Below are 103,896 nucleotides of genomic sequence, written 5' to 3'. Positions count from 1 at the left end.
AGGGGCGGAGAAGCATTTGGCCTTGTTCCCGTAGTGAGACGCAGACTGAGGGCCTCATCCGTGGAGACCTTCAGAGGGCCAGAGGAAATCTTGGCAGATGGCTGTGGTCTGTGTCTGCTTCTCCGATCTGCTCCCGCATCTTCACAGCAACAAAATAGCTGCGGGGACTTTTGCAGCACGACAGGGACAGGGATCCTGTGCAGTTTCCCATACAGAATCCTTGTGCTATTCTTAAGCATGTAGGTTCTGGTCCATTCTGTGTTTCCTTTTGGGAGGAGCATCATAGAATCGTTGAATTGGAAGAGACCACAAAGGCCATTCAGCCCAACCGCTTGCCATGCAGGAACCCACAACCAAATCCCTCCCCGTGAGAGATGGCCTTCCAGCCTCTGTTTAAAACCTCCAGAGAAGGAGGCTCCACCTGACTCCAAGGCAGCAGGGCCTTTCTCCTAATGTTGAGATGGGATCTCTTTCCCTGGGCCTCCGCTCTCAGTGTGACATCCCTTCAAATATTTAATCATAAAACAAGAGTTATCATGTAGCTTCTGAACCTTCTCTTCTCAAGGCTAGACATACCTAGCTCCTCAAACTGTTCTTGATAGAACTGATGCAATTTGACACCTCTTTTAGCAGCCAGGACTCAATGCTATGGAATCCTGGGGTTTGCAGATTTGTGAGCTATTCAGGCTTCTCTGTCAAGAGACACCTTAGTGCCACCAATCCCAGGATTCCATAGGATGGAACCATGGCAGTTAAAGTGGTGTCAAACCTGCAGTGCAGAGGCAGCCTCCGTCTCCCTCTTCAAGGAGGCAGAATGCGTCAGGAGGAGAAAGGCACTTATGAAACGCTGGGAACACACGCCTCCCTCCAGAGGTGGCGCTGTGGAGGACCCACACACACCGGAAGCCGCTCTATCTTATTAGACTCGCCTTCTCTCGCCGTTTCTTTCCACCGGACTTGTTGCGCATGCGCAGTACGGACATTTAACACGGCGTCTCCTGCGCATGCGCATGCGAAAAGAGACGGCTCCGGTGGGTACAGTACCTCTCTCTCTCTCCTCTCTCCCTCATTATTTCCTCTCAAGCGCCGCCATACCTTCCCTTCGTCGAGGCTTCGGGCCTTCTTCCCTCAGAGGCCTCTCACCCCCCCACCTAAAACGGAGGGAGGAACAGGAGGAACCTGATTGGTCCGCTCTGTGGCCACGCCCCTTTTTCTTATCCAGGGCGGGGGAGGGGGAAACAAAAGGCAGAGGCGGCGCGCATGCGCAGAGAGCAACAGCATAGCTCCAGCCGCCGCCAGTGCTGAGGGAGCCCCCGAGGTGAGGAGCGTTGGTTTGGTCCCCCCTGAAATAAACAGGGACGAGAACGGACGAGGCCTTCTGCTTCGAGGGGAGAGGATTCGGTCGAGACCACCGAGGAGGAAAACGGGGGAAGGCACCCCTCAGGAATGCCCTTTGATTTCATTTACTTTAAACACATCCTTCCCTTCCTTTCCTTTCCTTCTCCCCCGATAGAGTTCCCGAGTGGGCTGAGGCAGGCACCCCGAGGTCAGTGGAGCCCCTGGGGGCAGTTCTTGATCTCCTGCCCTCCCCCCCGGGTCCAGCGAGTGGTTGGGTCCATGTCTTCTGAGGCGAGGAAGGAAGGAAGGAGAGGGCCGTCTGCGCATGCGCGGAACCCCCCTCTCTCTGTTCCTGGGGAGGAGAGAGAGAGAGAGAGAGAATGGCTGCTTGTTTCTGCAGAGAAGGGGAGGGGAAGCTATTAAGTGTGTATGTGAGAGAGAGAGGGAGTGTGTGTGTGTGTAAGAGAGAGAAAGGGAGGGATTCAGAGAAGGAGAGAGAGAGAGATGAACGGAGGGAGGGTGTGACAGAGAGAGAGAGAGAGAGAAAGCCAGGGAGAGATGGGGGAGGGACTCAGGAGGAGGGAGGGAGGGAGAGAGAGATGGACAGAGAAAGGGGGAGTGTGTATGTGAGAGAGAGGGAGAGAGAGAAGGGGAGGGGAAGGTCTTAATGATGTGTCAGGAGAGAGAGGGAGGGACATTCAGAGAAGGAGGGAGAGAGGCAGATGAACACACACCAAAGGAGGGAGGGGTGTGACTGCTTGTTTCTGCACAGGCAGAAGGGCAGGCTCTCGGTTGTACCTTTGAGAGAGAGATGGAGAGAGAGAGGCTGAAAGATGGGGGAGGGAGGGAGGGAGGGAGGGGAGAGATGAACACACAGGAGGAGATGTGACTGCTCCTTTCTGCAAAGAGAGTCAGATGCACACTCGCACAGGGAGGGAGGGAGGGAGGTTGGTTGGTTGGGTGTGAGCCTGTGGCTCCTTGTTTCTGCACATCCAGGAGAGAGGCGGGGAGGCTCTTGATTGTGTGTATATGAGAGAGAGAGAGAGAGAGAGGAACACACAGGAGGAGTGGAGGAGTGTGACTGTTTGTTTGTGCACAGCCCAAAGAGGTAGGGAAGCTTATGATTGTGTGTGTGTCAGAGACAGAGAGAGAGAGACAGATAGAGAAAAGGGGAAGGGAGAAAGACACTCGGAGAAGGAGAGAGAGGGGCTGCTGGTTTCTGCACAGCCAGAAGGGGCAGGGAAGGCCTTGATGGGGGTCTCTGTGTGTCAGTGAAAGAAGGAGATGGGGGAAAGGCTCAGAAGGAGGGAGACACACACACTCACCAAGGGAGGGTGTGACTGCTTGTTTGTGCACAGGCCAAAGGGGGGGAAGGACTGATGTTGGAGGGGGGGACAAAGACTAGAGAGAGAGAGAGACCCACACATACACAGAGGGAGGGAGGGAGGGTGTGATCTTTCTGTACAGCCAGGAGGGGTGGGAAGCTTTGAGTGTGTGTGTGTGTGGGAGAAGAGAGACAGAAGAAGTGAGAGAGAAGGAGATGCTCACGCAGAGGGAGGGAGAGAAAGAAAGAAAGTGTGTGACTGCTTTTTCTGCACAACCAGGAGGTGCAAGAGGCTCTTGATTGTGTGTGAGAGAGAAACACACACTCAGAGAAGGAGGGAGAGAGACAGATGCATGTGCACACATGTGTACATACACACCCAGGGAGGGAGGGGAAAGTGTGTGTGACTGCTTGGTTTTGCACAGCCTGAAGTGCAAGGAGGCTCTTTGGGGAGGTGAGAGAGGGAGGGAAGGAGAAAGAGAGAAAGCCAGAGAGGAGGAGGAGGAGGAGGGAGAGAGTCTCAAGAGGAGGGGGAGAAGGAGACTGAGATATGCGCGCACACACACACACACACGCAGGGGGAAGAAAAGGAGAGGTTGCTGTATTGAGCTGTGTGTGGTCAGGGAGAGGGGGAGTCTCCTTTCCTGGTTCCAAAAAATTCCTATTTGTTTTTTTGTTTTTTGGGGGGGGGGATGCCAAAAAGGAAAATGAATAAAATGCAGGGGGTTGCTATAAATCCACAGGTAACTTGAAGACACTTACAGAGAGAGAGAGAGAGACAGACAGACAGACACATGTTGAAGGGGGAGAGTAAAAAGGAAACAGCAATAAGCCTTGTGGAACCCTTAAAGGCTAGCCAGCTTGTTTTACCCAAAGCTTTTGTGGGCAACAGGGCACTTCTTCAAATGCATGGATGGGGATCTTGATGTTATCCTTGTTTTATAGATCACCATCAGTGTATATGGGGCTATACTACTATAAAACAATAGATGAGACAACCCTCCTAAAAACATGAAATTAAGCAGGTGTTTATGCACACACACTGTGGGAAATAGCAATAAGCCTACATTAAAAGTAATGCAAAGCTTCACACTTGTTGCTCAGTCATCTTGTTAAGATATTTTCCATTTCTGTTATATTTCAGAATATATATTATATATTATATATAGTTCAGTAGTGAGATACAGTTGTGTCCAGTAGATCCTGGTTTCCTGCATATAAAATGAGGGAGGCTGCCCTGTTCTAGGCTGGCGTGGCCTTTGACCATAATTATCCTTTTTCCAGGCTTTTCCATCATCTTTTACCCCCCCCCCCCCCCACATTCTGAGGTGGAAATCCATTTCAATATACCATTTTCCCCTTCCTTGTAGAGGGGGATCAGTTGGGGGGGATTTATGTACTGTAGTTATTTTATTTATTTGTGTGCTCACAGACACCACTTTCTTGGCGGTAAGTGCCAAGCTATTTCCCCCCACAGTTTCAATGTAATAAAAACAATACTGTGGGGAAAGGGGGGAACAAAACAACCAAAACCAGCTGCCAATTTTTACACGTTATGATATAATTAATTGTGATCAGGTGGAGTAGCCGCTGAAGCCACCCCAGGAGAAGTCAAATGTCCTCTGCCAAGACATTGGAATAGAGCTCACTGTCTCACTTTTCTCTTAGATGCATCCAAATTATATAGAAGAGAGGATTGTCGCAGTTGCCATTGCCATGGAACAGTGAGGAAAGCTACACCTGCTGAAATTATCCATTCTATAAACCACTCACGGTAAGGGAGCTTAGTTATCTTTTCACCTCATACCTTGTTCTCTTTTTCTTCTTTGCATAACATACACATGCCCTAAATATCGAGAGTAATAAAAAGTACTCCTTTTGAATCTGGTCAAGATATGACTCTGTAGTTGAATACCAATGGAATAGCAAATCATTATTGAAGAACTTCATTATAAGGTCTGTATTAGGAGATTTTTTTAAATTATTGTGATATTTTATTAATGTTTTGTCTTGTGAGCCGCCTTGGGTCCCTTTGTTGGGAAAAGGGCAGCATGGAAGTGAAATAAATGAAATAAAATTAATAATAAGATGCTGAGATGCATGTTGAGAAAAGTGGCTTGGACATGTATTTCGAAACACAAGTTAGATTTTAAGGATAAAGTTTAAGTTTTAAAGTTGCAGTATTAATAGAAGAATTACAGGCTTATGCCTTAGAGACAACACAGGTTACAGACAGAATAAATGAGCTTTGTCGAGCACTTTCCTATGTTTTATCAACAGCTTCAGTGTTGCAACATGGAGCCTCGGCAGCCGGTGCCTTTGCAGCCAGAACAAAGTTTTGTCCGTGATGCCAAACAGAACATGGCTGAGCTATCCCTGTGGACAGTGGTGGCTGCCATCCAAGCTGTGGAGAGAAAAGTAGATTCTCATGGTACACGGCTGCTTAACCTCGAACGGAGGATAATGACCAATGAGAAGAAATATGTGGACTGTGAAAATGCAGTGGTGGACTTTGGCAATCAAATGGAGTGCAAATTGACTGCTCTGGGGACCCTGATCCAAGAGTATGGGCTGCTACAGAGGCGGCTGGAGAATATGGAGAACCTGCTGAAGAATCAGAACTTCTGGATTCTGAGGCTTCCACCAGGCTCCAAGGGGGAAACACCCAAGGTAAGAGGGTGTACGATGGGAGGCTTCATTCTATTTTGTGGTGGTATTACACTAGGTAGTAGCAACTTCCTCAGCCTAGAAGTTGTATAGTAAATTAAGTGTTGCCTCAGGATCATCAGGGAGGGCAGATTTTGTAAATGAGGAAGTGTTTTCAGAGATATAGCAGTGTTAGTCTGTAAAAGAGATCTTGCAGCACCTTTGAGGCTAACTGAAAGAAGTTGGTAGCATGAGCTTTCGTAGACTTGAGCCTACTTTCTCAGATGAATTTGGTCGAGGGGAAAGCCCAAAGGCAGACCTGTTAAGTTGCAACAGGGGAATCCTAGAGAGAGAGCCAGTGGACTGGGACCTTACTATTTGAGGTTTCTACCTGCAACAAAGGTAAAACATTTTCCCCAAAATTTTTTGGAGTGGATTGTCATGTTTTACCTCAACATCACCTAAAGTTTTCTTGATGCAAAAGCAGGAAGGCTTCTTGAGAAATCAGTGTCCTCTGAATATAAAGCGGCATGGGCCTCATAAACGATGGAGATATATTGGGTTGCAAAGGAAGTATCTTTTTTGTGTTGTAAATGGATGTTATATTTCCTGGACTTTGAGAATCTCCCAGTAGTCAGTGGCCAGAAGGAGGAGATTCCAGTCAGCAAGAAATACCCTTCCATGCCATCTGAACTGAGAACAAAGATAGCAAAATGCAGGCCTAGGAACATCTTCATTTCCCCCCTTCTTGTATGGTTTTTAACACCTTGCATGATGAAGAAGCCAGTGTAGCTTCGAAAGCTTGCAACATGTGGGCCCAATAAAGGTATCACTCTTTGGTGGATTTTTGTTATACGGGATTTGTGAGATTCAAAATCCTGTGGGTATGGAAATGAGGTGGAAAGCAAGTCCAGTTTTAACTATGGTTATTGGTGGACAAAGACAGCAAGGAAGCTGTTGATGGAAACAGTCATCTGCTCTCCTTACCTGCTGGCAACATCTGCCTTGCTGCCTTTGACCACCAATGACCATCATTAAAAGTGAACTTGCCACCTCATTTCCCTACACAAAGGATTTTGAATTTGAATTGACATGTTCACACGCAAATCACTTACACACACACACAGAGCCACCCCAGGCTTTCCCTTACACAAAATGCAACTGAGCAATTATGCTCAAATCAACAAAAGTTTATTCTACCAACTTGTTTCAATTAGTCTCAAAGGTGCTACAAGATCTCTTTCTGTAGGAAGGAGTGCTTGTTTGTTTGTTTGACTTAGTTTTCCATGCATATCTGACTGTGACCCAGAGTCTTGCAGTCCTGGTTTAAACAGGGATCCATGACTAAGTACGGATGGAAATGTGGGAATGAGCTTTGTTAACGGCAATAGCAAGTTGCAGGGAGTGACTCTGGAGAATATTTGGGCAGTATCATTCTGCACAGGCAGAATGTGTTTGTGTAGCTCTTTGTGAATAGACAGGGTTAGTAATATTTCCGACTGGTTTTTTTGTGGGTTTTTCGGCCTCTGTGGCCATGTTCAAAAGAGTTTATTCCTGACATTTCGCCAGCATCTGTGGCTGGCATCTTCATTTCTCTGAAGATGCCAGCCACAGATGCTAGCAAAACATTAGGAATAAACTCTTCTAGAACATGGCCACAGAGCCTGAAAAACCAACAAAAAACTATGGATGCCAGCCATGAAAGCCTTTGACTTCACATTTCTGACTGGGTTTATATGACCACTATTTTATAATGACAGACGTGTGTTTGTTTACATATAATCTTTGATATACTTGATAACTTCCAGAAATTATGGATGTTTCATCTGGTTCTCCTATAAATAGTGGGATGCATAGCCCAATTGTCACTGGAAAAGCATTAACAAACAGTGCAGTTTCCTATTAAGGGAAAGGAAAGGTCAGATTTGACCGCTGACAGGAAGCAAACAGAACAGCCATGTTCTATTTGTCATCACAGACAAAAGTTGAGGAAGTCAGAAGAGTTGGGCTGGAACCCCCAAGAGGGGCTTTCACACTAATTCAGACTAACAAACCAAATCTCTGGGTGGAGGTAATAAACTATTATTGGTCAGGAAGGTCAAGGGAGATGTCTTCAAGTTGCTGCTTGAATTGGAGTTGGTCCAGTTGCACATTTTTGCTCCTGTTGCACTCATCTTCTGGAAGTTTTTTTCTAGCGTTCATAGCACTAGACATGCTGGTTTAGGGTCTAAGTATCGTCTGTTGAGATAGCCCTTCAATGTGGAAGTGGTTGTGTTCTCACCAGCATTCAAGTGACAGCTATTGTTTCTTAGCCCGCTATATAAAGGTTTCTGGGTTGATGAGTCTGCCTATTTGTGAGAGTGTTGGAAATCAGAAAACTATAGATATCTTGACCCTTTTTAAGTATGTTTGCTGTTTTCTCTCCAGCTATAGCTGAAGAACAGTGGGCCACAGGGCCTATGTTCTAACATGGAGGGATGGGCCAAGGTGGAAAGGGACCCAGCACCAGGCATTCATCTGGGAAGGTCCAAGCCTGTGACTGTTGTGATTCCAGGTGCCAGTGACCTTTGAGGACAACTCGGTCTACTTCTCTGAGCAAGAGTGGGGGAACCTGGAGGAGTGGCAGAAGGAGCTCTACAAGAATGTGATGAAGAGCAACTACGAGTCGTTGGTCTCACTGGGTAAAGATAAGAGCTTTGCTCTTGTTTTAGCTAGAAGTTCACTCATGGTGTTGTTGCTCCTGGGGCTTGATCTAATGTTGCTTTAATATCTAGTTCAGTTTTTTTAAAAATCTAGGTCAGGGATGGGAGAAGTATGGACTTTATAACATCGTCCATGAAATGTAGAAAGCACCATGCATCCATCCCCTTAAAAAAAGCCTGGGTAGAATATTATCCAAGCCACTGCTTAAAACCACATCATTTTGGATAGATTTTGCCTCTTTCCTCTTTCAAAACATGTGGATGCAGTATGTTGTGGAGGAACATAAAGGTGGAAAATGGCCCCCAACCCTTGTGTTCTCCTGATCATAGAATCCTACAGTTGGAAGGGACCCTAAGGGCCATTCTGTCCAATCCCATTCTGCCGTGCAGGAAGACACAATCTAAGCTTTCCTGACAGATGGCCATACAACCTCCGTTAAAAAAAACCCTCAAAGATGGAGACTCCACATTTACTATCGGGACGTTTTTCCTAATGTTGAGACAGAATCTCTTTTCCTTTAGTTTGCTCTTTGTCCTATTCTCTGAATCAGCAGAAAAAAGCTTGCCTCATCCTCAATATGACATCCTTTCAAATACTGAAACAGGGGTATCATATCTTCTCTTAACCTTCTCTTCTGTAGGCTAAACATACCTAGCCCCCTAAGTCTTTCCTCATAGGACTTTATGGTTTCTAGAGCTAGAACTGCATCCTCCCTTGGTGTTTCTGAGATGCTAGAGTGTGCCCTCTTGCAAGCCACATCAAGAGGGAGAGGCTTAAATGTGGCTCTTCATCCAGTGATCTTAACACATCTTCCCCATTCACTGCCTTGTCTAAGCTCTCCTCTTGAATGGTGTGCTGTTTGGCCCTTATATTCTCTTTGATTGCTCCCAGGTATGCCACACATAGTCATTGGGGAGAGTCTGTGAACACTTTGCAGATGCTCTGGGCTTGGAACGACCATTACTAGTCAGGACAGCAGGTGGAAGGGAGATAGCTCAAGGGAAGCCTTCCAGCTTTCATCTTGATTTTATATCCATTATTTATATTAATTTACATTTTATAGTATTGTTTTAACCTTGTTACAGTAATATTTTATTAATTTTATCATCTTGTTTGTGGTTTTAGATTGTGCCCCGTAGGTGGGCTTTGTTTTTATTTTTGGATTGTTGTTTTCCTCCTTTGTAAAGCGCTATGTAAAGCTTATGGCGCTATATAAATAAACGATATAATAATAATACCACCACCTCTGTTGAATTTTAAAGCTGGGACATGGTGTATTCTAATTATATAATAAGCAACTATTTAGTCTGAAACAGTTAACAGGTTCAAAAATAATAGACAATTAAACAATAAAACAAAGTCATGGAGCTGCCAATGTCAGAATTAGTGCAGTACTGACAAGAAGTACTTCTTTTTTTGTTATTGGTGTTAGAAACCTTAATCCAGACAGCTTTATAAGAACTGTAATTTAATTTTGATGCAGCTGGTCATTTTCTTGTGATTGTTTTACCATTTGCTGTGGCAGAATCTCGGCGAAGCCACTTAATTTTGTCAGTTGGTGCAAACTGCAGTTTATTGAGGAAGTCAACAGCGTAATTCAGCAAATTAGAATGTCCTTGGTGTTTTAGAGATGCAAACCCAATTGAGATCTACACACATACATACCCCTTTAACATTTGTTACTAACAGCCACATGGCCATATCCTTCCACTGGAAGTGTTCATCCTCACTACCTACTCCCACACATACCATCAGAGATGGTGGTAGTGGTATCATTGATAGATATATAACCATGAATTTCAGATCTGTGTTTCTGATGGTCCTTGCTATTCTGCTTCTTATTTTCCTTTTATTAATTATTATTATTCTAGTACATATTCTTCTAGGAGAGTATTTACTGACTTGATTTGAACACATGAGTAAAAGCCTAATATAAGGATGATCTATTACAGTGGTACCTCTGGATCCTTGAAGTCCACCAACCATGAATCTGTTGTCCTATACAGTCAGTCATCCTTATCCATAGATTTTTTATCCATGGATTCAAGCATCCACAGCTTGAAAATATTTTAAAAATATAGAAATTCCAAGAAGCAAACTTTGGTTTTTTCATTTTGTATAAGAGATACCATTATTCTGTGCCATTGTACTGAATGGGACTTGAGCATCCATGGATTTTGGTATGCATGCTGGGTCCTAGAACCAAACCCCAGTGGATAACAAGGGCCCACTGTATTATTAAATGGCAGTGACATGAAAGTGAACATGCTGAAGCATCTGTCTTCATGCCACCACCATTTAATAATATTGGACTTCAACACCTGCACTTTTTTTGCACCCGTGCAGGGCCTGGAAACAAACCCCCGTGGATATGGGCCCCTCCACTGCATGACCCTGTGAAGTCTTTGTACTGACTTTTCTAGGCCCTGGATGTGGTCATGCTGGATAACTTATTCCCAGATTACTTGCCACTTCTCTTTGTATATGATTTTCTTCTTTGTTTTGAAAAGTCTAAAATACTCAACAATCATACAGCTTTAAATTAATTCAAATAATTTGGCTGAGATCTTGTCTCAAGAGATGTAGCCATGATAGTAGAGCTCTGTTGGTTGTAGCTATGTCTCACAGTGTGAAATCCTTGCCCCCAAAACATATCTTAACACCACCAGCATAGGGATTTCTGAGGTTCTGAGAGTGGGGCCGTGGGTGAAAAAGCATCCACCTTCTGCTGGAAACTGAGGCACTTTACAACAGGCCGGCTCAGGTATCCCTGTAGGGTTCTGTTGCAGCTACTTATTGGAAAGTGCCTCATGCTAGAAGTGGGGAGGGCACTTGATTCACTGCCATGCTACTCAGTACCTCTGAGTGGGTTTTTGGGGAGGGTGGGGCAGTCTTGATTCCTGCATGGGTGCAGTGACTATAAACATGGATTTAAAAGTTAAATTGTCATAACATTTGACTTGCAGCATCATAAATCTTAGGTAGGATGTCTACCATTTTTCAGAAAATGTATATAACTCCCACTTACAGAGTAGAAGCTGAAGACATGAGGTGGTCTAATATGCTTCATGTAGTAAAGACTAAAGGAGTGGTAGAAACAGATTGATAGAGGGAATGTAGGGGAAGACGAGGAAAGAATGTAGTCCAAACATAAGAGCAAAGATGGCAACAGAAAGCACTTTTGTCAGCAGAGTGACTTCCTCTTAAAACAGTTTGCTATAGGAAGCACCCATTCTTACTGCCTAAGTACTTGTTGAAACATTACTTTCATAGGCATAATCATAATTACCGTTATCAGTTATTTTAATGCAATCTTTCCAAATATACTTTAGCAAAAATCACTTCTTGGTGTATTTTATTATATCAAAAAGCAGCAGTAGGTTGATTTCATACCTCTGCTCAATGTCTTTACCATGGTCTCCCTACATTTATGTTCTGGATTCTGTGCTTTCTGTTGCCATCTTTGTTCTTATGTTTGGAATACATTCTTTCCTTGTCTTCTCCTACATTCCCTCTATCAATCTGTTTCTACCACCCCTTTAGTTTCCTCATCAGAATCTTGAGCAGTTCCCAGCCTTACTTGTAACTGCCTCTATTATTTCTCTCCTGCCCTTTGATCATCCCAAATTTTTCTCTTTTCCAATGGTTTTACATTATAGATTATGGTGGGCAAATTCAGGTACGTTAATGTAGCTTTTTCCTGTTCAGTGCAACAATCAGACAAAACGAGTTTTTTCTTTTCTCCAACAGACTATGCAATTGCTAAACCTGACCTTCTGTCACGAATTGAACAAGGGGAACGTCCCTATGAGGAGGAGGACGAGGAAGAGGAGGTCTCCAAGGAGAGAGAGATTTCTGCAGAACCCAGCCCAGGTAAGAGGCTGATAGGTATTGACAAAGCTGGATTGGAAAAGATTGCTGAATGATATAGATAGCTTTGGTCTCCATTACTTCCAAACTCTTCACACTGATTCTCGTGTCTTTCCTCCTTAACTTCAAAATGCTGAGAAGATTTATTTCTCTTGAAGGGGAGATTTCTGTTCTTTGGGGAAGTGAACTTCATCTTGGGATATGGCTGTTGTGTGATGTCCATCAATCCCTAACCACCAACAAACAACTTCTCATTTATGTCTCCCAAAACAGAAGCATTAGTTTTTAGACCAGGCCTGGCATCCCAGATGGAAGGGGCAGAAAATGTACAAGTTAGTGGAGACCAGGAGAAAGCTGAAGGAAAGCCAGCCTCTAGTGATCCCAGTGTTGGTGAGTGAAATATTATTGCAGTCTCATATTTTTCAGTGGTTCTTCAAAGTTTATGAAAATGTAGATTCTTTCTACGGGGTATACCACAGTATCTACCTGAAAAAGAATCTTATCAGGATTTCTTTCACATGTTGGGATTTTAAAAATATACTGATAAGTAACTCTGGTTCTCGGTAGAGAGAAAAAAAGCATGCAGCAGGCTGACATGAGATGACAGATTTTCATTTAAAAGTATAGTTAAATTAGGGGCCCTTTCATACTACACACTTACAGTACTGTGTTTCCACTTCAGCTACTTTGGTTCCATCCTGTGGAAAGATGGAATTTGTTATTGGGTGAGGGGGTTAAAATTCACAGGCAGAGAGCAATAGTACAGTTGGCCCTCTTTATCCACAGATGTTTTATACATGGATTCAAGCATCCACGGCTTGAAAATATTCGAAAAAGATATAAATTTCAAGTATCAAACTTTGATTTATCCATTTTATATAAGGGACACAATTTTGTCATGCCATTGTATTTAATGGGACTTGAGCATACACGGATTTTGTTATTCACGGGGGTTCGTGGAACCAAACCCCAGCGAATAACAAGGGTCTACTGTATCGCACTAAATGACATACCCGATTATTCCATAGGCACCAGCCATGATAGTTAAAATGGAAACCTAGTGCTATAATCATGTAGTGTGAAGGAGCCTCAGGAGTGAGAGACCTGTGGCCCTCTAGTTGTTGCTAGAATGCCACTCACATCATCTCTGACTGTTGACCATGCTGACCAGTACTAACGGGAGCTGGACTCCTATCAGACTGGAGGACTCCTGGGTTAAGTAGGTGGTCTGAAATGCTGGGAAATGAACTCCACTGGGGGTTGTTTGTTTCTTTTTGGACTTTTCTTGTGGTGCTGCAGACTCAGAAGGGATCTGCCAAGCCTCCTGCATCCATGCATATCAGAATTTGGGAGTAGGTCAGTTCCCTAAAGGAGTATGCCACCTCTTGATAGGCTATACACAGGCCAAGTCCTGCTGAGGTGTTTTCCAAAACACTACGGAAACCCAGCTGAGCACCAAATGCATGTTTCCTGTCTACAGAAAGGAGGAAAATAGTTTCTTCCTAATTACTTTTCTATTGAACAGAGTACGGGATGGCTGCTTCCTCCTTCGACTCCCAAGTGAAACGGGATCAAGAGGCAAACCCAGAGGGCCCAGCAGTCTCTGAGGGAGGTGAACTGCACGTCAAGCCAAGTACGGGTGAGTTAAAGCACCTGGACCTTGGACACAGGATGAGCAGTGCTGCTCTGGAGGCTCCTGGGTTGGTGACTGACTGGGCCCCCCAGTGCTTTGGGTGACCACATTTAGGCCAAACAGGGCTCCCCTTCCTGCCCCACCCATGCTGCTTGAAGCTGATCTCTTCTTCCTGCTGCACGTCTTCCTGTGCATGAGCTGTGAGCTACATACACACACCCTACTAAATGTGAGTGCACTGCCTATTGCAGCAGTGCACAGCTTCAAACCCTGAATCTGGAACCAATCCTGTCCTTCTGTGCTTCTTTCTTTTGTCTGGGGATAAGGTGTGTTGTTGCATTTTGTGGGGGGAACTGAGTTGCAGCAGCTGTGACCCAAGGTCTCTGCCTCCTGTCCATCAAGGGAAAGGGACATCACCTCTGTAGACTGTATCTTGTTGTAAATGCTTTTTGGGTAAAGTAGGATAACATTCAGTTCAGCTAAACCACATGCACATTCCTTTGCATTTCCTCCCCCTGAAATTTGCAGCCTCCCCGTGATTAGTTGCAACTTCGTATCTTGATCTGTAGCAGCTTTCTGAACCCTATCATCCAAACTTCTCATGCTGGAGATGGTGAGGACTCAGGCAAAGTAGTTTTTCTGCTGAATTGTCAACCTCTATCTAGGAGTGAGGTTGCTTCTTAGTTCTGACCCAAATCACCATGGAGTGTACAGCACTGCTGACAAAGGACTTGAGGAGAAAACGGCTATACAGTCGGATAGCAAACTGTGTGATAACTGTTCCAACTAGGTCATTGTGCCCTTCAATCCCATCCCATAAGTTTGAACCTTCTTGTTCTGGACTCCTCCCCCCACCTCATTTTCTGTGTTCAGGTTCAACTGGTACTTTCTGCATTGCTGACTAAAGTACTGTGGGTCCTTCTCTGTTTGCTCCTTTTCTTGCAATACAGTCTACTGCAAGTTCTGTATTGATAATTTGTCCAAACTGAGAGGTATTATTCCTTTCATAACCCTTCAGTTAAGGGGCTGTTCTCCTTATCTGCATGATCTTCCACAACTTTGGTGGCTGCTTTCCAGCTAGCCTATTAATGTGTGGTGTGGAAGCACACAAGCACATGGTGATGTCCTGGCTGTGGAGTTACAGCCAGAGCCAGAGAGGGAGTGTCTTGAAAAGACAGGGCTCCTTTTTGGCAAAGTCAAGCATTTGGGGTAGAGACCAGGAAGGTTGTTGTGAAGGGAATAGAAATACATGGGTCTTTCTGCATTCTCCTTTAAGTTGCTTGCTAGAGTCTGAAAGGACAAATCCTGGACCATCCTGAAGTCTTAGTACCGTGCCAACTCGAGTGAATGATTTAACCCAGGCTGCCAAACTTGCTTGTGGCAAAGTAGAAGCTTGAAGAATCCAGATACCTGGAACCCAGGACCAGCACTTTGGATCACAGCTCTAATTCTGGAGGATCCTGCATACTTGATATCCATGGAGTGGGCAGGCCCAGTTGTAGGTCCTTTTCTCACTTCAGCAGACTCCAAGCAAAAAGGATTGAGATGTTGCCTGCTTGCCCACCATTCCCTCTGTTCTCAGATACTGGAACGCTCAAAAAGTCAATCCTGACCTGTGATCTCCTGAGCCCTTAAGAGTAGCTCCTAACCATGGCTGAATGTATTGTCTTAAAAGAACAAAAAAAAAGTATAAATTTCAAGGGAAGTGAATATAAAGTGGCAACAGCTCAGTAAGATTTGAATGGCCTCATCCTGACTGAGCTGGCACTGGGTGGGGCCACCTGTACTACTTCCAGCCTCAAGGAGGGGACCTTTGTTTGTGTCTTCTTTGGCTACCAAAGCCCAAAGGAGAGTTCAATGTCTGAGAAAGAGCGAAGGTGCTTCCAGGAGTTGGAGGCTCATCGGTTTTGTGTAGCGGATGAAACCCCAAGTGCATTGCCAGTTCAGAGCTGAGTGATGCTGAGAGTGCCTCCCCCAGCCCTCCCCTCAAGGAATGCAGGGGCTCAGAGGGGCTCTGAGATTCTGCACATGGAGAGTGGGAGAGGCTGGTTTAGAGCCCACCTGGACAAAGAAATGGGCTGGAAAGATGAGCAGAGCTGGCTGGCGAGGCTGAGAGGAGACGCTGAGAGAGCAGCGCGCACGAAAGCCCTTCATGTAAGAGCACAGCTACTGCCTGTTCCCCTTTCTAACTTGTTTCTTGCTCTCATCTAGCTGCCACAACTGCTGAGTGAGGGTGACTGCTAATCACATTTCCATGCTTTCTCCCCCTTTGGCTCTTTCAAACTATCAGCCACTTATTTTAAATGCAACCAGAATTATGTACTTTATTGAGGATGGGTGGCTACATTTTCTTCTGATGTAGAAGGATGGTAGCTATGGGTGGAGGCCTGGAAAGGGTTGAGGAACAAGGCTGAAAAATCAATGGAAAAAGTTTCTTTGAGTACCTGTTGTGAAGGAAACAAATGCCTTATAAACTGCACATTAAGGGGCACCAAGACTAGTGGAGAGGTAGGCAGGTGCTTAATGCAGCGGTTTCATCAGGGTGAATTCCCTGCAGAAGAATGCTGCTTGCTGTGCCATTTCAGCATGAGCAGTGCTTATAGCTAATGGCATTTATAGAGTAGACGTAAGTGGGATTCATTGCTACCCCATCCCCAAGCCAACTACTTTATTTAAAATAAATGAAGCTGTGAGATGCAGCAGGCTAGCTTTATTTGTGAAGTGGAGCAGCCAAATCAAGGTGTGTTGTTGCATTTTGTGGGGGGAGCACCTCTTTGAACATGTGGAACAGTGCTTGAGGTCTGATGGAGGAAATGCTTTTCCAGGGTGCTAGATTCTCAAGACAGTCAGAAGTGCTCTGTTTGCTACACAAGGTGGGCCTCTTCACAGCTCCTCTGGTCATGCCTCTGGTCTCGGTAGGTCAGTGCTGTGCAGCCTGGTCCTTCCTGTTGTCCCTCCTGGACTGGGTGGCTGGGAAAGGGTTCAGTTGGGCATAGTTTAGGTTTGTTTTTCTTTTTTCCTGGCTTGGTTAGGCTGTTTAGAATGCTTACTGTGGAGGAGCACACACACCGACAACGTTTTCTTTGCATCCACCAGATGACGGGCTTGCCTTCAAAGCAGAAGTCCTCCAGGCTCAGAGAGCTCTGTGTGAAAGCTTGGGACTCCAGTGCACGGACGAAGTCCTCCACCACGGACCTCACCAGGGAGCCCCCATGGGGAGCCGGTATAGTACTCTGGTGCACCATCCACGAAGGCATTCGGAGAGCCAGGTGGAGGAGCCCATTCTGGGAGAAGGAGGCTTTGGCAGTGGCAGTGGCAGCCCTTTGCTGGCATACCAGCGTGATCGCCCAAGTGACAAACTCTTTATGTGCCCTGAATGTGGAAAGAGCTTTCGGCTTCAGAAGAGCCTCTTGATCCACCAGCAGAGCCACGCCACAGGAGGAGGAGGCTACAGGCCACAGTGTGAGAAGAGCTTCACATACAAGCAGCAGTTCACCCTCCACCAGCGCATCCACACTGGAGGGAGTGCCTACACGTCAGTGGCATGCGAAGAAACTTTCAAGCAGAGCCACAACCTGAAGTCCCTTCCCCGGGGGCCGGTGGGGGAAAAGCCATATGGCAGCAGCAAATGCGTGAAAACGTTCAACCTCAAGTCTTCCTACCGGCAGCACCCAAAGAGCCATGGGCGGGAGCGGCCTTACAAGTGCAGCCGGTGCCCAGAGAGCTTCTCTCAGAAGAAAAGCCTGGTCACCCACCAGAGGCTGCACTCGGGGAGAGGTGGCAGCTCTCTAGCCTGTCTCTACTGTGGCAAGAACTTCAGCCACCCCTCGGATCTGGTCAGGCACCAACGAATCCACACCGGGGAGAGGCCCTACCGATGTGGCGAGTGTGACAAAAGCTTCACGCAGAAGCAGCACCTCCTCCAGCACCAAAAGATCCACCTGCGGGAGCAAAACCGGCTGATGGGCACAGCCGTCCGGGAGGCCCTGTTGGACGCTATCTTTATCTAGGACCTTTTCCCTCTGTTTAGGGGTCAGCCATGTTTCCTTAGCTGTGGGGATGGGACAAAGGGTGGGTAAAATAATAGACTTTTACCTCAGAATTGGACCCTCGGGGCAGAGAGGGAGCAGTCCTTCCAAGCCTCAAATTTAGAGGGTCCTGTAGACTCTGGTACTTGATAGCAATTTGATCTTTCTTTTCTTTTTTTAAGGGTGTCTAGAGATTGTTCAGAGTTGCTAAAAACAATGAGGTGGGTAGTTACAAACTGCTTCTGGGATTGTCTTTTTCTGTCTTGTTTGGAGTGTAACAATACTGTAGGTGTCCTTTCCTGATGTTGCCCAATTAACCAGGTTTTTCACTTCAAAATAACTCAAGACAGATGACTGTTGGTCCAGAAATGGTGCACCCTTTCACCTTTCTGTAAACACAGATTTGTCAAAACAGAACACTTTTATATATTTTTTCTGGTTTATTATTATTTTCTTTTGTTCTGTGGAAATTGAAAAATAAACTAGAGATGTGGAAAAATAGTTGTGTGTTGGCTATTTTTTCTGCACATGTAAACCCTTCTAACCACTTGTGTGTGGAACCTTTCATAACAGTATGGGGTGGCAAGATGGCTTCAACTTTTTACTGTTGCTAGGAATATGTTCTGTACTCACAATTAAAATACTTGAGCATTTAACTTTACACATGTTAAAGAGAATTAAATCCCTCTTCACCCCAAAAGAGAGAAGGGACCTTTCTAAAGCATTGCTACTCACTGGCACTGTGAGAATTGTGTTTCTTCAAGTAGTTTCTTATAGAGATGCTAAGGGGGACCTGTCATGAGGTTTTCTTGGCAAGCTCTGTTCAGAGAGGGTTTGTCTTTGCTTTCCTCTGAGATTGAGAGAAGGTCACCCAGTGGGTTCAATGTGTGATTAGGAATTCGAACCCTGGTCTCCAAAGTCATCATCTAACACTCAAATCTACACCAGACAGGCTCTCCTATACATTTTGAGGGCATCCAGCTGTGTGCAGGGCCTCTTTATAGTGGCCTTTCCCATGAAATGTTGAAAGCTTCCAGCTCTGGAGCTTTCCTTTTTCTAAGAAGACTGACTGTTTTCTAGATGGGAAAGAGCCAGTGATGAAAAATATACTGTATATACTCATGTATACGTCCAGAAATTTTAGTCCAAAAATTGATCCAAAAAACTTGGTTTGACTTATTCTATAGGTCAGTGTAAGTGCTGTAATTTAACTCTTACCAAAAAAAGGAGCCATTGCCTTTTGTGAGTAGAGTGGTGAAGGGTGAGAGCTTAATTGACCCCAAAAAACCTGAGTAGACTTATGTATGGGTCAATGTATGTGCTGTACTTTAACTCGTGTGTGTGTGTGTGTGTGTGTACATATATGTACATGTAAGTATCCCCTGGTGAATAATCTGCCCTGGAAGCACTGACCCCCTTCTACACTTTCATCTATGAACACAAATAGTTATGCCTGTCAGGATTGTTGTTGTTTTTTTGTTTTTTTTGCCTTATTTTCCTTTGCTTTGTCCTTTACATCCTTCATTCCGTGCCTCTAAATTTTACCCTCGACTTATCCATGGGTCATATCAAAATCCATAATTTTGGCCCTAAAATCTGCCCTTGACTTATACATGAAGTCGACTTATAGTCGAATATATACGGTAGTTCTTCCCAGGCGACCCTAAAAGAAACACTGACCCCCTCAACTCTCTCTGCTATGGCATTGCTTCTGGCCTTTTTTAATGGGTAGGGAAATGACAGCAGTGGCATCTCTTTGGCACTTCCCCTCAAAGGAGTGCTGAGAGGAATTGGGCTTTGAAGGATTTGAGTAAGACATTTGTGTATGTTTGTCAGCTTTTCTGGGTTAAAATCAGGCAAAGTTATCACATTAAAATTAAAGGCTATATAGTTGCAATGTTCTTTGCTTTGCCTTTTCATCCTTTTCAACATGTGCCTTTTCTTAGTGCTTCCCGCCCCTGTTTGCCTTGCCCACACATTGCACAACCACCACATAGTTCCTTCCTCATCCGTAACACAAAGTGTTATGCCTGCTTGAATTTTGTAAGTTATTTGGCATTGTTTTCCTTTGCTTCGTCCTTTACACCCTTTGTTACGTTGCCCCTCAGTTTTACCCTCAACTTACCCATGGGTCATATAAAATTCTGTAATTTTGTCACCAAAACCTGCCCTTGATTTATGTATGAGTATATATAGTTGAGCATGCATGTGTACATGTGTGTGGGGGGGGACTCTGTATCTTCTGACAGTTGATATGATCAAAGTAGTGTTTTAAACTGGCAAAGGAGCAGTTGGAGAAAGTACAGTGCACCCTTTTTTTACGCAAGGGATCCGTTCCGGACCCCTCCACATAAAAAAATGTGTATGCTCGAGCCCCCATTGAAAATAAAAGGGCTCGTGCATGGTGTGTGGAGTGGTGGTGCATGCACACCATGGGTGAGCCCTCCATTATTTTTAATGGGACGCACCGCCCTGCGCACTCTTACGGGCTGAAAGCCGCGTATGGTGTGTCCGTGTATGACGCAGGCGCACTGTACCAACTACCAGTCACTTTCGACAGTGTGATGCCCGATGAGGCTTTATAGCCTGTTACTAGAAAATATATCCCATCAGAGCCAGTTCAGTAACTTTTTATCTTGAGGTAGAAAATCCCAATCTCAACATCTTTTCTGGCTTTTCTCCCACATGAATTATCATGGGGCCCTTGTATACCTGTTGCTGATACTTGTGGGGTATAGGAGATATTCCTTTGTGAGTAGACAGTGTTCTGAATTGGGTGTTTCCCTCCAATTCCACTGCCCTAAACCCACTGCCTCATTGTTAAGGTCCCAGTTGGTCTCCTTTACTAAACACATCCTAAACTGCTTAGAGAGTATTGAATTCATTATGAAGTGGTATAGAAATGTAAATGCTAAAGCATCATCATGGTAGAAAGTAAATGAAAGTGACTTGACGAGATGTTCAGAAAGGAACAGTTAAGGATGTGTATGTATGTACAGGATGTGGATGCAAGTACCTTGTGTCCTGACACCAAACTTTGGACTTGGAGAATCCTAACTTCCATTTTCATGTTAAAAGGATTCACTTCCTCAGGGCTGTGGCACAGAATTTAGAAGCAGTGGGGGGCCAGAATTTAGGGAGGCCTAAAATTGGGAATGGAAACTCAAGAGGGTGATAGAATTCAGAAACATAGCCCTGTTAGTCTGGAAAATCAATATGCAAATGGATCTTGCAGCACCTTTCAGACTGAAAGACGAAAGTTGGTAGCATGAACTTTTGTAGTCTTGACCCTACTTCCTCAGATGCATTTGGAGGAGGAGGATGCTTTGATACCCTTTCCAAGTTTGGGTCTGCTCCTTTTTTATTTCTTCCACTTGATACTTTATCCTGTCTCTAGCTGTGTACTTTGGCATCTTAGTTTTTGCCAGAGAATCTACAATCTCATGACATCTAAGCTTCAGCAGCCAAACCTGTACATTAGCCGCGTCTTGCTTGTCTGCATCTCTCTCTGTAAGGTTTTGCATATACAGCTTTACCTACACAGAGTTGATAATTGACTGTTTTGGAAATGAATTCAAAGACAGCTGTGTTAGTCTGGAATATCAGTATGCAAAGTGATCTTGCAGCACCTTTGAGACTAGCTGAAAGAAGCTGTAGCATATGCTTTCATAGATCTGGTCTACTTCCTCAGATCCCTTCGCATACTCTTTTGGAAATGGTTTGTGACATGCAGTTTGGCCAACAGTTCCCTCCTCTGCCTCTCCCTTCTTGCATTGGTAAAGTTATCCACAAATAATTTTGGAACATACACTACTGAGTTGAGCATGCTTCATTTTTAGTTTGTGTGGAGACGCTCATCTCCCACTCTTTAGCTCAGACATCCTCTGGTAGATCTTATTACTCTGGGTTAAGTTAGATGTCTTTTCTGAACTTGAAATCTTAACGTTAAGCTTTGCTTCTAGGTTGCTCTGCTGAAGGCCAGCTTAATGTTCTGGTAGAAAACAATGCTCCCTAGTCAGTTTTTGTCAAAGATGTTTCCCTCTCCAGCTCTCCTTTCCTATATTTGGTAAAAAGATAAGCAATTCTGGAGTCAGGATGATTTGGAAGTGACATTGGTTCCTGTAGTCCCCAGCTTACAGTCTGAGACAGTCTAATGGGGCAAGCTTGGTTTCCTTCAGTCAAGATTTGACTAATGTAAAATCTGACATGTGTATGGAGAACATTTGAAAGAACCATAGTGGATAACACTCAAGGCTTCTCAGGTCTAGCTTTCTGTTTCCACAATAACTGCCTCTTGCATTGGGCATTAAGCAGCACCATTTAGGAAGAAATCCCAGGTATCATCTTCTCTGGAAATTGGTTCCTGAACCAGCTGTTTTAGGGCAGACCTAGAAATCTAACTTCTTTGCTATGACTGGAACTCATATTTATCCAGTAACTGTGACAGTCTTTGGAAGATGATGGTTGCTGCGACATTTTCTCTGTTGGATGTCCCCATGGTTTCATTCTGCCTTATGATCACCTTAGGTATGTTGGTCAAAGGATGACAGGTTCCAGTACAAAATCAATTTTGCCGACTGGCGTTGTCCTCCAGAATTTGGGGAGTGAAGGAAGCAGCCACTCATTTCTTCTGCTATCCTGAGGGTGCCAGACGTGTGTCCTATATAACTAAGGGATGGCCATTGAAGCAGAATCTGGCACCCTGGAAAAGAAGCACAAGCTTCCAACTCTCATAGCTGTTGTTAAAAACTGAAGTGTGGGCAATTGTTTTGCTAGTGACAGATCTTCCAGAAGGTGCTTTCCTGGACTAAAACCCCAAGAATCTTTACCCTGAATGCCCAATTGCTATGTTGTTGGGGGGATTCTGGGAGTAATAGTCCAAGAGAAGCCACTTATCCAAGCCCTGGCTACTGCACAGGTTAGGCACAATTGCAAGTGCAGGTTGACAGCAGTCTCCTGGGACAGTTTAAGCAAGGAAAAAAGACAATGCAATTTTCAAGCAAGAACTTAAAATGCATTGTGAGGGCTTTATTAAGTTCTCAGAAGTTACACAAGGGGCAAAGTTTAGGACTTCACCATGGAAACCTTAAATGTCATGCTAAGAATGAAGCATGTAAATTGGTATTTCGAAGCAATTTACTGGGTCTGCTGATGTGTTTCATGGCAAATGTTAAAATCTTCCTTTTATACCACTTGGCTCTCTGTGTCCCAGGGCAGATGAAAACTTTTTTTATTCTACTATAGAGTTGTATTCATGTTTACGGGGTGGTTGCTGACAAAATGGGGCAGGTCCAAAGTCCTATTTAATGGCTAAGAACTCACATACTGTTTTAGTCGGTTTGTTGTGCTCACTTCTTTGAACCCACAAAAAGCCTTAAGAGATGTGTTGCTGTAAATGCCCAGATCACTAGAGCTAAAAAGCATGTAACCCCAAACAGACACAAATATGGAATGTCAGAAACACTTCCAAATGGGTTGCGTATGCTATGTAATATTAGATGTAAATGTAATTTACATACATATTTTAATTATGCTTGTTAATACAGTTGGCCCTCCTTATCCACGGATTTTTTAATCCACGGATTCAAGCATCCAGGACTTGAAAATATTCCAAAAAAAGAATACATTCCAAATAGCAAACCTTGATTTTCCATTTTATATAATGGACATCGTTTTGCTCTGCCATTATACTTAATGGGACTTGAGCATCCACGGATTTTGTTATCCACGGAGGATCCTGGAACCAAACCCCAGCGGATAACAAAGTCCCACTGTACTGGCCTTGTCCTCTTTTTAAAACTCAAACTCTCTAGATTAATGGTTTTTCTTGACTCTATTGTGTTGTTCGTTAGTTTAATGAAAATAACGATACGAAATGTAAAGCAGATACACCACCATATGAAAAAATGTATATATTGCAAAACATATGTTTTGTATTGCAAAAAACACATGACAAAAAAGATTGTATTGGAAAAACAGCCACAACATATAGTTAGTTTTCCAGCATTCTCTAAATATATTTTCTTTGTCTTCTTTTCCAGTGAATAATCAGAGGTTCTGTAACAGGTCTTCTTAGTATTTGTACTGAAACACTCGTGGTTTTGAGATGTCAGATGCATTACTTGCAACTGCAATGAATGGCTGTTGGTCCTGATGTTGTGTGATTTGTTTTGTATGTGTCAAAGAACACTATTGAGGAATCCGTAGAAGTCTGTAAACAGAACCATTTTTACTGGAGTCTTGTTATTCCTAAATAATCTGTTACCTCATTACAAAATTTTATGTTTTGTTTCTATATCATGTTATATTACATATTCTGTGTAACCCATGTGGGATCCTTATGCACCTTTAAGTTGCCTCCGATGGAGAGTGATTCCATTGTAGGGTTTTCTTGGCAAGATTTATTCCAGGGAAGTTTATCATGGCTTTGGTCTTAGGCTGGGGGAGTGTGACTTGCCCAGGGTCAACTGGTGAGTTTCCAGGGCTGAACAGGGACTTGAATCTTGATCTCCCAGAGTCCTACTCCAAGCACTTGGAGCTGGTTTCTGTTTTTTAACTGTGAGCACATATATGGAGTTACATGCTTTGTAGTTCTTGTGGTTTGTTTGTATGTGTACAATCTTGTCTTTGTTGATTTCTGGGACTCTATAAACACCTTCTGGGTGTGATGTGCACTGCTATATTTTCCTTATGGGAAAAAATTGTATATAATACTATATTCTTAGTGTCTGTGTTTTCTCTACACAGCTCCTTCGACAGACAAGGAGTTGAACAAACCCAAGGGATCACCCAAAATCTTTGAGCCCTGGCTGCCAGTAGAAGCATCCCGGGAGAGTCCTCTTCAAGCTAAAGGCTCCCTTTGCCCTGAAATGTGGCTGAGGCCACCTCTAGGAGGAGAAGGTCGGGAGTCTGGACCCCTTGAAGCCAACCTGGCCCAGTGGCCAAAGCAAGGGGAGACCAGGTCTCACACCTGCCCAGATTGTGGAAAGAGTTTTGGCTTCCCAGTCGGCCTCCAGGATCACCATCGGAGCCATAGCATTGGCCTGGCCTCTCAAGGGAATGGCCAAGCGTCTCCAAGGAATGAGACCCTCCTAGTGCATGCACTCAGCTGCCAACCGGAAGAAGGGATGGAGAGGCATTCACCCACCCCAGCAGGGGAGAAAGCCTGGTCGTGCCCCTGGTGCCAACAGCGTTTCCGGCTGCGGGTCAACCTGTTGATCCACGAGAGCAGCCACTTGGAGGCGGCAGCTGATCTGAACGGCAAGGACCGGTTGACTTGCCGCTTCTGCCCCCGGCGCTTTGGGCGGTCGGACCACCTCCTGCGCCACCAGATGAGCCACACCGGGACCCGGCCCTACCAGTGCTCAGCTTGTGAGAAGAGCTTCACAGACAAAAGCAAGCTGACCAACCACTACCGCACCCACACAGGTGAACGTCCCTTCCACTGCTCTGCCTGCGGAAAGCATTTCATCCGGCGGCATCATCTAGTCAAACACCAGCGGACCCACACCCGGGAGCGGCCCCACCAGTGCCCCGTCTGCCTAAAGAGGTTCATGCAGAAGCACCACCTCCAGAAGCACGTCCGAACTCACACGGGCGAGAAGCCCTACAAGTGCAGCCAATGCCCCAAGGCCTTCTCCAGCAAGCAACGTCTCCTCCAGCACTGCTGTGCATCAGGACCAGGGATGGTAGTGGATGCCATGGCGGCCCAAGGCTCTGCCCTTTGAGGGGAAGACCTTTGCCCTTCTATCTACCTCTTGATCTTTTGCAGGCTGGATGGTCTGCCAAGGTGCTGCCACTTTCGTCGGTGATGTTTTGCTTTGAAAGGGTTGCGAAAATTCAAAACAAATGGTTGGGTGTTGCATTGGCTATTTAAAAAAATCCAAATTCCATATTATGGTAGTATCCTAAATCAAGCCAAAAGGGCAACACTGTTGTGAGAAGCCCCAAGCAATTGACTCAGTTGAGAGACTATGGAAAACCTCAACATCTCTGCAAATTCAGCAGTGTGGGACAGGTTGTGAATTTTGTGTGGTGTTGAGAGGCTCCTTGCAAGACGTTGGCTCCTGTACATTGTAATTCTAAACATGTGGGGTACAATTTATTGTGTTGAGTAAATAGACGAAGAGTGGACCTTGGCACCTACACCAAAGTAGGGAAGACTTAAACATGACAACAAAGACAGTCTTAATAGTGCTTTGCACCTGTGTTTAGAAATGTGTTGTGAATGAATGTAAGTATTATTAGAGCTTAATGGATGCCACCTAGGCTGTCCTCGTTTTAAAAATCAGCCCAAAGGAATATGGCATTGGGACTCAATGGGGTTGTGGCATCTTTTGCCTAGCGTGGGTGGGCTTTCACATTGGGTCAGGGATAGTAGTCAATAGAGGTTTGGGGTGGGATTTTCAATTGCGAGAGACTTTAAAAAACAAACATTCTTAAAATGGTGGCTATGTAAGAAAGGAATGCCTTGCTACTTTCTCCTAGGAGGTGGCGGTACTGATATCTGCAGAACTGGATACTCTTTGCCTCATGCAGCTAGATTCTGTGCATGTACTCAGAAGGGAAGGCTCACTGGGTTTATTTGGACAGTGCTCGCTTGGGGGAATTCTGGAAGATGTAGTCTGAAACAAACATAACGTTTCCATGTTTGGCAGCTGCCATGATTTAGATTGCAGCATTACATGCTTGGATTCCCTGGCAACATCTGGAGTCCCTCTCTCTGGCTCACTGGTCTAAAAGTCGTGCTGTGCATATTGGTGGTGCACAGGAAATTCCCACAATGCATTTGTCCAAGTGTTTTTGCTGATGATAACTATTCAGCAGACCTGGAACCAAGATGAACAAGCTTTGCATCAAGTCCTTTCAAGAACAATGTTTATGAGGCTGGACATCTTCTAGGTGTCCCTGTAGTGAATCTCTTTAGAATCATGTGAGCCTGTGCTTTTTTTTTTAATGCCATCATATCTTTGTTTAAAATGTGCTTCTTTGCTTGATCAAGTAGATTGCAATTTTGTGTTTGTGTGTCTCGAGGGGAGAAGGAATAAACATTCTATTTTGGGGGTTTGGGTGGCCGTTTATTTTTTAACTGTTCGTTCAGGCACTCTCTTGGTCAACAAACCCACACTAGGAAATGCCAGAAGGAGGGTGGGAAGTGGTTTGTGTATTTTGGGTCATCTAGGTTTTCTTTGTTGTTGTGGGCCTTCAAGTCGTTTCCGACTTATGTCAACCCTAAGGCAAACCTATTGTGTTTTTTTCTTGGCAAGATTTGTTCAGAAAAGGCTTGCCATTGCCTTCCCCTGAGGCTGAGAGTGTGTGACTTGCCCAAGGTCACCCAGTGGGTTTAATGGCCAAGCAGGGAATCGAACCCTGGTCTCCAGAGTCATAGTCCAACACTCAACACTGGTGCGTGAGCCAGTTTGAGAGTTGAACTAGGACTCTGAAGACCAGGGTTCAAATCCTGGTTTGGCCATGTTAACCCACTGGGTGACCTTGGGCAAGTCACATTTTCTCAGCCTCAGGGTGGCCATGGGAAACCCTCTCTGAAGAAAGTTGCCAAGAAAACCCCATAATAGGTTTGCCTTAGGGTCACCATACGTTGGAAATGAAGGGACTATCTTCTGTTCCATCTCCTTTCTCTTGGGTTCCCTCTATCCCCATTTTTAGTGATGACCCTGTGAAAAAGAGAGCTACTCTCCCCAGGGGCTGCTCCATTGCCCTTACACAGGATTGCTACTCTCCCTGAATTCTTTTGCTGTTAGAAGGCAGGTTATTAACTGAATTAAACTAATTCAGCACAAGGACTGCCTCCAAGTGTGCGTCTCCTGGACATTTCTCTGTTGCTTCATGAATATGGCAACTGCTGTGTGTTGTGTGTTGTACGGAGGTGTGTGTATGTGTGCATGTGTGTAACAAAATAGAAATCAGGAACTCTGTTGAAGGGCTGGTTGAACTGCATACATAAATATGGGGTGGGGATGTCGTTTTTCCTGGGGGCCTAAATACCCATCTGATGTTAGCAGCTAAGCAGGTGGTTGGTCCTGGTTAGTACTTGGATGGGAGACCACTAAGGGATACCCGGTGCTGTTGGCTCTATTTTAGAGGATGGAACTGGCAAAACCACCTCTGAGTATCCCTTGCCTAAGAAAACCCTATGAAATTCATAGGGTCGCCAGAAATCAGCAGCCACCTGGAAGGCACAGACAAACTGCCTGAATATTCCAGAGGTACCAGATCAGGTCTGATTTTGAAAGCTATGCAGGGTCAGCTCTGGATAGTCCTTGGAAGGAAGACCACCAGGAAGATTTCTGTAGAAGAGGTTTGTTACTGCCTTCGGCTGAGGGTAAGACTTTCCAAGGCTGAGTGGGGACTTGGATTTTGGTCTCCTGCAGCCCTAGACCCACATTCAGCCCCCCACAAAGCCATAGCTCCCCCTTCAAGCACTCTCACATACAGCAACCCTTTTGTAAGGGTTCTTTGGGGGAAAGGAGCCAAGATTATATAATGTACTATATATGTACATAATATTTATATACATATGTAATACATAGAATATGTATTACAGTCAGTCCTCTGTATCCACGGACTTTTTGATCCATGGTTTTTCAGGCATCCACTGCTTGAAAATAATCCAAAAAAGTATCAATTCCAAATAGCAAACCTTGATTTTCCATTTTATATAAGAGACACCATTTTGCCGTGACATTGGATTTAGTGTGACTCAAGCATCCAGAGATTTTGCTATCCATGGGGGATCCTGGAACCAAGCCCCAGCGGATAGCAAGGTCCCACTGTATATATAATATGTTCAGTGGGCCCTTGCTGTCTGTCGGGGTTTGGTTCCAGGAACCCTTCCTGGGTAACAACCTCCATGGATGTTTAAGTCCCATTGAATACAATGACAGTGTAAAAATGGTGTCCCTGACTTAAAATGGCAAAATCAAGGTTTGCTTTTTAGAATTTATATATTTTTTGAAATATTTTCAAGCTGTGGATGGATTTAAAGATCCATGGATTTTGTTGCCCACGAAGGGGTCCCAGAACCAAACCCCAACAGACACCAAGGGCCCACGATATAGATAATATATATATATATATATAATGTACAATATACAGTGGGACCTTGCTATCCGCTGGGGTTTGGTTCCAGGATCCCCCATGGATAGCAAAATCTCTGGATGCGTGAGTCACATTAAATCCAGTGTCACGGCAAAATGGTGTCCCTTATATACAATGGAAAATCAAGGTTTGTTATCTAGAATGGATACGTTTTGGAATATTTTCAAGCAGTGGATGCCTGAAAAACCATGGATCAAAAAGTCCGTGGACATATTCTATGTATTACATATGTATATAAGTATGTACAAATGTAGTACACACACACATATATATAATAAAATACATGGTATATATGTAATACTATACATACTTATGTAATATATATTCATTGCATAATACACGTTACATAGTACATATGTAATATATATTGCATAATACATGATACACGTATTGCATAGTACATATCTATTACTGTATATACATATGAAATACATAGTATATTTGTAATGTATACATATATAATACACAGTATGTATTACATGATACATATGTATTACATAGTAGTATATGTGTAACAGCTATAAGTAAGCGACTTGAAATGCATTGATATTTCTGCTAGTGCTTTTCATGCTGCTGCTGCTGCTGCTGCTGCAGCCTTTCCAGCGTAAGCGTCTCCTAGGCGCCGCCCTGCGCTTCTCCGCCTGGCCTGCAGGTGGCGCTGCAGAGCCGCTCCGCAGAAGGAGGCGCTCTTCCCGGAAGCAGCGCGGCGGCCATTTTCTCGCAGGCTAGCCGTTTCCCTGCCGCGCATGCGCAGAGAGCCAAGTCGCGAGGGCCTGCGGACGGCGGACAAAGGGAGCTTTGGGGCCTTTGAGGCGCATCGGAGGGGCTTCGGGTGAGTGGGGGGCGGGAGGGGCCCTTGGGGGGCTCCGGGGGCGGTTTGGGCTGCGGTTACTCCCAGTTTGGCCCCAATGGGGGACCAGGGGAGGGTGGGTCCCTGTCTGCCCTTTGGCAGAGTTGCTTTTGGGTCACAGCCAGGGTCTTAAACCCCCCCCCCCCCCCAAATAAATGAATCCTGGCGGGGGTTTTGGAGGCCTGGCCCTGGCCTGGGGGCATCTTACATTTGGTTTGTGTTGGACTTATTTTTCTCCACAGCCCCCCCCCCCCTTTATTTTTGACCTCATGCCTTTCCTTGGTCAAGTCACACTCTCTCAACCTCAGGAATGCCAAGGAAGAGCACCCCGTAATAATAGGCTCACGATACGTTGGAAACGGCTTCTGTTGTTGTTGTTGTTGTTTATAAATAACTCACAGTATTTCATTATAATATATTGCAAATATAATACTTACAATAAATAAATGTTTTATTCATTATTTTGTTATCATTTTATTTAGTTGCAGCCTGCCTTTCTCTCAGCCCAGGGACTCAAAGCGGCTTGAAGGCACACAACGACAACAGCAGCAACAACAAGGTAAATCTATCCTGTGGTTTCCTTGGCAAGGTTTCTTCAGAGGTCCTGAGGCTGAGAGAGTGTGACTGGCCCAAGGGCCCCATGGCAGGTTCCCATTGAGGTCGCCATTAAGTCGGAAAAATGACTTCAAAACAGACAACAACAACAAAGTTCTTCTTCACAGGGTTGCAAAAACAAAGGAGGGTTTAGGGTTGCCCCACTTGAGAGGCCTTCCTTTTCAATTTGGGGCTGGAAAGGAAAAGAAAACAAGAACAGAGAGCGAAACTAGAGAGAGAAGAAACCTGCAGTGTCTGGCGGCCTAAGATTTGTGAGGCCCCTGTCACCCGCGGTTAGACCTGGCATCACTGCGTCTGCACTGCAGAACTGAGGCAGTTTGACACCGCTTTGACAGCCATGGCTCCACACTGTGGGGTCCTGGGAGTTGTAGTTTGTTGTAGCAACAGAGCTCTCTGCAGAGAAGGCTGAAAACTCAGACTTAACCTTAACTGCTTTGTAGGGCTTTGGAGGGAGAGGAGGAGAGGAAGGCACAGCGCCACCAGGCCTAGCCCCAGAGGAAGACGGAAGGCCCTTCCTTCATCTTAACTGCTGCCATCCTGGCCTTGGAGGAGAGAAGAAGAGGCTGGCATGGCTGCACCAGGCCCAGGAGAAGATTAAAGTCCCTCCCTTCATCTTAATCGCTGCCATCCTGGCCTTGGAAGAGAGAAGAGAATGGAATAGAATCACAGAACTGTTACTTTTTCACAGATGTTCATGAGTCGCGGTTGGAACTGTGACTGGCTTGAATCCAAACTGTGATTTCAGTGACTGTGATTCATTCTGCTCTTGAGCTCCAAACTGTGATTTTCACAGAAGTGCTGCTGGAACTCTGACTGACTCTTATGGCGATATAAATAATCAGGGTCTTGAAATGAATAAAACACAGAAATTTAGGAGTCCTATTTGGAGGTTTTTTTCTCCAAAAAGTGACAGTATTGCAGAATGCAATTTATGTAAAAGCAAGCTCTCTTTCAAGACGTCTATTTCCAACCTAAAGAAACATATGAAGAGCAAACATCCAACTGGTTGTATTGCTGATATCTCTTCAAAAACTCTTTTGAATTCTTCTGATATTGTGGTAAGAAAAATTGATTTATGCGTGGCTTACTACTAAGGGCACAGCCAGGGAGGTCCAACGGATCCAAACCCCTCACCATTTGCCAATTATTTTTATATTAGATAAATAACATAAATACATATTTTAATATTACACAAATTGATTAACAAATAAAAATACAGTAGTGGCCAGGTCACAGGAACCACTGAGATAACAGGAAATCACCGATTCAATCCTTGTTGGTCAAAGGTGCTTCCACCTTCCAGTCACAAGAGAAACTACTGCAAACAGTTCTGTGATTCTGGGTCAGTAGCAGCAGTATCACTCAAGTAGTGTACAGATCACAGAAATCACAGTTTTGAATCACAGATACTTTAAAGTGACAGTAACAGTTTTCACTGCTATCTGTAAATCACAGTTATTCCATTCTATCCCACCATGCCTAGCCCCAGAGGAAGATGAAAGGCTCTCCCTCCATCTTAACTGCTACTACCTGGCCTTGGAGGCGGAGAAGAACCGGCAGGACTTGGTCCTTTCCCCACCGCCATTCCCTGCTCCTTTTGTGCCATGTCTTTCTAGACTGTAAACCTGAGGGCAGGGAACTGCCAGATGAACAATCTACAAGGAGCTGTGACAGCCTTTGTGCTTGAAGAGCGTGGGCTTTTAAAACCTGTAGTTTTGCAAGATATCCAGCCTTCTCTGCCAAAGAGCTCTTGTGCCACAACAAACTACGAATTACAGGTTTCTACCCCGTCTAGCCATGGCAATTAAATTGGTTTCATTTTTAATGAGACCCATTAAAGCGATGTCAAGCTACATTAATTCTGCAGTGTGGCAGCAGCTTCTGTTTAATATGCTTAACTAAGTAATGGAACTAGAATCTCAGCCATTGCGTATAAATATTTCCCCCTCTCCTGTTTAACTTAGCATACTTGGTATTTGTTAACTGCCCTCGAGTCGATCTCAACCCTTGGTATGTATACTTAGTATACTTTCTTGTATACTTCGTATACCAAGTATGCATGGGAAGTATACTTAGTATACTTAAAGTCTAATATGCTCTGCAGAAATAATGTTGTTAGACACATAATAAATAATAGATAGATAAATAATAAAATATTTATATCCCGCCTCTCCCTTTTCTGCGCAGAGGAATAATGCAGTGTGACACTGCTTTAACTGCCATGCTCAATGCTAAGGAATTCTGGGCTTTGTAGTTTTGCAAATTTCATAATTTCATCATTTATTTGTTTATTTATAAATCCCAGAATTCCATAGCATTGAGCATGGCAGTTAAAGTGATGTCACACTGCATTATTCCTCAGTGCAGATCACCCAAGGAGCTTCATAACCAAGTCGGAATTTGAAGCCTGGTTCCCTTAGAAACCTCTGCATGCCAACAGAATTTTAGAAAACCACTTATACTGTATTACTCCTCCATTCTGCAGTGAAGAGAAACTTAGATGATGAGACAGTGTTCTTGTCTCCAAAGTTTGGGATCTGTTTAGCTGAGGAAATAGAGGCTGCCCTTGAATATGTGATTACAATTCCCAGAATCCCCTGGCTGGGAGGGAATTCTATGAGCTGTATTCACAAGAAAGAAGTTTGTCAAGATCTGATGTTGAAATCAGGCCGGGAATTTCAATAACCGTGTTTTGCAGAATTGCTCGTGTGCCTTCAAGTTATTCAACTATCTCTGTTATTTTATCAACCCACAAAATAGGTTATGAAGCGGAAGAGAATGGAGGCGCAACATTCACAGCCTTTGCCATCCTCAGCTGCCAGCCAGTTCAAGTTTAATGGGGAAAAGAAGGTTCAAACCCCGACGGAGGCCTCTGCGTCGACTGCGCCTGTAGCCAGGGGCAAGATGGTTGACTCTCATGGTGCCCGGCTGCTGCGTCTGGAACGGAAGATGGCGGCCGCAGAGGCGAGATGGGCAGGCTGTGAGAAGAACGTGATGGAGATGGGGAGCCAACTGGAGGGGAAACTGGCTGCTCTTGGGACTCTGATTGAGGAGAATTGCCTCCTCCAGAGGAGGCTGGACAATCTGGAGAATCTGTTGAAGAACCGTAACTTCTGGATCCTGAGATTTCCTCCAGGCACTAAAGGAGAAATCCCTAAGGTAATTGCACCCTCATGGACATGGTCCAAATACAGCAGCAGGTGGGAGGAGGGCGCGTGTACGCATGCATGTGTGCATATGTGCTTTAATAATTTTTAAAATGTAGATCCCGCTTTTTTCCAGATTTGAACCCAAGGATGCTTCCAGCCTAGATTAAAAGAAAGCACACATTTAAATACATTGAGAATGTATCTACACTGCAGAATTAAAGCAGTCTGACATCACTTTAACTGCCATGGCTGTATCCTACAGGATCCTAGGAGTTGGAGTTTGGTGAGGCACCAAGCTCTCTGACAAACCAGGCTGAATACCTCACCATGCTACAAATTCCAGGATTCTGTAGGATAGAGCCATGGCAGTTAAAAGTGATATCAGACTGCTTTAATTCTGCAGTGTGGATACACCCTGAGTGTGTTGCATTTGTTTAAATATGTGCTGAATGTATTTTAAATTATTTTAAATCTTCCAATTGTATTGCTGGGTTTTTTGTTTCCTTTTTTTCGTTTGTACTGCATATTGTTTTACCTATCCAGTATGAACTGACATTGTAGTTGGGTCCTGTATTGGGAGAAAAGAGAGATAGAAAGTCAATAAAATAAATAAATGCATAAATAAAATGAAAAGTTAGTTAACAATTAGGTAATCTATTAAGCGGTTCAAATCCACATGTACCCCCCCCCCAAAAAAAAAAGGCCAGGATTTGAAAGCAGGGTTTAGAATCATAGAATCATAGAATCGTAGAGTTGGAAGAGACCACTAGGGCCATCCAGTCCAACCCCCTGCCATGCAGGAAATCCAAATCAAAGCATCCCTGACAGATGGCCATCCAGCCTCTGTTTAAAGACCTCCAAGGAAGGAGACTCTATCACCTTCCGAGGAAGTGCATTCCACTGCCGAACAGCCCTTACTGTCAGGAAGTTCCTCCTAATGTTCAGGTGGAATCTCTTTTCCTGTAGCTTGCATCCATTGTTCTGGGTCCTGTTCTCTGGAGCAGCAGAAAACAAGCTTGCTCCCTCCTCAATATGACATCCTTTCAAATATTTAAACAGGGCTATCATATCACCTGATCTTGACTTATTGAAATAATAAACCGTGGTTTAAACAGATCAGTTTCCCCTGCTTTAAATGAAACAGCAAACTATGGTTAAGCAAACTTGGGGGGACCCCCCCCCCCCAGCATCCATTTTCAGATTCTTCTGTGTGGGACATACCAGAGGTAGAGAAGGAAGCTTGTAATCCTAGGGTACATCTACACTGTGGAAATAATGCAGTTTGACACAACTTTTAAGTGCTGTAGCACCGTCTTATGGAACCCTGGAATTTGTAGTTTCACAAGGTCTTTCGCATTCACTGACAAAGAGTTCTGGTGCCTCACAAAACTACAGATCCCAGGATTCTGTGGGATGGAGCCATGGCAGTTAAAGTGGTGTCAAACTCCATTATTTGTACAGTGTAGATGCACCTCCCAGAACCCCTGCCATTAAAATCAGCTTCCCAATCAGGCTAAATGTGGATGATGGAAGCTTCAAACCAACACTCCTGAAAGTGTTCCAAACTTTTGGTTCCTGTTGTGTCTGCTTGCGGTTTTTGTCCATTCTCTTTTGATTATAATAATAAAGAAAAGGAGATAAGTATTGCCCACTGAGTATATTTTTTCAACCTGCAATGATATTAGCATGGTAGATTGCTTTGACATCATTTGTTGGTTATCTAAGTATGAGAGAAAGAGCTACTGATGTATTCAGTGGCAACTAGCGACTTCCATGCCAGTGCAAGAGGTGAGTCAGTTCCGGGTTTTAGTCCAGCCTTTGTAAAAGAGGTCCCCAGTATGCAGAATTCTGTCCTCCAGAGTAGGTTCAGGACTTGGATGGCTCCTTTAAAGTTCATTCTAAAACCAAGAGTGGATTTACCACTCCCACTGACATGGACATCACCCACTGGGCATGTTGGACCAGTCCAGCCAACTTTGGAATGTGTCGTGTTTTTGTTGTTTCAGGTCCCATTGACTTTCAGTGACACCTCTGTCAACTTCAGTAAGCAGGAATGGAAGAAATTGGATGAGTGGCAGAAGGAGATGTACAAGGCAGTCATGAGAAGCAATTATGAGATGCTGGTCTCCCTGGGTAAGAAGAACTGACTGCAGTTTTGGACCATCAGTGATTCTAAGAATCTAGAAATCAGTGACATATTGTTAGATAATGTGAAATGTTCCAAGCAATGTCATTTGTGGGAATTCTGTTATTGCAATCCTATCTGTAGCAATTTCGTTTAAAAGTTTTACCTGTTCTTTTGGAATTGCTCCCAGAGCATCTGTAACTATAACATCATCATCATCATCATCAGTTTCTACTGGTCAACTGGTCCATGGGGGTTTGCTTCCCAAACTTACTGCAGATAATAGTAAACTGTATTAAACTAAAAGATCTCCCATGCAAACATGCCATATAGTTACATTGGAGGACCTAGAGAATCCTAGATAGGATACCTCTCTAGGCACTCTCCAGCATGACTGTATGTGTCCTTATTTTTTCAGCCATGGACAACTAAAACCAAGGATAGTGGTTACCACCCTCGGAGTTTAGTGGAGTCTCCTTCTTGGGAGGTTTTTAAACAGAGGCTGGATGACCATCTGTTGTATTCCTGCATGGCAGATTGGGGTTGGAATGGATGGCCCTTGGGGTCTCTTCCAACTCTATGATTCTACTACTATTTCCCTGCCTTTCCCCCAAAACTTGAGATTCAAGGCAGCTTTAAAATTGAAATAAATACAATACAGTTATAGCATACAAAAGATCAATGTTAAAATGGAATTAAAGTGTCAACAACATTAGAAACCATTTAAAACATAAAATTTAACTTAGGTCCAAAACACACTGCAGACCTAATGCAGTTTGAGATCATTTTCCCTGCCCTGGCTCACTGCTAGGGGATCCTGGGAACTGTAGTTCATTGTGGCACCAGAGCTCTCTGACAGAAGGCTATGGTAAGTGTCTCACAAAACTACAGTTCCCAGAATTCACTAGCATTGAGCCAGGGCAGTTAAAACGGTCTCAAACCTGATTATATCTGCAGTGTTTTTAGACCATAAAAAAGCCTGTTTTCAAAGGTCAGTACAATTAAAGCCATGCTTGGAAGCCTTTTGTTCAAAAAACATTCAGTTCTCATTATACAGTGCACCGCGTCACAGGCGGGACCCCATATGCGGCTTCCTGTTTACGTGGAACCTGCGCAACGGGAGAATGAATGGTGCGCGCACCCATGGCGCACACATTCTCCCGTGCCACGAGCACAAGCCCCATTCAGTTGAATGGGACTTCAGCTTACGCGTTTTTCAGCTTACGCGGGGGGTGGGGGGTGGAACGGATCCTCCGCATAAGCCAAGGGACCACTGTAATAAAAAAACGCTTTCCATTCTCAGGATAAAAACATTCAGTCCTTGGAATAAAAAGAAGGGTGTTCTGGATCCAAGGGGCAGCTACTGAGAAGTCCATGTCTCATACCCCCACTAGCTGTGCCCCTGAAAGCAATAGGGCTGAGAGAAGGCCTTCTCCTGAGGATCTCAGGACCTGGACAGGCTCATATGGGAAGATGTCTGTGAGACAGACTGGACCTAAGCCACTTTTCTGTTATTTGGTTCTTTAGTTCTCTAGGCCTGCGAAAAAATCCTTCTTGCTCTTCTCCTCAGCTACTCTCTCTGCTCTTTATGCCAGTCTTCTGTCTCAAATAGAATTGCTTCTCAGTGATCTCTCTCATTTCCTTTGATCAGATGATGCCATTTCCAGGCCCATGTTCCTCTCCCAGATTGAGCGAGGTGAGGATCCGAGTGCGAAGAGTTCAGAAGATTTGGAGCGGAGGGACATGCCTATAAGTCCCAGTTGTTCAGGTATGTGTTTGTTCTGACTCAGACCCCAGTTTTTATCACTGTGTTTTGAAATTTCAATTCATACGCTCTTTAAATTCACTTCTAATCCAATTCTCTATTAAATTTACAGTTTGTTTTATTGTGTGTTACTTTTACAATAATATGGGCCTCTCATTACTAGACCGAATCCCCCCACTTTGCAAGACAGGGTTTGTGACCCTATAGGTAATGTCTGGGTGGGTATGCTTTTAGCACAAGAGAAGGGCTGAGCAAGTGACTGACAGTCTGTGCTCCTTCTTTTCCTTGGGGGCCGGTCAGGGTGACCAGAGGTCCACCTTTTGCAGAACATGTCTGACATTTCAACCTTCTGTCCAGGTGGAATTTCAAAATGTCCTCCATTTTGAGCATGACTAAGAAGCAGAAAATTATATGAGTGTTTTTATCTTTTATTTGGAAATGTGCCATCTCTTTCTTGGATGTCCTACATTTTGTGGTGCTTTGTCCTCCTTTGCGGTTATGACATCTGGTCACCCTGCAACAGGTTCTTCTGCTATTGTGGTGAATGCTACTTCCTGGGGCAGAGAAGATGACAAGGAAGAGGAGAATCTTTTTGCCACACAAGATGAATGCCATGAAACATCCCTTTTAGATGTCTCTAGTCCTGGTGAGTTCTGTTTCTTCCTCTTCTTATTATTATTATTACCTGCCTCTTCTCTTCAATTGAACAACAATAATGAACAGATAAACACTATCAGGACATTCTCCCTAATGTTAGGTGGAATCTCTTTTCCTGTAGTTTGCATCCATTGCTCCATGTCCTGGTCTCTGGAGCAGCTGGAAAAAAGATTGCTCCCTCCTCAACATGACATCCCTTCAAATATTTAAACAGGGCTATCATAACCACCTTTTAACCTCTTATCCAGGCTAAACATACCCAGCTCCCTAAGTCTTTTCTCATAGGGCATAGTTTCCAGACCTTTCACCATTTTGGTCACCTTTCTCTGGACGCACAGCTCTGTCAGCCCTGGTTAATACTTGGATGGGAGGCCACCAATGAATCCCAGGTGCTGTAGACTATATTTCAAAGGAAAGAACTGGTAGAACCACCTTTGAAGATTTCTTGCCTAAAAAGCCCTATGGAGTTGCCATAGGTCTACAGGCAACTCGAAGGCATACACACACACACACACACACACACACACACACACACGGAGATTAGGGGTGCTTGAGAAGATGGGATAAGGAGATTTTTGCATATTTTCACATACAGTGGGTCCTTGGTATCCGCTGAGGTTTGCTTCCAAGACCCTCCTGTGGATATCAAAATATGTGGCTGCTCAAGTCCCATTACACTATACCCCGAAGCCCCAGCCAACTTCACAAGGATAAGGGATTCTGGAAGTCCAAAACATCTGGAAGATCAAAGTTTGGGAACCCCTGGAGTAGTGGTCTTCAACATAGATTTCTGCATCCCTTCCCAAACTACAAATCCCTGGATTCTGTGGGACAGAACCGAGAGAGAGCTGAAGTTACTATTACTGGATAGTGAGAAAGATTATTCCACACCCAAAGATGGACATGTCTCAGTCTGTGTTTGGGGCTTGGTTCCCACAACCCTCCTTTTCCAAGATTGTGACACTGTAGGTAACTAACATCTGTGAAGATATACTGTCAGCACAAGAGAAGGGCAGAGCAAATGATTGAAAGCCTGTGCTCCTTTTTTCCCTTAGGGACAGGCTCTTCTGGTATTGTGGTGAATGCTGCTTCTTGGGGCAGAGAAGACGACAAAGAAGAGGGGACTCTTTTTGCCGCACAAGAAGATTGCCATGAAACAAGCCTTACAGAGGTCTCTAACCCTGGTGAGTTCTGTTCCTTGATATATTTTAGTCCATGGACCACATGATGCCTCACAGTTGAACTGTGAGGGTGCCAGGCGCTAAACCTGCCCCCGCCCCCATCTCCTCCCATGGGACCCAAGCCCTTTACTCCCTCTGAAAATGGTGACAGAAAGTGCTGTTGTGTCAGTTCCGGTTTCTGTTTTGAGAGGGCCTGCAAAGAAAACCTAAGTATTTGGGGATAATATGGAGTTCAGGAGGGCCTAAATACCCTAAAGGCACCAAATCCTGCCTGATCTTAGAAGCTAAGCAGGGTCAACCCTGGTTAGTACTTGGTTGGGAGACACCCAATGAATCCCAGGTACTGTAGGCTATATTTCAGAGGAAAGAACTGGTAGAACTACCTCTAAAAACTACCGAAGAAAGCCCTATGAAAAATTCATGGGATTGCCATAGGGCTGCAGGCAACTTGGAAGGCATACATGTACAACACACACACACACACCCATGGTTCAGAGGTGCTTGAGCAGATGGGGTGAGGGTATTTTTGCATGTTTTCACATGCAGTGTGTCCTTGGTATCCACCAGGGCTTAGTTTCAGGGCCTGCCATGGATACCAAAATCTGTCGATGCTCAAGTCTCATTATACACAATGGCACAGTAAAATGGTAATCTTTATATAAAATAGCAAAATCAAGATTTACTTTTTGGAGTTCATAACTTAAAAATATTTTCAGGCCATGCATAGTTGACTCTAGATATGGAGGGCTGACTGTATTTCGGCATAATTTTGTGGCACAGATTGCCTGAAAATTGCTTCCAACATTTAAACAAAAACAAGGGGGCCTTCGGGGGACTGGAGGGCAGGTTTCAGGGGCCACTAAAATTCAAGGTCTACATGCAGCCCCATGCCACACTTGGTCCATCCTGTTCTAGACTTTCTGCCCCATTCTTGCTGTTGCTCAACAACTTTTGTCTGCTGCTCTTGGAATAGAGGTTGCTGCTGTCCTCTCCCGATATGCCATAGTCCCCTCACATGTTCTCTGCCAGTGGTTGTTCTGTGTACAGTTGGCCCTGTACATTTGCAGCTTTGACTTTTTTGGCTTTGATTATTCACATTTTTTATTAGTATGTTCTCTCTAGGAATCTGGCACAACTCTGCCGGAAGCTGACACTAGAGAAAACACTTCTCTATGCATTTGTAGGTCCTCCAGTGCGAGTCTGTGATCCACCTCTGGCAGATATTGACCATAGAATTATACTGGAAGTCCTAGAGATTCCTAGAGAGGTGTCTTCTCAAATAAAAAAAGTGTTTTTGTTATTTGTGTTTTTTCCAGTTTCACGGGGGTCTTGTGCCCTTAACCCCAATGAATATAATTTTCTTTCCTCCCTGAAGACTAATTTTCTTTCCTCTCCAAAGAACTTCAGATTCTGCGACGTGACGTGGGGTCACAGGTTAAGCAAGAACCAGAGATACACATCAAGGAAGAGCCATTGTCTCCTGGAAGCTCCAGCAGCGGTGAGCTGCCTGTTTTGAGACACTCTTTTGGTGCCTAGGGATCGAGGGTGCTGCCATGGAGGCAATCTACTGAGAACAGGAGTCGCTGGCTGAATTTGTGGCAGCTCTGTTCTCATTCTCAGTCCTTGCGTTCCATATTGAGAGAAAGGCAGGATACGAATTAAAGAAATTCCCTTCATGGACTTTTCATGGGAATTTTAGACACAGTGGTGTTCCCTCATCTAAAATGGGAACAGTAGCAATAGGGAAAACATAATAAAATTACTCATGTGGCAGATAGTTAAAGGAAGAAGAGGAAGTCCTCCCGGTCAGGCTGGGAGTCCTGTCACTTTCCAGATGATATTTGACTGCAAATCCCAACATTCCTCATTTTTGCCTATGCTTCTGCTGGCTAATCCCACCCTTGGTATACAGGGCTCAATTCATTTTTAATGAGACCCATTGAATCAGAGTAATTTCTGTAACTGCTGAGTTACAAATTCCCTTGATTCATTGGGTCTCCTGTAATTGAGACCGACTGTTGGATTGAGGCCTTAGACTGCAGTGGGGATGAAAAAGTAAAGTTTTCCCTGTTGAAAAAGTAAAATTTGATGTGCTAGTTCTCTATTTCTTTCTGTTAGAATTTGGTTTTGTGTGTAGAAGCCTTTGAATTGATTAAAAATGACATAAACATTGTCAGATTGATTCTCCCAATTCCCTTTAAAAGTAATATTTGAGATTAGGTAGAAACAATTACTAGCTACACCAGTAATTTTGCTATTGCTTATTGTTTTGTTTTTTCCTTTATTGATAAATTCCATACATTCACTCAGATTCAAACTTACAAAACACCAATGAGAAATCAATATTGTTATATCACAATGTATCATAATGTATTAGTCTCAGTTTAACTTATTACAGTCTGATTAGTGTTTAGCAATTCATATTTCTATCCAGGGAAGTCTTTTTTTATTCCACTTCTCCCATATTTGTCCATCTTTCATCTTCAGTATATGATCTACATCTTTCTAATTAGTTACTTAAATCTGCTCTCATCTTCCACATTCAACCATCTTCCTGTCCTTCTAGCCTCTCATTCCTAACAATTTCTACCTAAATCTTTTCTATTGTTTCTTCTTACTATCTTCTTATTTCTTATTTACTACCTGTCCAGCTTCTTCATTATACTCTCCTCTTATCTTCAAACACTTATTCTCACCTTCAACACATACCATTCCAACTCTGTTATCTGACCTATACTAAACCTGTTCCCTTCTCTAGTCTTGTCTATCTTTGGTCATTCTTACATGCTAAATATTTCTACACTCACTGCTTATTGTTAACCTGAACTCTGCTAGCCTGCTGCTTCTCCACAGAATAGAGTAACTTACTCTATGGAGTAAGTAGTGACTAAATTACTAAGCTATATTATTCAGAATATAATTGCTAAATTACAATAAAATGTACCCACATCCTCAGAAAGAAAATGTACTTTGGTGTTGTTGTTTTTTTGAAAATGAAGCTACAAGGTTCTGAACTGTAAGAAATATGTGAACTATAAGGAGCCTATTTGGTTTTACCAAATAAAACCATTTTTTTTTATTTATGCAGATTTATTTATGTATTTACTTCATTTATATGCCACCTTTCTCCTGGAGTGGGTCCTAAGGTGGCTTCTAGAAATAATAAATTAAAAGCAATTAAAATTCCCCACATTAAACAACTGTCTGATGTTCTCTTTTCAACTCCTTTGTTTCATACTCAGAGTCATTTATCCCTATCTGCATTAAGCAAGAAGAGGAAGAGCAGAACATTCAGGACCAGCAGTATTTGGCTTCATTTGGTGAGTGTTGGGCCTTGACTGGGAGACGTTACTAAAGGCCATTTGGGGATTGGTGAATTGTCACTTGCCAGTGTTGAGCCTTGGCAAATGCCCCAAAGGCTTAGGATCTAGAGCGCATGAAAACATCCATCCTGGTATAAACATCCTGGTTGTAAAAAGAAAAGAAGGGAAAGAAACAAGATGGATGATGAAGTTGCTATTTGATATCTATTTTTAAGTTCATTTTATTTTTAAAATATATTTATTATCATTAATGAAAACACCATTAAAATGCACTGGTCGTGTTGTGTTAATATATTTATTATATCAATTTCCAGGAATCCTAGAATCAGAAAGGAGCTGTAATGTTAGGTCACTTGTAGTTGTGTTGGAATCAGTGCTGCCACCTGTAGAATCATAGAGTTGGAAGAGACCTCAAGGGCCATCCAGTCCAACCCCAATCTGCCAAGAAGGAAGATACTATCAAAGCACCCTTGACAGATGGCCATCCAGCATCTGTTTAAAAAGCTCCAAAGGATTCTGCCACCCCCGAGGCAGTGTATTTCACTGTTGAATGGCTCTTAGTCAGGAAGTCCCTTCTAATATTGAAGTGGAATCTCTTTTCCTGTAGTTTGCATGCATTGCTCCATGTCTCAGTTTCTGGAGCAACAGAAAACAAGCTTGCTCTGTCCTCAGTGTGACATCCCTTCAGATATTTAAACACTGGGGTGTTATAAATTTATTTTTCTAGAGAATTTATACTCCTGCCTTCATCCACAAAGATTTCCAGAGTGGCTTACAAGTAGTTAAATCTGGCAGTTCCCTGCCTTCAGGCCTGCAATCTAAATAAATCTACCCACAAGGAAAAGGGGATGGGGTGGATGGGAATTAAGTCCCAACAGTTCCTGGCTACTCGTCTTCCCCTCAGAGGCCACAGCAATGGCATTTGGAATACAGAGGAAGGGTATCTGACTTGTCACAGGGGCACAGGCATGATGGAGCTGTTTCTGGATTCTCTTCTTCTCCCTCAGAGGCTACAGCAATGGCAGTTGGAATGGCTGCTGTTCCCTTTGCAGTTGCCCATGAAAGCTGTATTGGTGTTGACTGGATAAAGGTTCATATTGGGTAATCTGCCTTGGGAGGTAGCTTTCTCCTTCCCCTAAAGCCTGGTTCCTTTCCTTGCCCCAGCAGAGCACAGTATGCTGTTCCAAGCTGCAGATGAGGAAGACAGTCATGCGCTCGGGTCATCAGTAGCATCCTGCAGGAAGGCTGGCCATCAGAGCGCCGTGGGGGATCCTGAGCAGAGAGAGGCAGAGGCGAGAGGCTGCCTGGCCCAGTGCGGCATGTGCGAGAACGTCAAGGACCAGGAGAACCTGGGGGACCACCAGTACAGCCGCAAGCGGAAATTCCAGTGCACAGAGTGCAACCGAAGCTTTGCTTTCCAGGGGCAGCTCACCCAGCACCTGCTTGTCCATGCCCCTGGGATGCAGTTCAACTGCGATGAATGCAACCTGTCCTTCTCCAGCCAAAAGGCCCTGACAGTGCACAAGCGCGTCCACTCCCTTGACTGGCCCTTGCACTGTTCGGCCTGCAACCGGAGCTTCACAGACGCAGCCAGCTTTGAGCGCCACCAGCAGACCCACGCCCCCGGCAAGGTCCATCGGTGCCTGGAGTGCAATGTCTATTTCACAAACCCCATCGCTCTGATTGAGCACAAGCGGATGCACTCGGAGGACTGGCCCTTCCGCTGCACCCAGTGCGACCGGACCTTCGTGCACGAGGGGCTGCTGAACGAACACCTCCAGAATCACAGCCGGACGCGGAGTCGCCGTTGCCACGTCTGCGGCTCATGGTTGTCTTACCGGGGAATGGTGGAGTATACTGAGGGCCAGCTGTACCACTGTAAGAAGTGTAATACCATTTGCCGGAGTTCAGGGGTGGAGCAGGGAAATAAACCAAGCGAGGGAAATGCGTAGACCCTTCTAGGTTCCCGAGGGCATACCCCTGGTATGAATAGATCGGCACAAAGGCCACTCTCCTAAAGACACCCCTTGTCCCTGTTTTGTTTGATTTATTGGGCAGTGAAGCATTTCAGAAAAAAAAACCCTCCCATTTTCTTAGGAAAGGGATTTTTCTCCCAAGAGAAAGAACATTTGGGGGTGGGGAGGAGTATCCTGCTTGGATCCCATGCCCTGGCATGTGTTTCAGGGCACGTCCCAACGCATTTTGGTGGTTGCCGCCCTTCCTGGATGCATTTCTTCAAATCCCAAAAAATAAATCCAGAAAGGGTGATGATCAGACTGAAATGCCTGCCAGCGGGAGAAGTGGGAATCTCGTCCTGTTTGGACAATCCCTGGTGGACCCCAGCTAGGGCCAGGGGCAGTCTGTGGGCTGCATGTAGTCCATGGGACAGTTTTATGCGACCCCCTCGAGTCCCTCGTGTGTGTGTGTGTCTGTCTGTCTGTCCATTCTGAAGACTAGATATCTCTCTCTCTCTCTCTCTCTCTCTCTCTCTCTCTCTCTCTGTTGGATGTACAAATGTTGCAGGTCCAGGGTCCACTTTTATGCCTCAAGCCTCTCTGAAGGCTGTGTATGCTACAAAAAAGCAAAAAAATAATTAAAATTAAAAAAAAATTAAATATAAAGCAAACCCCCCCCCCAAAAGTGGCCAGATGTCCACTTCTGGGTCTTAAAAACTGGTGTTTTTAATGTTAAGCAGCATGAGGGGGTGGCCTTGCAACCTCCTTGAAAGGGAAATTGTTGTACTTGGAACCTTCCAGGAGCAGCAGTTTATCCTTTTTTCTTTTCTTTTCTTTTCTTTTTTGGAGCAGCAATTCATATATTTTTATTTTTATTTTCTTCTTTTGGCTTGAAAAAGGTTGGTCTGGAAATTCTGGAGGTGTTGAGGGCTATAAAAGCATTGTTGGGGTCTGCGCTTTGCTCACTCCTTCTCTCTCTCTCTCTCTCAAGTGTGTCCTGGGACACAATTCTTGGCTAAAACAAGGCACTCCCTCCCTGCCCCTTGTTTGTATGTCCCCCAGAAAATGCCCTGTTGTAAAAAGAAAAGTTTATATATATTTTTAAAAGAATCCTTCCTCTGGAAGCCTCCAAGGCAGTGGTTCCCAACTTTGATCCTCCAGATGTTTTGGACTTCAGCTTCTTTAATTCTTGACTGCTGGCCCAGACTGTTGGCGTCTTGGAGCTGAAGTCAAAAACAAACTGGAGGACCGAAATTTGGGAACCCACGGGGATAAGAAATAGCACTTGCCCCCCCCCCCCCCAGCTGCTTCTTTTGATCCTCTGGATGGTTTTTTCACCTGGCGTATGTCCCCCCCAGAGGTTCAAGGTGGTTGGAGAACGGGACCTTCCCGAGACAGAGGTTTTGTTGAGTGATGGAGCTGTGACAGAGCCACTGGGGGAGAGAGGGAAGACCCCATTAACCTCTGGCCTGTGATCCTCTCAACCATGAATGGCTTATTAGCACTCCCCACACGTTCTTCCCCCTCTTGCTTTCCCCAAGTTAGTGCTCCCTTGTGATGGGATTGCAGATTTCCTTCCCTCCTCCTAACCCCATTGTCTTGCCTGAGCTGGTTGCCTGTGTAATAATAGTTCCTCCCTAATTCATTCCCCAGCAAATCCTTCCTTGGATGGATGGGTTCAGAGAGTCCATATGCCCCACTGAGCTTGCTGTTTGGCTGACCACACGAATAGTAGAAGGCGGTCACAGCAGCACACAGGTTTTTCTCTTGACTGCCACCTTCTTGCATAGCCCTTTGCTCACCTGCCCTTTTTCTTGACAGAGGATCTCATAATAAGAATAATAATATTTTTTCTAAGTTATATCCTGCTTTTCCAAACGATCAAAGCGGCTTATGCTGATTTTCTGCTCTCTGCTGCAGTTTCCTCTTTTAAAACTTTCCATCATCTTTTCGTTGTTCTCCAAATGCCTGTGACCCCAGGATAAGGTCATGGCTTTTATTATAAATGGCTACATAGCACCCCATACTAGGCCATGTTTGTCACCCTGCTCAAGAAGCCACTTGGCTGGTTTTCCATTCCCTTTGGAGTTTGGGTCTGGCCCTTTGGTTCCCCTAAATGGGAATTAGAGGATCCCTTGGAATGGAAAGAAATAATCAGTTTAAAAGGTGGTTCCAAGGGGTTCCTGACTCTGGGGTCCCAGTGTCTCAGCATTAAATGGCTTCTTCTCCACACAGAAAATGTAGTGTTCTCATGACAAAACGTACCTTTGAATGGGTAAGTGGCTGACTGATGTATTTCTTGGGGAAACACGGAATCATTTGTGACGCTTTAATCAACTTTGACTGCATCCAGATGACATAAGTAATCCAGTTTGACACCGCTATAACTGCCACGGCTCAATGCTAGGGAATTTTGGATCTGAGCAACAAGCTACGATTCTCAAAATTCCCAAGCATTGAGCCGTGGCAGTTAAAGTGGTTTCAAGATGAATCATTTATGCCGTCTGGATGAGGCCTTCTCCCATCCACTCTCTTCCATGCGTTGGTGAGCATTGTGACCATCGTTACAACACCGAAAGAAAGCTTCCTTGCAAAGATGTTGGCTTTCTACATTGAAGCTTAAAAAGCGAAACAGGCTCTCCTCCTAAGTTGTCTTTTACCTGAAGAACCTCCTGTACCTTGTTTGCTGTGGAGCTTGATTATAAGAGTGTAGACTTTGCTGGAACTATACAAATAATAAAATATCCCCTTGATGAATTAATTGATGGTCTGGTGTGTTTTCGCCTTAACATTGTGTGTGTGTGTGTGTGTGTGTACGTGTACACTTTGACTCTGTAGACCAGGGTTTGAGTCCCTGTGTATCCAGGGAAACCCAGTAGATGATCCTGGATGGTCGTCCCATTATATAAAATGGGGTATTATTATTACTATTATTAAATTATTGTTATTGTTCCTTGCTGTCCTCTGGGGTTTGGTTCCAGCTTTGCTCCGCTCTGGGCCCACAACAGATTCCAACTTCCAGAATTCCATAGCCTTGAGCCAGACAGTTAAACTGGGTTATTTCTCTAGTGTGGATCCATCCTGAATTGACATAAGTCAGAAACAACTTGAAGGCTGTGGGTTTTTTGGACTAAGTGGCCATGTTCTAGAAATTTGTCTTCCTGATGTTTTGCAAGCAGCATCTGTGGCTGGCATCTTCAGAGAATGCTTTGCCTGGAAAAATTCGGTGTGTGTGTGTGTGTATGTGTGTGTGTATATATATATATACACACACACATACACTGTGTGGGCCTGGGAATGCAGGAGTGATTTGAATGGAAATAAGAAACCCTTAAAGTAAACAAGGTTTGGCTACCAGTCCTGAGGAATAGCAAAATAAGGACTCAGCAAATGCAAATGGGAAACCATTCAGAGTCAGGGGCTTTCCCAGCAGATAATGATCACCAATCAGCAGACATTAATCCTCCTTTGCATTAGCCTCCCAGCTGCTTGTGTGCGTGTGCTGTGCCCCAGGACTGTTTGTTTGTTTTTTGCCATCCCTGCACAGCTGTGCAACTCCTGAGGAGCACTGAACAACTACACCACGTATAATTGTTGGGTGGTTGATATTGGGGTAAGCATATGATAGCGGGAGGAATGAGCCTATTGCAGGTTCTCCTCCATGTATTAATTGTATTGCTATTAAGCAGGGACATTGCTAGATTGCGGGGATGGTTTTGGTGGGGAAGTAGGGGGTCATGTTAATTCAGATCTAATTCATGGAGCTCCAATTGAAGTAGTATGGGGCAAGGGGAGATATAGCGGTAGGAGTGTGGAATTACCATATAAGGGAAGGCAGGATTGATGCTTAATACCTATCCTGCCTTCCATCCACCCTGCTAATTCCAGAGAACCAAGGGTCAATCCAGCTGTACCACAGACCCTGTCTCTGCTCCTGTGCAATGCCAGGTCAATTAAGAACAAGACCCATATCATTCAAGATCTTTTAGAAGAGAAGAATTCTGACCTGGCTTGCATACAGAGACCTGGCTGGGGGCCGAGAGCAATGCAGTGTGGGCACAGGCTCTCCCAGCCGGGTACACCGTTAAGGAGCAGACCAGGACTTGCGGGCTGGGGGTAGGTGTTGCTATAGTCCATAAAAACACCTTAACCTTGACCAGGAACCCCATCCGGAAAACAGACTATATCGAGTGTATTTACCTGACCCTGAAGGCTAGGGACAGTCTGGGGATCCTGTTGGTCTACCATCCACCCCGTGGGCTAACAGACTCCCTAGCCGAGCTGACACAGCTGGTCTCGGAACTGGTGTTGGAGTCCCCTAGGCTTCTGGTCCTGGGGGACCTCAACATCCCTTTCGGGGCTGGCTCACAAAATCTGACGGGTGCAGCTTGGGAGTTCATGGCTTCCATGATGGCCATGGGCCTGTCCCAGTTAGTCTCGGGCCCAACGCATTGCGCAGGTAATATGCTTGATGTCGTCTTTAGTACGGATTGGGAGAATCCGTGGGCAGAGGTATGTAGTACCTCTGCCAAGGACGGACCATTTCCTGGTTGAGGTTCGACTTAAGGCACCTATCCAAATCCCCCCCGGGGGTGGAGGACCTATTAGGATGGTCCACCCTCGAAGGCTGATGGAACCCAAAAGGTTCCAAGAAGCCTTAGAGGGGTTTATGGTTGGATCAGACAGTGATTCTGTTGATGCCCTGACTAACATCTGGGATAATGATCTCTCCAGGGCTATACACAGTATCGCTCCTAAGCGTCTTTTTCGGCCTGCTTCTAATAAGAAACCCTGGTATATGGAAGATCTCCGGGAAATGAAGCGGTCCGCGCAACGACTAGAGCGCAGCTGGTGGAGCTGGTGGTGGTGGTGGTGTTTATTCTTGCTGTCTTGAGTTTCTTGAAGCCAACTCCATCCTCGATCCCTTTCAGTCTGGTTTCCGCCCAAGGCATTCCACAGACACAGCTCTCACTAAGATCTCGAATGACCTTTTACAGGCCAAGGCTAATGGCCTTTGCTCTGTTCTCATCCTTCTTGATCTGTCTGCAGCCTTTGACACTGTTGATCACTGCCTTCTAGTTGACATACTCTCTGACCTTGGGTTCTCAGACTCTGTTCTCGACTGGTTTCGATCTTATTTGTCTGGCAGATCCTTTGCAGTGGTTGCAGGCGGTCAGACTTCATCCTCTGTTCCCTTATCTGTTGGAGTTCCCCAGGGCTCTGTTCTGGGTCCCCTTCTGTTTTCTCTCTACACACTGTCCTTAGGAAAACTCATTAGCTCTTTTGGCTTTTCCTACCATCTGTATGCCGATGACACCCAGCTGTATCTTTCCGCCCCTGACCTTTCTCCAAGGCTTGATAAGCAAGTCTCGTCTTGTCTCACAGCTGTCTCGCAGTGGATGCGCCATCGGCGTTTGAAGCTCAACATGTCCGAGACGGAGCTTCTTGTCTTTCCTCCTAAGTCCGCCCTTCAACACTCCTTTTCTGTCTCTGTGGACAACATTTCTATTCAACCAGTCCAGCAAGCCCGCAGTCTTGGTTTTATCTTTGACTCTTCTCTGTCATGTATCCCTCAGATCCAGACCACAGCCAAGGCTTGTAGATTCTTTTTGTACAATATTGCCAAAATCTGACCATATCTCTCTGCCTCTACTGCCAAGATCCTGGTCCATGCCCTTGTGATCTCACGACTTGATTACTGTAATGTCTTCCTGGCTGGGCTTCCTCTTTCTCACATCTGTCCTTTAATTTCTGTCCAGCATTCAGCTGCACGCATTATCACTTCCACCCACCGCTCTGACCACATCTCTCCTGTGTTGGCATCCCTTCACTGGCTCCCACTCCCTTTCCGCATTCAGTACAAGCTCCTGCTGTCGACGTTTAAAGCCCTCCATGGGCTCCTCCTCCTTACTTATCAGACCTTCTTTCTCCTCACCTTCCCACCAGGGCCCTCTGTTCTGGTAGTCAAGGGTTCCTGTCTCAGCCCAGGATTTCCTCTGTCCCATCTTGGATTCGCCCCTTTTCACTCGCTGCCCCTCACTCCTGGAACCTTCTTCCCCTGCGAGACACAAGGGCCCTGATCACTTCTTTAACCAGCTTCAAAACGGAGTTGAAGACCATCCTGTTCAGAGAAGCTTTCCCAGGCATTGCATAATTGTCACTTACTATTTGATGTTCTTTTGGTGCCTGTTTTCTCGAACCATTTCCTGTATTGCTATGTACTTTATATGTATTATCGTACTAGTAGGCAGGCTAGCTCCAACAGGCCTCCCTGGAAGAAGATTAACCATCCATTATGAAGCCAAGCCCTCCCTCCAGTCCATCTGCCTTGGTCCAGGCCTCGGAGGTAGAGAGGAACTGCTGGACCTCCTCCCCTTCCCCTCCATCACTAGCTTCTCCTTTTGCGTCATGTCTTTCTAGATTGTAAGCCTGAGGGCAGGGAACCGTCCAATTAAAAAGATTGTATGTACAGCGCTGTGTAAATTTACAGCGCTTCATAAATAAAGGTTAATAATAATAATACCAGTGCTTATCCAACAAGACACTCTATGAAGTTCTTTTGAAGTCTTATGGAGTGTCAATAAGTGCAGCAAAGAACTCCTTCTATGCTGCGTGTATTGCGTCTGCAGAGTCACGTCCAGCAGAGTTGTTCAGGATGGTCAGGGAGCTGACCCAGCTTCCACTCTGAACCCTATTTTAGAACCAACTAAGGCCAGCTGTGACGATTTTAACAACTTCTTTGCAGATAAAATCTCTTGGATAAGGGCTGATCTTGACGCTGGCATTTCAACAGAAACTATAGAAGAGGTATCCAGAGCTTCCATGGACTCTATTAAACTGGATCACTTTGAGTTTGTACATACCGATGAAGTGGACAGGCTTCTTGGAAGTGTTAGGAAGATGACATGCTCTCTCGATCCCTGTCCTTCTTGGCTGACCGTCCAGGGTGGTGATGCTGTAACATTACTGTTACAACGTATAATCAATGCATCATTCAGGGAGGGAAAATTTCCATCAAGTCTAAAACTAGCAACAGTTAAACCATTGCTTAAAAAACCCTCCTTGGACCTCCTGGTAAGGAATAACTACAGACCGGTCTCATTGTTGACATTTCTAGGTAAGGTGATCGAGAGAGTGGTCGCCGTCCAACTCCAAGCAGTCTTGGATGAAACCGATTATCTTGACCCATTTCAAACCGGCTTCCGGGCGGGCTATGGAGTTGAGACTGCCATGGTCGCCTTAGTCGATGATCTCCGTCTGGGCATCGACAGGGGAAGTGTGACCCTGTTGGTGCTTTTGGACATCTCAGCGGCTTTCGATACCATTGACCATGGTATCCTTCTGGAACGCCTGAGAGAGCTGGGCATCGGAGGCACTGCGCTCCAGTGATTCCGTTCCTACCTCTTGGGAAGGTTCCAGATGGTGCAGTTGGGGGACACTTGCTCCTCTAAGAGGGAACTGACATCTGGTGTCCCTCAGGGAGCTATTTTGTCCCCCACTTTGTTTAACATTTACATGAAACCGCTGGGAGAGATCATCCGGAGACACGGGGCGCGGTGTTATCAGTATGCTGATGACACCCAAATATGCTTCTCTGTGTCCCCGACTGATGCAGTGACTAAGGATGGCATCTCTCCTCTGAATGCCTGCTTGGAGTCAGTAATGGGCTGGATGAGGGAAACAAACTCAGCCTGAATCCAGAGAAAACGGAAGTACTGGCGATAGGTCCCCCAGGCCTTAGAAAGGACATTTATCCACCTGTCCTGAACGGGGTCACACTTCCCCTGAAGGACGAAGTTCGCAGTTTAGGAGTACTTCTGGACTCGTCTCTGCAGTTGACATCTCAAGTAGATGCAATGGTCAGAAGTGCTTGCTATCAACTTCGGTTGATACGCCAACTGCGGCCCTTTCTGGGCCAAAGGGACCTTGAAACCGTGGTACATGCTCTGGTAACCTCTCGATTAGATTTCTACAATGCGCTCTACATGGGGCAACCCTTGTACCAAGTCCGGAAGCTTCAATTAGTACAAAATATGGCAGCCAGATTGGTCACTGGTGCGTCCAGGTTTGACCATATAACACCTATCTTGAAAGATCTTCACTGGCTGCCCATTCGCTTCCGAGTGCAATACAAGGTGTTGGTCACTACCTATAAAGCCCTACATGGCTTGGGCCTGAGTTACTTGAGGGACCGCATCTCCCCATATGATCCGCCCCGAACACTCAGGACGTCCGGGAAGAGCCTGTTGGAAATGCCACCTTCCAAACATGTTTCTACATCCCAGATGGCCTTTTCAGTGGCGGCCCCACGGATTTAGAATGGTCTTCCCAAGGAGCTCCGTCTTGTGAAACGAGAGGCTCAAAACCTTTCTTTTCTGCCAAGCCTTCCCCTGAGGAATGAAGTGAGCGCTCTTGACGCCGCCATCGAGTCTCTGCCTTCTCTCCGATGGAATGATTGTGTCTTAGAATTGGATTACTTGTTTTTATCTGTTTTCATGAGACGTTTTTAATGGTTTTATAGTCTGTAAACCGCTTTGATCTCAGGAAAGCAGTATATGAATAAATCTATGGTTATTATGACTGTTATTATGAATGACAGCTGGCTAGTCTGAAGCCTCCACAGAGACAGAGCCACTTTTCCAGGCCAGCCTTCTCTGGAGGTGCTGCTTGCGAAACGCCAGGAGGAGGCTCTGCTAGAACTTGGCCAAAGGGCCCGAAAGACCCACAAAAAGCCATGGATGCCGGACAGGAAGGCCTTCGCTTCACCGACTCAAAGTCTGCTTTCTCTGGGCCCCAGAGAGCAAAGGGCCCCTGCCTCAGCTCCCCAAAATGGGAGGCCGCTTTTTCTGGAGGAAGGAGGCCTTTCTGGGAAGTGAAGGCCCAACTCCTCGCAATTCACTCCTCCCGCCTACAGGTGGCGCTGCCTTGCCGGAAGCTGGGGAAAAGACTGCTAACTAGCTTGAGAGCTCTGTAGTGTGCGCATGCGCCCTGGGTCACCCGTCCTGCATTAGTGAGCATGCGCTTTGACGCTGCTCCCCTGAGGATGCCAGCCCTGCCTTAGCGCGCATGCGCTCTAGCGACACTGTTAGGCGGCCCCCTCCATGTGTGCGCACGCGCCCTCGGACCGCTCTCTGAGTGCCCACCTTCCTTTTCTGCGCATGCGTCCAGCACCGCTCTCCGTACCGTCCCTCTTTCTGTCCCGCTGAGCGCCCTGCCTTCGTGCGCATGCGCCCAAGGCTACTTCCTCATTGCTGCTGACCGCCCAGCCTTTGCGCGCATGCGCCCTAAGGTCCCTCTCCCTCAGGATGCTCCTTCAGCCTTTTCGCGCCTTTTACAAAAGAATAAAATAAAAAGCATAAAGCTAGTGCCCTTGGGCCATAAGTCACACTCTCTCAGCCACGAGGACCAAGCAAAGTTCTACGGGGCACACAAACACAACAACAATGCATCACAAAACATGCAAAGCACTCTCAGATATTTTGGCTGGCCTTCTTTTAATCAAAGGATTTCTTTCTGTGACAGACTAACAACAAAACACAACAGACCTGCAAGTCTCGCCAGCAAGCCACAAATCCCAGGATTCCATAGCAGTTAAAGTGGTGTCAAACCGGATTGTTCCTGCAGTGTGGACGCAGCCACAGCCATGAGGAGAGGCCTCCTTTCCCAGGACTTGTCCTACTATTATTATTATTATTAAGCTTTATTTATAAAGCGCTGTAAATTTACACAGTGCTGTACATACAATCTTTTTAATTGGATGGTTCCCTGCCCCTCAGGCTTACAATCTAAAAAGACACAACACAAAAGGAGAAGGGAAAGATGGTGGGGAGGGGCCTCTCTAGTAGGATAATACATATAAAATACATAGCAAGATAGGAAGTGATTCAATAAATAAACAAATAAATAAAGAGTCCTAAGTCTCTCGCCTTTTTTCTTCCTTTCATTCAAAGTCCACACAGACAAACGACGCGACAGATTATATGCTCCAAAGCGGGTTATTATCATAATTAATAATAATAATTAGTAATAATAATAAACTTTATTTATAGCCCGCTTTTCTGTTGCCAAACAATCAAAGAGGCTCACATCCAAAAACCATTCCACTATAGAAAGCATTGTACATATAATATCCCCATCCCTCCTAAAAAGAATTAAACACATTACAATTAAAATTTAACAGTTACAATAAACTAATAATAGTCATAATAAATCCATAATCGGAGTGATGCAGAGTCTATAATGGAAGGGATCCATGTCTGTTCAGGAAAGGCCTGGATATCCAAATGCTAGCCATATGGTTTTGCATTATATTGTGTGGCAGTCTCTTTTCTGAACCAATAAAATACTACTCAGTCTATGTTATAATAATAACAACAATAATAACAATAATAACAATACTGAGTTTGATCTACATTTCAGTCTTCTTCCCAAATCCATTCCTGTTAGTGTTTGTTTGCTTTTATTTGGTGATGCCCGACTTCTTTTTCTTTTCTTTTCCTTAAATGTCCTACATTTGGCATTGCTTTGTCCTCCTTTGCGGACTCCTTCCTCCATCTTGTGATTACAATTGCTTAAGGTCATCAAGGGTCTTTGTGAATATGTGTCTGTGTGTACATAGATATATACACACACACACACATCATAATCTTAAGCACCTCTTCCATTATAATAGGGCTAATAATAACAATACTACACACACAGACACACAAACATACGCACAACATAACCTTAAGCATCTCATGTCATATAATTATATATATATAAAATACACAGACATGATATTCTCCTTTCACAAAGTTGCCAACATGCATCACAATCTGAAGTTTTTCTCCTATTCTCATAAGAGGAATAACAATATTATCTATGAATACAGACAGATCATAATCTGAAGCATCTCCTCTATTCTCATAATAGAAATTATATATATATATATGGATAGTGTATGTATATGTTATGTTTATATCCACAGACAGACTCATACCTATTAGTCTATTTCCATCATAGAAATAATATTATCTATACATACATCAATAATAACAACAATAATAAGACTTGATCCTTGTGTCTAGTCTGTCTTTTGGGGCGCCTGCTCCTGGGGCTGGAGGCTCCATGCTGGCTGGGTCCTGGAAAGGGGGCTTCCCTTGGCCGCTAGTCCTGGGGCTGCTGCAGCCTCGGAAGCCCAGGAGGCGGCGGCGGCGGCGGCGGCGGCGGCGCAGGCCCTGAGTTCGGATCCGGCTTCCTGCCGCCGCAGCAGCTGCTCTTTCTCTCTCTCTCTCCTCTTCTTCTTCTTCCTCGGAGCCGAAGCCCGAGCCAGGGCCCTCTCTGCCGCCTGGCCTTGGAGCCTGGGGCTGGGCTCGGTCCCCGACCTCCGTGCCGGACTCCCGGATGGCCCAGGTAAGGAAGGGCCAGGCTTCCCTTGGAAAGACAAGGAGAGCCCAGGAGGGGCCTCCCGACCGAGGCAGGGAACGAATGGCAGGAACACAACCACAACAACCACAACAGCAGTGTCCGGTCAGACTCTCTCAGCCTCAGTTTCTCCGGAGGGTCCGCCATCATGGCCCCCTCCTCCTCCTCCTCCTTCCCTGAAGAGGCTGAGAGAGTGTCCCTCGTCGCTTCTGTGATCAGAGTAGAAATAATAGAAATAGCTTATATCACACACACACATCATCATCCTAAGCCCCTCTAGCACTATCCCAATGGAAAGAATGACATTATGTACAGTAGATATGTACATATTGACACATGATGCACAAACAGCCCCAAGGCCTGAAGCCTCCCTTTCCAGGCCCCCACATTCCTATCCAGAGCCGCAATGGCTCCCTCAAGGCAGCTGCTTCTTCTTGTTGTTGCTGCTGCTGTGTGTGCCTTCTAGCTGCTTCCGACTTGTGGCACCCCATTATTAGTATTAGTATGATCGGTATTGTTTGGACGTCTTCATTATTTCCATAGAATGGAGGCCGCTGGCAGGTTGGCCTTATCTATTTTAATCTATTTTAATCTATTATTTTAATCATCGGCCGTGTAAATTTACATCACTTTCTGAATAAAGCTATAGCATTCCATTCTTTAAAAAAGATCTTATTGCTAAGCAGTTCAATCAATCAATCAATCAATCAATCAATCCAACAATCCGTCACACCAACCAAACAACAACAAACAATGAAAAAACAAAACAACACAATCATCTATCAGTAGAGACCAATACAATCCATTACACATCCACAAGCCTTATTCCTTCTTTCTATCTTCTCCCACTCCAGCCTTCTACCTTCTTATTAACTTCATCCTTAACTTCATCCCAATTCCTCTCAAACTCACACTTCTATTATTACTATTATTGATATAGTTTACTTCTATAGCGCTGTAAATGTAGACTTCTGCTCTCCTTTCCATCTTCATCTGTTCTTCTATCTCTTCATTGCCCTACTCAGACCTTCTGTACTTACTCCTTCCTTCTACTATTTGGCTACTCCTCCTCTTCAAACTAACTAAACATTCAGCCCATCTCTGTCAATACTCCCTTCCCAATGCCATTTCACATGTTTAACTTCCTTCCCCGATGATAATAATAGATTACGTTAATGAGTTAATATTAATAGGCCTTGCCTTTCTCCCAATGTAGGGAGTCAAGGTGGCAAACAGCAGATTTAAAACAATACAACATTGAAATGTATAAATATAAAATTAAAAAACCAACAGCAATTAAACCATTTTAAAAGTTAAACCAGTTCTGGGTTGAAATAGAACAAGTTAAGAATACAGACCTAAAATTTCATTAAAACTTTTCCCTTTTACAAAGCGTCTTTGAAGTTACTTCAGTAAAAGTACCTTCTTATTTTGAATCTATAATCATGTTAAACTATATTTTACTAGTTCTTGGCCTGACTGCCAATAGAGAACTCTGCTTTTTAACATTGATAAGTCCTAAAAAGTCCTTCATCTGTTAGGATTTGGCTTCCCCATTAAGGACTCTAAGGGCAACCCTAAGGGTCTTCTTGGGGTTTTCTTGGCAAGCTTTTCCAGAGGAGGCTGAGAGAGTGTAGTCTCCAGAGTCTTAGGACTTTATCACACGGGGGAAATTGGTGGTTTAAATGAGGATTATCCCGTGAAAGTCGCACAATCGCCATTAAAACGTGATTAATATTTTCACACACAAGAGTCATTATCCCAGGAATAACCAGGGAATAACCAGGCAATAAACAGCAACAAATCATTCACCGGGGAAATCCCTTGAATGATTTGCTACTGTTTATTGCCTGGTTATTCATGGATTAATGGCACTTTAATTGCTTTTCAATGTGACGTCAGGTGAAATGAATCGTGGCGTCGTGTGAAAATCTTACTCTCAAATGCGCAGTTTTCACGGGAGAACCACCATTTATACTTCCAATTGTCCCTGTATGATAAAGTCCTTAGTGCAGGAAACAGAACAAATATTCAAGGTTTGTTTTTAGGAATATATATATATATATATATATGGGGGGAAATGCAAATAAACAAACACTTCTTTTTTGAACCTGAGAGAACACCTCTCTAGGAATCTCTGGCTCCTCCAGCAGAACTCTTTGGCCAACATCTGCCAGGATTTGACCATAGAATCACGCTGGAGGACCCACAAATGCCTAGAGAGGGTTTTTTCCCCCTCAAGGAATATCTAGCTCCTCCAGCACAACTGTTGGAATATGTTTGCATTCTCCTTTCCCCTCCTTAGAGAGGTAGGGATGATGATGATGATGGTGATGATTTTCTTATATCCCATCTTTCTCCCAATATAGGGTCTCCAGGCCAACAGCAGATTTAAAACAATGGAGTTCAAAAACAATACAACATTGAAGTGTGTGTGTGTGTATAAAATTACATTTCATTAAACCACCGTTCCCAGCCCTTGTCAGTTTGCAAAGGCTACTTAGGCCATTCCCCCTTTAAGACTAACTGTCTTTCTAGCAAGATTCTGAACTGCCTTTTTCCCCATCTTCCTGCTCTTTTAAAGATGGTAAGATTTTCTCTCTTTACCTAAACCATCACTAGCTAGATTAGGATTTAGTTTTTACGTGAATATATATATATATATATATATATATATATATATGCCATCATTATTTTTTAAACTACAAGGTTCATGTTTGTTGTTTTTTGTTTTGAGTCTGTCTTAGTTCTTTAGGGAAGCATAGTTAGGCAAAGCCACCTTTTTGCTCTTCCGCTAATGAAAGCCAGACTCTTAACAGGTTTAGTTTCCATATTTGTATATTTTTTGTTTCCTTTAAAAAGGGTTGAAACCCTGGGAAACGTAAATGACCCCACAGCAACTCTATGGTCAACTTCCTACAAAATTTCTATGGAGGACTTAGCAATTCTTAGAGAGAACGGATGGATCAAATCAGCAAATAATCAAATCCGCAAAAGTCAAAGCTGCAAATGCGGAGGGCTGACTGTGTTTTGGAAATGAAATGTCCACATGGGGATGAGGTTGGTCTTTTGTGGTTCTTACCACAGTTCTGATGTCCTTCTCTCCTTTTAACCAGGCTCCGCAACCGCACTCCGAATCCCAGAGTCTACCATCGACGGAGGCGTCCTCTGTGGTCCTAGAGTGGCCCTCAGGGCAAATGGCGGAAGGGTCCATGTGGGCTCTGGTGGCGGCCATCCAAGCCATGGAGAGCAAAATGGACTCCTTGACCTCCCGGCTGGTGAGCCTCGAAGGACGGATGGGGACGGCCGAGAAGAAGATCTTCGAATGTGAGAAGACGGAGCTGGAGTTCGGGAACCAGCTGGAGAGCAAGTGGGCCGCCCTGGGAACCCTCATCCAGGAGTATGGGCAGCTCCAGAAGAGGCTGGAGAACATGGAGAACCTACTCAAGAACCGGAACTTCTGGATCTTGCGATTCCCACCCAGTGACAACGGAGACGTCCCAAAGGTGGGTGGATCTAGCAAGGCTACGTGAAGTGGGAAATGCCTTTCAGGTTAGCTGTTGGAATTTATCATCATCATCATCATCATCATCATCATCATCATCATCATCATCATCATTTCTTACTCGCCTCTCCCTAGGCTCTGCAGGCCTGTTTGTCCTTGTGTTTCCCTGGGTGCTAAGCCATGGCCCTTGACTGGCCCCAAGTCATAGAATCATCCAGTTGGAAGGTACCCCCAAGGGCCATCCAGTCAAACCTCCTTCTGCCATGCAGGAACTCACAATCAATGCACCCCCAACAAATGGCCATCCAGCCTCTGTTTAAAGACCTCTAAGGAGGGAGACTCCACTACACTCCGAGGGAGTGTGTTCCACTGTCGAACAGCCCTTACTGTCAGGAAGGTCCTCCTAATGTTGAGGTGGAATCTCTTTTCCTGTAGCTTTCATCCATTGTTCTGGGTCCTATTCTCTGGAGCAGCAGAAAACAAGCTTGCTCCATCTTCAGAGAGGTTTCACAAATCTTTGTGGTTTCCAGGTGCCAGCCACCTTTGATGACAGTGCCGCCTTCTCCAAAGAGGAATGGGAGAAACTGGAGGACTGGCAGAAGGATCTCTACAAGAATGTCATGAAGGGAAATTACGAGTACTTGATCTCCCTCGGTAAGTGATGATCCTTGCCTTGTGTTTGAGTCTGGGCCCTGCGTCTTCCTTTGAATTAACTTGGCCTTGAGCCATTTTACGTTAATGCTGACTTCAAGGAAGGGCCTGTGTCAGATTACTCCTCTGTGTTGTGCAACATCCTGTAGGTACACATTACCTCTACCGCATCGAAATGTCTCTTTTTGTAAGGCCAAAATTTACACCTCCTTAACCTGCGATGATTACAGTCAGCCCTCCATATCCATGGGTTTTTAATCCATGGATTCAGCCATCTGTGGTTTCAAAATATTTAAAAACGCAGTGGTCCCTCCACATTTGCTGGGTTTAGGGGTAAAGGCATTAAAAACCCACCTCTTCCTACAAGCCTACCCTCCCAGTTCCTTCTAAGATTATCTTTCCGCTATTGACTCTGACGTATTGATATTCATGATTTTAACATTATTACTGTATGTTTTTAACTATGCTTTTGGATTTAATTTGTTTTAATGTGTATTTTTAATATGTGAAGTACACTCTTAGAGCCTTGGGCAGGCTTTTATATACTCCTTAATTTTACCGACTTTGTACAGCGCTGTGTATAATTACAGCGCTCTAGAAATAAAGTTTAATAATAATAATAATAATAATAATGATGAATTGTGGTAGTGTTTTTACTGACTGTCTTTACTGACACTTGTACACCGCTTTGATCTTGGGAAAAGCGGTTAATAAATAAACAAATTATTATTATTATTATTATTATTATTATTATTATTATTATTCTTGGACCTCCATGAAGATAAAATAAAAAGTACAAAAAAATTCCTATTCTTTTTACCTAAGAGAAGACCTCTCTAGCAATCTCCTGGTCCTCTAGTGCAACTCTGTCATCAATATCTGCCAGAAGTTGGCCATAGAATTATGCTGGAGGAGCTACAAATGTCTAGAGAAGTGTTCTCTCTAGGAATCTCTAGTTTCTCCAGCACAACTCTATGGCCAACTTCTGGCAGAGTTGCGCTGGAAGACCTAGATATTCCTAGAGAGAACATATTCATCAGATCCACAAAAGCCAAAGCCGCAAATGTGGACGGCCAATTGTATATATACATTCCAAAAATAAACCTTGATGTTGCCATTTTATATAAGAGACACTATTTTACTACGCCATTGTATTTAATGCGATTTGAGCACCCACAAATTGTGGTATCCATGGGAGGTCCTGGAACTGAATCCCAGCGGATACCAAGGGCCCACTATACTTTCAAGCAGACATGTGCAAAGTGGGGCCCTGTGGTCACACACAACCCTCCTGCCCCTTGCTGTGTTTGTGACCCACAACCTCTCCAGATTTCGCAGGCAGCAATTTTCCTGGCCAAGGAAATGTGACGGGTCTTTCCTATAAGCCTGCAGGTAGCTGTTTTGGATAGTTTGAGGGAGCTGGTTATGTTTATCCCAAAGAATGATTGCGGTGCAGTGGTCTGAGGATTGGACTACAATTCTGGAGACCAGGGTTTGTGAATACAAAACAATCACAAATGTGTAACGCTAGGTAATACATTTGTAACTGCCCTACAGTTCTGTTCATTGTTATTATGCATTCCAGTCAGTAACATCTGGCAATCCCTGGAATAGCAGGATTGCAGAGAAAAGTGAGAGGAAATTGTGTATTCCTGCACGCCAGAATGGAATTTAACTGGATGGCCCTTGGTCTTTTCAAACTCTTAAGATTTTGAAAGATCATCATTGCTTTTGCTGTTGATTTCATTGATATCATAGTCCTAGAACTTCAGGCACTTTGCAGAAGTTAAAGCAAATACAGATGAAATATCACTTTATCAGGAAGAAACAAAAGTTTACATATAATTGAAGTGTCCATAAAATCTAGAGCAGTTTAAAAACGTATTAATTAAAAAGCAACAAGTATGGCCCCTTTTCCCCCAATTTAATTTAATTTAAAACATGTGTTCCATTGTCATTTTAAGCTGGGAAAGTTCTTTTGGGAAACCATTGAAGGTTGGGGTGTAGGTTCCTAAATATAAAATATAATTGTGGATCAAAAAGGGGTGAATGAAAGAGACATGAGATATTTGCTTACCATAAAGAAAAAAATTATGACTGGAGTAAATCGGGAAGAGTGAATGGAAATGTATTCTGATTATCATATCATAAACAGCAGCTGAATATATTTTGATGCTCGAGGAAGACATATGTATAAACTCTGTGGGTTTTTCCTTTCTTTCTGTGTTCTCCCCCCACTATCCCTGACTGCAAACAGACTATGCAATTTCCAAACCAGATATTCTCTCCCGGATTGAACGAGGGGAGGACCCTTACACACACGACCGCCAGCGTGACACAGAAGCAAGAGGAGACCCCCCGGATCCTAGCCTGGGTGAGGTTTGGATGCACAAATGGTTAACCTGGCAGCTTTGGCCATTGCTCCCTATGGCTTTACAAGCTGTGGCGAAAGGTGGATCTGCACAGCAGACTCATAGCTGTTTGATAACACTTTTAACAGTCATGGCTCTGCTCCAAGAGATCCTAGGATTTGTAGTTTGGGGAGGGAGGAATTTGGAGAGCTCTAGTTTACTCTCTTGAAGTATAGTTCCCAAGATTCCTTAAGAGAGGGACTAAGGATTAAAGTAAGGAGACCTTGGGTGCATCTACACTGTAAAAATATGGCAGTTTGACACTGCTTAAACTGCCATGGCTCCATCCAAGAGAATCCTTGGCCTTCTAGTTTTGTGAGCCACCAGCACTCTTTGGCAGAGAAGACTAAAGACCTTGTAAAACTAAAAAATCCCAGGATTCCATAGGATGGAGCTACAGCACTTAAAGTGGGGTCAAACGACATTATTACTACAGTGAGAACTGAAGTGCGGGTGAGTGGATTGAGGATTAAAATCATGGCTGGCGGAGGGGACTATGGGGCTCATAATCCAAAAAAGAATACTATTTGTAAGTTCTAGCTCAAGAGCAGACAACACCTTGCTAGGCTGCGTGGAGAAATACAGGGCATGCAAGGTGGCTTCTTACAGGTGTCCTCTGGCTTAATCTAGGGGGAGATATCATTGGGCCACCCAAATGTTGATGAACTCTAACTCCCAGCAGCCTCTCTAGCCAGCAGTGAAGAATACAGGGAGTTGTAGTTCCACATTCTCATTCTGGAAGTCTGCACCATTCTCACTCCTGGTTTAAGCCAAGATATGGGGAGAGGGACCACTTCCCCAGTCAACTGGCGCACAATTACATCACAGCAAATTGCCCAATGATTCCCTCATGGAGGGGACAGAATCACATGACGGTTGGATTTTGTGCTGCACCTCCAGGCCTCACCTGTTGGTTATCACCTTTAAAGCCCTACATAGCTTGGGCCCAACCTTTCTAAGGGATCGCCTGCTTCCATACAATCCACCTCGTACCCTCAGGTCCTCTGGGAGGAATTTAATACAGCCCTTAAAGACCAGGTTGAGGGCGATCTCCCAGAGGACATTTTCTGCAGCCGCTCCCAATTTATGGAATGGCTGCCGGACGAGATCCGTCAAATTACCAATCTAGAGAGCTTTAAAAAGGCCATTAAGAGGGATCCAGAAGAGATCTTCTGGCAAGCCTTCCCGGAATAAAATGCTCGGCCACAAATAAGACTTCCCATCCAGTGAACTCTGCCCATGATGATTTTTATTTAGCTTAGTTGGTTTTAATATGTATTTTTAAATCTTACATTGTTTAATCTTTTTAAGGGGGGGCATTATGTATATATGGATGTATTTTAACCTGTTGTACGCCGCTCTGATTGCCTGGCAAAAAGCGGGATAGAAATAAAAATTTTATATTATTATTATTATTATTATTATTATTATTATTATTATTATTACCTCTGGATGGTTGCTGTCTTCTGAATACTGAGAAGTTTTACAAAGAGAAAAATTATAACCATTTTGTAAAAAATGAAAGCAGCCCCCCCCCCCCCCCCTCTTCTTCCAATTCTAGTGTCACCTCTGCTTTGCAGGCTCTCCTGCCCCTGCCTTGGAAATTGCCTCGCAGATCAAGCGAGAGCAAGGCCGCCTGCAGGAAGAAAAAGAGGCAAAGGGAGAGGAAGGCCAGGCAGAGACTAAAGGAACAGCCCCAGGTAGGTGTCCAGCCAAAGAGAGAGGGAGAGTTTAAACAGTGCCCCCTTTTTTGTCCAAAAAACCAGAAATCACTGTCCTGCAATCCCAACAGGTGTCTGGCTCAGTTTCCTTTGAGAGAGATGGAGGCTTTGAAATGCCTCCAGAGCATGCAGATTGTGGGGTTAGCTTAAAGGTTTGGAGGGACTTGGAGAAGATGTTGTGTGAACCAATCTTATAGCATCATAGAGTTGGAAGGATGCCCAAGGGTCATCTAATCCAACCCCTTGCCATTGTTAACCCCACTGTTAAATCACTCCTGAGAGATGTCCATCCAACCACTCTCTGAGGCAGTGTCTTCCACTATCGATCAGCTCATACCCTCAGGAAGTTCTTCCTAATGTTGGGGTGGATACTATTTCCCTGTACTTTAAATCCATTGCTCCGTGTCCCAGTCTCTAGAGTAGCAGAAAACAAGCTCAATCTTTAAATATAAAAAAAGGTGATCCTCCTCCTTGTCTTTCCTGTGATTGCAGCTGAAGGTTGGCTGGTGAGCCAAAAGAGAAACTCGGGGGAGCCTGAACCCCACTGGACTTTGGCAGAGAGATCTGAGGAAGACTTTCTCCAGGAGGTGAACGACGGCAAAGGCCGGGGACACACACAGCTTTTGGGAGGAGCCGAGAAGACTGGCCTCCCCATGATGCAGGAGGGTTTGGATCTGGGCCTCCTGAACGGCCGAGGAGTTCCTCGTCCTGCCCAGCGGTCTCCCTCTGAGCATCTCCATCCGTGTCTCGACTGCGGCCACTGCTTTGGTCGGAAGGAGAGTTACACCCAACGCCGTTGCTCGCACGCAGAGGAGGAGCGTCCATACGCCTGCCACGAATGTGGCAAGGCTTTCGTCCACCAGTCCACGCTGACAACGCACCACCGGACGCACACGGGGGAGAAGCCTTACACCTGCCCAACCTGCTTCAAGCGCTTCACCCGGCTCTCCACCCTGCTGGAGCACCAGCGTACACACACAGGGGAGAAGCCCTATGCCTGCTCCGAGTGCGAGAAGCGCTTCACTCGCCTCTCGACGCTGGTGGAGCACCGCCGGACCCACACGGGGGAGAAGCCCTACCAGTGCGCCCTCTGCTACAAAAGTTTCACCCGCCTGACCAACCTGACCGTGCACCAGAACACCCACGCTGGAGAACGGGCCTATTCCTGTACCCAGTGTGGCAAGAGCTTCCCCCAGAAGGCCTGTTTCTTGAAGCATCTTCGCAGCCACTCCCGGGACAGGCTCTACCAGTGCCAGGACTGTGCCAAGAGCTTCGCTTGCCACTCCTGGCTGCTTCGCCACCAGATGATCCACTCAGGGGAGCAGAGCCAACACTGCAGTGAATATCCTGAGAGCTTTGTCCACAAGCACCAGGGGAAGCGCACCGGGGAGCGGGTTTTCCAGTGCTCTCTCTGTGGCAAGGCTTTCCAGGGCCAGCATAGCCTCGAGATGCACCAAAGGATCCATGCTGATCTGGGGGATTCGGGACGATCTGCTGTTGAAAGCCAGGCTCCTTGTGTGAAAGTGGAGATGGGATGAAGAAGGAGTGACATGCCAGAAGGTTCTCAGCCCACCCTACACTTGACAAATATGGTGTCAGTTCTTGAATCTGGGACACCTGGCTGCAGGACTGGGTTGGATGCAGGTGTGGGATGCACAACCTCCTTTGGGGGCAAATAAATCTTACGATGATGCACAAGCAGAATTGTAATTGAAGCATCTCTTTGTGAGCAATCAGGATGCTGCCCTGTACTGGATCACAGGAGACAATTCATCCAGAGCTCAGAAAAGCTCTTTTGGGGGATTACAACTCCCAGAATCCCTCCAGCTGGCAGAGCTTGGAGAAGCTCCTTTGATTGTAGGTGTTGTAATCCCCAAAACGATCTTTTCCAGGCTCTGCTGACTGGGGGATTCTGGGTGTTGTAATCACCCAAAGGAGCTTGTGTTGCAACATGTCAGAGCTGCTATTTCTGTCGATATTTGGGAGGTGGGCAGCTTCAGTGAAGCCAAGGGACCAACGATTGCCCCAGCCCAGGATCCACAGTGGGTCACCCCTTCCCCAGAAATGTTTTCTAAAGTTAAAAAAGAACCACCTGAAAGTGACCAGAAGTTCAATTCTGACTTGGATATTTTGTTTAAGAACACTTCTAAAACAAAGCCCGACTGAAACAGAGATAGGACTTGTATGGCTTCTCAAACATTGTCGAACTATATCTCCCAACATTCTTCACCAGTGGCTGATGGGACTTAGTCTGGCAAGAACTGAAGTTTAAATCGCTGCGATGTTAAAAATTAAGGAAGTGAAGAAAAATTTCATTTGGCAATTCAGACCTCCATGTAGCTACTACCTCCCTGGGTACAGCCATTTCTTTCAAATGGAAAGTGGCAAAGACTGAACCTGGGGCTTTTTGCTACCGATGAGCTCTGCCCACCCAGGATTGGGGCTTGCTCCCATCCCTTATACCAAGGCAGCCATGCCAGTCCCACAAATGTGACAATAGGTCTGTGTTACTTGCCACTCTTGGGTGGCAAACAGCCACCATGTTCCACTCCTCCTCCTAATCCAGGGCAGCCAACTGGTGTATTGGTGAATCCAAGTGGTATTTTCCCTTTCAAAGACAACACACATGGTAGGAAAAAGCAAGCGTTTATTGGTACGACAACAACAAAATGGACAGCCCCGAGGCCAGAGAAGCAAATGTTGTGTGCTCCACTATGGTTGCATCACATTTCATGTTCAAATGCTATCCTTTTTTCTTCTTCTTTTGGTTGGTGGGAAATCTGTGGTGCCTTGGGAGGCAGTAAGAAGACTGGTTTCATAGGAGAGAATTGGTGACCCTTTGCCTATCAAATAGTTTGATTTGGTCACAGCTAGAGCCCTTTAAGGAAGGCATTGTCCAAGCATGTGCAGAGTGCTTTTTCATCATTGCGTAGACACTACATTCCTTTGCAGGGGATTGAGCAAATCTTTCACCAGCTGTTGGTGTCTCCTGCAGGCACTTTTGAAGCCTTGAAATTAAACTGACTTGTCTCAAGATGCTGGAAAAAGACATTTAATAATTAAAAAAAATAAGGGGCCAGCAAATGATAATGGAGTTTTCCCCATCAGAAATTTCCACAGGCTTTTCTTAACCCTCAACCTTAAAGACAAAGGCCTTAAAAACAGCAGGCAGGCAAAACACCTTTGGGCTTTTCAGTGATGAAGCCTTGTTCTTCAGCATCTTGAGATGGGGCTCCATTATTTTGTGAGCTTCATGGGGTGCTTTCTAGATTTTGTGTGTTCAGTTTTCAACCCTGGCAGCTTTTGCTTTAGAAAGTAAACAGTATTGGTTTACACTGTGCATCCGCACTTTTTGCATTTGTCACATGTAGGTTTCCAGGCGAGATGATTATGTGGAAGAGGGAATTTCAGCAGGTATGGTCACAAAATCCCCTTTTCTACATAGCCCTCAAAGGGCCAGAAGTCTTGTCCTGTATTGTCAACCCTGATCCCAAGTCACACTCCTCTTCCCCACCATGGAAGCTTCTCTCCATGACTCTGGTGAAGTAGCGTTCACAAAAAGGCTAGGAATTTCGTTTTCTCACTCTCTGCCCTGCTTCAGGATTCCTTTGCATCTTTTTATGCTGAAACAAGAACCTGGCTGTGTATTAGAGACCAGTCATCACCCCAAAAAGTTTCACATATCCTGATAAGATCCTGCTACAGCAGAGAATTCTTTATATGTGACAGCTGATCAAAAACAGGAGAGGCTTTCCCTGTTGGTCTTTGGACTGGGTCAAAATGGACCTGGTGGATCTTCTGCCTGTTATACAAGACCCAGGAAAGAACAAGATAGTGCAACAGTCTGCCTTTGGGGGATGATTTTGGCGAGAATGACCCAGGAGAAGCACGGGAGCCTTTATTCTGGGAAACGCCAGAGACAAAGCAGAGCATGGAAAAGTTACTTTTTTGGCCATGCTGTCTGGGGGGGGGGGTGAGGAATATTCTGGGAGCAGCAGAATTTCAACATTTAACCAATTCTTCTGCCATCATTTGTATGATGGTATACCTGTCTTGGGCAACTAGTGGCTTTCCAAATGGGTCACAGTTGCCCAGCTTGACTCCAAACAAGCATTCAACTCCATTAAAATATATATATATATATATACACATACATACATATATATATGAGAGACACAGATCCACATCTGCAATGCTGCTGTTGTGTGTTTCAAGTAGCTTTCAATCTATGGGGACCCTAAGAACGTGAGTCAGCAGTGTAATGCAGTGTAATGTGTCCCTAGCTGCTGTTTTCATTCTGTTTTAATTCTGCATCCTTTTTGAATTTTGTTGCCCAAAACTGGACACAATATTCCAGGTGAGGCCTAACCAAAGCAGAACAGAGTGGCACTATTACTTCCATTGATCTAGACACTATACTTCTACTGATGCAGCCTAAAATTGCATTGGCCTTTTTAGCTGCTGCATATCATGGAGGTTTCTTGGAAATATTTATTCAGAGGGGGTTGTCATGGCCTTCCCCTGAGGCTGAGAGAGTGTGACTTGCCCCAGGGTTACTCAGTGGGTTTCATGGCTGAGCAGGGATTTGAACCCTGATCTCTAGTCCAACCATCAAACCACTATGCCATGCAGACTCTCATATCTGCAATACTATGCTATGTTAAAAAATAAACTAATATGAACAAAACAACAGTACCTTTATTGGGGAGCCAACCAAAATGCACAAAGTACATGATTCAAGCTTCTGACGCGCCAGTGGCTTCTTCATCAGGCAAAAGTTGTTGAAAATCATACAGGAGGAAAAAAATAAGACAGTCACAAGCCTGCATTTTGTCCAGGTGTTGGTGGTGTTCTGAGTTGAGATGATATGGAAAGATATCCACGCAGACAGGCCACTAGTCCTTCTGGCCGCATGGCACTGGGACAAAAAGCATTTCAAGTCCAGAAAATATATCAGAATTCCATCAGCAACACAAAAAGTTAACTTTTTTGGTATGAATTTAAATAGCAGCTTCATTGGAATTTAAAATACCATTAGCAACACAAAAAGGTAACTTTTTGGTACAAATATAAATTCCATTAGCAGCACAAAAAGGTACCCTTTTCTTTTGTACAAAAAAGTACATCGTCCCCCCCCCCCCCCCCCAATTTCTGTATGACTTTTAACTCCTTTGCAAGATGAAGCAGCCAGTGGAGCTTTCAAAGCTTGCAACATGTATTTTGTACATTTTGGTTGGCCCACTAAAAGTATTGCTGTTTTGTGGATTTTGGATGTTATTATACTTTGCATTATGGCCAACATGGCTACCCCTGAATATGAGACAGGGATGGAATAGGAGTCCACAAAGGCACTGCCATGCCAGAGGGACACCAGGCATTTTTAAAGAAGCAAGTGCCTTGTCACAGCTTGAAGACAAGAGACATTTCACCTGTCAAGAGGTTTCATGCCTGTCCCTCTTCTCCAGACAGCTTGTGTCTTTGTAGCTGTACTGCCTAATGGTTGGAGGCTGCCTGGCCTATACCCCCGCCAGTCAAGCCTCATTCTTGGCTTTTATCTGTCCCTGGCTGCTGTTTCCATTCTGTTTTAATTCTGCATCCTTTTTGAATTTTGTTGCCCAAAACTGGACACAATATTCCAGGTGAGGCCTAACCAAAGCAGAACAGAGTGGCACTATTACTTCCATTGATCTAGATACTATACTTCTATTGATGCAGCCTAAAATTGCATTAGTCGTTTTAGCTGCTGCATTACACTGCTGACTCATGTTCAATTTGTGGTCTACTAGGACTCCTAGATCCCTTTCACATGTATAAGTCTCCTTAAGCCAGGTGTCCCCCATCAGATATCTGTGCATTTCGCGTTTTTCTGCCTAAGTGCAGTACCTTACATTTCTCCCTGTTGACGTTCATTTTGTTCAACACAGGTGGGCACACTGTGGCAGCATTGGGTGATGAACACGGATCACATAGGAAGGTAGCTGCCATCATCACTGTGGAGAGAACTCAGGTAATGGGGGGAACTTGGGGCTAGAATATTCTGGGGAGGCCCGGAGTATTCTGGCCAGTGAAGACAAGTCCTAAGATGCTGGCTACCTAAAAACTGAACACCTCCACGACTCTGGCTCATGCTTGCCTTTCCAAATAACCATTTGCTCGAGATAAGGTACTTCTTTGGTAACTGGATCTTGGCGCTTGGTGGAGGGACCCAACCTTGAAAAGTTACAATCAAAAAGTAATTCATTACCATTCTTGAGCCAAGAAGCTTGCTCCCACCGCTTAATTTCCACTGTTGTTAGCCATTTTTAAAAGTAACTCCTGTATTTCTCAAAATTAGAAGAGGTCTCTTGATGTTACCATTTAAGAACAACACCTTAAATCTGCACTGCTAGCTTGTGATACAACACACACTTAAGTAGCCGAGGAATGCATTCAAAATAAACACGCAGAAGACAGAATTTTTTGAAGAAATCCATAGGATTAGTAAAGGAACGGCATAACCGTATGCCAGTTGTATGGCTGCAAAAGAGCAAAATGAGGCCATTGTTTCCCCCCAAATAAGATTTCTGCCTCTCCAAATTTCTAGCATTTCAGAGAGTTGAGATGCTGAAAATTGTTCACACTTAGAACTCTTCTATTTGTGGTGTTCTGGTCATTTTCTTTGGATGCCTAAACTATACTAATTGCTCAAGTGAGCAATTTAGAATCATACAGTCCTAGAGTTGGAAGAGCCCTCCAGGGGCCATGCAGTCCAGCCCCATTCTGCCACGCAGGAAGACACAGTCAAAGCCCTCCCTATCACAGGTGGCCATCCAGGCTCTGTTCAAAAACCTCCAAAGGAGACTCCACCAGTCTCCAAAGCAGCATCTTCCACTGTCAAACAGTTCTTACCATCAGAAAGTTCTTCCTAATGTTGAGGTGGAATCTCTTTTCCTGTAGCTTGAATCCATTGCTCTGTGTCCTAGTCTCTGGAGAAGTAGAAAACAAGCTTGCTCCATCCTCAAAGTGACACCCTTTCAAATGTTCAAACAAGGACTATCATATCACCTCTTAACCTTCTCTTCTAAACATACTCAGCTCCCTAAGCCATTCCTCACAGGACTTCATGATTTTCAGGCCTTTCACCATTTTGGCTGCCCTCCTTTGGATATCCTCCAGCTTGTCAACATCCTTGAACTGTGGTGCCCAGTAATGCTAGAAATTAGGGGACTGAAGGAAAGTTTCATGGGGTGCAGAGACCTTTTTTGGAAGGCAATGCCCTCATTCTCTGCCCCCTTTAGCTACATCCTTGCAGTATTCCCAGACCTGCTCCCCTTCCCCACAGTGATACCCACAAACAATGTCCAGAAATAAGGGACAGGGTCCTCTCTGGGCACTACACTACTGCAACAGTCTGTTCCGCTAGTGCAGAGATTATACTTGCAGCCTTCCACATGCGATTGGACTACAACTCCCAGCAAGCTACGCAACGAACAGGAGAGCCAGGGGTTGGGAACCCACCCATATCTGGAGGGCCACGTGATTCCCAACCCTGTGCTAGTGGATGTGCTTTTACCTAGTTGTGCAATGGCTGCCAAGAAAGGAAGATGGATTTGTTGGCATCCAGAGGAAGATTTCCAGCTCTCAGCAAGCTATTTTTTCCAAAGCTGGTTTGTGGTTGAGGGTTGCCTTGGAGACAAGGGGCTTGGAAAATCCACTTTACTTTGGCACAGGCGATTTTCCCAGGTGGCCTTCTCAGAGTGCTTTGACCTCCAAAGTCCCACCTGGAAGCCAGACACTGAAGAAATAAGATGGTGGAGATCCTACATTGGGTTTGGGTAATGTATATCTTTGTATGCAGAGTTATACACTGATTGTGTGATGCTGAAGCCTCATGCTGAATGGCAACATTGCACAACTGAATCCACAAGACAATGAGCAACCAAGTACAAAATCAAATTCAATCTACATGTGCAATGGCACCATATATGCAATTCCACTCCTCAATGTCTATGTTCTGTGTTGGCACACAAATGCCCAACATCCTCCGCAGGGGAACTCATGCAGGCGTGTGACATGAGCATTATTCCAGAGACATCCAGAACCAACAGCCTCCTCCCAATGTTGAGAGCGCAGATAAGTCTCACTTCCTTTCCTGCTGCACTCACAACCTGCAGAGCTGGCACAGTTACACGCTGGCACAGATACTCAACAGGATCTTTGGTCATTTCCAGCACTTGGAAAAGAATCCCACTTTGTAATGCTTCTTTTTAGAATGCCCCCTTGTTCTGTTTCAAAAGAAAGAGCTGTTCAAAAAGCTCATCAGACAAAGGGTGCTTCCTTGAGGCCACGAGGCTGCTGCCTGTCGAGAGAAGGTGCTCCACGGCGGCACTCGAAGGCACACCTGTGTTGTATTGCAGAAAGCACTGCATCACATGTGGAAAGGCGTGGAGGGAGGACACCTCCCGGCTGGGAGACTTCAGGTACCTCCAGACCTCCTCATCCACCGTGTCCACTCCAGACTTTTTGCCCCGGGGTTGGAGGTTGAAGAAGTCATCTTCCAGATCGTCTCCTTCCTGGTCTCTCTCAGAAGACTCGGTGTTATCCTCGCCAACCATGCTCCTGATTTCAGCTTTCAGCAAGGCTTCCATCATATATCTAGGAGAAAAGGAAGGTGGCAGCTTTAGTCAGGAAATCCAAAAGTCTACACTGTCACTCAGGGAGAGGAGGGTGCTGGTAGCAAAGAAGCATCAGCGCTTGTATAAAGTGAGAGGGGAGACTCGATACTGCCTACCCTTTGTTCCCCTTCTCTGGTCTATCCCATTGTTGTGTGCCTTCAAGTTGCTTCTGACTTATGGCAAACCTAATGCGACCCTATCATGGGGCCTTCTTGGCAAGATTTCTTCAGAAGGAGTTTGCCTTTGCAAACGGTGGGTGACCTCTCATCAATTCTGTCTCTGAGGCTGAGAAAGTGTGGTTGGCAAAAGGTCATCCTGTGGCTTTCTATGGCTGAGTGGGGATTAGAACCTGGATTGCTAGAATTGTAGACCAGCATTCAAACCACTACACCACACTGGCTCTCACTTGTTCTATGAACACAAGCTTTTTGCTTCCATCTTACCTGCAGAACTCATTTCTCCCTTCTCCAAGAAGTCAGTCTGTCTCTTTATTACCTTCATCTGGAAAGGGAGCATCCTCAGGGATCCAATACCAATAAAGGCTGCAAGCCAGCCTAGCATAGTGGTTTGAGTGTTGGGCTATGAGTCTGGAGACCAGGGTTTGATTCCCAGCTCAGCCATGAAACCCACTGAGTGACCTTGGGCAAGTCTCAGCCTCAGAGGACAGCAATGGCAAACCTCCTCTGAACAAACCTTAATGACTTGAAGACACACAACAACAACAACTTACACCCACACATGAGAGAATAAAGAGGACTGGAAATACCCAACAGATATGATGCAGAAAAAAAGACAAAGTCTGAGGATGCACAAATGAAAGATGTTTCTACTCTTGAAAGCAGCTCGACAAATTTTGGCCCTGCTGGGAAACACAGATGTCTTGTATTCTATGCCAACCCCCCAAGAAGGGCTCCTTCTCTTTCTCGCCTTACCTGCTCGTCTGGTCGGCCCGGGCAGCTGATTCCAGCCAGTCGGCTTTGAAACGCGGGTGTAGGCAGGCTGCCAGGAGAAGTTTCTTCTCCTCCCAGATGGGCTCAAACCGTTCCCGCAGGGCTTTTCGAACTCCCCTCAACAACGGGAGGCAGTAGGTGTACCCAACGGGTTTGTTTTCCAGCTCCTGCAACTTGCGGTCCAGGTTGTACAGAGTGGGCAACAGGTACCCCATGAACATGCCGTTCTCTCGCTGCAAGATATCCAGGGACTGGGCCAGTGGTCCCATGATCTCTGTGTACTCCTGGACCACCAGACTCTCCTCAGCCGTAATCCGGGCCAAGGAGCACCGGTCCATCACGGCATTGACTCTGAGCGGCACAGTGGCGAGGAGCCGATTCAGCTGCTTCAAGGCATCGTAGGTGGAATTCCACCTGGACTTGTTCGGCACTTTCAAATACGCCCCACATTGCTCCAGGATGTAATCTCTGATTTGCGATGATTCTTTCTGCTTGCTCCACAGTTTGCTGCACTTTCCCATCAAGGAGGAGAAGTGCTTCCTGAAAAGACCGAGAGAACTATTTTGGGCAGACTCAGAAATCAAGTCTTGCACATCTCGTGTGGCCACCAAGTTGAGAGTATGGCTGGCACACCTCTGGTATGAAGGCAAACAGAAAACCTCCGGATCTCCTGTTTCCTCTTCTGCCTCGTTCCCCATGTCCAGGACCTCAAAAATAGGCACAAACTCCACTTCCGCCTCCGCCTGGTCATCATCGTCATCGTCACTTGTTTCCACAGCGTCTATCAGTTCTGTTTCTTTGGCCTTGAAAACTCGGAGGGCTTTGGCAAAGTTGGAGCCACTGTCTGTCGTCATGCACGTGACTTTGTTGTGAATCCGGTATTCCATGTGCACGTTGCGCAGGGCTTTCACAAGGATGTTGTACGTGGGACGCCCTCTGAGGCGCTTGCAAGCCAAGGCCCCAAACTCACGCTTCAGAGTCGCAGGGTTGATCCAATGGGCTGTCACCCGCAAGAAACTCTTCCGGCCGCTAGTCCAGAAGTCCACGGTGGTGGCCACATGTGCCACATCCCCCATCCGGCTTATAAGCATTTCTCGCACGCTGGCTGACCTCCCATCAATTCTGTCTCTTAGAGTCTTGGCGCTCATGATGGTGAGGTCTTCTGGAAGACCGAGGTGAATCAGTCCAATGAACGAAGGTTTGTCCACGGTCTCGAGTGGCAATGTCTCCTCAATGATGAAGTCCATGATCTTCCTGTCCAGAATTTGCTGGGTGAGTGTCTCGCTGCCGGATCCCCACCTGCCAAGGCTGCTCCGCTGCTGCCGGGGAAATTTGTTGGCAGTAGGGTCTGCATCCTGCCTCAGTTCTTCCGAATAACCGCGTCTCCTTGCCTTCCTGGCCCTTTCAATGGCAATCAGCTTCCCTGGGTGGGCCCTCTGGAAAAAAGGAGGGAAGAAAAAGAGAAGTTAGCCATAGCAAAGTAAAAGCTGAAAAGGCCCAAGGCATTTTATAGCCCCTCTGCAGAAACCATTCCATCTCATTTTAAATTTGCAATGATGTCAGATAACCATCAGATACTGATGTTGAAAAGGATGCACACAAGCTGGAGTGTGTCCAGAGTAGGGCCACCAACATGGTGAAAGGTTCAGGAACCAAACCCAGTAATGTTGCATCAGTTCCTGTTGTCATTCTAAGGGGGGCTACCAAGGAATATGGAGATATTTCAGTATACTGCAGGGTTCTAGACTGCTCAGGGATGTGGGTATTTTCATATGTTTTCATGCATTTGGGGGCATAATTTGGGGGCAAAAATTGTCAGAAAATCACACTGAAGGTTTTTGGTTTTTTTAAAACTGGGGTTTGGGGATGTTTGTAGGGCTTCAGGGGTCACAAAAGTGGGCTCCAAGAGCAGCATGAGGACTGCAAACTACATTTCGCCCAACCCTGCTGTATGAGCGCCCGTTGAGGGGACCGGGTGTGCTTAACCTGGAGAAGAGAAAACAGCAGTGACATGTGAGTCATCTTCAAATATCTGAAAAGCTGCCATACAAATGTTCAAGTAAGTTGGTTCTTGGCTCCTGTAGAGGATAGGAACTGAAACAAATTATAGCCAGCCCCTGTACTGTGTGATTTATCTGTTCTGGGACAGAACATAATACAAAATTTGTGTATAATCTGGAATGCTATTTCTCTTACCTGAGATGAATGACAAAGTATTCTCTCTAGGCATCTGTAGGTCCTCCAGCCCAAAGCTAGGGTCAACATCTGGTAGAGGCATACCATAGAGCCACCCAAAAAATGCCTAGAGAGAACAAATTGTGTTCCAATTTGTGTAAGTGAACCTATGCTATATGAACTCTCCTAACATGCAGTCTTACCGTACAAGAAACAAAGTTCCACCTGAACATTAGGAAGAACCTCCTGATGGTAAGAGCTGTTCGACAGTGGAATGGACTACCTTGGAAAGTGGTGGAGTCTCTTTCATTGGAGGTTTATAAACAGGTCAGAAAGCCATGGCTTTAGAGCCACAGATTTCTGGACTGCTAGATGGGCTTTGGACTAGATAATCCTTCCAGGTCATAGAATCATAGAGCTGGAAGAGACCCCAAGGGCCACACAGTCCAACCTGATTCTGCCATGCAGGAATTCTAAATCAAAGCATCCCCGACAGATGTCCATCCAGCCTCTGCTTAAAGACCTCCAAGGAAGGAGACTCCACTATAATCTCTGAGGAAAGAGTGTGTTTCACTGTCGAACAGCCCTTACTGTCAGGAAGTTCCTCCTAATGTTGAGCTGGAATCTCTTTTCCTGTAGCTTGCATCCATTGTTCTGGGTCCTGTTCTCTGGAGCAGCAGAAAACAAGCTTCCTCCCTCCTCAGTATGACAGGTCTATGGTTCTATGACCCTACTGTTCCTTCTCTGTGCACAGAGCAACCTCACCATACTTTTTCCACAGCATTTTTCGGGGAGACCGGCACGATAGCAACTCACCTCCAAATGTTTCTTCAAGTTGGACGCGGAGGCAAATGCTGAGCTCAGGTGCTTGACCAGCGGCAGGCAGTAATTGCACTGGACAATCACATTCTTCCCCCTCTGCCGCACAAAAGTAAAGGCCTTCTCGAACCCAGACCACGGGACTTGCGGCCGGGAGGCTGGGAGCGTCGGCAGCATCTCCCTGGACTCCTCTTCTTCCTCCGCAATGGGGTCCTGGGGCACTTGCACCTCCGTGATGACCATTGGGGACTCCTCTGCGCCGTGCGCGATCCCTGGGATCTTCATGTCCAACTGACCGTCGTCTTCCGCAGCACCAGCAGAGCTGCCTACTGAAAAGAGAGATGAGGCGGGTCAGTTTGCAGCTGCTAAATTCAAGCCCTTGCCAAGACCTCCAATGAGATGGCAAAAACCAAAAAAATATTAGAAAGTAACCACCAAATTTCTAAATTTCATAAATTACTCTTGACATTTATTTTAAAATAAATCTTTATTGATAATATTAACATACAAATACCACATATACACAAATTAACATCCAGACAACCCACAAAAATAACATATTCCATCCTCCCCACATACTAGACATAACAACCTACAACACCGGACTAGATCAGACTAGATTTAAATAAACATATCCCTAAAAAACCCAAACACCTGATCTTAATTTTTGGGTTTATATTTCAATCCTTATGCCCACTTGTCTATTAATTTCCATAATCAAGCTTAACCCCATTGCTTCCAAAAAGATTTTAAATCAAATTCTTTACATCATGTTTCTTCAAGTTGGATGCATTTTTAAATTACATTATCATTCTAAATTACTATTGAAATTTGAATTTGAAGACGAAACAGTAAAATAATGCATGGTGAACTGGGCCCAATATTTGGGCCAGAACATGACATTAAAACAGTGGGAAAAGACTTGGTCTAAAAGATTAAAATATACTTTATGGCAAACTTACATTCTATATGACAATGGCTGCCAGGATGTTGTATGCATCTAAATGGGGGGAAGATAGAATACCTGAATATAAAGGAATGGCTGATGATGTTATATATGACTATATGGAAACAGGTAAATTGACTCAACTGTTAAAAAGGAAATCAGTAGACAAGTTTAAATTGGAATGGGATCCATTGGCAACTTATCTGAAAAATAATTGATTATCTGTTTTATTCTGTATTTTGTGTTTACGTGTGTAGCTTTTGTATGGCATTATAGTTTACTATTGCATTTTTAGTATTGTATTTTAGTATTTTATATTGAAGTAGCTATAAATGTTTTATAAAGTACCATGTACGTCGATGGTGCTATATAAATAAATAAATGCTGCTGCTGCTGCTGCTGCTAATAATAATAATAATAATGAATGGGACGACTTTGCAATTGGTCTGCAATGAGATATAACAACATAACGAGTGATAAAAAGGGTGACAAAAATATGTTTAAGACATATAATATGCAATGTATTGTTTGTATACAAATTTTGTAAATTTATGTGGCATCGACCTTGCTTAAGGAAGACATAGACCTTGTAGAAGCTAGCTGCATTGGTTCTGAGCCTTTAGCCCTTCAGATGTTTGGGACTTCAGTTTCCAGAAGGCCAAGACAGCTTGGACCGTGGTCAGGGATGCTGGGAACTCAGGTCCAAAGGACTTGGAAGGCCAGCAATTGAACTGCAGAATTAATGCAGTTTGACAGCGCTTTAACGGCCATGGCTCCATGCTATGGACTCCTGGGATTTGTAGTTTGTTGTGGTGACAAAGCTCTCTGACAAAGAAGGGTAAATATCTCACAAAACTAGACATCCCACAATTTTTGGGTCACAGATTTGGGATGGAGTCACAACTGGAAGTGAATTCCAGCTGTGGCTTCTAACTGCAGGCATTCAGGAGAAATTCCAGGGAATTGGGGACAGAAGTGACAACGAATCCTCCAGGACACAGTGACCAGATGCCCTCCATTTCCAGGACATGCCCTACATTTCAACCTTCTGTCCAGATGGATTTCCAAATCCCTCTATTTGGAGCATGACTAAGAAGCATGGATTTATATTTTCAAGTGTGCTTTTAACTTTTATTTTGCAGTGGCTTACATTTTACAGTGCCTTGTCCTCCTTTGCGGTTATAGTATCTGCTCCAGGAGTGGTCAATGAACTATTTTTGGTGCTTTTGCAACCATTTTCCACCTCTACCCCCCAATTGTGGGGTTTGTGGAGGGGCTTTGGGTTTGTCAGGAGGGGCTCAGGGGACAGAAAAAGGAGGTTGGGTACCATCTATACCCCATAGGCTACAATCTCCCCATGCCTGCCATTACAGATTCCTAAAAGATCAATTAAACCAACCCCAAATGGGACCGCACAGTTTTCCACCCATCATGGAGTAAAATCAAGTGAGGGAGCGGAATTAATTACTAGTTATTTCCAAGTGGTAGCAGCGTCTTTTTCAAAATGCTACCAGTTTGCAGCAAGGGTGGCTGAAGGGTCGTTTCTGATACCCTCCAAGTTAAGCGGGGCGTAAAACTGGCCAAAAACAGGCTGCAAGTGTCCCCCACATCCCCAAAGACATATGCAAAAAAGGATAAAGATGTCACAAATTTGGAAGGAACAGCAGAGAGCATGCATACCCCCACAGTCCTGCAATGGAAATACAGAGCAATTAAACCTAATGTATTTAATGGTTGCTCAGTGGGAGTATGCACTTTGGATACTAAAAAAAAAGATGCACTCTGAAAATTGCATTATCAAAGCACTACTGCATAATCAAATTGCATGTTCTGTGTCTCACTAACTTGGTCTGCTTTTTACAGTCCTGCGTGAACTAATTTCTGGCTTAGCCATGAACCAAACCTATCTGCCTACCGTCATTACCTGTCAAAATATGAAATCAATTCGTGGTGCGAGGACGCAGGACACACTTTCTCAGCTGTGGCACCCGAAATGTAGAGACCCCCTCACCTTGGAGGCCTCGTTTGGTGCCAACATTGGCTTCATTCAGGCACCAAGCAAGTTTTTGTTGTTTGTTGTTGTGTGCCTTCAAGGCATTTCGGACTTATGGCAACTGTAAGGCAAACCTATAATGGGGTTTTCTTGGCAAGATTCACTCAGAGGAGGCTTGCCATTGCCTTCCCGAGGCTGAGAGAGTGTGCCCTGCCCCAGGTGACCCAGTGGGTGTAAGGCACTTTGAGTCCCAATATTTGGGGGAAAGCAGGATGATGACGATGTATTTGTTTTTTGTAGAAACAATGCAGCTTGACACTTCTTCCAGGGCTCCATCCAACAGAATCCTTGGATCTGTAGTTTTCCAAGGCACCAGCACTCTTCAAGACTCTGCAAAACTTCAAATCCCAGATTCCCTTCAGATGGAGCTACAGTACTCAAAGTGGTGCCAAACGGCATTATTTCTGTACTGCAGATGCACCCTTAGTCTCTTTAAATTTTTATGGTTTTTGAGTTGAATTGCATATTGCCCTGAAATCTTTTGAAATAGGCCAGGACAGAAGTATATAAACAAACATGCTGGAAAGGATGACCAATGCAGAAAAGCTTTTCCCAGTCTTCCAGATGTGCTGGAGTGCAACACCCATTGTCCCCACATCCAGCGTGAGAAATCTGGCACAATATCTTCCCTCTCCTTGGTCAATGTGGAAACTGATAGTCCCTGTCCCTCAGGACAGAGTTTTAATGGGAACCCAAATGGTTTAAAAAAAATAACAGAAGACACAAAGACGATGCATGACTTATTCAAAGGAATGCTACAAAATCTTTTATTAATGCCCTTCACTGTTGGTTTTTTGGAGGCAGAGGGGAGGGGAAAAGGGAGTTAAAAGGTAGAATGGCAATTTATTTGGAGTGGAGGGAGCTGTGTGCTTCTCTGATTCAGTGCAAGTTGAGTTGATAACAGAGAACCCAGCAGGAAAAAATGGTGCGCTCAGTTCCCTGTCACAGCTTTTCAGTTCCTTGCAAAAACCTCTGTCCATCTTTATGTTTTAAAAAGTCTGATTTTTCAATTCCTCATTGGTTTCCTCTTCATTCTTCCACAAATCTCCCAGAAATCATTCCCTTTTAAGTTTGCTAGATCTGTGCCTTCAAGTTGAATTTAGGCTTATGGTAACCTCTCCTTGGGTTTTCTTGGCAAGATTTCTTCATAGGAGGTTTACCACGGTCTTCTGAGAGAGAATGGGGCTTGCCCAAGATCAGCCAGTGGGTTTCCAGGGCTGAGAGGAGCTTCGAATCCTGGCGCCTTGGAGTCTTAGTCCGCCAGTATGCCACACTGACTATGAGGAATAAACTGGGAAGAACTGGGGGACTGCTTTAACATTGTGAGATGTGCCATGATAAAAGACAGGCTCTTGTCAACAGCAGAGTGGATGCACCAAGAGGAATATCTCAAACCCAAAAAACTTCCATGTTAACAGGTTAAAAAAGCGGAGAAGCCAATGTCAAAAAAGGGGAGTGATGCTTCATTTACAAGCACAGATTTAAAAAAATAATCCTCAAACTTATCAAAAGTTGTGCAAAAGCCCATATTAAATAAGAACATCAAAAATCCAATGGGGGAAAAAGGATGGCTGGATAGTGTTGTTGCACAACACAACCCAGTCACAATGCAATCTGGCCACAACCTGGGAAGAGTCCAAACTGAGGGACCCAGATGGAACGGCCCTCACCTGGAAGTCCAGAAGCCAAAAGTATTTGGAGAATCCTTGGCACTTCCAAAAACCACCAGCTTTTCCCCAGCATGCTTTAGCACAAAGGTGAGCAACCTCAAAACCTTCCAGTTGCCATGGGAGTGCATCTCCCCACATTCCTCATTGTTGGCTACGCCTCACGGGAACTACAATCAGACAACAACTGCAAGATGGCAAGATTCCTACCCCTTTCCTGGAACAGTCGTAGTGAACTTCTTCCAAACTTGTCTTGCTGGATATTTACAGGCAGAATCACCCTGCTTCTCCTTGGGCCTTGACTTTCCCATGTAAACCTCCTTTCATATGGGGACTATACCACACGTGGCGCCTCTGGAGGGTGCAGGAGCTGCATTTCTAAATGTGGGACCCTTGGAGAGGAGCATTAAAAATGGAAAATATAATAAAACCACAAGTCCACTTCTGTTTTGGAAAATTAAAAAAACACGTTAAATAGTGAAAGGAGGGGACTACAATCTATTTAAAAGTCAGTTTCCAGGGGAAGCAATAATGTACATCTTTTCTTTTCTTTTGCCTGAAAAAGGGCACTCTGGGTAACTTGTGTATCAGGGGCCACATAGCCACATTGGACTGCACTTTCTCAACTCTCCTGATCTAAATGATCCAGCTGCTTGTCCCTAATTTTTTCATTTAATCATTCCTGGTCAAAAATCACTTTATGCTTCTTGTCGCACAACAAAAGTGAACAGTCAGGTTGAGAGAGAAGGTCTTCTCCAAGGCTATGGAGTGTCCAGCACACAGTCAGTCAGTCAGGGGAGGAGAAGCCTTTCCTTCAGAGGCTCTGTGTTTGTCTCTGATGGCTTGAAAGGAAAAGACAGCTGCAAAACCTTTGAACATGATTTCACATCATTGCTCCCACCCTCCGCATTCCTCAGCCCAGGGCTTCTTAAGTCAGCACAGTTCAGCCGGAAAGAGAATGACCACAGGACGGATTCCCAAACCACACTGTGGGCTTATTTTCCATTTGTTGTGGGCACCCAAGACTGAATGCTGAGACACTCCCACAGTTAATCTGCATTTCCCCTCCACTGGCCAAAGCATGTGCTTTGCATGATAACAAAGCATGTTGGAAAGGTGCCGCTGGAAGCTGGGCCTGTGCATAAGAGACTTAGACCCACCTCAGCATCAAAGCCAAAATCCTATTGTTGTGCTATACTAGTGGTGACACTGTTCCCAGGGTCACAAAACAGCAGTGGCAAGGGAAGGAAGGCAAAATCTGCTGCCTTCAAGCCACCTATTCCCACAAGGCCTGGTATCCTTTGCTGGCTGTTGCTCTGGTGGCTTTTGCCCACCACCACAATCTACCTTGGCACACTTATGCCAGTCTACAGCAGCAACAAGACTCCAGGCTCGGCCTTGGTGGGGTACATCCCCACAGGTGAAGAAGAAGCCTCAAAGGCTGCCAGGCCAGCAAGTGCCTCTACTGGCCCCAACAGAAGCCCTGTCAATGAGTCCCAAGAGCGTCTGTGCAAAAGTCTTCATCCAAATCAACTGTTTCCAGAATCGCATGGCCTATCTGTCCATTTCACCAATGACTCATTCACTGCGGTTTCATCAGAAGGGCTGCTTTGGAAGAGAGGAGGTTTCTCCAAACTGCTTCTGAGTGGCGAGGCCTGTCCCGTGCCTGGCAGAGTCTCCTGCTGCTGTTGCTGCTGCAGGTGGTGACCCCCATGCATGCGCAAGTGCTGCTTGAGTGACTGCTTGTAGCGGAAGCGTTTGCCGCAGTGCAGACAGGAATAGGGGTTTTCTCCGGTGTGCATGCGCTGGTGCTCCAGCAAGTACTTCCTGCGGGCAAAGGTCTTGAGGCACTCTGTGCACCGGTGCCGCCTCTCCCCATTGGCATGGCTGGCCTGGTGGCTCAGCAAAGCTTGTGCATGAGCAAAGTTCTGCCCACACTCCTGGCATGAATAGAGCTTGGCTCCGGCCTGGTGGACACTGTTCTGGTGCTTGACTAGATGGTGGGCTCGTACGAAGCGCTTGTCACACTGACCGCAGCGGTATGGCCTCTCCCCCGTGTGGATCCGGTAGTGGTTGGTCAGCTTGGACTTCTCAGCGAAGCGCTTCTCACATTCGGGGCACTGGTAAGGCTTTTCTCCAGTGTGGGTGCGGGTGTGGTCGTCCAAGTGCTGTTTCCGGATGAAGGTCTTGCTGCACTGTGGGCAATGGAATGGCCGGGGTCTCTCCCGGTGGGTCTTTTGATGGACCACAAGGCTGGACTTACGGTTGAAGGCCTTGTTGCACTCTGAGCACTGGTGGGGCCGCTCAGCGTGGACGGCCTGGTGCCGGGTGAGCTGCCCTTGATGGCTGAAGCCACACCCACAATCAGGGCAGATGAAGGCACTGTCGTTTTTCCCCGCCAGATGGGTTTTCTGGTGAATCTGCAAGCTGGTCTTGAGGCGGAAACTCTTGGGGCAGAGGGAACAGGCGTACGGCTGTGCTGCCGTCTGGGAGAAGGGAGGATCGCTGAAGCTGCTCTTATAATCTGTGCACTCGTAAACTGTTGAGGTTTGCTGGGTGCTGGGTTCAGCCACTGAGGCCCCACCATCCCCATATTTTCCTTCTGTGGGGTGGCTTCCTGGAGGCAGACCGAATGATTGCTCACAACCAGACTCTTCCCTACACTTCACACACTGCGGTGGGTTTTCCTTAAGGCAGGATGCCGGCTGGGTTCCCTCGAGGCCACAGCGACTCTGCTCATTCTGGGGAGGCTCTTCTAGACTTTGCCCAAGATGGGGGGTGGTTTGCTGACCCTGAGGGCACCCCTGTTTCTTGCAGTTCACTTCTGGCTTGGGGACTTGGAAAACGTCTTCGCTAGGTATTCCATGCAACATCCTGTGGCTGGGGAAGGCGCGTTTAGGACCTTGCCGGAGGCTCCGCTCCTCATTTTTGATCCTCCTCACGTTGTCATCTGGTGTAGGGGATAAAAGGGGACCCACAACAGTTAGAGCCGTCCTGCCAGAAGGGATCCCGAAGTTGAGGTCCAACCCCCAGTAAGCCAGCACCCCTCTGAGTCCCAGCCGACAGCTCTGGACACAAGGACCCTTTTGCATCAGAAACGAAAACAGAAATATCATCGATATTTCCAAGGTCATGAAGTCAATACTAAGAGTGTTTTGGAGGAAAGCTTTTTTTTTTTTGAAGAGGAAACTTCCTTCAGTGGCAGGCAAGCTAGATGGTTCTAGACCTTTTGCAAGATCAGCGCTCCAATATTTACTCGGTTAATCAACCTGACCCAAACTCATTTGCCAACAGATTTTTAATTGTTTAAAAAATAAGTTTATTATTCTGATGCCATGGGAGGCAGCTGCATTGTTAGAAGTACTCCTCTCTGTCTCACACCACCCACAAAAGAATGACTCTTGTTCCAAGAGAGCACCACAAGTAAAGAAGGTTTTTTAAAATAAAGTGATCCACTGCTTTACTTATGTATACAAATCTATGCAGACTCAGGCAACGAAGGCTCATACAACTAAGCAAATCAGCATGCAACTTCCTCTGACCATGTGTGTTGGACTATAACCCTCTTTTCCCCAGTAAGTTACATCAGAGAGACTCTTGGAGGAAAAATAGCTCCCTCTCAAATTATGGGCTGCCTCCCTCCGATTAGTTCACCCTCATTAGTTTGTAAGCAAACTTATACACACACAGGAGCAGATACTGCTTCATACAACAAACAGGTTGTGGTTTCAGGATGTTCCCATAAGAGTGTGTGTGTGTGTGTGAGGGAATGTGCTGAACTTCAGAGGGCCCTGTTAACCTCCTGCATTTTTGCACTAAGTGGTGATGGGAAGTTACTTCTGGTGTCCTCTAAAAGCCACATATGTGCTGCTAGCCACAGGATTCCAACCTCTGGCACACATAGCTTTATGAAATAGATCAGAAGAGGACATGGAAGGTGACCTGTTATCCATCTTGACCACCAAATCTCTTGCACTGGGCATCAGCAATGGTTATTCCCCTCATTTTGACTAGCCCATCAATATTTTGGGGAGGTGAGATAGCAGTTGGGGCTACAGCCTCTTTCAGGGCCTTCAACAAAATTATGTCCCGCAACTGCAAGAATTTGAATTAACCAAATCAGAGGCTAAACTAGGGTTAGGACAACGAGTCTAGACTTCACGGTGATGATGGCAGCTGTAGACCAACACATCAGGAGGGCTCATGAAATTGGGCAAGGCTTTTGGTTGAAGATCTTGGCTCAGCAAGACAGATAAAAGGGAAACAATTTCTTACACAGCACACAAGTAAACTGTGGGATCCTCTGCTACATGATAGCTTCCAGTTTGGACAGCTATTCATTTACTTACACATATTTTATTTTAGAAATACAACCATGAGATTAAAACGACAAGCAAGCATCAATTATAAACAATACACACAATCTGTTTTATATTACTCATTGCAGGTTATCTATATGTTTTTGAACTGTCCCTAGATGTCACTTATTGTTATGTATTTCACACCATCTTACAGTAACCAGTTGATCTGGTTTCAAGAGATTAGTTAGGATTCCCTTCCAAAACAGGACTATAAACTTGGAAGATGCTTATCTGTGAACCCTTTATTGCAGAATACAGTAGAATTCATAGACATAACCGATCAGTATGCAAAGGGATCTTGTAGCATCTTTGAAACTAACTGAGGGATAGTAATTGGTAGTATAAGCTTTTGTAGACTAAATCAGATGAAGCAGACTTTGGTCCAAAACATACTGCAGAAATAATCCAGTTTGAGACCATTTTAACTGCCCTGGCTCAATGCTAGGAAATTCTGGGAACTGTAATGTTTGTGACACACTGAGCCTTCTCTGTCAGAGAGCTCTGGTGCCACCATAAACTACAATTCCCAGGATTCCCTAGCACTAAGCCAGGGCAGTTGAAGCAGTCTCATACTGGATTATGCCTGCAGTGTGTTTTGGACTTTAGTCTACAAAAGGTTATGCTACCAACTTTTTTCTCTCAGTTTGTCTCAAAGGTGTTACAAGATCCCTTTGCATACAGGATTACACAGCATGGCACAAAAGGGAACCAAATTTCTAAGAATGAGGACTCTGGACAGTTTTAAAAGGGACACATTCATGGAGGATGAGGCCATCCATGGAAAGTAGTATTTTCGCTAGTAGCAGAATCCATCAGTTGCTAGGAGCCAAGCTGACTAAACTATTGTATAAGAGACATATTAAGAGACTGTATGACTCACTGGGGAAGACAATAGGCTGCAGAAGATTAAAGACATAAGGAAAATAGAAGACTGGATGCCAGGTGGATGGGCTCTATCAAGGAAGACAAATAGGATTCTTTGAAGCCTCTTGTCCATGGAGTTGCCATAAATCAGTTGATTAGACTGCCATGTAACAACAAATATAATTTGATTGGGGGAAGGGGGAAGAGAAGCTACTGTTGCCCTCATGTCCTACTGCTGGGCTTCCCAGAGATGGCCCCTGTGTGAAAAGAATCATGGGCTAGAGAAGGACTTTAGCTTTATTCATTGGGGCTCCTCTGGGCTAAGATGGTAGTGTAGCCCTGGATGTGTAGTATCCTATCTTCTTACCCCACCAATAGCAGCTTTCAAGCCGAGAGGTGGAGCTGTGCTGCTACTACTTACTGGTCAGAAAGGGAAGAAAGTGATTCAGACTATGAAGTAGCAGCTGGACAGCAGGGGAAAATAAGAGTGCCCTCACAGATGGCATGAGCCCTCCTTTTCCTTCCCCTAGAAGCCAAGAGCAGCTGTATTTTCATGGTCTGAATTGCAACCATAGCCCCACCTAGGGCTTCACTAGGGGATTGGGGGGCAGAGCATAAGGGCAAGAGAATACCTCTCTGTCCCCTATATGAAATAGGACTTCATATTTCAGCTACTTCATTTTAGGAAGAACACAGATATCCGTGTTTCTGGAGCACACTCACCATAGCCATGAACTGGGGGGATCTCTCCTTCAAGGTCCCACTTCTCTTTGCTGGGAGTCTCTTCTTGCTTGATCCAGGATAAGAGGTTGTCCTTGGAAGCCAAAGGTTCTGATTCTGGGGAAGAGAATCACAAATGTGATAACTGTCTCCTTCAATTTTTTCCAACCTGGAAAAGTTGGATTACACGTCCCATTATCTCACCTATGAGGACAATGGCTGTGTGGCAAGGGGATGGTGGGAGTAGCATCTAACATGTCTAAAGAGTTCCAGATTGGAGAAGGGCAGTCTAATGGGAGACGGATGCAAAATTTGGGGCTTAGCAGGGCCTTTTCAAGAGGGTCAGACTCACTCACAAAGAACTTACAACTCTCACTCTGGAAAAGAGGCTCTCTGGCTTCAAGCCCATCACTATTTTCAGTACAGTTTTCAAAACAGCTACCTCCTAGATAACCTGGATTAATACTACAGGTTGAGTCTCCCTTATCTGAAAAGCTTAGGAGCAGAAGTGTTTGGGTTTTGTAATTTTTTCGAATTTTAGAATATTGCATATACATAATGAGATGTCTTGGAGATGGGGCCCAAGTCTAAACCAGAAATTCATTTATCTTTTATATACACCTTAGCCTGAAGGTAATTTTATACACAATAACTTCATTTTTTTTTTTGCATGAAACCAAGTTTATGTACACTGAACCATGAGAAAGCAAAGATGTCATCATCTCAGCCACACCTGGGGACAATTTTGGAGTATTTTAGATTTCCAGATGAGGGAGGTTCATCCTGTGTGTTGCTTTTATATTTTCACACCTTATTCTCATCTCATACACCTGTAGCAACCCCAGCAGCAGAAGGGCAGTACAGAAGACAGAGAAACAGAGACAGCTGGTTCCTTCCTCATATGTGGACCCCACTCACCTGTCCTGGGCTCTGTCGGGAAGCCCTTTCCCTCTGCAAACTCCTGATCCACAACAGGAGGAGGTTCTGCTTGTTGTGTCTGGGCAGGAATTTCAGCTTTGGAAATGACCGAGTCTGTTGGTATAGACAAATCAGAGAGTAGGGTGTTTAACATTATTCAGCTTTGCTCACAGCAGAATAGTATCAAGAGAGAACGAGGGCCAACCTATACACCAGGTGGATCCTAATGGCAGTCCAGTTTAACCTGGAATCCATTGACTGACTTATTCCAGGTCAGGGGGGTGCAAAACGTGGCCTGTGGGCCACATGTGGTCTGTGTCTTTCAGGAAAATATTGGCTGCACATGACGGGGCTTTTAATGGATTGATGCTTTCTTATTAATTGTAATTTTCATTTCTTTTAAATTAATTGGTGCTATAATTTATTCAACTGTGTTTTATTTAACATGCTGACTTTTTGTCTGTTTCTTTTAAAATCTGCACTTGTTTTTATCAAGAAAAAGCAGACTCTTACCAAGTGAGATCAGTGGTTCGTACTTTCCTTTGGTGATGTTCTTATAAAGCTCCTTTTGCCAGTCTTCCAGGTTGGCCCACTCTTGTGTGGAAAAGTTCACTGCGTTGTTATCAAAAGTCACTGGGACCTGCAATCAGAGAAATACCTCAGGGATAGGGCTAGTTTAAAACAAATGACTTAAAGAAAAGCAACAACAAAATACACTAATTTTTAAAAAACAGATTCATACATTTTTTTAAAAATCTGGATATTATTACAATTTTCCAACTCTCTTACTGGAACCACAATAACTGTTTGAATTTAAACATTTTAACTTTAACAGTTTATGGGTAGTTGCTCATTGTTAGACCAGTATCCAGCATCAGTTGCTTCTTTTTAATCATTTTTAGTGCAAAAGAAAAATGCCATTCAGAAAGAAACAAGTTCTACAATTAACACATGCTCAACACAATTATTATTAACACAAGCAACTTGTTTTAAAAGAGCACTTTTTAAAAAAAGAACAATTATTATTTAAACTAGTGGCCATAACATCTGAACTGCATTTTGCTACTTAATTTTCTTTATTCCCTTTATTGGTGTAGTCCTACACATTAATGCAAATGTCCCTGGACCCTCCACTCCATGCATCTGAGAAAGGAGACTCAATACTCCAAAAGCTCATGTTACCAGCTTCTTTCTTTCAGTTAGTCTCCAAGGTGCTACAAGATCCCTCTGGATAATAGTTCTGCAGTTTAAGAGCCCCCAAATTTTAAATTGATTGACTCAATCAAGGAAGCTATAGTTTCCCTGAATTTGCAAGACCTGAGCAGGGCTGTTGATGATACGTTGTCTTCAAGGTCCCTCTTTCACAGGGTCACTGTAAGTCAAATTCAACTTGACGGTAAATACAAGTTGAGTCTCTCTTATCTGGAACCCTGAAATGCAAAACCTTCCAAAAACCAAAACATTTTTCATGGGTGGTTCAGATAGTCACACCCTTGATTTCTGAAGCTTCATTGTACACAAACTTGATTTTGTGCACAAAATTATTTAAAATATTGTGTATAAAATTACTTTCTGGCTATGTGTATAAAGGGTATACAAAACATAAATGTATTTTGGGTGCCATCACCAAGATACCTTACTATGTACATATGTTCAAATACTGGTATTTCAAAATCCAAATGTGTGTGTGTGTCTGTGTGTGTCCAAAATCCACAATACCTCTGGTCCAAAGCATTTTGGGTAAAAAAAAAACCTCAACCTGTAACAACATTTTTTGCACACATGAGGCAGGTACCCCAACCCCAAGCTCTGACCCTCCCTAAGTTTTGTTCCTTCTCCATTGTACCTTGGGGGTTTCTCCCTTTGGGCCCAGTGGGAGCCTCAGGATCCAGAAGTTCCTGTTCTTGAGTAGGTTCTCCAAGTTCTCCAGCCGCCTCTGAAGGACCCCGTACTCCTGGATCAGGGTGCCCAGGGCAGCCAGGTGGTTGCTGAACTCCAGCTCTGTCTTCTCACACTCAAATATCTTCTTCTCGGCCGTCGCCGTCCTGCCTTCCAGGTTCAGCAGCCGTGAGGCATAAGAGTCCACCTTCCTCTCTACTGCCTGGATGGTGGCCACTACTGTCCACAGGGAAATCTCAGCTGCTGGGTAGATTTCTCGCTCAGCGTTTTGGTCAAAGATAGGAGGGGGCTGAAATGATGACGGCAGGTGCTGTGGCTCCACATCCCATTCCCAAGTCTGTGGGGAGGAAGGCATTCAGACCAGAGTGGGATTCAGGCATCAAGAGAGTCAGTGTAGGACGGAGCACTAGAGAACTGGGGTCAAGCAGTAGGGATTCAGAACAAGGTCAAGCAACAGGGATTCAGGGGCTGAGCAGACACAGAGGAAAAACTGAGTCATTTCCAGATTTCCCGAAGGTGGGTGGAATTCCTGCTGTCTGTGCGGTCCACTCCCAAGGCAGGCCAAACACCCATGGGCAGTCCATGTCATATCAAGCTGCATGTGCACCATGGTATAAACACACCGCCTGCTACTGCCAAGTACATGCCTCGTCCCAACAGTTGCCATCCCATTGACAAGACAGTCACATGAGTGGTACACCGCCCAAACAGTGCATCAGTGTGTCCAGTGACACACTGGCAAAGCACAACCCTATATGCCCCCCATATATGTTCCCTTCCTCCCCACACACCCCATGCTGCCCAACTGGACTGTCTGGTTTGCGTATGTTTTAATTACATCCATTGCAACCTGCCCTATTTGTAGTACTTTCATCTCATGCAGTGACTGCTTGATGGTACAATGAGTCAATGGTGCAATGGCCACTCATGCCCCTGTATGCTTGACAAAAGGTGAAACTGCTTTATTTTGCCATTTCAGACAAGAAGGGATTCAGGCGAGAGGGTTCATAAACCCCATTCTGACTAGAGCTAAACAGTAAGGAGAAGAACCTGAGTCAAGCAGTAATGATTTAGAATTGAAGGGATTTAGACCAGAGTGGAGTGCTAGGGATTTGGACCACAATCAATCAAGCAGTAGGGATTCAGACAGGAAGGGATTCAGACTGGGATGAGCAACAGGGATTCAAAAGTCAGGGATTCAGAAGTCAGGGATTCAGACTGGCAACAAGAGATTCAGAGAGCAAGAGATTCATACTCAAACAAAATATTACACTCAGGTCCTCTGGCAGACATTTACTCCAGTCAGCCAGGACTAGGTTGGCAACTGTCAGCCCGAGGACTTTTTCTTCAGCCGCCCCGAGACTGAGGAATGATTTGCCGGAAAAAATTCAACAACTGAATACGCTGTCTGAATTTAAAACAGCATTGAAGAGTGGTCTCTTCCGGAAAACTTATCCAGATGATTTTTAAATTGTGAATTTTAAATGTGGATCGTTTTAATATGCGTATGTTATCTGTCATTTTAAATTGATGTGTATTTTAACTGATGTGTTTTAATTGATGTTGTTTATCTGTTTGTTGTTGTGGTCCCCTGCCTTGATCCATGGTGAGAGGCGGGCAAGAAATACTACAACTACTACAGATTTGCACAAGGGCCAAGCAACAGCAGTTTGGGGCTTCTTCAAATTGGGCAACCGTGTTGGGAGACTAATGAACATTACAAGTATTTGTTGCTGTAGTTCTGTGAGTTTTCCAAAATATCTGAACACCATTGATATTGTACTGGACTATTTTCTGGAAATTCTCGGCACAAGCTGCAAGATTTTATTGCCCCCCTGAAGTGGATTACTTTTGAACTGTGAGCCACGCAAGAGAAATGTCTCCTTCTCTTCAACTTCTCTTATTCATTTTCCCCCTTAAGGGTAATAGTGCATCAGTGCACCAGTGAAATGGCACTTTTGCACTATAACTCTGCAACCAGGGTTATGGAATTGGAAGCAATTTTGGATGAGTAAGGAGTTGGTGGAAATGTACCAACTCAAATTCTGTCTTTGAAATAAATAAATAAATAAATAAATAAAGAAGTGCCCCGTTTGTGGATTATTTACTTTCATAGGAATTTAGGAAAGCTTTCTTGTTCAGAAACTTTAATCAAAAACAAATATACCAGTAGCTCAGTTAATGAAGTAGATATGTTCCTCGGCATTACATCTGTAACAGAAAACTTGGTACCAAAGGCACAAATAAAATGGAATTCACAGGGATAGGTTCCTGCACTACAAGAAAGAAGAGCACTTCAACATGTTTCAGAAAGCTTTTCATCCAAAACTAGCAGTATGAACATGTGGAATGAACTAATCAGGTCAGGTGAACCTTGCATAAGTACAAAAGAAATGTCCTCAGCTTTTGAGAGATCACTTGAAGACTTCTTCCAAAACACATCCAGTCTTTCACCAGCCTCCGCTTTTGGCCAGACTTTAAAATCTATTTTTTTAAACATAACTGAGGTAGGTCAATAATATTTACTGGATTTATATCCTGCCTTTCTCCCAAAAGGGGAGCTTAATAATTGACACAGAAGTGGAAAAGTGCCTTGTGCTACCATTTTACCAAAGAGCCAGTGCGGTGCAGTGGTTTGAGAGTTCAACTATGATCCTGGAGACCAGGTTCAAATCCCTGCCTGGCCTTAGAGACCTACTGCATAACCTTGGGCACTTCACACTCTCTCAGTCTCAGAGGAAGGCAAAGGCAAACCCTCTTGGAACAAATCCTGCAGAAGAAAACCCTGTGATAGATTTGCCATAAGTTGGAAACAAATTGAAGGCACACAACAACCAACCATTTTGCTCTAGTAAATTTGTTATTACCAATTAATGTACATTTGCCATCAAGGTCAGAGTCAGAAGAAATATCCCAGGATTCCATAGCATGGAGCCATGACAGATAAAGCGGTGTCAAACTACATTAATTCTGCAGTGTGCCTACAGCGTATGTCTTTGAATGCAACTTCCAGAAGCCCCTCCAGCCAGCATTTGCCAATGGTGGTGGATGCTGGGAGCTGCAATCGAACAACCTGTGGAAGTTTTTTGTGGGGTTTTGGGGCTATGTGGCTGTGTTCTGGAAGGCTCATGTTTTAGGGTTTTAGGGCTTCCCATTCATGTTTTAGGGTCTCTGTCCTCACAGCCAGGGTGCTTTATCTTCAGCAAAATTAGCTGAGCAGACCTCGGAAATCATTAATATAATAATAATAATAATAATAATATAGTTTATTTGTAACCCGCTTTTCCAAAATTGTGATCAAAGTGGCGAACAATTATTTATAAAAACATTCCAATAAAATCAATTAAAAACAGCATTAAAAGCAACATAGTAATACTAACGACAAAAGGGCCAGATGGAAGGGGAAATCGATATATACAGTCCGGGGTCATCAATGAAAAGTGGTAAGAGAAGATTTTTCACGGTGGGAAGGCTTGGGAAAAGAAATACGTCTTCAGATTCTTTTTGAAAAGAGCTAAGGATGTGGCGGAGCGAAGCTCATCTGGGAGACTATTCCAAGATCTTGGGGCCACGATAGAGAATGCCCTCTGTGAGGTCCCAGCGTGTCGCTGGGACCTCCAACAATTTCATCCCTGTTGATCTGAGTGTGCAGGGCGGATTATATGGGGAGAGGCGGTCCTCCAAGTACTCAGGGCCCAAGCCATTTAGGGCTTTATAGGTCATTACCAACACCTTGTATTGAGCCCGGAAGCGAATAGGCAGCCAATGAAGATCTTTCAAGATGGGTGTTATATGGTCAGACCTGGAACAACCAGCGACCAGTCTTGCTGCCATATTCTGCACTAACTGTAGCTTCCGGGTTTGGTACAAGGGTTGCCCCATGTAGAGCGCATTACAGAAATCTAATCGAGAGGTTACCAGAGCATGTACTACAGTTTCAAGGTCTCTCCAGTCCAGGTAGGGACGCAGCTGGCGTATCAGCCGAAGCTGATAACAAGTGCTCCTGACCGTCGCATCCACCTGAGATGTCAGCTGGAGCGACGAGTCCAGGAGCACTCCCAAGCTGCGGACCGAGTCCTTCAAGGGGAGCATGACCCTGTTCAGGACCGGATGGCAAATCTCACCACCCAGACCCAGGGAACCTATCGCCAGTACTTCCGTTTTCTCTGGATTCAGACTGAGTTTGTTTTCCCTCATCCAGCCCATTACCGACTCCAAGCAGGCATTTAGAGGAGAGATGCCATCCCTAGTTACTGCATCAGTTGGGGACACAGAGAAACATATTTGGGTGTCATCAGCGTACTGATAACACCGCGCCCCTTGTCTCCGGATGATCTCTCCCAGCAGTTTCATGTAAATGTTAAATAGCATGGGGGACAAAATAGCTCCTTGAGGGACGCCAGATGTAAACTCCCTCTTATCGGAGCAAGAGTCCCCCAGCTGCACCATCTGGAATCGACCAGAGAGGTAGGAGTGGAACCACTGGAGCGCAGTGCCCCCGATACCCAACTCTCTCAGGCGTTCCAGAAGGATACCATGGTCAATGGTATCGAAAGCCACTGAGATGTCCAAAAGCACCAACAGGGACACGCTACCCCTGTCCATGCCCAGACGGAGATAATCAACTAAGGTGACCATGGCAGTCTCAACTCCATAGCCCGCCCGGAAGCCGGTTTGAAATGGGTCCAGAAAATCCGTCTCATCCAAGATCGATTGAAGCTGGGAGGCGACCACTCTCTCGATCATCTTCCCCAAAAATGGCAGCAGCGATATAGGCCGGTAGTTATTATAAGCCAGGGGGTCTAGAGAGGGTTTTTTTAGCAGGGGTTTAACCACTGCTAATTTTAATTTAGTTGGAAATTGTCCCTCTCTTAAAGATGTATTGATTATGCGGTGCAGCATAGTTAGCACCGCATCCCCCCCGGGCCGCCAGCCATGAGGGACAGGGATCGAGAGAGCATGTCGTCTTCCTAACACTTCGAAGGATCTTGTCCACTTCCTCGGTACTAACAAACTCAAAGTGATCCAGTATAACAGGGGCCACGGAAGCTCTGGACACCTCTCTAATAGATTCTGAAGAAATACTGGCGTCAAGATCAGCCCTTATCCGAGAGATTTTGTCCGCAAAGAAGTTATTAAATTTGTCACAGCAGGCTTTAGATGGTTCTAAAATAGGGTTCAGGGAGGGGGGCAGTTGTGTCAGCTCCCTCACTACCCTGAACAGCTCTGCCGGACGCGACTCCGCGGACGCAATACGTGCAGCATAGAATGAATTCTTTGCTGCACTTATTGCCACTCCGTAGGCCTTCAAATGAGTGTCTAGGAGTGCCTTGTCGGCTAAGTGCTGGTGTCCTCGCCAGTTGCGCTCTAGTCGTCGCAGAACCCGCTTCCTTTCCCTGAGGTTTTCCGTATACCAGGGCTGTTTTTTGGAAGCAGGCCTGAGAGGACGCTTGGGAGCGATACTGTGTATAGCCCTGGAGAGATCAGTATCCCAGATGTTAGTCAGGGCATCAACAGAGTTGCCGTCAGTTCCAGCCATATACCCCTCTAGGGCTTCTTGGAACCTTTTGGGTTCCATCAGCCTTCGAGGGTGGACCATCCTAATAGGTCCGCCACCCCCGGGGGGGCTAGAGGTAGAAGCCTTGATTCGAGCCTCAACCAGAAAATGATCCGTCCATGACAGGGCAGAGATATTAGAGATCTCTGCCCACGGAGACTCCATGTCCGTACTAAAGACCACATCGAGGGTATTACCAGCGGAATGCGTCGGCCCTGAGACCAATTGAGACAGGCCCATGGCAGTCATGGTAGACATGAACTCCCGAGCCGCACCTGTTGGATTCTGACTGGCCTCGAAAGGGATGTTGAGGTCCCCCAGGACAAGAAGCCTGGGGGACTCCAACACCAGTTCCGAGGCCAGCTGTGTCAGCTCGGCTAGGGAGTCTGTTAGCGCACGGGGTGGCCGGTAGGCCAACAGAATCCCCAAACTGTCTCTGGCCTTCAGGGTCAGGTAAATGCACTCGATGTAATCCATTTTCCGGACAGGTTCCTGGTTAAGGAGAGAGTGTTTTTATGAATCAAGGCGACACCACCACCCCGCCCACCTAACCTGATCTGGTCCTTAACTGAGTACCCAGCTGGTATGCATCACTGACAGACATTTATTGTATTTTCTGGCGTATAAGACTACTTTTTAACCCAGGAAAATCTTCTCAAAAGTCAGGGGTCGTCTTATACGCCGGGTGTTGTCTTGTAGGGCAGGTGCTGAAACTTCCAAGCCAGACTGGGAGAATCTGCAGTCGCCGCATATGGTAGGGGGAGTTAAAAAACGGCCACAGCTGCATCCCCACCGTAAGCAGCGACCATATGAAAGCAGCAAGGGCAGCGCTGTACAAGTACGGTAAAAGAAAACCCACTCACTAGGATTCGTGGAAAGAAATGACTTAACGCAGTCCTGATGACGAAGTGAGGGGGTGTCTCACCGGGAAGGTGTAAGTGAAGGGCAGAGCAAGCTGCAGGCGTCCGGGACGCCTGAGGTATGGAAAAAGAGCCATGTTTGTGCTACCGCTCTGATAGTCTTGGAGACAGGGAGGGCTGGGCAGGCAGGGAGAGCTGACCAATCCAACCAGGTTTTGTATACAAGGTTTCCTGCTAAGTACCTGCATGTCATAAGCATTTGAATTAAAATTACCAGATTGAAATCAAATCTTACTTTTTAAAAAAATTTTATTTGGTGTGCGTTGGAAGAGGGGTAGTAGTCTTCTACGGTGAGTATATCCCAAACTCTATATTTTAACTGGAAAAGTTGGGGGTCGTCTTATACGCCAGAAAATACGGTAGTCATTTGTAATTCAGGATGGGAAACTTTGGTACACACAGGAGCCAATTTTCTGTCCTTGGGCTGCAATTCTGATTCTGAAAAAGTTGTTGTTTTTAAAATGCTTAAGGCTGTTCTCCCAGAGGAGTCTTGAAAAGGCATTTCACCTCATTTCGGCAGAAACCAGACAGTTTGGGAGGCCAGGAGCAGCACATAACAGTTGAAAGTTTTGTTCCTCATCATGGTAGCCCTTTCCACAATTGCAGATCATGATGATATTTATTTATATCCTGCCTTTTTTTAGTTTGGGACTCAAAGCGACTGCAATTAAAAATCTACAAAATACAAAAGTTTAAAAGGCAAATAACCAAATAAAATAAAATAAAATAAAAATTTTAAAAAATTTAAACCAGATGAAAAGGTATATTAAAACGCCAATATATGGCAGTGTATTTGCAAGAAATACACTCATCCCTCCATATTTGTGGCTTTGATATTTGCGGATTTGGTTATTCACGAATTTGATTAATAGGTCCTTCAGTGCAACTCTATGGTCAACTTTAACTAAAAGTTGCACTGAAAGATCTAGAAATTCCTAGAGAGGACACTCTACTAGGCCTTTGTAGCTCCTCCAGCGCAGTTCTATGGTCAGTGTCTGTCGGTTGTTGACCACAGAGTTGCCCTGGAGGACCTAGAGATTCCTAGAGAGGACACTCTACTAGGCCTTTGTAGCTCCTCCAGCGCAGTCCTATGGTCAGTGTCTGTCGGACGTTGACCACAGAGTTGCCCTGGAGGACCTAGAGATTCCTAGAGTGGACACTCTACTAGGCCTTTGTAGCTCCTCCAGCACAGTACTATGGTCAGTGTCTGTCGGTTGTTGACCACAGAGTTGCCCTGGAGGACCTAGAGATTCCTAGAGAGGTGTCATCTCAGGTAAAAACATGGTGTTTTTGTTATTTGCAGTTTTTCCATCTTCACAGGGGTCTTGTGCCCCTAACCCTAGCAAATATGGAGGGACAAGTGTAATTGTAAAACAACAGTAAATAAGGAAGGTTGCATGAAACAGGCTTTCTGTGAAACCCACCAGCGCTCAAATCAGCTGATATTCCTGCATGGACAGATTAGTCTGTTATCTTGTTATCTGTTGTTCTATTTCCATGTGCCCTTTGGGGATCAGAGGGGAACGCGTTGTAGCTGCTGTGCATGCATTAGTTTGGCAATTCGTCAAGTATGAAAGCATTCAGTTTTAGAGCCGCGAGGGAATAGGTTTGTTAGATGAAGAAATAAATGAGGCAGAACCAGAGAAGTGCATAAAAGAAAACAAATAAATGGCAATTCTTCTATGCTACGTGGTGCAGAGGTTTGAGCATTGGACTGCAGCTCTGGAGACCAGGGTTCCAATCCCTACCTGGCCATGGAAACCCAATGGGTGCCCTTGGGTAAGTCACACATTCTCAGCCTTCGAGGAAGGCAAAGGCAAACCTCTTCTGAACAAATTCTGCCAAGAAAACTCCCCAATAGGTTTATCCTAGCGTCACAGTAAGTAAGTCGAAAATTGCTAGAAAGCACACAACAACAACAACAACAACAACTGTAAATCAAATTCTATGCCATGAAGGAAAAGAACTTTCCAACCTATTAAGCTGTTAAGTAATTTGGGATCTTTTCATTCAAATTAGTATGCAGTTTTTTGTGGGTTTTTGGGGCTCTGTGGCCATGTTCTAGAAGAGTTTCTTCCTGACGTTTCGCCAGCAGCATCCGTGGCTGGCACCTTCAGAGAATGGTTTCTATACGGGTATGTGCTTTATTTTTAATTTTTGTATGTTTTTAAAGTGATGCTACATTGTTTATAGTATATTGATCCAATCTGGTGATTTTAATTGTGTTAAATGTCTTACTGTTTTTAGCTGATTCTTTCTGAAAGCTGTGTTGGGTCCTCCTCCGGGAGAAAGGGAACATATCAATTAAATGAATAAATAAATCTCTAAACAGGGCTAGGAAATAATCCTGCCTGAAACTCTGCCGACCGACTGCTGCCAGCCAGGGTTGACAATGCTGAGCTAGATGCACCATGAATGCCTTGACTCTCAATGTAGGCACAGCTGTCTGTATTCCTACGGATAATCCCTTCAACACCTTGAGTCCCTGTATTGGGAGAAGGGCAGGATATAAGTAAACTAAATAAATAATATAAATAAATAATGGGAGCAAGGTGGGATATAGAGATGATAATAATAATAATAATAATAATAGTAATGATGATGATGCAAGGATCCAGATTCAGTTCCCAACAACATCTGCAGCCAGGAGGAAATCTTGCCCAAAGCCTGTAGAGTCATGGCTGCCAACCAAAGCTGACAATATGGGCATATTAGACCCAGGGATCTGAACCAGTTATCAAGAAGCTTCTTAGGATTATAAGAAATAATCCAGTTTGAAGCCACTTTAACTGCCCTTGGCTCAATGATGGAGAATTCTGGGAACTCTAGTTTTGTGAGGCATTTTGCCTTCTCTGTCGGAGAGCTCTTGGTGCCACAATAAACTACAGTTCGAAGGCTGCCCCAGCACTGAGCCATGGCAATTATAAAGCGGCCTCAAACTGGATTAATTCTGCAGTGTGTTTTGGACCTGGACCTCTTTTTGGACCAACGACAAGGCCTTTACTAGCTCCTGGAGTACCATCCAGCCCAGGAGTGTAGTAGTAAAAAGGAGGTATTGCTCAGCTCCAAATAAGAATGTTGTTAATTTCCCTTCAGTCCCCAAACAGTGTGATGTTGTGGTTTGACTAGGTTGGACTAGGACTCTGGAGATCAGGGTTCGAATCCCGGCTCAGCCATAAAACCCACTGGGTGACCTTGGGCAAGTCACACTCTCTCAGCCTCAGGGGAAGGCAATGCCAAACCTCCTCTGAACAAACCTTGCCAGGAAAACCCCAGGATATTTTGCTTGGAAGCAAGGTGAAGGCATATAATAACTTGAAGGCCAGGGACCCAAATCCTCTTACGATCCCCAAAAGCCCCTCTTTCCTCCCTCCACCACAACAGCCCCTCTTCTTTCTTGAACCCCAAAACATTTGCTAGCAAGAAGACCCCCATTCCCCTTATGACCCTCCTTCTCCCCTCCCCTCCCCAATAGCTTCCTCCCTTCTTTCATGAGCCCCAAAACTCATCAGTCCAGGAGCCCCCCCCAAGACCCTTCTGTGGCCCCAAAATGTCCTTCTTGTCTCTCCTCCCTTCCTTCTTCAATCCCAAAACTGTGGCCAAAAGACCCCCCCTGCTATCAGGACATCCCAGATCCCTTTCTGCCCCCCAAATACCTTCTTGTATCCCCTCCACCACAATAGCAAGCAAGAACCCCCTCCTTTCATTCCTGAACCCAAAAACTCTAGGCAAGAAACTTCCCAGGCTAGAGAACCCAGACCTATCTGTGCCCCCCAAAAGACCTTCTTGTCCCCCTTTCACCCCTTCTTCCTTGAACCTCAAAACTGTGGCCATGGGACCCCCCATACCAGAGGTCCCCAGACCCCCTTTGTGCCCCCCGAAAGCTCTTCTTCTTTCCCCTACACCATAATAGCCTCCTCTTCTTTCTTGAACCCCAAAACTGTAGCCCAGCCTGAGGAGAACCCTTCAGACCCCTTTCTGCACCCCAAAAAGCCCCTTTTGTCACCTTTGAACCATAACAGCCCCCCATCTTTTTTCCGGAACCCCCAAACTGTGGCCAAGAGACCCCCCCATTGCAGGAGACCCCACAGACCCCTTTGTGCCCCCAAAAGCTCCTCTTGCCTCCCCTCCACTACAAGAGCCCCCCAAAACTGTGGCCAAGAGACCCCCCAAGGCTAGGGCCCCCCCAAAGCATCCACAATCTGGACCAGCCTTTCTACCGCGTCCATACCACTCCAACCCTCCTCCCCCTCCCCAAAATGCCCCCTGGCCCCCCCAGACCCCTCCGGGCAACGCGGGGTTAACGCCTCACCTGGGCAGGAGTCCACTCAGCCATGGCCAGAGCCCCCTACTAGGTGAAGCCACTGCGCATGCGCCGCGGCCAAACCCAGCAGAGACGCCTCCGTCCCCGCCCACCCCTCGCAGCCGCCTTGGCCCGGATGTTGGAGCAAATGCGCATGCGCACGACCGCGGATCCTCCGAGGAGCAGCGCCACCTGCAGGCGAGAGGCCGAAAACAGATTTGAATGGTTGCAAAGCATCCTCCTCCTCCTCCTCCTCAAATAATAAATAAATTATAACTAATATTTATAATAAATTTATTTAAAATAAATAAATTATAAATAAAATAAATTATTATTATATAATAAATAAATAACAACATTATTAAATTAATATTAATATTAATAATTATTTTATTATTTAATTTGTTGTTATTTATTTATTATATCTGTTTAATTTATTATTTAATTTACTATTATTATTATCATAATCATCAAATAATAAATAAATTATAAATAATATTTATAATAAACTATAAATAAAATAAATTATTATATTATAAATAAATAACAACATTATTATTAATATTGATATTGTTATTAATATTAATATTATTAATTATTTTATTATGTTATTTAATTTATTATTATTTATTATAATTAATTAATTAATTATATTATTTAATTTACTATTATCATCATCATCATCAATAATAAATAAATTATAAATAATATTTATAATAAATAATATGTATAATAAATTTATTTATAATAAATAAACTATAAATAAAATAAAGTATTATTATATAATACATAAATAACAAAATTATTATTTATAATATTAATATTCTTAATTATTTTATTGTTATTTAATTTATCATTATTTATAATAAATAAATAATGACAAATTATATAACATAATAAAATAATTTATTATATTTATTATATTATTTAATTTATTCTTCTTATTATTACCATCATCATCAAATAAATAAATTATAAATAAAATTTATAATACATTTATTTATAATAAATACATTATAAATAAAATAAATTATTATTATATAATAAATAGATAACAATTTTATTATTGTTGTTAAATACGTAAATTTATTATTATATAATATATCAATACTACATTATTATTGTTATAAATATTATAATATAAACAATAATAAATATTATTATAATATAATAAATAAATATTATTATACTGTGTAAATTATATTATTATTATTAAATACATACATTTATTATTATATAAGTAAATAATTATTATAAAATTATTACCATATAATAAATACATTATTGTTATTGTTATAAAATTATAATTATAATAATAATTATTATTACCCTGCTTTTCCCCCAAAATTGGGAGTCAAAGCAGCTTACAAGTCCAAAAACACAGTAAATTAAAAAACGTACAGAAATGACAGTTAAAATGGAATTGAACTATTACAATATTTTAAAAGGTCATCTGTTAAAAATTACAATATGATTAATCTATTATTATTATTATTATTATTATTATTATTATTATTAGCTGGTGGTCCCTTACAAAAACTTCAAATCCCAGAATTTTATAGGATGGAGCCATGACAGTGGTGTCAATGCATTATATGTACAGTATAGACTCACCCTTAGGCTGCATCTGCATCTGCACTGCAAAAATAATCCATTTTGGCATCGCTTTAACTGCCATGGTTCAATGCTATGGGTTTTTGGGATTTCTAGTTTGTTGTGGCACCTGAGCTATCTAGAGTTACTCCCTGTCTCTCTCTCTCTCTCTCTCTATATATATATATATATATTCTGATTGTTTTCCATGGCTGAGCTGGGATTCGAACCTTAATCTAGGGACAGGACTCCAATAGCTGTCTTAAACCCCACTCTATTAAATGGGGTTGACTTCATTGTGTGTGTCTGTGTGCGTTTGTGTACGCAGGATTGCAACCTCCTGTTCAGTATTCCAGCCTCGCATGTTAATTCATCATGTGCTTGCCATTCCTGACAGATGTCACAGGGCTGCCCTCATCTTCTCAATAACCCTGATGTGCAAAGAGAGAAATTAATCCCCTGAGGATTTCCACTTTCCCTCCTTGACTCTGAGAAACCAGGGATGATGATGATGATGATGATGATGATGATAACAAAAGGCAGCTTTTCCCATTCCCTTCGAAGATTGTTTCCAAACATCTGCAGGGGGAGGAGGATATGTTTCTACATATTGTCCCAATTTGGCAGGGAGAGTCCATCTTAATCCTCTGCTGTCCCACTTTCTGATTTTGCAGTGTCCTGGTTTCTCTCTCTTCCTCTCACTTTCCCCACAACTTTCTTCAATTGCTGCAAACTGAGTCCGAAATGCAAAAGGAGTTTGCACTCAGTTAACTCAGAAAGGGGAAGAGAAAGGAAAATGTCCCCTTTCCACTAGGCTTGGGGCAAAAGCAAATTGCTGTAGCCTCTCCTGGATTGTGTGTGCTTTCTCACAATCACAATGAAAGCACCCCGAGAGATGGACATCCAGCCTGTTTAAAGACCTCCAAGGAAGGACACGCCACCACTTTCCAAGGGAATGTCTTCCACTGTCGAACAGCTCTAGCAGTCCTAGTAGACCATAAACTGAACAGTGCAATGCAGCAGCTAAAAAGGCCAATGTGATTCTAGGCTGCATCAATAGAAGTGTAGTGTCTAGATCAAGGGAAGTAATATGCCACTCTGTTCTGCTTTGGTCAGGCCTCGCCTGGAATAACACTGTGTCCAGTTCTGGGCATCAAAAGTAAAAAAGGACGTTGAGAAACTGGAGCCATGTCTCCAAAGGAGAGCGACAAAAATGGTGAAGGGCCTGGAAACCATGAAGCCCCATAAGGAGAGAGTTAGGGAACTGGGGATGCTTATGTCCAACTTGTGGTCTACTTGGACTCCTAGATCCTTTTCACACGTAGAAGTCTCTCGTTCGGCCAGATGTCCCTCATAATCCTATATCTGTGCCCTACATTTCTCCGTGTTGAATTTCATTTTGTTAGCTTTGGCCCATCTTTCTAGTCTATTCAGGTCATTTTGAATCTTGATCCTGTCCTCTGGAGTATTAGCTACTCCTCCTAGTTTGGTGTCATTGGCAAATTTGATGAGTATGTCCCCAA

The 103,896-nt window shown here is 44.7% G+C and overlaps 4 protein-coding genes across 11 annotated transcripts; 3 read left to right on the top strand and 1 right to left on the bottom strand.

Moving 5' to 3' along the window:
- Nucleotides 1-997: 997 nt before the first annotated feature.
- On the top strand, nt 998-26,604 carry LOC149310156 (zinc finger protein 783-like). 4 transcript variants are annotated; one of them, XM_089533811.1, is made up of 8 exons: nt 998-1,031; nt 4,331-4,436; nt 4,943-5,332; nt 7,863-7,989; nt 11,762-11,884; nt 12,155-12,271; nt 13,407-13,520; nt 24,290-26,604. In XM_089533811.1, the coding sequence occupies exons 3-8, from the start codon at nt 4,958-4,960 to the stop codon at nt 25,267-25,269; spliced, it is 1,836 nt and encodes a 611-aa protein (XP_089389937.1). In that variant the 5' UTR covers nt 998-1,031; nt 4,331-4,436; nt 4,943-4,957; the 3' UTR covers nt 25,270-26,604. The 4 variants fall into 4 exon arrangements, with proteins under 4 accessions (XP_089389937.1, XP_089389936.1, XP_089389935.1 ...); XM_089533810.1 differs by lacking the exon at nt 998-1,031 and adding an exon at nt 1,118-1,318; XM_089533809.1 differs by lacking the exon at nt 998-1,031 and having other exon boundaries at nt 2,806-4,436.
- A 2,815-nt stretch (nt 26,605-29,419) lies between these two features.
- Nucleotides 29,420-47,041, top strand: LOC149310155 (uncharacterized). Of its 4 annotated transcripts, XM_089533808.1 has the most exons (10): nt 29,420-29,492; nt 29,993-30,069; nt 32,886-33,284; nt 35,281-35,407; nt 37,051-37,167; nt 37,688-37,810; nt 38,877-39,005; nt 40,402-40,500; nt 42,245-42,322; nt 43,490-47,041. In XM_089533808.1, the coding sequence occupies exons 3-10, from the start codon at nt 32,889-32,891 to the stop codon at nt 44,275-44,277; spliced, it is 1,857 nt and encodes a 618-aa protein (XP_089389934.1). In that variant the 5' UTR covers nt 29,420-29,492; nt 29,993-30,069; nt 32,886-32,888; the 3' UTR covers nt 44,278-47,041. The 4 variants fall into 4 exon arrangements, with proteins under 4 accessions (XP_089389934.1, XP_089389932.1, XP_089389931.1 ...); XM_089533806.1 differs by lacking the exons at nt 29,420-29,492; nt 29,993-30,069 and adding an exon at nt 30,087-31,183 and having other exon boundaries at nt 38,883-39,005; XM_089533805.1 differs by lacking the exons at nt 29,420-29,492; nt 29,993-30,069 and adding an exon at nt 30,087-31,183 and having other exon boundaries at nt 43,493-47,041.
- An 8,431-nt stretch (nt 47,042-55,472) lies between these two features.
- Nucleotides 55,473-66,622, top strand: LOC149310154 (zinc finger protein 783-like). The gene is made up of 6 exons (XM_089533803.1): nt 55,473-55,674; nt 58,803-59,192; nt 59,722-59,845; nt 62,100-62,216; nt 63,834-63,953; nt 64,467-66,622. The coding sequence occupies exons 1-6, from the start codon at nt 55,666-55,668 to the stop codon at nt 65,510-65,512; spliced, it is 1,806 nt and encodes a 601-aa protein (XP_089389929.1). The 5' UTR covers nt 55,473-55,665; the 3' UTR covers nt 65,513-66,622.
- Nucleotides 66,623-67,113: 491 nt separating this feature from the next.
- LOC149310153 (uncharacterized) lies at nt 67,114-100,838 on the bottom strand. Of its 2 annotated transcripts, none has more exons than XM_089533802.1 (8): nt 100,790-100,838; nt 89,948-90,414; nt 88,615-88,741; nt 88,102-88,215; nt 87,187-87,300; nt 76,570-76,901; nt 73,561-75,014; nt 67,114-72,608 (listed from the first exon to the last, which is right to left on the bottom strand). In XM_089533802.1, the coding sequence occupies exons 2-8, from the start codon at nt 90,353-90,355 to the stop codon at nt 72,221-72,223; spliced, it is 2,937 nt and encodes a 978-aa protein (XP_089389928.1). In that variant the 5' UTR covers nt 90,356-90,414; nt 100,790-100,838; the 3' UTR covers nt 67,114-72,220. The 2 variants fall into 2 exon arrangements, with proteins under 2 accessions (XP_089389928.1, XP_089389927.1); XM_089533801.1 differs by having other exon boundaries at nt 89,948-90,337; nt 100,790-100,823.
- Nucleotides 100,839-103,896: the final 3,058 nt, after the last annotated feature.

Source organism: Sceloporus occidentalis, unplaced genomic scaffold (assembly GCF_023333645.1).
Source record: "Sceloporus occidentalis isolate IW3139 unplaced genomic scaffold, rSceOcc1.0.p SCAF_7, whole genome shotgun sequence".
Taxonomy (NCBI): Eukaryota; Metazoa; Chordata; class Lepidosauria; order Squamata; family Phrynosomatidae; genus Sceloporus; species Sceloporus occidentalis.
This window is presented reverse-complemented; position numbering and strand designations above follow the sequence as displayed.

Coding starts and splice junctions, on each gene's coding strand:
- LOC149310156 (XM_089533811.1), top strand. CDS start 4,958: ATGGAGCCTCGGCAGCCGGTGCCTTTGCAGCCAGAACAAAGTTTTGTC. Junction 11,885..12,154: donor TTCTGCAGAACCCAGCCCAG/GTAAGAGGCTGA, acceptor CTCCCAAAACAG/AAGCATTAGTTTTTAGACCA. Junction 12,272..13,406: donor CTCTAGTGATCCCAGTGTTG/GTGAGTGAAATA, acceptor TCTATTGAACAG/AGTACGGGATGGCTGCTTCC.
- LOC149310155 (XM_089533804.1), top strand. CDS start 30,977: ATGAATAAAACACAGAAATTTAGGAGTCCTATTTGGAGGTTTTTTTCT. Junction 31,184..32,885: donor TGAATTCTTCTGATATTGTG/GTAAGAAAAATT, acceptor CCCACAAAATAG/GTTATGAAGCGGAAGAGAAT. Junction 39,006..40,401: donor TACAGAGGTCTCTAACCCTG/GTGAGTTCTGTT, acceptor TCCTCTCCAAAG/AACTTCAGATTCTGCGACGT.
- LOC149310154 (XM_089533803.1), top strand. Junction 59,846..62,099: donor CGAGTACTTGATCTCCCTCG/GTAAGTGATGAT, acceptor GACTGCAAACAG/ACTATGCAATTTCCAAACCA. Junction 62,217..63,833: donor CCCCCCGGATCCTAGCCTGG/GTGAGGTTTGGA, acceptor TCTGCTTTGCAG/GCTCTCCTGCCCCTGCCTTG.
- LOC149310153 (XM_089533801.1), bottom strand. CDS start 100,813: ATGGCTGAGTGGACTCCTGCCCAG. Junction 90,338..100,789: donor CTGAGTGGACTCCTGCCCAG/GTGAGGCGTTAA, acceptor TCCTCCCCACAG/ACTTGGGAATGGGATGTGGA. Junction 75,015..76,569: donor ACTTGAAGAAACATTTGGAG/GTGAGTTGCTAT, acceptor CCTTTTTTCCAG/AGGGCCCACCCAGGGAAGCT.